General features: G+C 44.3%; 1 protein-coding gene and 1 long non-coding RNA gene across 3 annotated transcripts; both read left to right on the top strand.

The window, feature by feature from the left end:
• Window positions 1–28,857: 28,857 nt before the first annotated feature.
• Window positions 28,858–105,953, top strand: GXYLT1 (glucoside xylosyltransferase 1). 2 transcript variants are annotated; one of them, XM_044280354.1, is made up of 8 exons: window positions 28,858–29,066; window positions 50,166–50,258; window positions 78,777–78,957; window positions 83,958–84,083; window positions 86,334–86,585; window positions 89,093–89,216; window positions 92,708–92,877; window positions 98,118–105,953. In XM_044280354.1, the coding sequence occupies exons 1-8, from the start codon at window positions 28,906–28,908 to the stop codon at window positions 98,277–98,279; spliced, it is 1,269 nt and encodes a 422-aa protein (XP_044136289.1). In that variant the 5' UTR covers window positions 28,858–28,905; the 3' UTR covers window positions 98,280–105,953. The 2 variants fall into 2 exon arrangements, with proteins under 2 accessions (XP_044136289.1, XP_044136290.1); XM_044280355.1 differs by lacking the exon at window positions 50,166–50,258.
• A 14,501-nt stretch (window positions 105,954–120,454) lies between these two features.
• Window positions 120,455–126,109, top strand: LOC122925700. The gene is made up of 3 exons (XR_006387640.1): window positions 120,455–120,937; window positions 122,988–123,146; window positions 125,540–126,109. It is a non-coding gene; the product is annotated as an uncharacterized LOC122925700 (long non-coding RNA).
• The last annotated feature ends 1,424 nt before the right edge of the window (window positions 126,110–127,533 follow it).

The raw sequence follows: 127,533 nt of genomic DNA, 5'->3' as shown, positions 1-127,533 counted from the left end.
ACAGCCCAAAGGTTTGGATTAAAAACATGCGTTAAACTGCCCTGAGGAAAAAGCGTAACCATTCCTGTTAGCTATATCTATCCTACCCTGGGAAGCTGCTTTATTTGGAGCCTTCTTGGGTAAGGAGGAACCACAAGTTGAGGGATGGGATCAAGATGAGCATCCATATAGGCTGCAAGGCATACTAACATAAAAGTATTTATCTTTTTCCTCTTAAACTGCATATTCCCTCCTTTTTGTTGTTTTAGCCATCAGAACTACTGACTTTTCTTTCATCTTCTATCTAACACTGGAGTTGGGCAACCGTGATAGATGAAGCAAATGATTAGACTACATCCCAAACTTTTTTTTTAGTATTTGTCTCATGATGATGTTTAGTAGACCTTCAATAGTGAGTATACTGTTAGATTGAGTGAAGTGTCCTGCTGATGTCATAATTAGCCACCAAAACCCCTGTGAGGGCGACGACATCCAGTAATGATCCCTTTAATTTGTCTACATGGTGTTCAGGGTATGCCCACACATGTAGTAAACGCTGTGGATTTTCCACAGTGGAATTGCTTGCGGAAAATTCACAGTGTTTCAGAGTAGCGGGAGAGTAGATGACTTTAAGAAATCTTATCCGCTATGAAATCCACATAACATGATATGCAGTCCAGATTTTAAATCTGCAGCATGTCCATTTATGCCGCACGTTTCTGCCTTTGTATTGCAAATGTTGAAACGTAGCATTTCTTCCTAAAATCCGCATAATTTGATGCTGATTTTGGCAAGAAGCATAGAGCGTTTTCTGCCATGTGTTTCTATACCATTATAGTCCATTAGGCTGATGGAAGGACAGAAAGCACCCGGGCATTTGCTGCACTATTTTTAATGATCGGTTTTATCTAAAAGTTGAATATTATAAGCTTTTTTTCCCCTAGATCTAACAGTTCACAAGCATTCCTCTTGGTAACACCCAATTTAGCCCATTGTGTTTTCATTACTACTGGCACAAAAAGGTAGGGCACACATATTTTTAGTCTTAAATGTTTCCGATTAATGTTGAAGTGCCATGGACATGTGGTGATCATTTTGTTATGCAGTGTTATTAGTATTTCCATCTCCACTTTTAGGTTAGTGAGTACTAACACATCTTCAATGGATTTCTATGGGCATGTACTGAATTGACATTTGATATCATAGCTGCCTACATGTATTCTTTAGATAATTATATGCATAGTTATGTACACAACTCACCAATCAACGTCGATAACTTACTGCTACAGGAATTTCAAAGTGACTATCTTATGCACCTGCTGGTACTTGGTGTGAATTACATAGGAAGAATATAAATAAAGCCTTTGTATGAAATTTTGCCATTTATTTTGTTTTTATACGTGTATTTTGGGCAACTATTACTCTGGATTTTGCTGCTGGCTGTAATACTTTGTCATGAATTAAAATGCTGGCACGTTTTTGTTTTTTCTTTACTGTTTTTTATTGCTTTATTGGAATGATTCCTTTCACTTCCATTAGTGAAACGTATACTGTGTAAGGTTGAACTGTTAACGGAAATAATAATTGCACATCCAGGAAGAAATGAATCTTTAATTTTATATTGATGTTACTATTTGATGTAATATGAATAGGAAAATACAACATGTGGTGATCCCAAGTCAGCACAGCTTTGTTCTACAAAACCAATACTTGAGTATTAAAATAGTTCAGACGTGCTTGTAGAATTTTTTCCAATTTTTAAAGGGGAATCCTAGAAAAAAATAATTGATAACCTATCCTCAGGATAGGTGATTAATATCAGATCGGGGGGAGTGCAACATGCCGTTTATCTGTAAGAAGAGGCCGGGCGCTCCAGGATGTCGCATGGCCTAGTTGCAGCGCCCCATTGAAGTGTATGGGGCTGAGTTTCAATACCAGCATAACCGCTATACTATGTATGGCACTGTGCTTGGTAAGCTGCTTGAGTCTGAGCTCCGTTGAGTGCAGCGGCTCCCTAAAACAGCTGATTGGCTGAAGTGCTGGGACTTGGATCCCCGCCAATGTGATAATGATGACCTACCCTTAGGATAGGTCATTATCATTTCCTGGATAACCCCTTTAAAGGTTAAAGTTAACCAATGAGTGCTTAAAGCTGTTGTGCAGTGTCAGGATACTGATTACCTAGTCTCAGATAGCTAATTAATGTCAACTCGACAGTGGTCTCATGCCCGGCACCCCCTGCTGATCATCTGCTTGAAGAGGTTGCAGCACTAGTGAGCGCTGCATCCTCTTTAGTGGTTACCTGTGCAACATCTCCCTTTTAGAGGCAGCACGATGTAATTACAGCTTTATCTCTCATTCACTTGAATAGGACAAACAACTCCTATTACACTTCACGCCACTAAAATGTAGACAGCATACAGGTAAACATTGAAGAAGATGCAGTCCTCACACAAGCGCCACAACTTCTTTTGAATTGATTGGTGGGGGTGCCGGGCATTAGACCCCTGCTGATGTAATATTGATGACTTTTCCACTGCACAACCCCTTTTAAGGTGAATATAGTCCACTTACTAACACATTCCATCCTGAGTTCTGCATTGTGTGCTGTATTTTTGAAGCTTGTCCCCTTGGTTTGCAAGCCTCCCCTCAAGTCCATAAGAGGCTGGTGATGGAGAGACCTGTGGCCAGACAAGTTACTTAGCCTCCGTCATAGTGCAGGTGTGGTATAGGAGGCTGAGTGGTGTGCCAGGTCACATTCCCCGCCATCAGCAGTCATCTTATGGATGGGAGTGGCAGGTGTTTGGGAGAGAAAGCTTGCCAACCAAAAGGGCAGGGCTTCACCAGTATAGCAAACTGTGTACAACTTAGAACAGGGATGTATTAACCCTCAGCCGTACATGTATGGCGGAAGTCTGGTCCCTAAACATGGCGCCCGCTCGCACGTGCAGCGGGTGCGCCATAGCCGCCGGGTTTCTGCTATTTTAAATAGCAGAGATCCGTGGTACATGTATGCGATCATCCATAAGGCTGATCGCATACATTTTACCCTTCAGATACCGGGGTCAAATGTGACCACGGCATCTGATCAGTCCAGAAGCGGAAGTCGTGCGTTTCCGCTCCGGTAACAGCGTTCCTCGGCTGAGACTGGGGAACCTGTTACATTGCTGAAATAGACCTAAGCCTCAAGCAGGCTTTGTTGCCTATTTCAGGAATATACCAATACAGGCCACTAGGTGGCAGCATTGTATTGTTATATTCCAAATTAAGTGTTCAATGATGGCTATATAGCAATCAATGACACTAATGATTGCCAGTTATTGTCACCCAAGGTGACTTAAAAAAAGGTTTTTACAAATATATATAAAAAAAAACTAAAAATTCAAATCACCCCCCTTTTCTTGAAATAAAAATACATAAACAATAAAAAAATAAACATCATGGGCATCGCCGCATGTGAAAATGCCCATACAATTAAAATATAACAATATTAATGGCATACGGCAAATGGCGTAACGGTAAAAAAATAGAAACAGCCAACTTGCAGGATGACAGGCCGAACTGGATGGACAAATGTCTTTTTTCGGCCTTATGTACTATGTTACTATGTTAATTTGCCATTTTATCACTTCAACTACCCAATATTTTTTTTTAATAAAAAGTGATCAAAAAGTTGCACATACTTCGAATTGATATCACTGAAAAGAACAGATCGTCCTGCAAAAAATGAGCCCTCAAACATCCCCACACATAACTACAAAAAAGTTATAGGGGTAAAAATATGGTTATACTTTATTTATTTTTTCCTCAAATGTTAACTTTTTTATTTATTTTTTAGTATTAAAACGCAAGAAAAATTATACAAGTGTGGTATCGTTGTAACCATACTGACCTGGAGAATGAAGATAACAGGTCAATTTTACCGCAAAAATGTACAGTGTAAAAAATAAATAAAAATCAGAATTGCGTTTTTCCCAATTCTACCCCATTTGGAATTTGTTTTTCCGCTTCCTACTACATAGTAATCAACTGTAAATGGTGCCATCAGAAAGTACAACTTGTCCCGCAAAAAATAAGCTCTCATAAGGCTATGTGAATGGAAAAATAGAAAAGTTAGGACTATGGGAAGGCGGGGAGTGAAAAATCCCAGGGTCCTCAAGGGGTTAATAATTGGTATATATTTATCTTAAAGATTCATTGGTTAACATTAGCCTTGAAGCTGTCAACCTCTTTAATGTCTACCCAAAGAAGTTCCCTTTAATGGGTATTTTATTCTGTTGAGGTCACAAAAACTGACTGATCAGATTTCAAACAGATCCTGATGGACCCCAATAATGGGATCCAATGGGTTTCCTGCATTTTTGACGGGAAAACTAGTGCTACAGACTACATAAATATTTTTACTGTCAAAAATACTTGAAGCCTTGATGGGAACTTAAGAATGCTAGTGTGAACAGAGCCTAAACTTCGGAGACACCACAATGATGGTAATTCCTTTGGTGAATAAAAATGAATGGTGCTATGAAAGTGCATTCACTTCTGAATTCTGAGAACTGTAGACCCATTAGAGGGGTATTCACATCTCAGACATTGATGGCATATAGCTAGGATATGCCATCAATATCAGATAGGTGCCAATCCCACCTCTGGGTCCTGCTCTTATCTCCAGAACAGGCCCCCCCGAAGTGAAGGAGAGTGCACAGTTCAAGCGCGACCACCCTCCATTCACCGTTATAGGAGTTCCGAAAATAGCTGAGCGCTGGCTTTGCTATTTCCCGCAGACCCATAGCACTGAGTGGAGGCGTGGCAGTGCATGGGCAGTATGCTCTCTGTTCACCCCTGTGGGACCTCCGAAAATAGCTGAGCACGCTCGCTCTGCCATTTTCTGTACTCCCATAGCAATGAATCGAGAGCACGCTGCACGTGCTCAGCGTGCTCTCCACTTCAGGGGCCCCGTTCTGGAGCTAGGCGTGAGTCCCTCCTCTGGGACCTGCTCCTATCTGACATTGATGGCATATCTTATTGATGTGCAATCAGTGTCTGAGATAGACCCACCCCTAGAAAGATTACTTTGTGATCCACTGTAAAATTTACCAAAATATGACTTGTGCTTCCTTTCTTTGCTAATTTATCAAGTTGTAGAAATCCAAGAGGGTTCAAATGAATGTACAGGAATTGCTTTCCTGTATTTTTGTTCACTGTTTTTGAAGCAGCTCATTTTAGTTCCATCTTAACAGGGTATAGCAAGGATAGATCTTCTTACATCTCAGACACGTCACACGTCCACATTGATGGGATCCTGGAGCTAGGATCTCTACTTGCATCCTGAACTTGGGGGTCCCAATGGTCATTTCATTGAAGAGATGATACATACGTGTGTCCAGCACTTGTCACTACCAGCAAGAAGATCTGATCACTAGAATATCTCTTTAATTGCTATTCCCAACCATATTCATATGCACATGTAGGCCAGGATTGCCTTGTACCATGATGACCATTGTAAAGTACAATAACCAGGACACTTTTACTTTGCTCGTTCTTGCCTGTTGTGAGAATCCATTATTTGGCATCCTTTCTAAGTATCAATAAAATATTTTTATGAACACCGATTTTGCATTTTTGTTCACGTCAAATAAACATGTAATGTTACCATTTACAGACTTTTGTATCTCCTGCCATTTGTGATGTATCAAATTCTGTACGTAATGTTTGAAGCCAGTACTCTATGCACAGTGGTACTGGATTTTGTAAGATGTTAGCTGTGAAATACAGTTAGTTAAAGAAAATGAGTCTTCTGTGTTATGTTTACCATATACATCATACCTGTCCATAATCCCATCTTGTGTTTATTTCTGCTATGTGGCTGGATGCAGTCCTTCATGAAAAGCTTTGAGCTTTGGAGATGGAACAAGTATGCAGAGAGAGCGAGCGCAGTCTTAGTCATGTAGCAATCAGTCTGAATTCAGCCATCTTGGAAAACTACAGAGATGTGCATGTGGACACACATACAGTCACTCCTTATTACAGAGATTGTCCCTAAGAAGCTGTGTTTCTAATATAAAAACCAAAGGAACTTTTCGTTCTTCTGTCTGATTCCCTTTGAGTAAAATTGGAGACATAGCAGGACCCTACAACTGGTCTGCACAACACCGGGCTGTCCCAATACTATGTGCCAGTTAGTAATTATTATTTTTTTACCATCAGTCTAATGACGGCTATTGATTTTGGATCTTCTGTTACATGGTTCCAAAGTCCTCAATCTGGAATCTGGTGTGGCATAGCTTACAATACATATATTTTGTTCTAGACATAGGACTAATGTATATTTTGGGCACAGATTCAGTGCATATACTTGTAGTATGGAGCCTACACAGTCACAGAGTAGATGCATGCAGATTATATATGTAAATATGACAGTTAATCAGTCTGTTAATTGTGTCAACGAGACATACCTATTTTTTGTGGCGCTAAACACCTTTGCATCCGTGACACGGAAATACAATTGTTCGTCTGTCAGCCAATTTTGTGGGTGACCGTAAAAAAATAAGAGGATTAAAGGGACGTGCCTATGGTCGTGGTGTTGCTGGTGTTGGTGAAGCTCCTGCTGCAGGGAGAGGACGTTGTTGATCTGTGCCAGCTACGCGCCCAGGAGGTTCTGCGTCATTTTGTAGGCCCGAATACTGCTCTAAGAATGGTGAGGTCAGAACAAGTAGAGGTGGTAGTAGATTGGATGACTGAGTGCCACAAGTTCCTTCACTTTGTCTTCCACCCAGTCCACTGCTGAAAGCGCAGAGTTGTCACCGGTGGCCCACGGGCATCCGTCTGCCACCGCATCCCCTTGCACATCTGTCAAACAGTCTGAGCCCCAAGTCATGCTGTAGTAACTTATGCTTTTTTGATGAGTCTGCTGGCGGGGTTTTCGCGTGCCATCCACCTAGCCATGCCCCAGAAGTGACAGAGATTGAGAGCAGTGATGCCAAACCACTTATGTGGATGAGGATGTGGGAGAACCACCGCAGCATGTCTCTGATGATGATGAAACACAGGTGTCAACTGCTGTGGCTTTTTGCAGTGTGAAGACCGGCCAGGAGGACAGGGGTTAAGAGCGGGTGGAGGATGATGAGGTCCTAGACCTCACATGGCCTCCAGGTCATGCTAGTGACGTGTGCAGTTCGGACAAAAAAGTGGGGGTCACGCAGCGCCAGTTGCACAGCAAAAGACGGAGCAGGGTGCAAAAGCAGAGCAGCTGGTCCACAGTCGGTACACCTGCTGCTGAACGTGCCTAGAGGCATAGCATACCAAAGCCAGCACAAAGGAGTTCCCTGGTGTGGCAGGTCCAGGCATTGTGCTGATGACAGGACACGGGTGGTTTGCATGTTCTAAACCTGAGCACCACCTGCATGTCCCGGCATCTAACTGTAAAGCACCAGCTGCAGTGGAGTAGACACCTGAAGAACTACAAAAGATCTGAGGCTCCTCCTTCTCCCTCTTCTGCTGCGGTCTTGCCCTCTTCCTCCCCCTCTGGAGCGACAGCGGCTCCTACCACCCCACAAAGAGAGGATGCCACAGCAAAACCGTCACCGAGCATCTCCACAGTGTCTGTGTTCAGCTGTCCATCCCCCAAACACTGGAAAGAAAGAGGGAAGTACCCCTCTACCCACCCACGAGCCCTGGCCCTGAATGACAGCGTTTCAAAATTCCTGGCCTGTGAAATGCTGCCATTCTGTCTGGTGGAGACAGCCAGTTTTAAAAACATCATGACGGCAGCTGTCCCATGGTACGTGATTCCCAGCCGCCACTACTTTTCTAGGCAGGCCGTCCCTGTCCTGCACGAACAAATGGCGGAAAAAAATCTGGTGTGTGCTGCGCATCTCCATCAGTGGCAAGGTCCACATAACCACCAAAAGGTTGACCAATAAGTATGGGGCAGGGACGTTATATCTCCCTAGCTGCCCACTGGGTAAATGTAGTGGCGTCTGGGCCTGAGACGGAAAGCGGTTTGGCGCATGTCCTACGGCCACCGAGGATTGCATGATGTTTCAGCCAGGAGGAGACAACAGCAGGCTGTTCTGAAACTCATATATTTGGGGGAAAAACCCCACAGCGTGCAGGAGCTGTGGGCGGCCATGGAAGAACAGACAGATTAGTGGTTGGTGCCCCTGAGCCTCAAGCCTTGGCCTGGTGGTATGCAAAAACAGCCGAAATCTCGTAGCAGCTTTGGGCCTAGCCAGTTTGACGCTGAAGTTGGTGATGCAGAGGTTCCTGAAAAATTACCCCAATGTCAGTGCTGCTGCTTCAGAAAGTGAGGGCTATCTGTGCACGCTTTCGGCGTTCTCGCCCTGCTGCTGCTCGTCTGTCTGCGCTGCAGCGTAACTTCTGCCTTCCTGATTAGAGAAGTATACTGGCCGCACACAGCCATTGTTATACTCCAGCGATGTTTGTGCGTTCTCTTTATTATTATTTATTTCCCAATGCCTTCTCCCCCTGAACCGCCACATCTGCCTCCTCCTCCATTCGAACCTCCGCCTCCTGGCTCAAGATTTTTATGTCTTATATTACCAGAGTAGAGAAGTAGATTTGCCGCACCCCAAAAAATGGCTAAAGGTCATACACAGAATGAACAGGCACATTTGAAAAAACAAAACGGAAACAGTGTTGGCTTCTTCCTCCACCTCTTCCACCTACACAGCCACCACCTTCTCAACTTCCTACTCCACTTGGACCTCTGCCCCCTGGTTCAAAATTATTTTTTATTTTTGTTATTTTAAGTAATTTCCCTATCCACATTTGTTTGCAGAGCAATTGTACTGCTTTTACCCCCATTTTGGAGATAATTTTGCAGCCCACTGGCACTTTCTATGACTTTTTTACAGCCATTTTAGTGAACCCAAAGTTCGGGTCCCCATTGACTTCAAAGGGGTTCGGTGTTCGATGTCAAGTTTTGGACCAGAACCGAACTTCGAAACTCAGTTCGGTCGAATCAGTTGAACCTGAATGTCCAGCGGTCCGCTCATCCCTACCTATGAGGCAGAAGCTAATTTTCTCATTTTAAAGGGAAAAAAATTCCTTCCCAACTCTAATCAGACAATAACTCCCTGGATCAACAACCCTTCTCCAGAAATCTAAATCTATAACCTGTAATAATATTACACTCCAGAAATACATCCAGGCCCCTCTTGAATTCTTTTAGTGAAATTACCATCTCCACCTCCTCAGGCAGAGACTTCCATAGTCTCACTGCTCTTACAGTAAAGAATTCCCTTTTAAGTTGATGTAGAAACCCATCCTCTAGTCGTAGAGGATGTCTTCTTGTTACAGTCACAGTCCTGGGTATAAATAGATGATAGAAGAGATCTCTGTACTGACCTTTGATATATTTAGATCTCCTCCCAGTTGTCTTTTTTTTTTCTGGTTACTACAGTCCACCCATTCCATTTATTACCTTACTTGCCCTCATCTGAACCCTCTCCAGATCTGCTATGTCTTTCTAGTTCACAGGAGCTCAAAATTGCACGTAATTCTCCATGTGTGGTCTGAGTAGTGATTTGTAAAATGGCAAAGCTATTTTGTTGTCACATGCATTGGTGCATGCCATAATCCTATTGGCCTTGACAGCGACTGCCTAACTCTGGTTGCTACAGTTAAGTTTGCTGTCAACAAAAAAAAATAATTCTGTGTTACCCAGTGTTTTACCATTTAGCATGTACTGGTAAAATGTATTTTCCTTTCTCATGTGCATAACCTTACATTTATAAGTATCAAACCTTATTTGGCACTTCTCTGCCCAAGCCTCCAATCTCCATTTCATCTTGCATTACATTTTCCTCTGAATATGGTGGAGAAAAAGTAGACTTACCGGTAAATAGTTTTCCAGGAGTCCGACATGACAGCACACATGGAGGATGTCCTTATATACCCCTAAAAGGACAGGAGGCACAGAGAGGTTAAAAGCCCCTCCCCTCCAACACCAGTGTTTTTTAAATCATCACACCGGTCAAGCAACATATACCGCCCTATAAGACGCACCTAGGTTTTTGGGGAGGAAAATAAGAAAAAAAAATTTTTTTTACCAAAAGGTGTGCTTATGGTGGGTTTGAAACTAATGGTGGTCTGTGGATGGCACTATTACTGGGGATCTGTGGATGGCACTGTTATGGGGGGATCTGTGGGTGGTACTGTTATATATGTGCCATCCACAGACCCCCCACCCCATAATAGTGCCATCCACAGACCCCCCAGCCCATAACAGTGCCATCCACAGACCCCCCACCCCTTAACTGTGCCATCCACGGATGTTCCCCATAAAACTGTCATCCACAGATCCCCCCCCCCCCCCCCGCTGCTCCAGTATACAAATATAAAATATCTTATTCAATTAAAAGTGATTAAACATGCCCTCTCACTCCTAATATTACTGTACATCCTAACAGCTTCTGTACAAGCCGCCTGCTTCATTCATAAAGTAGGCGGCGCAGGCACGTGACATCAGGGAGTTACGCTGCCGCCCGCCCGGCGTGCCTGCCTGCATTCTACAGAAGCGTTTAGGATGTACAGTAATATTAGGAGTGGGGGGGGGGGGGCATGTTTAAAGGATAACTGTCACACTTAGACCCTAATTTCAATGTTCATATATGTAGTTACTAATAACATGATATTCCAGAACCAATACTATTAGACTGACTTACCCCATATTTAATAAGATTCAGCCCTTAGCAACCAGTCTGCATAAAACTGCAATTTCACTATTCAGTTAAGATGGCCACCACTGCCCTCACGCTGAGGCTAATCCCGCCTGCCCTCAATAGCCAGTAACAATAGCCCCCCAAAAGTGTCAGTAACCACAGCCCTCCCGCTAAAGGGTTAATTTCCTGCAGCACAAAGGGGTCCTCTTACCACATGTTGCTTTCATTTATACACTGAGCAGACGGCAGATCTCCCTTCCCTGCTCTGCACTGCTTCAACTCTGCATCCTCCAGCTCTGCTGAGTGAGGGAGCGTCTGCCAAGCGCAGGGACAGGGAGAAGTGCACACAGCCCAGGAACTGTTATCAGCTGCTGCGGAGGACCTGGCTTTAATCATTTTCTTACAGTCCCTGGCTGTCAGTGATGTGACCTTGCACGCTGCGTGCGTCTGCATCCTCCGTCCTTCAACAGATAGACGGACCATGCCTAGCAACCAGATTTTAAGCTGAGGTAAAAGTAGGCAGTACAGGGAACAAAACTGTGGAATTAAGGGGTAATTGAATACACAGTGAAAAGTTTAAATAGGGCCACCAAGGAGATATTAATCACCACAATCCAATACTCCAAAAAACAAAAATAATATGACAGTTATACTTTAATCACTTTTAATTGAATAAGACATTTTATATTTGTGCAGCACTGGAGCGGCGGGGCTATAGTACAGTGATTGCACCGCCCCGCCGCTATTACCGGCCCCCAGCTCCTCCTCCCAGTCCCTCCCCGCTCGCTCATACATCGCAGCCTGCGATGTGAAAATGTCAGCATTTGCCCCATAAGACGCAGGGGCATTTTTCCCCCATTTTTTTTGGGGGGGGGGAAGTGCGTCTTATGGGGCGAAAAATACGGTATACACAATTTCCCAAGTAATAAACCATATATATTTAGGGAGGGACAAGTAGGGTGCTGTAATGTCGGACTCCTGGAAAACTATTTACCGGTAAGTCTAAATTCTACTTTCCAGGACGTCCTCCATGACAGCACACATGGAGCAATGCCAGATAAACTACTTTAGGGAGGGACCACAGTCTGTAGGACTTTACGTCCAAAAGCTAGGTCTCTATTAGCTGATAGATCTAGACTGTAGTGTAGTCTAGACCAGGTAGCTGCCCTGCAGATTTGTTCCACTGAGGCATTAACTCTTTCTGCCCAAGAAGCAGCCACTGCTCGAGTAGAATGGGCTGTGACTTTGAATGGGAAGTCTTTGTTTTGGGAAGTATAACATTGATGGATTGTTAATTTAATGCATCTTGCAATATTGGATTTTGAAGCTTGTTTTCCCTTATTCTTCCCTGTGACTTGTACAAATAAAGCTGAATCTTTACTGAAGGGGCGAGTGACTTCTAAATATTGTATTACTGAACGACAAACATCTAGAGTATGTAAACGTTATTCTGCATTCTTTGGATCTATACAAAAAGAGGGTAGAACTATGTCCTGATTATGATGAAAAAATGAGACGACTTTTGGCATAAAGGCTGGGTCCAGTTTTAAGATTACTCTGTCATCCAGAATCCTCATATATGGTTCTCTTGAAGAAAAAGCCTGTATCTCTACCACTCTCCTTGCCGATGTTATGGCCACTAGAAATACAGTTTTGAAAGAGAGCATTTTTTTTCACAGTTTTCTAGAGGCTCAAAATGAGGATTACATAGGTTCTCCAATACTAATGACAAGTCCCAAGGAGGTACTGACTTTCTTACAAGAGGCCGGATTCTGGAGATGGAGGGAAGTGAAGTCAAGAAACCAACTCAAAGCTGAAATCAGAACTATTATATACAAGGGGGGGGGCAGACGTTTCTCAGTATTGGCCCCCAAGATCTGGAACTCCCTCCCAGAACACATTAGAACAACATCAAATTACCTGGAATTTAGGAAGTTGGTTAAGACCTGGCTTTTTGTGTAGGATGACGTAGGGGCCCACCAATATAGCCGTCGACAAGCGCTTCGATCGGATTGAGTTCCTCTAGAGCGCTATACAAGGACTTAGTAACATAACATACTAGGCCTGAAAACCTTCCTGCAGAAATTCTAGAATATCCTGAATAGAAGGGGAAACTGACTCTTTGTGAAGAGAAACAAACCAGGAACGGAATTTCTTCCAGATCTTCCCGTAGATGGCAAAAGTAACCCTCTTGTGACTTTGTAGCATGGTTGTTATAACTCTTTCTGACAGGCCCCTGGCTCTTAGTATCTGCTCTTCAGAATCCATGCTGCCAGCTTCAACCTGTGCACTTGTGGATACCTAAGAGGCCCCTGAGACAATAGTTCTTCTGGGGGGAAGAACGAAGGGTTCCTCCAATGCCAAGTTCTTTACAATTAGATACCAGCTTTGTTTCGGCCAATATGGAGCTATTAGGACCAGAGTTACTCGTTCTGACCTCAGCTTTTTCAGGATTGGCCCAATTAGAGGTAAAAGAGGGAAGGCATAGGCCAGATCCATGTCACAATTCTAAGACAAAGCGTCTACTGCCACTGGTCTGTTCCACTGATTTAGTGAGAATAAAGAGAGAAGATGAGTGGCAAAGAGGTCCATTTGAGGAGTCCTCCATTTCTTGCAAAGTAGATGAAAAACCGATTTTTTGAGACACCACTCCCCTGGACGTATGGAATGTCTGCTTAGGAAATCTGCGGTCACGTTTTTTTTCCCCTTTCATGTGGATTGCTGAGACTGACAGTACATTCTTCTCTGCCCAACTGAATATCCGGTCTGATAAATGTTGAAGGAATGATACTGTTGCAATATTGTCTGAGAGAACCCGAACATGTAGGTCCTTTGGAAGATTCGCCACCTTCAGGAAAGTTTCCAAGACTGCTGTTAACTCCCTGAAGTTTAAGGACCTGTGAGAGAGATTGTGTCCCCAGGGGCCCTGAAAACATAAGTGTAACAGCGGCTGCTGTGTGCTTCTGTTACCCTGCTTACCGCTGCGGTGGTGATCTGCGGCCGATGCTTCCCATTCACTGCTGCAGTCCTGGGCTCTGTCTGTGTGGGTGCTGTTGTTCCGGGATCCGTTCCACAGTTTTCTCTCAGCCCTGGCCACATCATGCTTGCTGTTTATTTCCTGCAGCACTTCCTTAAGGGCCGGCACTTCCTGGGCTTTATGGGTTAGGTCATGTGACCTAGCTGACCTATCCTAGCCCTCCTGCGCATGTATAAGTGGCTCAACCTCCTTCCCAGATGCCTCCGTGTCAAGATCCCTGTGTCCTGCTATGGTTCCTGTTTTCCGCTAGTGTTCCTGACTCGTATCTGTATTCCTGGACTCTGCTACCTGTTAGATCCCTATCTGCTTGCCTTGACTCTCCTGTTGCCGACCCGGATTGCCTGACCTGTACCTGTGCCGCCTACCCTGACCTTTTGCCTGTGTCACTACGCCTCTGCTTCATCCTTTGGTCCTGCACCTCTGGTACTTTTCTCAGGTACCTCCTAGTCCGCCTGGACTAGCTGCCTTGTGTGCCTATCCTCCTGAAGAGGTAGCGACCTGGTGTTCCCCTCCGGAAACTCTATCCCCACCATCAGGGGTACTTTAAAGATCCAGGGGTTCACTTAGACAATGCCCTTAGAGGAGGTAGGACACGTGGCACAGTGGGTTCACACCTGCCGGTTTGTGACAATAAGTCCTGCACCTGGGCTCCCCAGACCGACTTGCTGGCATCTGTTGTTACCAGAATCTGAGGCTCTAAAGTCCATGGAATTCCCAATTATAAGTTCTCTGGATCTACCCACCATGAAGGACTCCGTCTTACCAACTTTGGAATGCGGATCTTCTGATCCAAAGAATTTAGATCTCAGTTCCAAAGAGTCATAACTTTTTTCTGTAAAGGTCTTAAATGGAACTGACTCCAGGGGACTGTGGCAATGCAAGACATCATTAACCACAGGATTTTAATGGCCATTCTTATAAATCTCATAGATACAGAAAAACAGGCTATACATATACCAACAGCAACAGACTCCGGAACTCTTAAGATCAACCTACAGATAAAAAATACCAACACGAAAAACCCAAACACAGTTTATCTGTATGTACTCATACAAACACCGAGCCCACGGCACATGGTCATAAAAATACATCATCCCGTAGTCCAGGGGTCCGAGTCAACATCTCCCAAAACACATATCCACCAAAATACACTCCTGCCTCTCTTAAAGATGATAGGGTTGATGCATCCAATCTAGAGTTCCATACTCTATTATTCTCACCCGAGAGCACCCCCTCTGAGTTTAGAAAAAATCAGCAGACCCCATCCATCATCATTCCCCCCACTCCGTTCAGTGCAGACATTTTGGCAGAATGCGCCCCACTTAACTTATCACCAACTAAGGGTACTTTCACACTTGCGGCAGGACGGATCCGTCCTTCCGCTATTTCGCTGTGCCGCTGCTCCGTCCCCTTTGACTATAATGGGGACGGGGGCGGCGCTCCGGCACAGTGCGGCAGTGCGCGGCGAAAGGCCGCCGGACTAAGAGTCCTGCATGTCCGACTTTTTAGTCCGGCGGCCTCTGACCGCGAACTGCCGTACTGCGCCGGAGCGCCGCCCCGTCCCCATTATAGTCAAAGGGGACGGAGCGGCGGTCTGGCAAAATAGCGGAAGGACGGATCCAACAGGGTGAACAGCCTGTCGGATCCGTCCTGCAGCAAGTGTAAAAGTACCCTAAGTTTTCTACATATCTAAATTCTCCTGCTGGATCTCTATCATCAGACTTAGAAGCAGATTCACTCATAACTGTCCACAACCACACCATCCCTGTAGATACTCATCTTTCGAGCCTATTAGACCACATACTTCAAGTTTCCTCTGATGAACCCAATAGGATTTCAAAGAAGGATATACTTTCACATACCAAACATCCAAATTCAGAAGATACCAACATAGGCATCAACAATTCAGAACTCCATCCCATAGCAGGGACATCGACATCCTTTTCTTTTTTAGCCCTACCCCCACTGATCACCCCAACTGCAATATACCCGATCATTAAAAGCCCCAATACCATAATGATCACTAATTATTTTCCTTAGGATGGAAATCTGCAAAAAGAAAAAATTCAGAAGAGGCTGCAGAGGTGGTAAAAGCAAAAAGAAAACCGTAAAAAAGACCAACGGAACATATCCCTCAATACTACAAAATACAGGAATTTTCAATCTGTCCTCACACAAGATGAAATCTCCCTATTAGCAAAAGGCCCAACCTTTTGCCCCACATAAAAAAATCTATGAATTTGGTTTATTTTTGGATTTAAATAAATTCATTAAAAACCTTACTATTAAGAGACATTTTAAAATCGTGGAACAGTCAACAACAAAAATAGCAAAGCCAAATTCAAAGAGCGATACTGATCATCACCCCCCTTTAGGTTTGCCATCTGGCCTAAAGCCACCTTCTAACTTTTACCCTCTACACCATAAAGGAAATTTTATCGACACCTTCTATTCAGTTGTAGTAGATGAATTCCATTAAATAAATTCAACCTTTGACCATAAACATAATCTAAAACCCCACGAAAAAACAGCTTTGAAAAAACTATAATCCAATCCAAACATAATAATCGGAAATGCGGACAAAGGGGGGGGGGGGGCATAGTCATTCAAAATAGAGATGACTACATGAGGCACTCAGGATTTTATCCGATACTGACTACTACATACCCTTCAAAGAAGATCCTTCCCAACAGGATAAAAAAGAGTTCCAGCTATTAATCAAGTCAGCAGATGACATCCTAGACAAAAAGGAAAAAGAATATACAATGGTCTTAGATCCGACGACCCTAGCTACCTTCTAACATGTTCCTAAAATCCACAAAAATCTCTGCAACCCACCAGGCAGACCAATTATCTCTGGAGTACTTTCACTCACAAGAAACCTTTCACACTATATTGATATTTTTCTACAGAAACATGTAATAAGTTTGAAATCGTATATCATGGATTCCACTTCCCTCATTATGGAACTAAAAAAATGGGTAGATGATTTCCAATGGCTGACTCTGGACGTGCCAGCCCTATACTCTAATATTCCACACGAATTAGGGATAAAATGTACAGCTGACTTCCTAACCAAAGATGAATCAATGTCAACACAACAAAAGGAGTTCATTACTAATAGTATTGAATTCATACTTACACACAACTCATTTGAATTTCAGGACACATTTTCAGACAGGTGGGCAGGAGATTTGCGCCCAGTTTCGCCAATTTATTTATGGGCAAATTTGAGGAAACATATCTACGAAACAAAATATTGGATCAATAACATCATCTTCTTTAAAAGATACATCGACGACCTTATTATCATATGAAGGGGAGACAATGCATCCATAGATATATTCATCACACGTATGAATGACAATGAGTGGGGAATCTCACCTACGGGGTCTCACCAGAACTGAGTATCTAGACCTTAAAATTTTTATACGAGGAAGGGAGATTTTGACCGGTACCTTTTTTAAAAAGGTTGACAGCAACAGCTACCTGGACTATAAAAGCACGCACTACAAGAAATGGAAAAAAACATTCCATTTAGTCAGTACAAGAGGATAAGACGGAACTGCACCTTAGAAAAGGACTTTGAGCAACAAAGCGAGGTCCTATCACTGAGGTTCAGAGAAAATGGGTATCCTGACCAGATAATAACCGAAGCAAAAAAACAAGCTTTTGAGCTCAATCAATCGGAGTGTCTGTTACTGAAACCCAAAACAATATCTAAAGAGATCACCCAATCATTGAATTTTATCACAACCCACAATCAAAATCGTAACCAGGTAAAATCTGTTTAAAAAAAACACTGGCACATACTAAAAAAAGATCCCATCCTTAGTCAAATCATCCTACGAGTACCCCACCTCACCTACAGATGGGCGGGCACCCTAAAAAATATCCTAGCACCAAGCAAAATTAGAAGCACAGTCAAAACAGATGAACACATAGACATCTCACAAAGACAAGGTAGCAACAAATGCGAACAATATACATGTCTTTGCTGCAAGACCATCTGCCAAGCCACTGTTTTTAAAAACAAAAGGGATGGAGAAACCTTTGCAATATCTGGCAAACTGCACTGATTTACATTTTAGAATGTCCTTGTGGCCTACAATATGTTGGGCGCACAATACAGACATTACGTAATAGATTGAATAAACATAGGTCAAATGTGAAAAAGAAGTTTCAAAAACACATCGTCTTGAGACACGCTGCGATTTTCCATGAAGGTAACTTCCTAGGGTTCAAAATCACCCCCATCGAACAAGCACCAGTACACCAACGTAAGAACGTACAATATATAAGACGTCGGGAGATGTACTGGATTTATAAATTAAGTATCCTCAACCCATATGGTCTAAATGAGGCGTTTGAGATCAACCTTTGATCTGTCACAGCATCCAACTGTTTATTATTCTTTTACGCCAAATAGTCACCACTCTGTCTATGCCACATATACCCGCCTTTAATTCTGTATAGTTTTATCTGGGTTTATAATTTTTTACTTTTCATTTGCCTTTATTACCAACCCAATTTTTTTTTATCATTCTTATCACAAGATATGTAAAGCCTCTTTTCCACTTCCTCCCATTAAGAGTAATTTTTAATTTTCATTTACTGGAAAGAGTGTTTTTTTTTGTTGCTTTTAGTCCGACAAACATCTCGTCCTGTATAGAACGAGGTTGGGCTACTTCTTCAATGTCCATTGTCTAGAAATGAGAACGTCTAAATCCTTGGACGAAAAAAATAACTTCTTCCCCTCTTCCACAGGACAAGAAGCAATTTCATCTTCCTCATTATCATCTATTTCTCCCTCTGATCTAATGTTACTAGTGGATTCATCCTCTGAATCTGTCCATTTCAACTCTAGGGCTTTCAACATGAGACTGCGGAACAGATTTTGGCATTAATTTGACCACTTAGGAGTGTACTCCTTTATATTCTTCGTAATTTCAGCTAGTAAAGATGTCTGTTCTTCTTTTATCAATTTACTAGCAGAAGGACCCGGCGTCACATGGGTATATTTAATCAATTTCATTTAGTGTTTGTGTATGTCATTAAAAGATATCGACAGTATTCACTATAACAGTGACATCTACAGTACACCGCCCCTTTAACAGTGACCTCTTCAGCGGCCTGTCCCCTTAACAGTAACATCTACAGCACCCTCCCCTTTAACAGTGACCTCCAGAGCAGCCGCCCCTTTATTAGTGACCTCCACAGTACCCCATCTCGTTAACAGTGATTTCCACAATAACCCACCACCTTAACAGTGACCTCTACAGAGCTCTGTTCCCTTAACATGTGACCTCCACAACACCCCGCCCCCTTAACAGTGACCTATACAGCACCCCGCCCCTTAACACTGACCTTCATAGCGGGCCGTCCCCTTAACTGTGACCTCCACAGTTCCCTGTCCCCTTAACAGAGACATCCACAGTGACCTCCACAGCATCCCGCCCCCTTAACAGTGACCTCCACAGCAGCCTGCCCCTTTAACAGTGACCTCCACAGCGGCCGCCCCTTCACAGTGCCCCATCTCCTTAACAGTGGCCTCTACAGCAATCTGCCCCTTAACACTGACCTCCATAGTGGACCGTTCCCTTAACTGTGACCTCCACAGCAGCCTGCCCCTAGGGTAGCCAGAGGTCCGGTTTTAGGCCGGACAGTCCGGTTTTCAGACTCCCTGTGCTCCGTCCGGCGCAGGGTCTGGACAGACACAGGGATGTTCTTTGGAACAGCTCACTCTCAGACAGCAGCACTGTGCATGAGCTGCAGGGAGAAAGTCACCCTCCCTCGATCCCCAGCAGCTGACAGAAGTTTTTTTCTACCTTCATTTTTTCAATCCCCGTCGGCTGCGGAGTGGGAGGGGGCGTGGCTTAGCAGAACCTGGGGTGGGGTTTTTAAGTCTGTCTTTTGAGGGTGGACTGAATGGCCACCCTACCCGCCTCCTGAACTGTCACCTCCACAGCAATCCGCTCCCTTAACAGTATCATCCACAGCGCCCTGCCCCTTTAAAGCTGACCTGCAGCAGTGAAGAAAAATGGCTGGGTTGTTATGGAAACCTGGTGTAAAACTGTGTGTATGTGGAGACTAAGGACTTGCTAGCTTCTATTGGCTGATAATGGACATGTGACTGTGTTTATGGCAGTTGGGATATGAAGAGAAAGACCTGCAGGCTTCTATTGGCTAATGTAGGTCATGTGATGTGCCATATTTGCATTTTTTGGAAATATCTCAGGAACGGTACATGCTAGAGAGCTGTGACCCCCACAAGATTTCTTTCCAGGCAGCAAGGGATGTGTATACCACGTTTTGTTGAAATCGATTGTTGCATTTTGAGTGATCGCGGAACATACATACATACGTCCTCCTTTATATATATATAGATCAACAATGCAGAAGCTGCAAAGTTGTTTAGAGTAAGACTCTGCCAGCTTCTTAGTACAATTAGCGCATCTTTTCACTTTCTTTTTATGCACCACATCTTTATCATCCTGAAATTACAAAACAAACTGCTAGCTATGCAGAAATCAGAAAGTATTATTAAAGGTCCTATACAGCACACCTGACTTAGGCCTCATGCACACGACCGTTGTTGTGTCCGTTGTTTCGTTTTCCGTGATTTTCTGCGGACTCATTGATTTTAAATGGGTCCGTGGAAAACTCGGATAATGCACCGTTTGTCATCCGTGATCCGTGTTTCCAGTCCGTGAAAAAAATATGACCTGTCCTATTTTTTTCACGGACAACGGTTCGCGGACCCATTCAAGTCAATGGGTCCATAAAAAAGCACGGTGGCACACAAGATTGTCGTCCGCGTCCGTTTTTTTCCTATCATTTGCATGGCAAACTTGACTTCGATTTTTTTTTTTTACTTTCCTTCATGTCTGGTGATCCTCCAAAAATAAAGGAAGACACACGGAAACAAAAACGGATGCGGATCACGGAACCCCTTATTGTGGACTGCGTTTTTTTCCTATCATTTGCATGGCAAACTTGACTTAGATTTTTTTTTTTACTTTCCTTCATGTCTGGTGATCTTCCAAAAATAAAGGCAGACACACGGAAACAAAAACGGACGCGGATCACGGAACCCCTTATTGCGGACCGCAAAAAAATACTGTCGTGTGCATGAGGCCTTACATGACCCTGGGCAGGAGGTTCTGAACCCGGCTCAGACCAACCAGACACTGGACCTTCCATGGTGGAGTACACAAACATTTGATTTCCCACCATACCTTTATAGTCCTGCCTCTGCCAGTCTGCTCCTCCCTTTTCTGGGACTCCATCCTACAGGAGAATCCAGATCTGGATAATGCGAGTCCACTCCTAATGGTGACTCCTGCATTGATAGGCCATCGACACCGTGCCAAGCATTCCAGCCCGCCCTCTCGCGAGAGGACGTCACCCAGCTTGCAGAGGCGCGTCGAGGGCGCTGGAAGTGACACTCCTGGGTCAGCCCCCAACATGGCTGCGCCCTGCTCATGGAACACTGACGGAGAAGAAGGATGCAGTATGGAGCCAAGAGCCTCTCCAGAGAGGAAGCGGACACCGCAACCAGACCCCGCAGCCTCCATGGGTACTGGTAAGGCCTGAGGACCTGCCATAAGGAGCCTAGTCAAGCCCTCCAGTTCTGGGATGGAAGGAGAGGCATAAACCCCCTGATGCTATCCTGGGCTCATATGCCAAAGCATAAAACTTCTTCCCATAACAGGGATCCTCTCTGTTGGCTTCTGACCTGTAAGGGACAGGAAGAAAACTTGTGTTGGAGAGGACGGATGGGCTTTTAACCTCTCTGTGCTTCCTGTCCCTTTAGAGGTAGATAAGGACTTCCTCCATGTGTGCTGTCATAGAGGACATCCTTGAAAATAATAAATTGGCTTTTTTTCTTATCACTCCTCCTCATCATTCTTTAAAGGGCCAACACTTTCAGGTTTAACTTTCTTACCACTTATATATTTTAATAAAATTTTAGGGTTAGTTTTTCTGTTTGGCAAGTCTCTCTGTCTTCAGCTTAGGCTACTTTCACACTAGCGTTAATATTTTCCGGTATTGAGATCCGTCATAAGGTCTCAATACCAGAAAGAAACGCTTCCGTCTTGTCCCCATACACAACTTAACTGGACAGAACAGAATGCCCCAAAAAGCATTTAGTTCAGTTTTGTTGCACTCTCATACCACAGAGCAAACTGCAGCAAGCTATGGTTTTCTTTCCCTCGAGGGATGCGGAGCAAGATGGATCCGTCATGACCCACAGGGGAAGTCAATGGGGATGGATCCGTTTTCTCTCACAGAATCTGACAATAGAAAACGGATCCGTCCCCCATTGACTTTCAAGGTGCGCCGCGTGTGTGCCCAGGAGAAGGTTTTATTTTTTTTGCGTGGTATTAAATAGTATCGACTCGAGTATTGCAATACTTTTTTATGGTATCGAAATCAAATCAAAATGTTGGTATCGAAACAACCCTACTCTGCTGCCAGCGTTGTCAGCTGAAAATTTGTGGAGCAATTTTTCCACAAGGACCTTTTGGTATCGCACCATTTTGCTAGACCTCTCCACCACAGGAATGAGAGATGACAAGTTCTCTTTGTAGTGGGGGTCGAAAAGGGTGAACAAACAGTAATCGGTGTTGGCCAAAATGCGTATAACGCGAGTGTCATGGGAAAGGCAGCATAACATATAGTCAGCCATGTGTGCCAGAGTCCCAACAGACAAGACTTCGCTGTTCTCATCAGGAGGATGACTCTGAATCTCCTCATCCTCTTTGGCCCATCCACGCTGAACAGATGGAATAAACCTGCTGTGGGTACTACCCTCTGTAGCGGAGGCAACCTTCTCCTGCTCCTCCTCATCATCATCCAATTCGTGCTGAGAAGATGAACGGAGGCTGGTCTGGCTATCATCCTGTGTACTGTCTTTCCCCATTTCCACATGCAAAGTGTCCTCCTTCATTGTGAGCAGCGAGCGTTTCAGTAGACACAGAAGTGGAATGGTTACGCTGATAATAGCGGCATCGCCGCTCACCTTCTGTGTTGATTCAAAGTAGCGTAAAACCTCACAGAGGACAGACATTCATGCCCACTCGTCGCTTGTGAAGAGCGGAAGCTGACTGGAAAGGTGACGACCATGTTGCAGCAGGTATTGCACTTCTGCCCTCTGCTGCTCAAAAAGCCTGGCCAACACATGGAACGTGGAGTTCTAGCGCGTGCTCACGTAACACAACAGTCAGGAAATTGTGCTGGAAATTGCAAGTGCTGCTGCAGCGTTGCCAGACCGGTGGCAGCTGTAGATGACTTTCAGAAATGGGCACACACGCGGCGCACCTTCACCAGTAGCTCAGGCAAATTGGGTTAGGTTTTGAGAAACTGCTGAACCACTAAGTTGAACACGTGGGCTAGGCTTGGTATGTGTGTGAGCTTGCCGAGCTCCAAAGCCGCCACCAAGTTATGGCCATTATCAGACACAACCATCCCTGGTTCTAGGTTGAGTGGCGAGAGCCACAGCTCAGTCTGGTCCCTTATACCATGCCACAGCTCTGCAGAGGTGTGCTGTTTGTCACATAAACATATTAGTTTCAGCCGGGCCTGTTGCCGCTTCCCCACTGCAGTGCTACACTGCTTCCAGCTACTGACTGCTGCTGCAAGATGATAATTCAGAGTTGGAAGTGGAGGTTACAGCCACTATTGTAGGTGGTGGCGGAAATCCTTGGCGTCAGTAGCACCTGTGCCATCCCAGGGTAAGACTCGCTCCCGGCCTCCACAACGATTACCCAGTGTGCCGTCAGGGAAATGTAGCGTCCCTGGCCACAAGCACCTGTTCATGTGTCAGTCGTTAAGTGGACCTTACCAATAACTGCGTTGGTCAGGGCATGGGTGATGTTACGGGACACATGTTGGTGTAAGGCGGGGACGGCACACCGGGAAAATAGTGGCAGCTGGGGACTGAGAACTGAGGGCTCGCTGCCGCCATCAGGCTGTGGCATGCCTCAGTGTCCACAAGCCTAAATGGGTCAGCAATTTGGAAAGGTGCGCATTTAGTGCTATGGCCTATGGGTGGGTGGCTGGGTATTTGCGCTTTGGTTCTAAGGCTTGGGGTATGGACATCTGTACGCTGCGCTGGGACACAGAAGTGGATATGCTAGCTGATGGTTCTTGTGAAGGTCCAGGTACAGGACGGGAAGCATCCAGGCACACAGGGGAAGAGGAGGCAGTGGTGTGACCTACAGACACTGATTGTGGACCCAGGTGTATGGCCCACCTATTAGGGTGCTTTGATGTCATGTGGCGGATTATGCCGGTGGTGGTGAGGTTGCTAGTGTTCAGGCCCCTACTCATTTTAGGACAGCACAGATTGCAAATGACAATTCTTTTATCGTCTGCAGTTTCCTCAAAAAAGACTGTGGAACACCTACCCCTTGGCAAGGGAGATTGCTGCAAGGGGGTGCACTGGGGAACAGTTGCGGGCCTGTTTGGTGTGGCCCGCCTTCTACCTTTTGCCACCCCAATGCCTCTTCCAGTCTGTTGTGGTGCTGCGGATTCCTCCCCCTCTGTTCTGCTGTCCTCGCTCTGATTGCCACCTTCCTAGGTTGGGTCAGTGATTTCATCGTCCACCAGCTCCTCTTCCTCACTCTGGTCCTCCTGACTTGTTGACCTAAAAACAACCTCACTTATTGACAACTGTGTCTCATCCTCAACCTCTTGAGACACTAATTGCCATTGACTTATTGGTAACTGTCTCATCATTATCATCCACCTCATGAAACACTAATTACCGTTCCCCACCGTCATCTTCTTGTGACTGTGGTTGCTCAAGAGTTTGGGCATCGGTGCACATGATCTCCTCGTGTCCCTCTTCAAAAGGGCTTGGCAAGAGGCCCAAATCAAGAAATGGCGATGAAAAGCGCTCCTGGGAATATCAAAGTGTGAGATCACTTGTTTGGCAAGACTCTCCATGGTGGGAGGAAGGAGGATCAGGGTGAGGATTCTGTTGATCATACACTTGGCTACTGAGACTGGACTTTGTGGAAGACAGGGTGGTGCTTAACCGACTAGAAGCATTATCTGCTGCAATCCAACCGACCACCTGGTCACAATGTTTCTATTATTTAAAAGAAGAAAAACTGCTACAAGAGGACATAGTTTTAAATTAGAGGGGCAAAGGTTTAAAAGTAATATCAGGAAGTATTACTTTACTGAGAGAGTAGTGGATGCATGGAGTAGCCTTCCTGCAGAAGTGGTAGCTGCAAATTAAATGGTATATATGCTTGCAAGTATGTCACAGGTACAGTAGCGCAGGTTTTGTAAGTGTATGCGCAAATAAATTAAACTGAATGTCACTGATATTTACGATGTGCAAACGTTATACAGGAGATGTAGCGCAGGTAATGTAACTGTCCACAGCGGACACCGTCTACGGAAAAAGTACACTTGATGTCACAGATATTTTTGGTATGCGCACACGTTAAACAGGAGATGCAGCACAGATAATGTCGCTGTCCGCAGCGTCTACGGAAAATGTACACTAGATGTTACAGATATTTTTGGTATGCGCACACGTTAAACAGGAGATGTAGCGCAGATAATGAGCATGCTCGATCAACACTAACAGCCACCACTGCTGGATTGCAGGGTGGTCGTAACCATAGAAACGAGCAGTGTATAATGTGATGGGAAAACGAATTCAGCCAGCAAAGGAGGCAATATGGAGAATAACAATACTATATACATTTCCAATAGCCTGTCAAAACCAACAAATAAAATACCTCAACAGTTATGTGACTATTCATATGTTGCACCAGACCAGCCATCTTCCCATTTTAAAGGTTCTAGAATCTGATTTTACAGCTATGTCCAAATATATATTGGGCGGTCCACATCGCTGCATTTCAAATGCTTCCTCTCCCCAAACGTCTCAACTTTTTTAGAACACTACCTATACATCTCCCAGATCCCCCCTGCTCCTTCTTCAATAAAACTTCTAAGTTAGACTACTTTCACAGTCGCGTTTGGTGCGGATCACTCATGGATCTGCACAGACGGATTCGTTCAGATAAATACAACCGCATGCATCCGTTCAAAACTGATCCATTTGTATTATCTTTAACATAGCCAAGATGGATCCGTCTTGAACACCATTGAAAGTCAATAGAGGACGGATCCGTTTGTGTCAGAGAAAACAGATTCGTCCCCATTGACTTACATTGTGTGTCAGAACTGATCCGTTTGGCTCAGTTCCGTCATACGGACACCAAAACGGTGCAAACAGCGTTTTGGTGTCCGCCTCCAGAGCGGAGTGGAGACAGAAGGGAGGCAAACTGATGCATTCTGAGCGGATCCTTATCCGTTCAGAATGCATTAGGGCAAAACTGATCCGTTTTGGACCGCTTGTGAGAGCCCTGAACGCATCTCAGAAACGGAAAACCAAAACGCCAGTGTGAAAGTAGACTAACTCAACTCTTTTATTTAGACATAAGGTAAACCTTGCATTGCTACCAAGCTATTAACTAAAAGTTGTGCATTTGGTGGCCTAAGCTTCCCCAACCTATAGAACTACTACCTGATAACTGAAGCCAGCCAATTAAGAGATTGGTGGGACAGCGCCACTTCACCACATTAGAAATGAGCAAATCAATTCTAACAAATGGTTTGGTCTCATCAGCAGGACTTCTTCACCTGTGGGGGCTGTGCCCACCGGCTGCTAGACTGACAAGGCCTGACTATGCTGCTGCTCCAACTAGTTAAGCAAGAGCGGAAGCTCTGCAAGGCAGAAGTGTCGCAAGTCGCAAGACTTTGGTGAATTACTAATGTAGTCCTATCTTTGTATTTAAAAACAGTTTAACACCTTCCTGACCAGCGCTGTACTTAAAGATGGTGCCCGCTCCGCCATAGCCACAGGTTGCCTGCTGTTTCATAGAGCAGATACCTGAGGCTCATGTCCTCGACTGGCAGTAATACCAGTCGTAGACATTTGACATGTCAGATGCCGTGACCAATCCTGACCACGGCATCTGAGCGCGAAATACCGGAATGCTCCGGCTCCCCCATGTGGTGGTCGGAGAAGCTGGAGAGTGTGCACAGCAGCCCGTTATTGAGAATGACAGGAGGCTGCTGCACAGTATTTTCTATGGAGCACTTGCCTGTAATAGGGCTCCATAGTAAACTAGTACTTTTCTCATAGACTCCAAAGATAATGCATTGGAGTCTAGGAGAATAAGAACCTAATGACTGCTTGTTTTAGTTCCCTATGGAAACTATAAAAAAAAAAAATGTTCAAAAAAATTGTTCAAATCAAAGAGGGTTTCAACAAAATAAAAAAATACACATCATGGGTTTCACCACGTGCGAAAAAGCCGATACTATAAAAAATATCTCCCCCATACGGCGAAACGAAAAAAAAAAGGCAAAATAGTTGATTTGCTGTTTTTGGTCGCTTAATTTCCCACAAAAAAATGAAATAAAAAGTGATCAATTGTCATACACACCCCTCAATGAAAAGTACAGATCGCCACGCAAAAAATTAGCCCTCGCACCCAATTACAAAAATTAGCCCATACACCTAATTACAAAAAAGTTTTAGGGGTCAGAATATGGTGACAAAAAATGTAATAGATTTTTTTTTATTATTTAAGTTTAAATAAAGTTTTTTTTATTATTTTATCCGTATCCAAACGCAGGAAAAACGATACCTATAAGGTATCGTCGGATTCGTACTGACCTGTAGAATGAAAGTAACTGGTCTGCTTTATCACACATCGAACAATGTAAATAAAAAAACCTGTCAAACTGTGGAGAAATTGCTTTTTTTCCCCAATTTCACCCCATTTGGCATTTTTTTTTCATGCTTCCCACTATATCATATGCAATATTAAAAGGTGGTGTTGGAAAGTACAACTTGTTCTGCCATCATACCGCTATGTGAATTGAAAAATATTTTAGCGACTTTTTTTGTAATGATAGTCAATGGTGTCGAAATGCAACGCAACAGTCATGTAAAAATCCAACTTGGAGTATGGAGTACAACGCCATGGACTCTCATTAAAAGAAAATGTCGCCACGTAGCCCTAGACTTAGCCGCTATCCTGCTGTTGTGATGGACTCAAGATGGACTATCATTACAAGAAAATGTCGCCACGTAGCCCTAGACTTAGCCGCTATCCTGCTGTTGTGATGGACTCAAGATGGACTATCATTACAAGAAAATGTCGCCACGTAGCCCTAGACTTAGCCGCTATCCTGCTGTTGTGATGGACTCAAGATGGACTATCATTACAAGAAAATGTCGCCACGTAGCCCTAGACTTAGCCGCTATCCTGCTGTTGTGATGGACTCAAGATGGACTATCATTACAAGAAAATGTTGCCACGTTGCCCTAGACTTAGCCGCTATCCTGCTGTTGTGATGGACTCAAGATGGACTATCATTACAAGAAAATGTCGCCACGTTGCCCTAGACTTAGCCGCTATCCTGCTGTTGTGATGGACTCAAGATGGACTATCATTACAAGAAAATGTCGCCACGTTGCCCTAGACTTAGCCGCTATCCTGCTGTTGTGATGGACTCAAGATGGACTATCATTACAAGAAAATGTCGCCACGTAGCCCTAGACTTAGCCGCTATCCTGCTGTTGTGATGGACTCAAGATGGACTAGCATTACAAGAAAATGTCGCCACGTAGCCCTAGACTTAGCCGCTATCCTGCTGTTGTGATGGACTCAAGATGGACTATCATTACAAGAAAATGTCGCCACGTAGCCCTAGACTTAGCCGCTATCCTGCTGTTGTGATGGACTCAAGATGGACTATCATTACAAGAAAATGTCGCCACGTAGCCCTAGACTTAGCCGCTATCCTGCTGTTGTTATGGACTCAAGAAAGGAAAGAAATGATTCATTCTGAAGACTGGTCCTCCTTCTTGGGTGCCACACGTCCCTGCTCACGACTGTGTGCCCACAGGGGAGCTGCCACCTCCCACTAGAAGAAGGGACAAGGCACTGGTAGGAGGTTCCGTGCCGCAGCGGTACCGCATCGCTAGTATCAGTTGCGTCTCCGTGGAGAATAATATTACATCTCGTGGATGTATTTTCCTCCTCACGTCTCCGCCCATTACAGTTTTCCAACCGCGCCCCGGATCCGGGGTCTGGAGCCAGGTCCCGGAAGGAAGCGTCTGTGTAGAAGCCGACGAGCTGGCCCGGGCAGGAGGACAGTGTGATGAGGCGGCCGGCATGGCGGCTGGTGCTGCTGTGCCTGGTCTGTGGCTTCTGCTCGCTGCTCTACGCCCTGGCTCAGAGAGGAAGCGGGAACTCCGAGGCGCAGGAGCCGGCAGCAGCCTCCACAGCAGTGTGGCGAGGGGCGCTAGGTGAGCGGCGCAGGTAAGTAGACTGCCCGTCACCTGACTGCCCCCCAGCTCTGAGAGGGAGGGATGGCTGTGGTCTGTGGGATACAGCTATTGTAACATATGAGCCGTCCTATAGCATGGTGTGCTGCCGAGGACATGTACAGACACAGCTCTGCTCCTGAGACTGGGAAGTACTGAGGGGAACCTGTAACTACATATCTGCAGGCAGGAGGTGCTGAGCGCATATGTGGAACTGAAGTGACAACTGTCATGTATACATTTTTCTGACTTCAGTTGTACACAGGGAGGTTTTATCAGTGATTGATAGCATTCCCTGTGTAAGTGTGTATACGCCGATAGCTGTCAGTCACTGATAATTGTACACGGGGAGGTGTTATCAGTGATTGATAGCATTCTCTGTGTAAGTGTGTATACACAGATAGCTGTCAGTCACTGATAGCTGTACATGGGGGCGGTATTATCAGTGATAGCATTCTCTGTGTAAGTGTGTATACAGAGATAGCTGTCAGTCACTGATAATTGTACATGGGGAGGTGTTATCAGTGATTGATAGCATTCTCTGTGTAAGTGTGTATACATAGATAGCTGTCAGTCACTGATAGCTGTTCACAGGGGATGTGTTATCAGTGATTGATAGCATTCTCTGTGTAAGTGTGTATACATAGATAGCTGTCAGTCACTGATAGCTGTACATGGGGGCGGTATTATCAGTGACTGATAGCATTCTCTGTGTAAGTGTGTATACATAGATAGCTGTCAGTCACTGATAATTGTACACAGGGAGGTGTTATTAGTGATTAATAGCATTCTCTGTGTAAGTGTATATACATAGATAGCTGTCAGTCACTGATAGTTGTACATGGGGGAGGTGTTATCAGTGATTGATAGCATTCTCTGTGTAAGTGTGTATACATAGATAGCTGTCAGTCACTGATAGTTGTACACAGGGAAGGTGTTATCAGGGATTGATAGCATTCTCTGTGTATGTATGTATGTATACATAGATAGCTGTCAGTCATTGATAATTGTACATGTGGGAGGAGTTATCAGTGATTGATAGCATTCTCTGTGTAAGTGTGTATACATAGATAGCTGTCAGTCACTAATAATTGTACACAGGGAGGTGTTATTAGTGATTGATAGTATTCTCTGTCTAAGGGTCCATTCACACGTCCGTTTTTTCTTTCCTGATCTGTTCCGTTTTTTGCGGAACAGATCAGGACCAGTTCTGGACCCATTCATTTTCAATGGGTCCTGGAAAAAATCGGACAACACAATGTGTGCTGTCCGTTTCCGTTGTCCCGTTCCGCATGTCCGATTAAATATAAAACTTGTCCTATTCTTTTCCGCAAAAATCGGATCCTGGTACAATACAAAGTCAATGGTTCCACAAAAAAGGAAGACATTCGTATGTCATTACGTATGTCATCCGTTTTATGCGGAATCCGTTCCTGGAAATTAAATCCTGCCCACAGAAATCACTTATTCACTTTTTTTTTAAAGTTTTTTTTCAAAGAAATTCAAACAACTTTATTTGCTTTGTGAAATTTATACATGTTTCCGTTTTTTGCGGATCCGCAAAAAACGGATGACATACGGATGACATACGGAAACATTTTCTGGAACAACGGATCTGCAAAAAACGGACAGAAATTCGGGATATAGAAAAATACTGACGTGTGAATGTATACATAGATAGCTGTCAGTCACTGATAGTTGTACACAGGGGAGGTGTTATCAGTGGTTGATAGCATTCTCTGTGTAAGTGTGTATACATAGATAACTGTCAGTCACTGATAGCTGTACACATGGGGGAGGTGTTATCAGTGAATGATAGCTAGGGATGAACGAATCGACTTCGGATGAAACATCCAAAGTCGATTTGCCTAAAACTTTGTTCTAATACTGTACGGAGCAGTGACAGGTTCCCTTTAAGTGACTAAATGAAAGTTACTATTTTAGATCTGTGATTTGGGTATGAAAACTCGCGCGAGTCGCTTGCTGCACGTGACGTACATTAAAGTCATTGGAGTAAATGTCATGTGCGACCCGCAACACAGAGTCCACCATAGACAGTCGTTACAAGTAGCCGTACCCTTATACAGACTTGTAGCACCCAGGGCTAATATATAGTTTGCTGCCCTAGCACAGGTGTAATTTGAATATCCTGGGCCCAAATACGCAGCATGCAAGAGCAGACCCCTACCATCCAAGGGCCATTTACAATACTGGTGTCTTCAGGGGGGTTGTAGAGGTAATAGGACCTGGGGTTGGTTACATGTTGGTGCGGTCACCACCTTTTTCACAGTCATATGGAAAGTCAGGAACAAGCTGAAGATCCTATCACAGGAGAGAGCTCTGATGCACTGTAGTAGGTTGCCTCCGGAATTCTATTCACTAGCAGTAGGCAATGGAGCTTACATTACCTGTGTAATCTTTGCATAGGCTGCAGGCACAGCAATGTACAGACTGTAGTGACATCTGGTGACAATGTCTATAAAACACATCTGAGTAAATAATTGCTTTCATCATCTTAGTACTAAATAGGAAATGAATATTTGCCCTTTTCCTTTGTATATCATACGTCTCCTGCGATACGCTGCTGGTCCGCCCAGTGATCAGCTGTTATTATCATATATTATTAAAGCGCCATCCATTCCATGGCGCTGTACATATGATAAGGGGTCATGCACAGGACCGTATTTTGTTTCCATGTCCGATCCGTTTTTTTTTTTGCCGATAGGATGCAAACCCATTCATTTAACTGGGTCCGCAAAAAACGCGAACAGCACACCGCGTGCTGTCCGCATCAGTATGTCCTTTCCGTTGCTCCGCAAAAAAATAGTGCATGTCCTATTTTTTTTCTAGTTTGCGGACAAGCATAGGCATTATTACAATGGATCCGCAAAAAAAACGGATGCCATACGGAACGTCATCCGTTTTTTTTGCGGACCGCAAAACACATACGGTCATGTGCATGTAGCCTTAGCAGAACGGAAATACGTATGCCTTCCGTTTTTTATGCGGATCCATTGAAATAAATTATTCCGTATATGGTCGGTATACGGAACGCAAAAAACGGAACGTAAACGAAAAAAAAAAACGTTTGTGTGCAGGAGGCCTAAGCATGAACAAGACGAGTTACAAGCCGCGAGGGCTTACAATCTACATTCGTTTGCGGACCCATTGTAACAATGCCTGTTCTTGTTTGCAAAACAGACAAGAATAGGCCATTTCTATCTGGTTTGCGGGGCTGCTGAACGGACATACGGGGTGGACAATACCCGGTGTGCTGTCTGCATTTTTTGAGAACCCATTGAAACTAAAGGGTCTGCATCTGATCTGCAAGGAGTGCAAATTGGATGTGCAGCAAAAATACAGTCATGTGAATGGGACCCGTGCATGACATGGTCCTACAGCAGGATCTGAATGCGGATCATCGCTAATTGCCGTTCCACACCTGTACGTACTATTTGTTTCAAACTGCATGTACAGGTAGAGTCTGGCAATCAATTGGTGGATCCTCCATCTAGTAACTCAGGTTCCTGAAGGCAACCCCTTCAACACCCAGCAAAGCTTCCCCTGACTTTCGACACACGGGATTCCTTGGTCACAGCATTGAATTCGATTTTTTTATTTGTCCAGTAGATAACTGAATCAGTGTCAGCCCTTTGGTATTGGCTTGCATCACCCTGAGGAATATTCATGCATGGTGAAGACAACACTAGACTCAGTAATAAGGCAGGATTTATAAATATAAACATGATAAAAAAGGGAAAAGAGCAACGAGGGAAGGAAAAAAGAAAGAAGGTTAATGAAAGGAATGGAAAGAAGGTGATGAAGAAAGGATAAGGGAATATGAAGAAAATGAGGAGGTAGAAAAGATAAAGAAAGTAGAGGAAGAAAAACATAAGGATGAAAGGAGAACAAAGTATTAGTAGAGGAGGAAAATAAAAAGTGAAAGATGAAAATAATGAAGGATGAAGAGAAGAATGTAAGAAAAGAGGTGAAAAGATATAAGATGACAGGAAGAGAAAATATTAGGATATCAAGATGAATAAAGAGAGAAAAATGGGAACAATGTAAGAAGACATCTGGGGCAGGGTTATGCAAGCAGAGAAGAAGGCAAATAAGGTAAAGAAGAAACTAGGAAGGTTCCGAAAAAGGCTACATTTTGTGGAACGGGTGCGGATCAATTTATTTCTATGGGGCCACAAAAGATGCTTGTTCTCTCATTTTTAAATGGGGTTATTATTGGTTTTTCTTCTTTGGTTGGCCGCAAAAGATGCGGACAGCACACCGCATCCGTTGCTCCATGCCACGGCTCTGCAAAAAAAAAAAAATAGAACATGTCCTATTCTTGTCCACAATTACAGACGCAAATAGGCATTTCCTATGATAGCTGCGGCATGTGCGGTCCGCCTATTGCGGAACACACATGGGCTGGTATCCGTGTTTTGCGGATCTGCAAAACACAACGTTTGTGTGAGTGTAATCGAAGTCAAAGGAAAAAGTAGAAGGGAAGGAAGAGAAGACAAAATAAGAACATATACAGACAATGAAAATAGAAGGAAAATAAGAATAGGAAGACTCAGAGCGTCCACACTTCCTTTAGTCGCTTGTTCCTCTTGTTACAGGGTTCAGTGATATGTGTTTAGTGTTCTGCATATTGCACATGCGCAGTATCAGGAATATGAGATGTGTATACTGACTTCAGTAAGGCTACATTTACAGCAGCGTTTTTGCTGATTCCGGCAGGGGATCTGCAAAAACACTTCCGTCATTATAATACAACGGGCTACATCCGTTCAGAGCGGATCTGTTTGCATTATCTCTGAGATGAACAAGACGTATCCGGCACTAAAATCACTGTAAGTTAATGGGCTTTATTTCATGTCCAAAAACATGGATCAGGCACCATTGACTTAGATGCCGGATCCATCTTGATCAGTATCCCATGACACACTCAAAATCGCTGCTTGCATCGGAACAAAACAGAACGGAATGCAATCTGGTGCACTCTGTTCCGGTTTGTTCAGTTTTGTTTCCATTGACAATGAATGGAGACAAAGCTGAAGCGTTTTCTTCCAGTTTTGAGGTCCTTGGACGGATCTCAAAACTGGAAAGGTTAACGCAGATTTTAAAATTGCCTAAGTTGGCCTCTACGACAAAAATATTGGGTTATGATGGTAACAATGTGTAACCTTATTATCCTGATATTTGGAACTTTGCACCTGTTGGAAACATTTTGGTGGTGATGTCACTAACTGTTTTTCACATCTATGATGTCATTAACATGTACAGTCAGGTCCATATATATTGGGACATCGACACAGTTCTAACATTTTTGGCTCTATACACCACCACAATGGATTTGAAATGAAACAAACAAGATGTGCTTTAACTGCAGACTGTCAGCTTTAATTTGAGGGCATTTACACTCACCCAAAGAATTATTAGGAACACCATACTAATACAGTGTTGGACCCCCTTTTGCCTTCAGAACTGCCTTAATTCTACGTGGCATTGATTCAACAAGGTGCTGATAGCATTCTTTAGAAATGTTGGCCCATATTGATAGGATTGCAGTTGATGGAGATTTGAGGGATGCACATCCAGGGCACGAAGCTCCCGTTCCACCACATCCCAAAGATGCTCTATTGGGTTGAGATCTGGTGACTGTTGGGGCCATTTTAGTACAGTGAACTCATTGTCATGTTCAAGAAACCAATTTAAAATGATTTGAGCTTTGTGACATGGTGCATTATCCTGCTGGAAGTAGCCATCAGAGGATGGGTACATGGTGGTCATGAAGGGATGGACATGGTCAGAAACAATACTCAGGTAGCCCGTGGCATTTAAACGATGGCCAATCGGCACTAAGGGGCCCAGAAAACATTCCCCACACCATTACACAACCACCACCAGCCTGAACAGTGGTAACAAGGCATGATGGATACATGTTCTCATTCTGTTTACGCCAAATTCGGACTCTACCATTTGAATGTCTCAACAGAAATCGAGACTCATCCGACCAGGCAACATTTTTCCAGTCTTCAACAGTCCAATTTTGGTGATCTCGTGCAAATTGTAGCCTCTTTTTCCTATTTGTAGTGGAGATGAGTAGTACCCGCCTCAAGGTTGTGCGTGTTGTGGCTTCACAAATGCTTTGCTGCATACCTCGGTTGTAACGAGTGGTTATTTCAGTCAAAGTTGCTCTTCTATCAGCTTGAATCAGTCGGCCCATTCTCCTCTGACCTCTAGCATCAACAAGGCATTTTCGCCCACAGGACTGCCGCATACTGGATGTTTTTCCCTTTTCACATCATTCTTTGTAAACCCTAGAAATGGTTGTGCGTGAAAATCCCAGTAACTGAGCAGATTGTGAAATACTCAGACCGGCCCGTCTGGCACCAACAACCATGCCACGCTCAAAATTGCTTAAATCGCCTTTCTTTCCCATTCTAACATTCAGTTTGGAGTTCAGGAGATTGTCTTGACCAGGACCACAACCCTACATGCATTGAAGCAACTGCCATGTGATTGGTTGACTAGATAATCGCATTAATGAGAAATAGAACAGGTGTTCCTAATAATTCTTTAGGTGAGTGTACATCCAAATCAGGTGACCGGTGTAGGAATTACAACAGTTTGCATATGTGCCTCCCACTTGTTAAGGGACCAAAAGTAATGGGACAGAATAATAATCATAAATCAAACTTTCACTTTTTAATACTTGGTTGCAAATCCTTTGCAGTCAATTACAGCCTAAAGCAGGGGTCCTCAAACTTTTTAAACCGGGGGCCACTTCACTGTCCCTCAAACCATTGGAGGGCCGGACTATATTTTTTAAAGGGGTATTCCCATCTTGGACAATAGGGGAATATCCACCGCTGGGACCCGCACCTATATAGAGAACAGAGCCCCGAAAGTGAATGGGAGTGTACTGCGCATGCACTGACCATGCTCCCATTCATTTCTATGAGGCTGGCGGAAATAGCCTATTTTCAGCAGCCCCATAGAAATGAATGGACGGCGGCTGCTTATGCGCAGTGCGCCCTCCTTCACTTTCGGGGCTCCGTTCTCTATATCAGTGCGGGTCCCAGCGGTGGGACCCACACCTATAGGACAATGGTGGCATATCCTACCTAGCGATATGCCCCCATTGTCCAAGATGGGAAAATCCCTTTAACTATGACCAAATTCCTATGCACACTGCACATATGTTATTTTGAAGTGAAAATACAATATAAATTTGTAAAGTTAAAATAAATCAGCAGACTTACTAGTACTTCAATGGGAACTGTGGGCCTGCTTTTGGCTAATGAGATGGTCTATGTCCGGTTCCATATTTGTCACTGCTAGTCGTAACAAGTGATGCAAGTGTGCATCAGTTAATCTAGATCTGGTTGGAGATTTCAGATGTTTCATTCTTGAAAAAGTCTGTTCACAGACATAAGTGCTGCCAAAGATGGTTACCATTTTGAGTGCATGGTTCCTGAGATTAGGATATGTCTCAGAGGGGAGAGATGCATAGAAATTAGGAAGGCTGCTTGACTTGAATGCGTCTTTCAGAGAGTCACAATTCTGCAGTTCAGCTAGTTCCATTTGGTAAATTGTATCCACATTTTCAATGTCAATAGAAAATGGGTTACGGAAAAGCTGTATGTCCTGTTCATGGAGATGAAGCTCTTTAAATCTAAATTTGAACTCCTTTTGCAAAGTTTCCAGTGAATCCACACATGTTTTGTTTGGGAATGGAACCAATGGTTTTTCTGCTAACAGGTTTTGAGTTGTGGGGAGATGGCAGAAGTTTTCCTCCTTCACTTGTTTGATGAGGAGGCCTAATTTTACTTCAAATGCTTTCACATGTGATTGCATATCACAGATGAGCTTCCCTTTTCCTTGAAGTTGCAGATTGAAACTGTTGAGTAGCTCTGTTATATCTGTCAGAAAGGCAAGGTGCCATTTCCATTCTGCATGATTGAGCTCTGGTACTTCTTTGTTTTTTGAAAGTAGAAAAGCTGTAATCTGTGGAAGTAAGTCATAGAAACGTCTCAAAACTCTCCCTCGACTCAACCAACGGACTTCTGTATGGTACAGAACATCTTCATAGGCAACATTTAGCTCAGACAGAAATTCCTGAAATTGTCTGTGGTTTAGTGCATGAACTCTAATGAAGTTAACACAAGATACCACAATTTTCATAACAGAGTCCCACTTCAGTGATTTACAACACAGCGCTTGTTGGTGGATGAGGCAGTGTATGGTAATTGGATGAGGATGGTTATTTTTGTCCATCTCTTGTTTAATGTGAGCAATTACTCCTTTCTTAGACCCCACCATGCTAGGAGCACCATCAGTTGTCACACTGGCTAGTTTAGCCCAATCCAGCTCCAAACCATTCACAGTTTGGCAAAGCTTTTCATATATATCTGCTCCTGTGGTTGTACCTTTAATGCTTTGCAGTGCAGCAAGCTCTTCTGTGACTTCAAAATAGTCATTCGTCCCACGAATGAAAATGAGAAGTTGGGCAGAATCCCGAACATCATTGCTTTCGTCGAGTGCCAAGGAAAAATAGCAATTTTTTTTTGCAGTGGTTTGCAAATGCTGATGCAAATTGTCTCCCATTTCTTCAATCCTTCGTGTCACTGTAGGTCCCGAAAGACTCACTGTACTAAATAAATCGGACTTCTCTGGACACATCTCTTTGGCAACAGAAATAAGGCATTCTTTAACAAATTCTCCCTCCACAAATGGTCTGCCAGTGCGCGCTATTAGGGTCTATTCACACGTCCGTTTTTTCTTTCCTGATCTGTTCCGTTTTTTGCTGAACAGATCTGGACCAGATCTGGACCCATTCATTCTCAATGGGTCCTGAATAAAAAATCAGACATTGTGCTGTCCGTTTTTTTTCAGGACCCATTGAAAATGAAAGGGTCCAGATCTGATCCAGATCTGTTCAGCAAAAAACGGAACAGATCAGGAAAGAAAAAACGGACGTGTGAATAGACCCTTAGCTTGGCAACTTGAAAACTTGCTCGCAGTGATGAAATATTTAGCTGCTTCTGCTTCACAAAAGTATTTTGCTGAGTTGTCAATGTATGTTTCAGTTTTAATATTTTATCTTTTCTCACTTCTCCGACCAAACAATCATATTTATCTTTATGTTAAGTTTGATAGTGGCGACGCAAATTGTATTCTTTGAACACAGCAACTATATTCTGGCATATCAGACACACAGCTTTTTCTTTATACCGCATGAAAAAGTAATCGTAAGTCCACTGTTCTTTGAATATCCTACACTCCGAGTCAATTTTTCTTTTTCTTGACATCATTGTTTCCTAGGGATTCAAACTTGCTATTAGTAAAATACCAATGTGTGCGTGTGTGTGTGTATATATATATATATATATATATATATATATATACACAGTACAGACCAAAAGTTTGGACACACCTTCTCATTCAAAGAGTTTTCTTTATTTTCATGACTATGAAAATTGTAGATCCACACTGAAGGCATCAAAACTATGATTTGACATTCAGTTGACGTTCTGGTTTGGAATGGCTATATAAGCAGGAAGATCCTTTCCATGGGACAACCATGACACTAAAATAGGATCTTCCTGCTTATATAGCCATTCCAAACCAGAACCCCCACTTACAGGCCTCTGCCCCCGACGTGGACACTTACCTCTTGCAGGCTTTTCTATGCAGACCAGCTCAGTCCCTAATGGGGTTCTGTTATATCTCCCTATATAACGGGCCAAATTGATGCGTCCTAAATCCGAACACTGAAAAGGAAACGCAATCAGTAATCTATTTTTCACTTCAGTTGACGTTCTGGTTTGGAATGGCTATATAAGCAGGAAGATCCTTTCCATGGGACAACCATGACACTAAAATAGGATCTTCCTGCTTATATAGCCATTCCAAACCAGAACCCCCACTTACAGGCCTCTGCCCCCGACGTGGACACTTACCTCTTGCAGGCTTTTCTATGCAGACCAGCTCAGTCCCTAATGGGGTTCTGTTATATCTCCCTATATAACGGGCCAAATTGATGCGTCCTAAATCCGAACACTGAAAAGGAAACGCAATCAGTAATCTATTTTACACTTCAGTTGACGTTCTGGTTTGGAATGGCTATATAAGCAGGAAGATCCTTTCCATGGGACAACCATGACACTAAAATAGGATCTTCCTGCTTATATAGCCATTCCAAACCAGAACCCCGACTTACAGGCCTCTGCCCCCGACGTGGACACTTACCTCTTGCAGGCTTTTCTATGCAGACCAGCTCAGTACCTGATGGGGTTCTGTTATATCTCCCTATATAACGGGCCAAATTGATGCGTCCTAAATCCGAACACTGAAAAGGAAACGCAATCAGTAATCTATTTTACACTTCAGTTGACGTTCTGGTTTGGAATGGCTATATAAGCAGGAAGATCCTTTCCATGGGACAATCATGACACTAAAATAGGATCTTCCTGCTTATATAGCCATTCCAAACCAGAACCCCGACTTACAGGCCTCTGCCCCCGACGTGGACACTTACCTCTTGCAGGCTTTTCTATGCAGACCAGCTCAGTACCTGATGGGGTTCTGTTATATCTCCCTATATAACGGGCCAAATTGATGCGTCCTAAATCCGAACACTGAAAAGGAAACGCAATCAGTAATCTATTTTACACTTCAGTTGACGTTCTGGTTTGGAATGGCTATATAAGCAGGAAGATCCTTTCCATGGGACAATCATGACACTAAAATAGGATCTTCCTGCTTATATAGCCATTCCAAACCAGAACCCCCACTTACAGGCCTCTGCCCCCCGACGTGGACACTTACCTCTTGCAGGCTTTTCCATGCAGACCAGATCAGTCCCTGACGGGGTTCTCCCTATATAACGGACGGGGTTCTCCCTATATAACGGGCCTGAAAGGAAATGCGTATATAAGTAGGAAGCTATTTTATTATCATGGTTGCCCCATGGAAAAAAAACTGCCAGTTGGCTGGATTGGCATGCTCTCGATTGTTTCCCAAAGAGACTTGGATAATGAAATATCAGGCTGCAAGTCTGCATTTCAATAGGTCAGATTCTGACCTATTGAAATGCAGACTGGCACCCTGATATTTCATTATCCAAGTGTCACTCTGACTGACCTGTTGACAGGCAGACTGGCATTTCGTTATCCAAGTGTCTTTGAGAGCATGCCAACCCAGCTAACTGCCCGTTTTTTTCCCCCCACTGTCACAGTGGCCACCATTTTACTTTGCCCCACAGACAAGTGGCCGCCATTTTAATGTCCGCCGCATCGGCCCTGCCGCCCCACCACCCCCCCATTGTAAAAAATGCCCACCACACACTGTCTCCCCAATGTTAATATTACAAATGCCACACTGACACACAGTTGTTCCGGCTGTTCTCTCTGCTCCGGGCGGGCGGCGGCGCTAACTCACTCACTGTAGTTCACGCGCCAGCGTCGCCTGAGAGGAGGCGAGTGACGTCAGTGAGCCGTAACGTACCGCCGGAGCAGAGCTGATATCGGAGGGAGGGAGCCAGGGCGCAGGAGGCGGAGAACAGATGCGAGTAGGCCTAAGGTTAACTGTTAAAGACCCGGCGGGCCGGTTTAGAGTCCTCGGCGGGCCGCATGTGGCCCGCGGGCCGTAGTTTGAGGACCCTTGGCCTAAAGCCTGGAACGCATAGACCTCACCAGACACTGGGTTTCATCCCTGGTGATGCTCTGCCAGGCCTCTACTGCAACTGTCTTCAGTCCCTGCTTGTTCCTGAGGCATTTTCCCTTCAGTTTTGTCTTCAGCAAGTGAAATACATGCTCAATCGGATTCAGGTCAGGTGATTGACTTGGCCTTTGCATAACATTCCACTTCTTTTCCCTAAAAAACTCTTTAGTTGCTTTTGCAGTATGCTTTGGGTCATTGTCCATCTGCACTGTGAAGCGCCGTCCAATGAGTTCTGAAGCATTTGGCTGAATATGAGCAGATAATATTGCCCGAAACACTTCAGAATTCATCCTGCTGCTTTTGTCAGCAGTCACATCATCAATAAATACAAGAGAACCACTGATAAGGTGGTATGCTTAGGATCATGAGCAGTTCCTTTCCTTCTCCATACTCTTCTCATCACTCTGGTACAAGTTGATCTTGGTCTCATATGTCCATAGGATGTTGTTCCAGAACTGTCAAGGCTTTTTTAGATGTCGTTTGGCAAACTCTAATCTGGCCTTACTGTTTTTGAGACTCACCCATGGTTTATATCTTTCGGGGAACCCTCTGTATTCACTCTGGTGAAGTCTTCTCTTGATTGTTGACTTTGACACACATACACCTACCTCCTGGAGAGTGTACTTGATCTGGCCAACTGTTGTGAAGGATGTTTTCTTCACCAGGGAAAGAATTCTTTGGTCATCCACCACAGTTGTTTTCCATGGTCTTCCGAGTCTTTTAGTGTTGCTGAGCTCACCAGTGCTTCTTTTTAAGAATGTTCCAAACAGTTGTTTTGGCCACGCCTAATGTTTTTGCTATCTCTCTGATGGGTTTGTTTTGTTTTTTTTCAGCCTAATGATGGCTTGCTTCACTGGATCTCATCTTGAGAGTTGACAGCAACAGATTCCAAATGCAAATAGCACACTTGAAATTAACTCTGGACCTTTTATCTGCTCATTGTAATGGGATAATGAGGGAATAACACACACCTGGCCATGGAACATCTGAGAAGCTAATTGTCCCATTACTTTTTGTCTCTTAACAAGTGGGAGGCACATATGCAAACTGTTGTAATTCCTACACTGTTCACCTGATTTGGATGTAAATACCCTCAAATTAAAGCTGACAGTCTGCAGGTAAAGCAAATATTGTTTGTTTTATTTCAAATCCATTGTGATGGTGTATAGAGCCAAAAATGTTAGAATTGTGTCGATGTCCCAATATTTATGGACCTAACTGTATATTGATAAAAGTATCGGGACACCTACACATTACACCTACAGGAGCTTTTCTGGCATCACATTCTGAATTCATAGGCATTAATATGGAGTTGGTAACCAAGACAGCTTCCTTTTTTAAAGAAAAAAATTTTTTGTTCCAGAAAAGTAGCTTCCACTTTTCTGGAGTAGGCTTTCTACAAGATTTGGGAGTGTGTGTGGGAATGTTTGCCCATTCATCCAGAAGAGCATTTGTGAGGTTAGACTCTGATTATGGATGAGAGGACGTAGCTCGCAATCTCTGTTGTAGTTCATCGATGGAGTTTAGGTCTGGGCTCTGTGCCGCCTTGATGGACCTTTGTGCACTGGCCCTTAAAAGAGGCCTTCCCGAAACTGTTCCAAAAAAGCTGGCAGCATACAATTGTTCAAAACAACTTAGGAGCCTAGGCCAACTCCTGAAAACCAGCCCCATAGCATTATTCCTTCTCCACCAATTTTTTTTAATAGTTTTTATTTATTTATAGGTGGCTCAATGCAGTCAAGCAGGTAGCATTGTCCTGGCATTCAGAAAACCCAGAGTTGTCCAAGAGACTGGCAGATAGTCTGCCATTAGTCACTCGCACTCTCTTTGGCATTCATTCAGTATTTACTTCCGCACTCTGCTTCTCTTCCTTTCACTAATTGAAACCACATAGTGGAACATATTCCTGTTTTCTATTCTATTTTTATTTTCTGATTGTAGGTTATTTTATTTTCTGTACAGGATTAAGGGGGTGGACTTCTTGCCTAAGCTGCTAACAGTATTTAGAGATATGCCTTAGGGCTCATTCACACGACCGTATATTTTTTCCCTTCCGTATGTGAAACCATTCATTTCAATGGGTCCGCAAAAAAAAAAAAAAAACTGAATGTACTCCGTGAGCTTTCTGTATGGCCGTATTTCCGTTCTGCAGCATTTTAAATCTTGTCCTATTATTGTCCGCATTACGCACAAGGATAGTGCTGTTCTATTAGGGGCCAGCTGTTCCGTTCTTCAAAATACGGAATGCACACGGACGTCATCGTATTTTTTGCGGACCGCAAAATACATACGGTCGCGTGAACAAGCTCTTAGGTAGGGGCTACCCAGTGCAGCCAATGAACTGAATGGGCTTACAGTGTGGCTTGCAAATAGCTGTGACCCCAGAATTGCCAAAGTCTAGCCGTGCTGGATTTTTTAGCAGTTCTGCAGTTGAGACAATTTAGGGCAACCTTCTTGTCCATTCAGGGATGGATTTACATTCTCAGGAGCTTTCCTGCTCCCTTCCTCCTCTCATTGCCGGCATAGTGATCCTGTAGTTAAGCAGCCAGACACCTTTCATGCACTCACTGCTCAATTCATAGAAATGTAGAGCAATATCTATCTTTCTAGACAGTGGTAAAGAAATGGAGCAGGCCAGCACTGTAAACTCTGTTCAAACTTGCACACTTGAACCTGTCTCTTTTGACTGCAAGAATAAGGTCTTACACGTCAGTGTTGGGTCAGTGATTTCCATCAGTAATTTTGAGCCAAAACCAGGTTCAACTTTATACACAGAACAGGTGCAGATCTTTCCCTTAGGCTGGGTTCACACCTGAGCGTTTTACAGCGCGTTCAAACGCGCTGTAAAACGCTCAACACATGAAAACCAATGCTTCCCTATGGGAATGGTTCTCACCTGGGCGTTTTACAGCGCGTACGATCGCGCTGTAAAACGCCCGACGCATAATCAAGTACTTGAGCTTCTTTGGGGCGTTTTGACGCGCGTTTGTGGCCATAGGACACTGCAGTCAATCACACAAACGCGCGTCAAACGCGCGTTTACTATTACAAAAAACGCACATAAAAACGCGCAACAAAAACGCGCGTTTGAGAAACGCTCAGGTGTGAACCCAGCCTTATACCTTATTTCTATGTAGCCTCCACTCCTGGTTTTGGTTCACAATCACTGATGGAAATCACTCGCCAAATACTGTGTGCATTAGGCTTCAGGCCTCACCGTATATGGTCAGTGTTTGATGATTTGATCAGTGATATATTGGGCTCTGTTAAGCTTGCTGTCATTTTGACTGCTAGAATAGCACTGTGGGCTATGTCAGGCCTCCTTCACAATGTCAGTATTTGGTCAGTTCTTTCCATCAGTGACTGTGAGCCAAAACCAGTATTGGAGACTACACACAAAAAGGTATCTTGGAAAGATGGACCTCTTCTGTGTTTTAGACCTGCACCTGGTTTTGGCTCACAGTCACTGATGGAAAGAACTGACCGTATACTGACATTGTGAAGGTGGCCTGACATAGCCCACAGTGCTATTCCTGCAGGTAAAATGACAGCAAGCTTAAAGGGAACCTGTCATCTGGATTTTGGGTATAGAGCTGAGGACATGGGTCGCTAGATGGCAGCTAGCACATCCGCAATACCCAGTCCCCATAGCTCTGTGTGCTTTTATTGTGTAAAAAACCCGATTTGATACATATGCAAATTAGCCTGAGATGAGTCCTGTCCCTGAGATGAGTCAGGGACAGGACTCATATCAGGCTAATTTGCATATGTATCAAATCGGTTTTATTACACAATAAAAGCACACAGAGCTATGGGGACTGGGTATAGCGGATGTGCTAGCGGCCATCTAGCAACCCATGTCCTCAGCGCTATACACAAAATCCCGGTGACAGGTTCCCTTTAACAGAACCCAGTATAAGTCACTGGTGTCACTGGATCCATCACAGCGGTTTTGTTTTTCTTTTATAACTAGTGTGAACAGAGCCTTAGACGCCAATCACTGGAGCATGGCACAGTTATTTTCTCTGAGGTACAGTAAAACCCGATGCCACTTTACAGGTGGACATAATATGACTGCCCTCATGAGGCTTAAAGGGAACCTGTCACCTCAAAATATAAAACCGCCAGCATTACCTTATAGTAGCCCCCAGTCTGTTATTAATGATTTGTTTGATCCGGTAATCTGATGCTCCATACGTGACCAAAACGATGTTTTAATCGCCACCAGCGCTACCTCTCCGGTCAGTCTGAAGTCAAGGGGGCAGCGGCCACCTTGCTTCAAGTCAAGATAAGCACGCCCCCTAACCGTCCCCTCTTCTGTGTGATTGACATCCTGCAGTGCGGCCTGGGATCGCGTTAGTCTCATGCATGCGTGGTGTGCTGATGAAACCCGGCTAACTGCGGGAGACGGGATCGCGCAGTAACAAGGAGCGCACAGCGCATGCATGAGACTAACACCATCCCAGGCCGCACTGCAGGATGTCGATCACTCAGAAGAGCGGACGGTTAGGGGGCGTGCTTATCTTGACTTGAAGCAAGGAGGCCGCTGCCCCCTTGGCTTCAGACTGACCGGAGAGGTAGCGCTGGTGGCGATTAAAACATAGTTTTTGTCATGTATGGAGCATCAGATTACCGGATCAAACATATCATTAATAACAGACTGAGGGCTACCATAAGGTAATGCTGGCGGTTTTATGTGCATTTTTGAGGTGACAGGTAGGGGTGGGCGGTATAGGCGATATAGGCGATATGCGATATGAATTTGGGCCACGATATGGATTTTCGCCATATCGCCTATATCGCCGGACCGCGATATGATCGCGCGCACCATGTTCTCCTGAGCCGGCCGGCACAGCGGAGGGAGGAGGGAGTCTCTCCCTCCCCACTGTGCGCGGCTGCCGCTGAACACCAATGAGGACAGAGTAGGAGGAGGAGGGGAGGGACTGTGGCCACTGCGCTACCAATGAATGTGCCGGCCATATCCCACAGGGTCCCCCTCCTCCCCCCCATCATTGGTGGTAGTTTGCAGTTCCGATCGGAGCCCCAGCAGTGTAATGCTGGGGCTCCGATCGGTTACCATGGCAGTCAGGAGTCACGCTGCTGAAGTCCTGGCTGCCATGGTATGTTAGTGAGCAGAGAGCAGCGCATTATACTCACGTGCGCTGTGGCCGCTGGTCGCTCCTTCTTCTGTCTGTGCGGCGGATTGCTAATGCTTACAGCATTAGCAATGCACCGCACAGACCTATGAGAAGAAGGAGCGACCGGCGGCCACAGCGCACGTGAGTATAATGCGCTGCTCTCTGCTCACTAACATACCATGGCAGCCAGGACTTCAGCAGCGTGACTCCTGACTGCCATGGTAACCGATCGGAGCCCCAGCATTACACTGCTGGGGCTCCGATCGGAACTGCAAACTGCCACCAATGATGGGGGGGAGGAGGGGGACCCTGTGGCCACTGCCACCAATGATTAATACTGGGGAGGGTGGGAGGGAGGGTTGCGTTACCAGAGGGGGCAGATCAGAGGCTGGGGGAGAAGATCAGAGGCTGGGGAAGGGGGGCAGATCAGAGGTTGGGGAGAAGAACAGAGGCTGGGGAAGGGGGGCAGATCAGAGGCTGGGGAGAAGATCAGAGGCTGGGGAAGGGGGGCAGATCAGAGGCTGGGGAGAAGATCAGAGGTTGGGGAAGGGGAGCAGATCAGAGGCTGGGGAGAAGATCAGAGGCTGGGGAAGGGGGGCAGATCAGAGGCTGGGGAGAAGATCAGAGGCTGGGGAAGGGGGGCAGATCAGAGGCTGGGGAGAAGATCAGAGGCTGGGGAAGGGGGCAGATCAGAGGCTGGGGAAGGGGGCAGATCAGAGGCTGGGGAAGGGGGCAGATCAGAGGCTGCGGGGGGCAGATCAGAGGCTGGGGGGGGCAGATCAGAGGCTGGGGGGGGGCAGATCAGAGGCTGGGGGGGGGCAGATCAGAGGCTGGGGGGGGCAGATCAGAGGCTGGGGGGGGGCAGATCAGAGGCTGGGGGGGCAGATCAGAGGCTGGGGGGGGCAGATCAGAGGCTGGGGGGGGGCAGATCAGAGGCTGGGGGGGGGCAGATCAGAGGCTGGGGGGGGGCAGATCAGAGGCTGGGGGGGGCAGATCAGAGGCTGGGGGGGGCAGATCAGAGGCTGGGGGGGGGCAGATCAGAGGCTGGGGGGGGGCAGATCAGAGGCTGGGGGGGGGCAGATCAGAGGCTGCCGCCATGGTCAGCTCCCTGCTGTTGTGTGCACTATGCACAGGGCAGCAGGGAGAGTGTAAAGTCCTATTCACCCTAATAGAGCTCTATTAGGGTGAATATGACAAGGGTTCTAGCCCTTAAGGAGGCCAATAGTTAATAAATAAAAAGTAAAAAATAAATAAAATTTAAACACCCCCCCCCCCATATAGAAAACAATATATCGCAATATATATCGCATATCGCACATGCTTAAAATTATATCGCAATATAGATTTTAGGCCATATCGCCCACCCCTAGTGACAGGTTCCCTGGCCCATTATGTTCAATGAATGTTTGCTCCAGATGTTTGCAGCATCTGTAGATCTGTTTATGTTTGCGTGCACATCTATCCTATAAACACAGCAATATTTGTAGCAAAAAATGTATACTATGACATGGTACATTGAGAAAAACTTCCTAAACTTGATTGAAATAGGGCATGCATTTCCATGTAGTAGATAATCTCAAATACATGAGAGCTCAAGCAGGACAGGGGCAGTATAGTCAAGGAACAAGTTGACAATCGGAATGTACAAGAGAGATCTTGCTCTAAACCTCCAACCAAAAAAGTAAGATGGAAATAGGAACACAAATGAAAAAATGCATGGCACGCCGCTATACGTATGTTGTGCTTTCGACAGTTTAGGCATAATGGAGCAGATTTCTTAATCCTATAGATGGTGTAAGCTTAGACCTGCAGCAGATTTATCACAGGGGCTCAGGCTGGATGATAAATCTGGTGCAGGGATGGACATTTTTCTCTAAACTATACCAAATACTGGTCGGCTTCCTTTGACGCAGGATTTTAACCTTTCGCTACCAGCGCCGTACATGGCGCCCGCTCACACGTGCAGCGGACATCATGGCCAGTGGGTCTCTGCTATTTCAAACAGCAGAGATCTGCGGCTAATTACCAGGACCGGCAATAATGCCGATCACAGTAATTAAAGCCTTTAGATGCTGTGATCAATTGAGAGCACGGCATCTAAAGGTTAAAAAACCCGGACGCTCCCAACATATGGTGGCAGGCCAACATAAGAAATGAGCAATTGTCAGTAATAAATGGATGTTAAAAATCCATGATTGTTCAGAATTAAAAAATAAAAATGTGGATATTGTACGCTTAAATACAAGCTTTAAAATAACAAAAAAGTAAAAAAAAACAAAAAACTTATATATAAAAAAAAGTTTTAATCACCCCCCTTTCCGTATAACAAAAAATAGAAACCTCATAGGTATCACCGCAACTGAAAATGTATATAAAAATATTTTTCCAATACAGCGAATGACGTTTGCCATTTTTCATTGCTTCTCTTACCCAAATTTTTTTATTAGGATGTGATCAAACAGTCACACACACTCCAAAATGATATCAATTATACCCCACACAGCTTAGTAGATCTAAGTATAAAACAAGTTAAGGGGGTCAGAATATGGTGATGTGAATTTTTTTATTTTTTTCAAAGTTTACATTTATTTAGACATAAAAAACCTGTACATATGGGGTATCATTGTCATCGTACTGACTCAAAGATGCCATAATAAATGGTGGAATTAGAAAAAACAACTTGTTCCGCAAAAAATAAGCCCTCGTACAGCTATGTGAACGTAAAAATAAAAAAGTTATGGCTCAAGGAAGATAGGGAAGAAAAATGAAAACGCAAAAAAAACTCCGGTATCCTAAGGGTTAAACCAGAATTGTGGCACAATATTTTGGTGCAAAATGTTGACTCTTAGGCCCCACCCCTCTTACTAAGTCCCACCCCCTTCTCAAGCAAGTGGAAAAAGTTGTCGAAACCCTAATTTGCATCACTTTTTAGACAGATTCTAGGAGCAAACACATTATTATTGTATTGTAAAGTGATTTTATACAGGAAGCTGAAGGCTTTGCAGCACTACAGTAATACACTCGTATAGTGTATTACTGTACAGCAGCGGCGGCATGAAGCGCATGGCGTCATAGCAACCTGCTCTGAACAGGAATCCAGCCCGGCATACCACGGACCGCTCTCGGCCGTGTGCATTCAGCCCTATGCTGGGCTCTGTGAACTAATGCCATGTTTTTGGATTTGTGTCATTGATTTGAATAAGGTCTCCTTCACACCCGACAGTGTAAATACCGATCAAATACGGATGTGCAATACAGATCTTTATTTATTTTTATTTTTCTTTGCTCTATTTGGCTCCAACCATATTTGTTGCAGTTTTAGTTACTCATATTCTGTTGTTTTTGTACTGTTGCTGAAACCTAGATATAAGAAACAAAACGAATACGCCCATGAACTATGCACCTACAGAACATGCCTTTTTTTTTTTATTCAGCTTATTGACTTCTGTCGTTTAAAAACAATACAAATATATGGATCTGTTGGAACATGTTGCATGTTAAAAAGTGCATGCAACGGAAATGTGAATGAGACATTTTGTAAATGTATTTCCACTGTACTTCAATTTATAAAACAAAATGAATATAGATCTGTAATACGGAAGTGTGAATGGGCCCTAATAGTGTACTTGAAATGATGGAAAAAATGTGCTGATTTGAAAGAGGAAACCAATTAGGAATAGAGTCTTGTGTGTGTGCTTTAAACACCAATACATGCTTCTGACTTATGGTCTGTTATATTAGCATGTATTGAAACCTGCTCCGATCCTTAATGGCTCATTCACATGACCATGGTCCTCCCTGGAAACGTGGTCCATGTGTCAGGTTGACCGCGGCTCCCCTGATGTGAACTGACTGTATCATAGTGATTTTAGATAGTTAGGGGCACATTTATTAAGACTGCCGTTTTAGACACCGGTCTTAATAAACCCCCTAAGCTGGCGGGGGTTCCGGCAAAGTTATGAAGAGGAGCAAATCATAAATTCCTTTGATACAGTTAGTTCAGGGGAGTCGTGGTCATAGGAAGGGGAGTGAATGGCCCTAAATGAGTCTGCTCTCGATGTAGCCCTTAGCCTTGGTGTCTCGGGGGCAATGCAGAGTGCCTATCTTTCGTACGGGAATGTAGTGATGAGCTTGTGTTTGCAGTTGTGGACACGTCTGTGCATTTTACACCTTATATTTTTAAAAGCCCTCTAATAGCCGGAAACTTTTGTATCTCATTCTGTCAGGTGTAAGGATTTCTCTCTCTCTTTCTGGAACCCCTATTGGATGCTGCCCACTGGTGTTTGTGGAAAAAACTGCTTTTGGGAAGCTGCTTTTAGGTAGGACTTGTCTTTATTGGTTTGTAGGTGGGAATAATGCTCAGTTGTCTACTCAAGTCTAACTGTTTGGTCCACTTTTCCCAGAATTTTAATTAAAGGGTTGCCCGAGTATTTAATACTGATGACCTGTACTCAGGATAGGTCCTTAATGTCAGATCAGTGGGGGGGGGGGGGGGGGGGTCCGATTTCTAGCACCCCCGACAATCAGCTGTTTGAAAAGACCGCAACGCTATGGTGCAGCCTCTTCCTAGGCCAGTGACGTCACGCTCATTGGTCACATGGCCTCAGCGCAGTTTCAAGTGAATAGGGCTGAGCAGCCATACCAAGCACAGCCACTATTCAATGCACTGCACTGTGCTTGGTAAGCTGCAATGAAGCCGCTGGGTTCTCAGGAGTTCTTCAAACAGCTGAAGTCTGAGCCCCACCAATCCGATATTGATGAACTGGATCTTGAAGATAGGTCATTAGTGTTAAACGCTCAGAAAACTTAAAATTTAAAGAATCACTGTACTTTTGCACAATTTCATTTAATAAAGAATGGTGTAACTAGCAAACTTCTAAATCATGTCATTTAACCCCTTCAGGACCCTGCCATTTTTCACCTCAAGGACCAGGCCATTTTTTCCAAATCTGACATGTCACTTTATGTTGTAATAACTTTAAAACGCTTTTACTTATCCAGGCCATTCTGAGATTGTTTTCTCGTCACCTATTGTACTTCATGACAGTCATAAAATTGAGTCAAAAAATGTTATTTATATTTATGAAAAAATGCAAATTTACCCCAATTTTTTTTTTTAATTAGCAAATTTCATTTTCTCTACTTTTATAATAGATAGTAATACCTCCAAAAATAGTTATTACTTTACATTTCCCATAAGTCTACTACTCTAGATCATTTTGTGAATGTTATTTTATTTTTTGGGAACTTTAGAAGGCTTAGAAGTTTAGAAGCAAATCTTGAAATTTTTCAGACAATTTCCAAAACTCACTTTTTAAGGACCAGTTCAGGTCTGAAGTCACTTTGTGGTGCTTACATAATAGAAACCGCCCAACAATGACCCAATTTTAGAAACTACACCCCTCAAGGTATACAAAACTGATTTTACAAACTTTGTTAACCCTTTAGGTGTTCCACAAGAATTCATGGAAAATAAAGATGAATTTTCAGAATTTCACTTTTTTGGCAGATTTTCCATTTTAATCAATTTTTTCCAGTTACAAAGCAAGGGTTAACAGCCAAACAAAACAAAGTATTTATGGCCCTGACTCTGCAGTTTACAGAAACACCCCATATGTGGTCATAAACTGCTGTACGGGCACACGGCATTGCGCAGAAGGAAAGGAATGCCATACGGTTTTTGGAAGGCAGATTTTGCTGGACTGTTTTTTTGACACCATGTCCCATTTGAAGCCCCCTTGATGCACCCCTAGAGTAGAAACTCCAAAAAAGTGACCCCGTTTTGGAAACTACGTGATAAGGTGGCAGTTTTGTTGGTACTATTTTATGGTACATATGATTTTTGGTTGCTCTATATTACACTTTTTGTGAGGCAAGGTAACAAGAAATAGCTGTTTTTGGCACCGTTTTTATTTTTTGTTATTTATAACATTCATCTGACAGGTTAGATCATCTGGTATTTTTATAGAGCAAGTTGTTACGGACGCGACAATACCCAATATGACTATGTTTTACAAAACAAAGCATTTTTGAAATTTTTGAATTTTTTTTTTCGTGTCTCCACATTCTGAAAGCCGTAGTTTTATTTATTTTTTGGTCGACTGTCTTGTGTAGGGGCTAATTTTTTTGGGGATGAGATGACTGTTTGATTGGTACTATTATAGGGTGCATATGACTTATGATCGTTTGCTATTACACTTTTTGTGAGGTAAGGTGACAAAAAATGGCTTTTTGACACTGTTTTTTTTAATAGTGTTTATCGGACTGGGTCTCGATCATGTGATATATTAATAGAGCCGACCGTCACGGACGCGGCAATACCAAATATGTCTATTTTATTCATTTAAGTTTTACACAATAACAGCATTTTTTAAACCAAAAAAACTATGTTTTAGTGTCTCCATATTCTGAGCCATAGTTTTTTTTATTTTTTGGGCGATTGTCTTAGGTAGAGGCAAATTTTTTGCGGGATGAGGTGACTGTTAGATTGGTACAATTTTTTTTTGGGGGGGGGGGGGGTAGATGCCTTTTTGATCGCTTGGTGTTGTACTTTTAGTGATGTAAGCTGACCAAAAAATAGTTTATTTAGCACAGTTTTTATTTTATTTTTTTGACTGTGTTCACCTGAGGGGTTAGGTCATGGGATAGTTTTATAGAGCCAATACGGACGCGGCGATACCTAATATGTGTACTTTTCTTTTTTTCCCTATTTTTTTTCAAAAATTTTCCCTTTATTTTGCCAAAATGATATTATTTTTTTACTTGAAACTTTTTTAAAAATTTTTTGGGGGGAAAACTTTTTATTTTTTTAACTTTTCACTTAATTTTTTTGTCCCATTTCTGTATTGTCATGTATTGGCTGTAAGTGTATTACACACTGTAATACACTTACAGCCCTGGATCTCACAGGCTGTCCCGGAAGGCAGCCACGATGCCTAAGGAAGGCATTGTGCTGCCTTCCATGCCATCAGCTCCCCGTCACAGCAGCACGAGGACCCAATGGCATCTCCGATACCCGCAAGGACATCACATGTGCCACGGTCAGCACTGACTTCGGCACATCAAGGGTTAATGCGCCGGCGTCGGTGATTTCACAGATGCCAGCACATGCAGCAGGGGTCCGGCTATCAGTGACTGCTGGACCCCTGCCGCGGATTGGCTGCGCCCGTCCGAACACAGCGCCGTACATGTACGGCGTTGGTCCTTAAGTCACGGACATCTGTGCCGTACATGTACGGCGCGGGTCCTCTACGGGTTAAAAATATGCCTGCATCCACCTAAAAAAAAGTCATGGCCACTAGAGGTCTCACTTCCACTTAATTTGCCGTTCACTGCCAGTTATCAAGCAAGATCCGTCCCTTATAACACAGAGACAGAAGATGGCTCACAGGACATGGGGACATGTCAGAGTTAGCTGAGATCCTGAACCTGATAAAAGAACTGCTTCAACGCAGCTTTTAAAGATAAAAGGAGCATCCTGTGTGTCCGAAAATGTGATTTATGTCCTGGTCAGTAAACTCCGGAGCTGAAAACAAACTTAGTGGGAAGTGAGGGAAAGGACGTCAAAGCTGTACAGTGCTGGCAGATTTCATAGAAGGGAGCTGCTCTCTGCTTATGAGAGAAATGCATATAGTTGTGCAGCTGATTGTACAAAGAAGCACAGCAATTATGCAAATGTTTTTTGAAAACTCAGTTACGCTTTAAAAGTATTATCTGGCTTGTAAAATGTCTTTCTAATATGTGGGCGTGGGAGGGGCTCCAACTGCTTCTTTGCTGCCAAAATAATGAGTTATAGTAAGATTGCACATTTTTTGCAGTTGGAATCCATTAGCATCAGTGTTTTATAGGACTGCTCCAGTCATCATGACCAAAGAACTGCCCAAGAGGTGTATGTTGTGTCTGGCTTGTATAAAGAGAAGGTTGCTGAGGAGTTCTCGAATTGTAGCTCTACATTCCCTGATTGGTTCTGAAGTCAGCAGAACCCTATTCTCGTTGTGCAGTCACCCACACTATTACTAGACTATGTTCAGATCATGTTTATCGTTCCCATTTAATGTATACATTGTTTTTACTGGATAGCATTGAACAGAATAGCACAGTCTGTTTGCAGTTTGATGTATATGACTGGGGGCCAAAAGTCCCTTCTTTTTGGCTTCTGTCTGGCTAGTGTAACCCTAATGAACACATTTAGCTTGTACACAGCTATAATACTGCACACACACACACAGGATGACCCAAAAGTTATCTGCACATAATGACGGCCTGTAGCTCATTGAAAAATGCTATTGTATATTGAAGCCTACTTTCTGCTGGCTGTTCAAGGGAACCCATGGAGAACTTGAAATTCCCACCAGCTTTTAAGGGGTTTTACGATCCATTTATATTGATGACCTATCCTCAGGTGAGGATCATATTCTGGACAGCGGGGGTCTGACTCCCAACACCCCAGCCGATCAGTTGTTCTGCAGTAGCCTGAACTACACCCAATGGGGCACCAATAAACGAGATACGAGAAGGTATGCTGCGTTTTTCAAAAAGCACGACATGAGTTATTTTACTTACTTTATTTTACGCACTTAAATAGCACTACTATATTCTACAGCACTTTACAGACATTAGCATCCAACTGTCCCCATTGGAGCTCACAATCTAAGTTCCCTATTGGTATATCTTTGTAGTGTGGGAGGAATCGAAGTATCCGGAGGAAACCCACGCCAACACGGGGAGAACATACAAACTCCATGCAGATATTGCCCTTGGTCGGATTCGAACCCAAGACCCCAGCGCTGCAAGGCACCAGTGCTAACCACTGAGCCACCATGAGTTAAAAAGTGTCTGGCATTTAACCACTCTGTGAAATTAAGATTGTATAAAATCTATATAATCCCATTCAATACACACACAAGGGCTCTTTCACATCAGCGTTATTTATTAGCGTTCTCCGGCTCCGTTATATAATGGGTCCATTCGGGGGAACCATTTTTTTTTTGCGGAGAAAAAAGTCCTGCGTGCAGGATTTTTCTCCCTGTTATTTTTGACGAACTATGTGACAGAGGCCTGAAATACAGATGTGAATGTGCCCTTGCTGTGTTTAATAGGTTTATTACTGCTGTATTAGACCTCATGAACACAGCCGTGGCCCGTATTGCGGCCCGCAAACGTATGTGCTCCCCACATCACGGATGCGGACCCATTCAGTTGAATGGGTCCGTAATCCGTAGCTGCGGTGTGCAATGGAGGCACGAAACCCCACAAAAGCACTATGGCGTGCTTCCATGGTGTTTCTGTCCGTGCCTCCGCACCGCAAAAAATAAAACTTGTTCTATTTTATTACGGTGCGGACTTATCACGGACCCATTTAAGTTGAATGTGTCTGGATCCGTCGTGGCTGCTGCACAGATGGGGCCAGTGCATTAGGGACCGCAAATTGCGGCCATGTGCATGAGGCCTTAGGCCTCTTTCACACTACCGTATGGCTATTTCAGTGTTTTGCGGTCCGTTTTTCACGGATCCGTTGTTCCGTTTTTTTGTTTCTATTTTTGTTCAGTTTTTCCGGTCCGTTTTTCCGTATGGCATATACAGTATACAGTTATTACATAGAACAAATTAGGCTGGGCATAACATTTTCAATAGATGGTTCCGCAAAAAACGGAACGGATACGGAAGACATACGGATGCATTTTCGTATGCATTCAGTTTTTTTTGCAGACCCATTGACTTTATAGGAGCCATGGAACGTGATTTGCGGCCAAATATAGGACATGTTCTATCTTTGCACGGAACAGACATACGGAAACGGAATGCATACGGAGTACATTCCGTTTTTTCGTGGACCCATTGAAATGAATGGTTCTGTATACGGACCGTATACGGAACACGAAAAACGGCCCTGGTTATCTTCTCGGGGGTCAGATTTTTTTATTCCAGGGAGAATTCTGTCCCTCAGGGCAGTGTTCTCCAGATTCATCATCATGGCACAAGCCCATGTGTGAAAAAGTGGCCAGATCCCCAGATGTATTTATGTCCAAGAAGGTATTTGGGTCGACTGCTAAATGTTTGACCAGTCATATCAGACTGTTCAGTGAGGAACTTCTCACCCCCTCCTTAAATTAATGGATATTTAGCTGTATGAGCTAATCTGGTAATCCCAGCACCCGCATTCCCATTTGTCATCTACTTCCATGTTTTCTTAATAATTTGTAAAACTGAGAAAATGTATGTGCAGTGCACTAATGTACACATTCTCTTATAGGAAAAAAATGGTTTAAATATACCGAGGTTACTTTTTCATAGGTCATCAATAATTGGGTGTTTGGCCACATTTAGCTAGTAACTAGTGCCATCTTGTGGTCATTCTTCAACACTACATAACTGACTTGCTGTGTATATGGGAACTTGTGTTGTAGAGGTTGCTCAGTTTCTTCTGAATCCGTTGCAAAGTCTCCAATGGATGACTTTGCAAAAGCGCTTTGTGTATGTGAGTGCTCAAGCTGGGGGAGCTCTGGAGGGCGGCATTAGTATTTACACCGCCCCTCGCTGCAGCACTTACTGGAAGCAGAATTAAAGAACACTTATTAGTAGAGTTGAGCGAACACCTGGATGTTCGGGTTCGAGAAGTTCGGCCGAACATCCCGGAAATGTTCGGGTTCGGGATCCGAACCCGATCCGAACTTCGTCCCGAACCCGAACCCCATTGAAGTCAATGGGGACCCGAACTTTTCGGCACTAAAAAGGCTGTAAAACAGCCCAGGAAAGAGCTAGAGGGCTGCAAAAGGCAGCAACATGTAGGTAAATCCCCTGCAAACAAATGTGGATAGGGAAATGAATTAAAATAAAAATTAAATAAATAAAAATTAACCAAAATCAATTGGAGAGAGGTTCCATAGCAGAGAATCTGGCTTCCCGTCACCCACCACTGGAACAGTCCATTCTCAGATATTTAGGCCCCGGCACCCAGGCAGAGGAGAGAGGTCCCGTAACAGAGAATCTGTCTTCATGTCAGCAGAGAATTAGTCTGCATGTCATAGCAGAGAATGAGGCTTCACGTCAGCCACCACTGCAACAGTCCATTGGCATATATTTAGGCCCAGCACACACACAGGCAGAGGAGAGAGGTCCCGTAACAGAGAATCTGGCTTCATGTCAGCAGAGAATCAGTCTGCATGTCATAGCAGAGAATCAGGCTTCACGTCAGCCACCACTGCAACAGTCCATTGTCATAAATTTAGGCCCAGCACCCAGGCAGAGGAGAGAGGTCCCGTAACAGAGAATCTGGCTTCATGTCAGCAGAGAATCAGTCTTCATATCATAGCAGAGAATCAGGCTTCACGTCACCCACCACTGTAAGAGTCAATTTTCATAAATTTAGGCCCAGAACCCAGGCAGAGGAGAAAGGTCCCGTAACAGACAATCTGGCTTCATGTCAGCAGAGAATCAGTCTTCATATCATAGCAGAGAATCAGGCTTCACGTCACCCACCACTGTAAGAGTCAATTTTCATAAATTTAGGCCCAGAACCCAGGCAGAGGAGACAGGTCCCGTAACAGACAATCTGGCTTCATGTCAGCAGAGAATCAGTCTTCATATCATAGCAGAGAATCAGGCTTCACGTCACCCACCACTGTAAGAGTCAATTTTCATAAATTTAGGCCCAGAACCCAGGCAGAGGAGAAAGGTCCCGTAACAGACAATCTGGCTTCATGTCAGCAGAGAATCAGTCTTCATATCATAGCAGAGAATCAGGCTTCACGTCACCCACCACTGTAAGAGTCAATTTTCATAAATTTAGGCCCAGAACCCAGGCAGAGGAGAAAGGTCCCGTAACAGACAATCTGGCTTCATGTCAGCAGAGAATCAGTCTTCATATCATAGCAGAGAATCAGGCTTCACGTCACCCACCACTGTAAGAGTCAATTTTCATAAATTTAGGCCCAGAACCCAGGCAGAGGAGAAAGGTCCCGTAACAGACAATCTGGCTTCATGTCAGCAGAGAATCAGTCTTCATATCATAGCAGAGAATCAGGCTTCACGTCACCCACCACTGTAAGAGTCAATTTTCATAAATTTAGGCCCAGAACCCAGGTAGAGGAGAAAGGTCCCGTAACAGACAATCTGGCTTCATGACAGCAGAGAATCAGTCTGCATGTCATAGCAGAGAATCAGGCTTCACGTCAGCCACCACTGCAACAGTCCATTGTCATAAATTTAGGCCCAGCACCCAGGCAGAGGAGAGAGGTCCCGTAACAGAGGATCTGGCTTCATGTCAGCAGAGAATCAGTCTGCATGTCATAGCAGAGAATGAGGCTTCACGTCAGCCACCACTGCAACAGTCCATTGGCATATATTTAGGCCCAGCACACACACAGGCAGAGGAGAGAGGTCCCGTAACAGACAATCTGGCTTCATGTCAGCAGAGAATTAGTCTGCATGTCATAGCAGAGAATGAGGCTTCACGTCACCCACCACTGCAACAGTCCATTGGCATATATTCAGGCCCAGCACCCAGGCAGAGGAGAGAGGTCCCGTAACAGAGGATCTGGCTTCATGTCAGCAGAGAATCAGTCTGCATGTCATAGCAGAGAATGAGGCTTCACGTCAGCCACCACTGCAACAGTCCATTGTCATAAATTTAGGCCCAGCACCCAGGCAGAGGAGAGAGGTCCCGTAAAAGAGGATCTGGCTTCATGTCAGCAGAGAATCAGTCTGCATGTCATAGCAGAGAATCAGGCTTCACGTCAGCCACCACTGCAACAGTCCATTGTCATAAATTTAGGCCCAGCACCCAGGCAGAGGAGAGAGGTCCCGTAAAAGAGGATCTGGCTTCATGTCAGCAGAGAATCAGTCTGCATGTCATAGCAGAGAATCAGGCTTCACGTCAGCCACCACTGCAACAGTCCATTGTCATAAATTTAGGCCCAGCACCCAGGCAGAGGAGAGAGGTCCCGTAACAGAGGATCTGGCTTCATGTCAGCAGAGAATCAGTCTGCATGTCATAGCAGAGAATCAGGCTTCACGTCAGCCACCACTGCAACAGTCCATTGTCATAAATTTAGGCCCAGCACCCAGGCAGAGGAGAGAGGTCCCGTAACAGACAATCTGGCTTCATGTCAGCAGAGAATTAGTCTGCATGTCATAGCAGAGAATCAGGCTTCATGTCAGCCACCACTGCAACAGTCCATTGGCATATATTTAGGCCTAGCACACAGGCAGAGGAGAGGTTCATTCAACTTTGGGTAGCATCGCAATATAATGGTAAAATGAAAATAAAAATAGGATTGAATGAGGAAGTGCCCTGGAGTCCAATAATATATGGTTATGGGGAGGTAGTTAATGTCTAATCTGGACAAGGGACGGACAGGTCCTGTGGGATCCATGCCTGGTTCATTTTTATGAACGTCAGCTTGTCCACATTGGCTGTAGACAGGCGGCTGCGTTTGTCTGTAATGACGCCCCCTGCCGTGCTGAATACACGTTCAGACAAAACGCTGGCTGCCGGGCAGGCCAGCACCTCCAAGGCATAAAAGGCTAGCTCTGGCCACGTGGACAATTTAGAGACCCAGAAGTTGAATGGGGCCGAACCATCAGTCAGTACGTGGAGGGGTGTGCACACGTACTGTTCCACCATGTTAGTGAAATGTTGCCTCCTGCTAACACGTTGCGTATCAGGTGGTGGTGCAGTTAGCTGTGGCGTGTTGACAAAAGTTTTCCACATCTCTGCCATGCTAACCCTGCCCTCAGAGGAGCTGGCCGTGACACAGCTGCCTTGGCGACCTCTTGCTCCTCCTCTGCCTTGGCCTTGGGCTTCCACTTGTTCCCCTGTGACATTTGGGAATGCTCTCAGTAGCGCGTCTACCAACGTGCGCTTGTACTCGCGCATCTTCCTATCACGCTCCAGTGCAGGAAGTAAGGTGGGCACATTGTCTTTGTAGCGTGGATCCAGCAGGGTGGCAACCCAGTAGTCCGCACAGGTTAAAATGTGGGCAACTCTGCTGTCGTTGCGCAGGCACTGCAGCATGTAGTCGCTCATGTGTGCCAGGCTGCCCAGGGGTAAGGACAAGCTGTCCTCTGTGGGAGGCGTATCGTCATCGTCCTGCCTTTCCCCCCAGCCACGCACCAGTGATGGACCCGAGCTGCGTTGGGTGCCACCCCGCTGTGACCATGCTTCATCCTCATCCTCCTCCACCTCCTCCTCATCCTCGTCCTCCTCGTCCTCCAGTAGTGGGCCCTGGCTGGCCACATTTGTACCTGGCCTCTGCTGTTGCAAAAAACCTCCCTCTGAGTCACTTCGAAGAGACTGGCCTGAAAGTGCTAAAAATGACCCCTCTTCCTCATCCTCCTCCTCCTCCTCCTGGGCCACCTCCTGTTCCATCATCGCCCTAAGTGTTTTCTCAAGGAGACATAGAAGTGGTATTGTAACGCTGATAACGGTGTCATCGCCACTGGCCATGTTGGTGGAGTACTCGAAACAGCGCAACAGGGCACACAGGTCTCGCATGGAGGCCCAGTCATTGGTGGTGAAGTGGTGCTGTTCTGTAGTGCGACTGACCCGTGCGTGCTGCAGCTGAAACTCCACTATGGCCTGCTGCTGCTCGCACAGTCTGTCCAGCATGTGCAAGGTGGAGTTCCACCTGGTGGGCACGTCGCATATGAGGCGGTGAGCGGGAAGGCCGAAGTTACGCTGTAGCGCAGACAGGCGAGCAGCGGCAGGATGTGAACGCCGGAAGCGCGAACAGACGGCCCGCACTTTATGCAGCAGCTCTGACATGTCGGGGTAGTTGTGAATGAACTTCTGCACCACCAAATTCAGCACATGCGCCAAGCAAGGGATGTGCGTCAAATTGGCTAGTCCCAGAGCTGCAACGAGATTTCGCCCATTATCACACACCACCAGGCCGGGCTTGAGGCTCACCGGCAGCAACCACTCGTCGGTCTGTTGTTCAATACCCCGCCACAACTCCTGTGCGGTGTGGGGCCTGTCCCCCAAACATATGAGTTTCAGAATGGCCTGCTGACGTTTACCCCGGGCTGTGCTGAAGTTGGTGGTGAAGGTGTGTGGCTGACTGGATGAGCAGGTGGAAGAAGAGGAGGAGGAAGCCGAGAAGGAGGAGGTGGCAACAGGAGGCAAAGAATGTTGCCCTGCGATCCTTGGCGGCGGCAGGACGTGCGCCAAACAGCTCTCCGCCTGGGGCCCAGCTGCCACTACATTTACCCAGTGTGCAGTTAGGGAGATATAGCGTCCCTGGCCGTGCTTACTGGTCCACGTATCTGTGGTTAGGTGGACCTTGCTACAGATGGCGTTGCGCAGTGCACACTTGATTTTATCGGATACTTGGTTGTGCAGGGAAGGCACGGCTCTCTTGGAGAAGTAGTGCCGGCTGGGAACAACATACTGTGGGACAGCAAGCGACATGAGCTGTTTGAAGCTGTCTGTGTCCACCAGCCTAAATGACAGCATTTCATAGGCCAGTAGTTTAGAAATGCTGGCATTCAGGGCCAGGGATCGAGGGTGGCTAGGTGGGAATTTACGCTTTCTATCAAATGTTTGTGAGATGGAGAGCTGAACGCTGGCGTGTGACATGGTTGAGACGCTTGGTGACGGAGGTGGTGGTGGTGGTGTTGGTGGTACATCCCCTGTTTGCTGGGCGGCAGGTGCCAACGTTCCTCCAGAGGCGGAGGAAGAGGCCGAGGCGGCAGCAGCAGAATAGGCCGAGGCGGCAGCAGCAGAAGAGGTAGCAGGGGGAGCCTGAGTGACTTCCTTGGTTTTAAGGTGTTTACTCCACTGCAGTTCATGCTTTGCATGCAGGTGCCTGGTCATGCAGGTTGTGCTCAGGTTCAGAACGTTAATGCCTCGCTTCAGGCTCTGATGGCACAGCGTGCAAACCACTCGGGTCTTGTCGTCAGCACATTGTTTGAAGAAGTGCCATGCCAGGGAACTCCTTGAAGCTGCCTTTGGGGTGCTCGGTCCCAGATGGCGGCGGTCAGTAGCAGGCGGAGTCTCTTGGCGGCGGGTGTTCTGCTTTTGCCCACTGCTCCCTCTTTTGCTACGCTGTTGGCTCGGTCTCACCACTGCCTCTTCCTCCGAACTGTGAAAGTCAGTGGCACGACCTTCATTCCATGTGGGGTCTAGGACCTCATCGTCCCCTGCATCGTCTTCCACCCAGTCTTGATCCCTGACCTCCTGTTCAGTCTGCACACTGCAGAAAGACGCAGCAGTTGGCACCTGTGTTTCGTCATCATCAGAGACATACTGAGGTGGTATTCCCATGTCCTCATCATCAGGAAACATAAGTGGTTGTGCGTCAGTGCATTCTATGTCTTTCACCGCTGGGGAAGGGCTAGGTGGATGCCCTTGGGAAACCCTGCCAGCGGAGTCTTCAAACAGCATAAGAGACTGCTGCATAACTTGAGGCTGAGACAGTTTCCCTGGTATGCATGGGGGTGATGTGACAGACTGATGGGGTTGGTTTTCAGGCGCCATCTGTGCGCTTTCTGCAGAAGACTGGGTGGGAGATAATGTGAACGTGCTGGATCCACTGTCGGCCACCCAATTGACTAATGCCTGTACCTGCTCAGGCCTTACCATCCTTAGAACGGCATTGGGCCCCACCATATATCGCTGTAAATTCTGGCGGCTACTGGGACCTGAGGTAGTTGGTACACTAGGACGTGTGGATGTGGCAGAACGGCCACGTCCTCTCCCAGCACCAGAGGGTCCACTAACACCACCACGACCATGTCCACGTCCGCGTCCCTTACTAGATGTTTTTCTCATTGTTATGGTTCACCACAACAACAAATATATTATTTGGCCCAATGTATTGTATTCAAATTCAGCGGGATATAAATTTGAGGCCTAGTATTTAGGCGCTGGGTGACCGGTATGGATTTAGTGACAGAATTAGACTTGGAAATGCACAGAAGCGTGTGTGTGAAGTTATTCTGAATGACCCAATGTGCACCTTGAATATTATATACCCTTTTTGGGATAGATTTCAAATAGCTCTGATATAGCAGGAACCACTAAATTATGAAATTGCTAAATTGGGAATTGTACTTCAACCCAGAACAAAAAATGTGCTTTGACGGACACTAAATATCTTGCCCAGCAACAACAGTACAGCGGTAACGAGAGATTTAGCGGGATATAAATTTGAGGCCTAGTATTTAGGCGCTGGGTCACCGGTATGGATTTAGTGACAGAATTAGACTTGGAAATGCACAGAAGCGTGTGTGTGAAGTTATTCTGAATGACCCTATGTGCACCTTCAATATTATATACCCTTTTAGGGATAGATTTCAAATAGCTCTGATATAGCAGAAACCACTAAATTATGAAATTGCTAAATTGGGAATTGTACTTCAACCCAGAACAAAAAATGTGCTTTGACGGACACTAAATATCTTGCCCAGCAACAACAGTACAGCGGTGGGTAACGAGAGATTTAGAGGGATTTAAATTTGAGGCCTAGTATTTAGGCGCTGGGTCACCGGTATGGATTTAGTGACAGAATTAGACTTGGAAATGCACAGAAGCGTGTGTGTGAAGTTATTCTGAATGACCCTATGTGCACCTTCAATATTATATACCCTTTTAGGGATAGATTTCAAATAGCTCTGATATAGCAGAAACCACTAAATTATGAAATTGCTAAATTGGGAATTGTACTTCAACCCAGAACAAAAAATGTGCTTTGACGGACACTAAATATCTTGCCCAGCAACAACAGTACAGCGGTGGGTAACGAGAGATTTAGAGGGATTTAAATTTGAGGCCTAGTATTTAGGCGCTGGGTCACCGGTATGGATTTAGTGACAGAATTAGACTTGGAAATGCACAGAAGCGTGTGTGTGAAGTTATTCTGAATGACCCAATGTGCACCTTCAATATTATATACCCTTTTAGGGATAGATTTCAAATAGCTCTGATATAGCAGAAACCACTAAATTATGAAATTGCTAAATTGGGAATTGTACTTCAACCCAGAACAAAAAATGTGCTTTGACGGACACTAAATATCTTGCCCAGCAACAACAGTACAGCGGTAACGAGAGATTTAGAGGGATTTAAATTTGAGGCCTAGTATTTAGGCGCTGGGTGACAGGTATGGGTTTAGTGACAGAATTAGACTTGGAAATACACAGTAGCGGGTGTGTGTGAAGTTATTCTGAATGACCCTATGTGCACCTTCAATATTATATACCCTTTTAGGGATAGATTTCAAATAGCTCTGATATAGCAGAAACCACTAAATTATGAAATTGCTAAATTGGGAATTGTACTTCAACCCAGAACAAAAAATGTGCTTTGACGGACACTAAATATCTTGCCCAGCAACAACAGTACAGCGGTGGGTAACGAGAGATTTAGAGGGATTTAAATTTGAGGCCTAGTATTTAGGCGCTGGGTCACCGGTATGGATTTAGTGACAGAATTAGACTTGGAAATGCACAGAAGCGTGTGTGTGAAGTTATTCTGAATGACCCAATGTGCACCTTCAATATTATATACCCTTTTAGGGATAGATTTCAAATAGCTCTGATATAGCAGAAACCACTAAATTATGAAATTGCTAAATTGGGAATTGTACTTCAACCCAGAACAAAAAATGTGCTTTGACGGACACTAAATATCTTGCCCAGCAACAACAGTACAGCGGTAACGAGAGATTTAGAGGGATTTAAATTTGAGGCCTAGTATTTAGGCGCTGGGTGACAGGTATGGGTTTAGTGACAGAATTAGACTTGGAAATACACAGTAGCGGGTGTGTGTGAAGTTATTCTGAATGACCCAATGTGCACCTTCAATATTATATACCCTTTTTGGGATAGATTTCAAATAGCTCTGATATAGCAGGAACCACTAAATTATGAAATTGCTAAATTGGGAATTGTATTTCAACCCAGAACAAGAAATGTGCTTGAACGGACACTAAATAACTCGCCCAGCTACAGCACTAGGGACAGATTTAGCTGGATATAAATTTGAGGCCTAGTATTTAGGCGCTGGGTGACCGGTATGGATTTAGTGACAGAATTAGACTGGGATATGGCCAAAAAATAAACAGACTATTGCTGGTTAAATGCACTTGGTGTGACAGCTTCACCCTGATGTAGGCTTTAGCCAAAAAACAACCACACCATTGAGGGTTAAATGCACTTGGTGACAGGCGCAGCTTGCCCCTGATTTTGTATATGGCCAAAAAATGAACAGACTATTGCTGGTTAAATGCACTTGGTGTGACAGCTTCACCCTGATGTAGGCTTTAGCCAAAAAACAACCACACCATTGAGGGTTAAATGCACTTGGTGACAGGCGCAGCTTGCCCCTGATTTTGTATATGGCCAAAAAATGAACAGACTATTGCTGGTTAAATGCACTTGGTGTCACAGCTTCACCCTGATGTAGGCTTTAGCCAAAAAACAACCACACCATTGAGGGTTAAATGCACTTGGTGACAGGCGCAGCTTGCCCCTGATTTTGTATATGGCCAAAAAATGAACAGACTATTGCTGGTTAAATGCACTTGGTGTGACAGCTTCACCCTGATGTAGGCTTTAGCCAAAAAACAACCACACCATTGAGGGTTAAATGCACTTGGTCGCAGCTTGTGCTGGCGCACCACAAGACACAAAATGGCCGCCGATCACCCCAGAAAAATGAGACTGACAAACGGTCTGTGCAGCCTAAAAACAGTGAGCAATTGAGGATCAGCAGCTCAATGATCCACAGCTGCAGATCGATCAGTTAATCAAGTCCTTTGGAGGAGTTAATCTGCCTAATCTCGCCCTACTGTCGCAGCCGCAACCTCTCCCTACGCTAATCAGAGCAGAGTGACGGGCGGCGCTATGTGACTCCAGCTTAAATAGAGGCTGGGTCACATGGTGCTCTGGCCAATCACAGCCATGCCAATAGTAGGCATGGCTGTGATGGCCTCTTGGGGCAAGTAGTATGACGCTTGTTGATTGGCTGCTTTGCAGCCTTTCAAAAAGCGCCAAGAAAGCGTCACAAAAGCGCCAAGAAAGCGACGAACACCGAACCCGAACCCGGACTTTTACGAAAATGTCCGGGTTCGGGTCCGTGTCACGGACACCCCAAAATTCGGTACGAACCCGAACTATACAGTTCGAGTTCGCTCATCCCTACTTATTAGCAATAGTTGACAATACTTTATTGTAGGATATACAAGCAACATTTAAAATTAAATAGTAATACATTAAAGGGGTATTCCCATCACATACAGTGGGGGCATATCGCTAGGAGAGCTGTGGCTGGGGGACCACCACCAAGCGCTGCTCCCATAGAAGTGAATGGGAGCGCATCGGCGCACGTGCGGCCCCTGCTTCCATTTATTTCTATGGGGCAGACTGAATTCTTCGGCAGCCCCATAGAAATGAATGGAGGGTGGCTGCACATGCGCAGTGTGCCCTCCGTTCGTTTCCCCACTTCGTTCTCATTGTAGGTACGGGTCCCAGGGGTGAGACCCGCACCTATCAGACAATGGGAGCATATCCTAGCGATATGCCCCCATTGTCTGAGACGGAGAAACACCTTTTTCTAGATCTGTAGGACTTATTCAGATAGGCAGTGGAAAGCTCATCTGAGTTCTGTCCGTGAAAAACAGCTAATTTCCATCCATGTTGAGTCAAATTGTCTCTGACTGCATTCAGTTTGTCCGTTTTTCCTGTCCATGTAGCATCAGTTGTGGGCCAACAGAAAAACAGGTGAAGACAAAATATGCTATTATTTTCTCTGAGCGGACAAATAGTCAGTAAGAAAACTGATCTGTGCATTGCCCGTTGAGTTTTCAGTGCATGTGCTGTCTAGTTGGACGGCACCCAGACATGTGAGGCTACTTTCGTACCAGCGTTTTTGCTGGATCCGTCATGGATCAGCATTAAACGCTTCCGTCATAATACAACCGTCTGCATCCGTTACGAACGGATCCGGTTGTATTATCTCTAAAATAGCCAAGACGGATCCGTCTCTAAAACCATTGTGTCAGATCTGTCCCCTTTAACTTACATTGTGAGTCATGACTGATCCATCTTGCTCCACACCACATCGCGGACAGAAAAACTCCTCTTGCAGTGTTATTCTGTCCGCGATGGAATGCATTTTGGTGCTCTCTGTTTCGTTCAGTTCAATTTTGTCCCCATTGACAATGAATGGGGACAACACAGAAGCGTTTCCCCCCGCTATTGAGATCCTATGACTGATCACAATAACGGAAAGGGAATGCGGCTAAATTGTTTGTGTCCTGTATTAGACGCTATATAGATACATTTTATTGAATAAATCAGCGGCTATGCTAAATTTTTAATGACCTGTAATTACTGAAGTATTCAGATCCAGGTGCTGGTTTGAAAACTGCAGAATATTTTTCATAGGACAACCCATTTAATGCACTTTCCTTGAGCTGCACATTGTTATTAGGTCTTTATACTGTAAAGAGCAGTATACATTTTTTTTTTATTTGTCACTCATTGACTTCAGTTATACCCGGTGTAATATAAAAGGATAGTGACTATTTCAGTACGCTGCTACAGAATATGTTAGTGCCTTATAAGCAAGAGGAAATAACGTTTTTCTTTGGCGATGGCTTGATGGCAAATTGCTGAAATTTCCAAATGACACTGGCATGGTGAGCATTTATAGCTTGCAATTTACCTAGGAGTATTGCTAATGACCAGGTTACATATTTGGGGTGCACAGATGCACATGAACGTTGTTTGGGTCCACATCTGAGCCACATTTTTTGCGGCTCGGACGTGGACCCATTCCTTTTAATGGGACCGCAAAAGATACGGACAGCACATCTGTTGCTCCATTCCATGGCCCTGCAAAAATAAAAAATAGAACATGTCCTATTGTCCGTTTTGGAGACAAGAATAGGCATGTCAATTATGGGTGGCCCGTTCCATTCTGCAAATTGTGGAACACACGGACGGCATCCGTATTTTGTGGCTCTGCCATTTGAGGACCGCAAAACACTGCGCGGTCATGTGCATGAGCCCTTAATGGGACATTATTTAAAAGATGATAAATGAGAGTTCTTTCCGGTGAGACATTGCCTTTCTATATAAACTAGGGGTGCACCGAAATGAAAATTCTGGTCCGAAACCTAAAATTCAGGATACCCCTTGACCGAAACCGAAACTGCCTTTTTGCCCAAATACTTTTAAAAGACCCCCCACCCCATAACAGTGCCATCCACAGACCCCCCCACCTCATAACAGTGCCATCCACAGACCCCCACCCACCCCATAACAGTGCCATCCACAGACCCCCACCCACCCCATAACAGTGCCATCCACAGACACCCCCACCCACCCCATAACAGTGCCATCCACAGACCCCCACCCACCCCATAACAGTGCCATCCACAGACCCCCCCCCCATTGTACAATTAATAGAAAATAGCGGGGAGGGACTGGGAGGAGGAGCTGGGGGCCGGTGCGTTCACTGTTCTCCGGCCCCCAGCTCCAGTAGTTATAAAAAGTGTGCAATTAATAAGAATTCTATTCATGAGGCCCCCTCTGCAGTAGAACATTCAATATAGCCACATCCTACTCACAGGGCTGTTATCTTAATGCTGGCCGGCCGGGCAGGCGAGCCGCAGCGTCACGACTGACGTCACATGCCTGCGCTGCCTCCTTCATTCAGAAAGTAGGCCGGGCACATGACGTCAGTCGTGACGCTGCCGCTCGTCTGCCCGGCCGGCCAGCATTAAGATAACAGCCCTGTGAGTAGGATGTGGCTATATTGAATGTTCTACTGCAGAGGGGGTCTCATGAATAGAATCCTTATTAATTGTACACTTTTTATAACTACTGGAGCTGGGGGCCGGAGAACAGTGAACGCACCGGCCCCCAGCTCCTCCTCCCAGTCCCTCCCCGCTATTTTCTGCCGATATGTACAAATATCGGCCGAAATGGATTAGGTGCATTTTCGGCCAATATTTTCGGCTGCCGGAATTTCGGTGCACCCCTAATATAAACCGCTACAGACACGATCATATTGTGGGTCTCGGGGGGGAATTTCCTGGGTTTATGAAAGTGGCAGCTGAAACCACACATGTAGGGGGGATTTATCATACTGGTGTAATGTAGAACTGGCTTCGTTCCCCATAGCAGCCAATCAGATTCCTCTGGTTTTTCAGAGCTCCTTTGAAAAATGAAAGGTGGAATCTGATTAGTTGCTATGGGCAATGAAGCCAGTTCTACTTTACACCAGTTTGATAAATCTCCCCTCTGTGTATTTGGGCTGGGCTAGGGCAGCAAACTACCCCAGTTTGATAAATCTCCCCCCTGTGTATTTGGGCCGGGGTTATTCATATTACACCTTTGCTAGGGCAGCAAACTACCCCAGTTTGATAAATCTCCCCCCTGTGTATTTGGGCCGGGGTTATTCATATTACACCTTTGCTAGGGCAGCAAACTACCCCAGTTTGATAAATCTCCCCCCTGTTTATTTGGGCCGGGGTTATTCATATTACACCTTTGCTAGGGCAGCAAACTACCCCAGTTTGATAAATCTCCCCCCTGTGTATTTGGGCCGGGGTTATTCATATTACACCTTTGCTAGGGCAGCAAACTACCCCAGTTTGATAAATCTCCCCCCTGTTTATTTGGGCCGGGGTTATTCATATTACACCTTTGCTAGGGCAGCAAACTACCCCAGTTTGATAAATCTCCCCCATGAATCTTTATCAGCGTAATGGATTCTGTATCATAAGGATATAGTCAGACACTGCATCTAAATGCTTTTGCCTATCTATGCTGCCAAATATTCTCAGTCACAATGTGTATGGGAGAGATGGTCAGTAGCAGAAATGTCAGTACATGTGAGTATATCCTAAAGGAGAAACCTAAGTACAAATGATGCAATATTATTTGTAAATGGAACAGATAGCTCAGCCTATATATAATGGAGCGTGACCCAGCGTGTACAGCCAAATCTCATGGGCAAACTGGGCACAGTGCAGGACTCAGCAGCATGACTCCCACTGATCATACATGTCCGGCTGATTTTACCTCTTCAGGCCCCCTGCACACGAACGTGTGCTGCGGACCGCAAACTGCGATCCGTCTGTTCCGCAAAAAGATAGAACAAGTTCTATCTTCTTGCGGAACGGAAGCACGGAACACCACAGAAGCACTCCGTAGTGCTTCCGTGGAGTTCCTTTCCGTGCTTCCGTTCTGCACCGCTCTGCATCTCCGATTTTGCGGACCCATTCTAATCAATAGGTCCGCATCCGTGATGCGGAATGCACACGTTACAGTGCCCGTGTATTGCGGATCCGCATATGCGGTCCGCAATACGGCAACGGGACACCTACGGTCGTGTGCAGGAGCCTTAGGCCTCTTACAGACGGGCGTCCCGGATTTGCTCCGGATGAGTCCTGGGTGTATTGCGGGAAACACACGCGAGTGTGCACACAATTTCAGTCAGTTTTGACAGCGATTGCGTTGTGTTGTTCAGTTTTTATCGCGTGGGTGCAATGCGTTTTGCACGCGCGTGATGATAAAAAACTGAATGTGGTACCCAGACCCGAACCCGGACTTCTTCACTGAAGTTCGGGTTTGGGTTCGATGTTGTGTAGGTGTTATTATTATCCCTTATAACATGATTATAAGGGAAAATAATAGCATTCTTAATACAGTTTGCTTACTAAAATGTTGCTTGAGGGGTTAAAAAAAATAAAAACCATTAACTCATCTCATCTACTTAATCGCACAGCCGGCATTGTTTTTTTTCTTCATGTTTGAGGACCTGCAAAAGGACCTTTGATGATGTAATCCTTCTATCTTCATTCAGCAGGACCTGCGCTGACGTCACCACGTGGTCAGCGCGATTACGTCAAAGGTCCTTTTGCAGGTCCTGAAAGAAGAAGAAAGAAGACGATGCCGACTGCACGAACAACAGGATGAGGTGAGTTAATTTTTTTAATTTGTTAACCACTCAAGCAACAATTTACTAAGCATTCTGTATTCAGAATGCTATTATTTTCCTTTATAACCATGTTATAAGTGAAAATAATACAGTAAATTGACATTAATCCATTTGCTAACATAATCTCCTAGCAACCATGCGTGAATATCGCACCGCATCCGCACTTGCGGACGCTATGCGATTTTCAAGCAGCCCCATTCATTTTTATGGGGCCTGCGTTGCGTGAAAAACGCAGAATATAGAACATGCTGCGAAGGTCCGGATTCATTGTGGGTGCAATCTGTTTACCTCACGCATTGCACCCGCAAGGAATTCTCGTCTGTGTGAAAGCGGCCTTATAGTGCTAGTCCCGTAGTCATAGGCAATTGCTGCAGGCTGTGCACCCACAGATCAGCCCATTACTTTTCTTAACCATGCATCAGTCTATGTTTTACCACTTTATGTATGATACTAAGGCCCCCTGCACACGAACGTGTGCTTCCCGTTGCCGTATTGCGGACCGCATTTGCGGATTCGCAATACACGGGTGCTATTCCGTGGGCATTCCGCAAATGCGGAGATGCGGAATGGAAGCACGGAACAGAACCCTACGGAAGCACCACGGAGTGCTTCCGTGGGGTTTCATCCCGTACTTCCGTTCGGCAAAAAGATAGGACATGTTCTATCTTTTTGCGGAATGGCCAGATCGCGGACCCCTTCAAGTGAATGGGTCTGCGATCCGCTGCGGCTGCCCCACGGACTGTGTTCGTGCATTGCGGCCCACATTTTGCGGGCCACAGCACGACTACGGGCTGCACAAGTTCGTGTGCAGGGGGCCAAAGCCTAATATAAGCACTATCACGTTTAAGTGACAGCATCCCAGAAGAGGTGTCAGCCACAGAGTGCTGTGGTCTCTTTGAATAGCCGATCAGCAGGCTTGCCAGGTGTCGGATCCCCACCAGTTTGATTTTGATGAAAAATCCTGAGGATAGGCCACTAGTATCAAATTCTTGGAAAACCCCTTTAAAGGAGTTGTTTCGAAGCAGCGGTGGGGGAACTTCCAGATAAGTAATGAATACTTCTTTATTGCAGCCGGTTCCCCTGCGTTGTCCAGGTTCCTCCTGAAACCAACCACTTTAATGCCTGCACAGGAGTGTCAGGAATACGGACGAATAATCCATGGAGTTCCAGCTCTGCCGCAATCCCTTAAAATTGAGACAAATGAAATAACACAAGCAGGAAAAATTACTCTTCCTAGGCAGACTTTCCTATGTTTCAGACTTTCCTTACACTTGGTCATGGCTAAGGGCATGGATTGGCTGAAACGCGTAGGTTGTTTGTGGTCTGTCTTTTTATGATATATAAAAAAGGACTCTATTTTACAGGATTACTGCAACGCTGGATCTACTTTACACGTGCCTGTCATTTCACAATGTTCATGACCAGATCCACTTACGGAAACTTCCTACCTATAAATCTATTTAGAAGAAAAGATGGACACAGATTTTCTATATGACCAGTCAGGGCATTTTCTACTCTTACCTCCCTGGAGAGCAAGGCCTCTTTCACACTTTTCCGTTTATGGGACATTTTTTGCTTTCTGTATACGGAACCATTCATTTCAATGGTTCCGCAAAACAAAAAAACGGAATATACTCTGTATGCATTCTGTTTACGTTTTTCTGTTCCGTTGAAAGTTAGAACATGTCCTATTATTGCCCGCAAACCACGTTCCGTGTCTCCATTCAAGTCAATGGGTCCACAAAAAAAAAAAAAACGGAACACATACGGAAATGAAAATGTTATGCCCATCACAATTTTTTTCTATGTAATTACTGTATACTGTATATGCCATATGGAAAAACGGAACAGAAATGGAAACACCTACGGAAACAAAAAATGGAACAACGGATCCGTGAAAAACGGACCGCAAAACACTGAAAAAGCCATACGGTTGTGTGAAAGAGGCCTAACTGTGGAACATACAAGCAAAAATCCATCTAATGATCTTCAGGGAAGTGTTTATATTTGAAGGGAAGCTGAAGTATCCTGTAAAATATCTGAGACAACATGAAATACACTGTCAGCAGATCTGTACCTATGACGCTGGCTGACCTGTTACATGTGCACTTGGCAGCTGAAGGCATCATATGTGCCCTCATTTCTAAGAAAAAATTAAGTTTTAATAGGAGCAACGGGGGCGTTGTCGTTATACCTAGAGGCTTCCTCTGCAGCTGCTGCACCCTCTCCACTTTAATTGACTTTAGAAGAAGTCAGGGCTAGTTGTGATGGTTACACAGCCTGATCCTACAGGCTCATGTGCATACAATAAAACATCATTTTTCTCAGCAATGAGGGCACACATGAACATGGCACCAATGCAGATGTCTTCAACTGCCAAGGTCAGCCAGTTTAATGGGTACAAATCTGCTGACAGATGCCCTTTAAAGGGAACCTGTTACCTGGAACATGGTGTCTGAGCTGAAGGCAGCCTGATATAGAGCAGGAGGAGCTGAGCACATATATAATTTTAGAGGAAAAGATTTAGTGAAGCTTGTATTTTATCCATTTATGTTCCCTTTCTGGGCTTTGAAGACAAGGAGACGGTCCTATCAGTGACTGACAGCCTCCCCTCTATGACTATGTGTATACAGAGAGCTGTCAACCACTGACTGAAGACAAGAAGATGGTCCTATCAGTGACTGACAGCCTTCCCTCTATGGCTGTATATATAGAGATAGCTGTCAGTCACTGACTGAAGACAAGGAGGAGGTTCTATCAATGATTGACAGCCTTCCCTCTATGACCGTGTATACAGAGAGAGCTGTCAGTCACTGACTGAAGACAAGGAGACTGTCCTATCAATGACTGACAGCCTTCCCTTTATGACTGTGTATACAGAGATAGCTGTCAGTCACTGACTGAAGACAAGGAGACGGTCCTATCAGTGACTGACAGTCTTCCCTCTGACTATGTGTATACAGAGATAGCTGTCAGTCACTGACTGAAGACAAGGAGACGGTCCTATCAGTGACTGACAGCCTTCTCTCTATGACTATGTGTATACAGAGATAGCTGTCAGTCACTGACTGAAGACAAGGAGATGGTCCTATCAGTGACTGACAGCCTTCCCTCTATGACTGTATACAGAGATAGCTGTCAGGCACTGACTGAAGACAAGGAGACGGTCCTATCAGTGACTGACAGCCTTCCCTCTATGACTGTGTATACAGAGATAGCTGTCAGTCACTGACTGAAGACAAGGAGACAGTCCTATCAGTGACTGACAGCCTCCCCTCTATGACTGTGTATACAGAGATAGCTGTCAGTCACTGACTGAAGACGAGGAGACAGTCCTATCAGTGACTGACAACCTCCCCTCTATGACTGTGTATACAGAGATAGCTGTCAGTCACTGACTGAAGACAAGGAGACGGTCCTATCAGTGATGACAGCCTTCCCTCTATGACTGTGTATACAGAGATAGCTGTCAGTCACTGACTGATAACAAGGAGATGGTCCTATCAGTGACTGACAAGCTTCTCTCTATGACTGTGTATACAGAGAGAGCTGCCAGTCACTGACTGAAGACAAGGAGACGGTCCTATCAGTAACTGACAGCCTTCCCTCTATGACTGTGTATACAGAGATAGCTGTCAGTCACTGACTGAAGACAAGTAGGAGGTGCTATCAGTGACTGACAGCCTTCCCTCTATGACTGTGTATACAGAGATAGCTGTCAGTCACTGACTGAAGACAGAGGAGACGGTCCTATCAGTGACTGACAGCCTTCCCTCTATGACTGTGTATACAGAGATAGCTGTCAGTCACTGACTGAAGACAAGGAGACGGTCCTATCAGTGACTGACAGCCTCCCCTCTATGACTGTGTATACAGAGAGAGCTGTCAGTCACTGACTGAAGACAAGGAGGAGGTCCTATCAGTGACTGAGAGCCTCCCCTCTATGACTGTGTATACAGAGATAGCTGTCAGTCACTGACTGAAGACAAGGAGGACGGTCCTATCAGTGACTGACAGCCTTCCCTCTATGACTGTGTATACAGAGATAGCTGTCAGTCACTGACTGAAGACAAGGAGACGGTCCTATCAGTGACTGACAGCCTTCCCTCTATGACTGTGTATACAGAGATAGCTGTCAGTCACTGACTGAAGACAAGGAGACGGTCCTATCAGTGACTGACAGCCTTCCCTCTATGACTGTGTATACAGAGATAGCTGTCAGTCACTGACTGAAGACAAGGAGACGGTCCTATCAGTGACTGACAGCCTTCCCTCTATGACTGTGTATACAGAGATAGCTGTCAGTCACTGACTGAAGACAAGGAGACGGTCCTATCAGTGACTGACAGCCTTCCCTCTATGACTGTGTATACAGAGATAGCTGTCAGTCACTGACTGAAGACAAGGAGACGGTCCTATCAGTGACTGACAGCCTTCCCTCTATGACTGTGTATACAGAGATAGCTGTCAGTCACTGACTGAAGACAAGGAGACGGTCCTATCAGTGACTGACAGCCTTCCCTCTATGACTGTGTATACAGAGATAGCTGTCAGTCACTGACTGAAGACAAGGAGGAGGTCCTATCAGTGACTGACAGCCTTCCCTCTATGACTGTGTATACAGAGATAGCTGTCAGTCACTGACTGAAGACAAGGAGGAGGTCCTATCAGTGACTGACAGCCTTCCCTCTATGACTGTGTATACAGAGATAGCTGTCAGTCACTGACTGAAGACAAGGAGACGGCCCTATCAGTGACTGACAGCCTTTCCTCTATGACTGTGTATACAGAGATAGCTGTCAGTCACTGACTGAAGACAAGTAGGAGGTGCTATCAGTGACTGACAGCCTTCCCTCTATGACTGTGTATACAGAGATAGCTGTCAGTCACTGACTGAAGACGAGGAGACGGTCCTATCAGTGACTGACAGCCTCCCCTCTATGACTGTGTATACAGAGAGAGCTGTCAGTCACTGACTGAAGACAAGGAGATGGTCCTATCAGTGACTGACAGCCTCCCCTCTATGACTGTGTATACAGAGAGAGCTGTCAGTCACTGACTGAAGACAAGGAGGAGGTCCTATCAGTGACTGACAACCTCCCCTCTATGACTGTGTATACAGAGAAAGCTGTCAGTCACTGACTGAAGACAAGGAGGAGGTCCTATCAGTGACTGACAGCCTCCCCTCTATGACTGTGTATACAGAGATAGCTGTCAGTCACTGACTGAAGACGAGGAGACAGTCCTATCAGTGATGACAGCCTTCCCTCTATGACTGTGTATACAGAGAGAGCTGCCAGTCACTGACTGAAGACAAGGAGACGGTCCTATCAGTGACTGACAGCCTTCCATTATATGACTGTGTATACAGAGATAGCTGTCAGTCACTGACTGAAGACAAGGAGACGGTCCTATCAGTAATGACAGCCTTCCCTCTATGACTGTGTATACAGAGATAGCTGTCAGTCACTGACTGAAGACAAGGAGACGGTCCTATCAGTGACTGACAACCTCCCCTCTATGACTGTGTATACAGAGATAGCTGTCAGTCACTGACTGAAGACGAGGAGACAGTCCTATCAGTGATGACAGCCTTCCCTCTATGACTGTGTATACAGAGAGAGCTGCCAGTCACTGACTGAAGACAAGGAGACGGTCCTATCAGTGACTGACAGCCTTCCATTATATGACTGTGTATACAGAGATAGCTGTCAGTCACTGACTGAAGACAAGGAGACGGCCCTATCAGTGACTGACAGCCTTCCCTCTATGACTGTGTATACAGAGAGCTGTCAATCACTGACTGAAGACAAGGAGATGGTCCTATCAGTGACTGACAGCCTTCCCTCTATGACTGTGTATACAGAGATAGCTGTCAGTCACTGACTGAAGACAAGGAGACGGTCCTATCAGTGACTGACAGCCTTCCCTCTATGGCTGTGTATACAGAGAGAGCTGTCAGTCACTGACTGAAGACAAGGAGGAGGTCCTATCAGTGACTGACAGCCTCCCCTCTATGACTGTGTATACAGAGATAGCTGTCAGTCACTGACTGAAGACAAGGAGGAGGTCCTATCAGTGACTGACAGCCTTCCCTCTATGACTGTGTATACAGAGATAGCTGTCAGTCACTGACTGAAGACAAGGAGACGGTCCTATCAGTGACTGACAGCCTCCCCTTTATGACTGTGTATACAGAGATAGATGTCAGTCACTGACTGAAGACAAGGAGACGGTCCTATCAGTGACTGACAGCCTTCCCTCTATGACTGTGTATACAGAGATAGCTGTCAGTCACTGACTGAAGACAAGGAGGAGGTCCTATCAGTGACTGACAGCCTCCCCTCTATGACTGTGTATACAGAGATAGCTGTCAGTCACTGACTGAAGACAAGTAGGAGGTCCTATCAGTGACTGACAGCCTTCCCTCTATGACTGTGTATACAGAGATAGCTGTCAGTCACTGACTGAAGACAAGGAGACGGTCCTATCAGTGACTGACAGCCTCCCCTTTATGACTGTGTATACAGAGATAGATGTCAGTCACTGACTGAAGACAAGGAGACGGTCCTATCAGTGACTGACAGCCTTCCCTCTATGACTGTGTATACAGAGATAGCTGTCAATCACTGACTGAAGACAAGGAGACGGTCCTATCAGTGACTGACAACCTCCCCTCTATGACTGTGTATACAGAGATAGCTGTCAGTCACTGACTGAAGACGAGGAGACGGTCCTATCAGTGACTAACAGCCTCCCCTCTATGACTGTGTATACAGAGATAGCTGTCAGTCACTGACTGAAGACAAGGAGATGGTCCTATCAGTGACTGACAGCCTCCCCTATATGACTGTGTATACAGAGAGAGCTGTCAGTCACTGACTGAAGACAAGGAGACAGTCCTATCAGTGACTGACAGCCTTCCCTCTATGACTGTGTATACAGAGAGAGCTGTCAGTCACTGACTGAAGACAAGGAGGAGGTCCTGTCAGTGACTGACAGGCTTCCCTCTATGACTGTGTATACAGAGATAGCTGTCAGTCACTGACTGAAGACGAGGAGACGGTCCTATCAGTGACTGACAGCCTTCCCTATATGACTGTGTATACAGAGATAGCTGTCAATCACTGATAGGACCGCCTCCTTGTCTTCAAAGCTCAGAATGAGCAGGAATATAAATGTATAAAATACAAGCTTCACTAAGGGTACTTTGACACTAGCGTTATTCTTTTTCGGCATAGAGTTCCCTCGAAAGGGCTCTATGCCGGAAAAGAACTGATCAGGCATATCCCCATGCATTCTGACTGGATAGAAATCCATTCAGTTTGCATAAGTATGCCTTCCATTCAGTCACTGTCAGGCATTTTGGCCAGACATAATACCACAGCATGCTGCGGTATTATGTCGCTCCAAAATGCCTGATCAGTCGCCGGAATGCCGGATCCAACATTAATCCCCATTGACTTGCATTAGTGCCGGATCCGGCATTGCAAAACAACTGAAGGACGGATTCGTCCTTCCGGTCTGTGCAAAAACTGTGAAAAAGACTGCAAAACGGATCCGTCCATCCGCATGACAAGCGGAGAGACTGATCGGTTCTTGCAATGCATTTGTAGACGGATCCGCACCCGGATCAGTCTACAAATGCTGTCAGTTGTCACACTGATCGGCGGATCCGGCAGGCAGCTCCGACGATGGAACTGCCTGCTGGATTACACTAATGCTAGTGTGAAAGTACCCTAAATCTGCTCAGCTCCTCCCGCTCTATAACAGGCTGCCTTTACCTTACATTGTGTTTTCATGGTGACAGGTTCCCTTTTAACTGTTGGACATTTAACCCTTCACTCTGCAATGTATGTTTTATTATTTTTTTTTTTCCTTGCAGGTACAACCCTCCTGAAAAACATGAACTGGATCTGGATCCCATGCACTTGGCAGTCGTGGCTTGTGGCAATCGGCTGGAAGAGACAGTCACAATGCTCAAGTCTGCACTTTTATTCAGTATAAAGCCCCTTACGTTTCATATCTTTGCTGAAGACCAGCTGCACAATGACTTCAGCACAATTGTGAGTAACTTGCTAGAAACCAGTTTAATCTACAATTTCCTTCTTGTTTTCTATGACTGTGGTTATTTTTTTTTTAAATAGATCTGACAGCTGCATTCATTCAGTCCATCGACGCCCTCTTGTGGCGTGATCAGCTGTGGATGCAAGGCTTGCTAGTGCAGTCTTCAGGGATTCCTCCTGGCCTTGAGCTGCATCTTTTCCACAGATGATTGCTGCTAACTAATTGAGAATAGCAGCTGGAAGAAAATCCGAGTTTTTTCAGTCTTGCGGTTACTACTGAATATGTGTATGTTATTTCCACGTAAACACTGGGCCTATTTTAATTTTTAATTTTTCCTTCCCAAGTTTCGATAGCCATAACTTTTTTATTTTTCCGTTCACATAGTCATAGGAGGGGTTATTTTTTGCGGGACAAGATGCATTTTTTTCCATTAATTTACCATGACTTGTATTGGAAAACAGGGGGGGGAAATAATTTGTGGGGTAAAACTGAAAAAAAAAAAAAAACATTGCGGTGTTCTCTGTGCACTAAAAATGCCATGACATCCGTATTCTGCAGATCAGTACAATTATTGCAATACCAAACTTGTATAGTTTTTATTTTGTTTAATTACTTTTCGAAAAATGAAAATCTTTGAAAAAATAAAAAATGTCTTTGCATCACCATTTTCTAACAGCCATAACGTTCTTTTATATTTCGGTCTACAGAGCTATATGAGGACTTGTTTTTTGCGTATGTATGACTTTTTGATCACTGTCATAAAATATTTAAGGGGGAACAAGATGACTGAAAAATTGTGAATTAAATTAATTTTTTGAATATTTTTATTAGTTCAGACATTTTTTTAGACGTGGCAATACCTAATATATTTCTATTGTTTTTATGTTTTTATATGTAAAGGGGAAAATGCTATACGTGTACGCTGTTATGCATTAAGGGGTTAAGCAGGGATTGGGAAAAGAGTCTGTAAACTATAGCAGGACTTTCACGTGGTCAGTATTTGTGCCAGAAACACAAAAAGGGGGGGGGGGGGGGGTCAGCACACCCCAATGCGCAGGTGCACGTTGCTTGTGGCTGCAAATATACATCTGACAAACACATGGTGCAACAGCACTCTACAAACCAAAAGTAGAGTACAAAGGTATATTACATTGCAAATGCTATGCTAATAACTTAGAGATGCTTAGCAAATACATTTTGTAAAAAATCATTTGAGCCCGTCTGCCGAACGCCAAGGCGACCTCTATAAGACTGGTCCTAACACTAAAGCTCACCTGTTGGGTGCCATAACAGCGACCATGAATCCAGGAAGTGCAGGTCCCACATGCATGCTGGGCCCCCTTGATTTATGTCTATGTGGAGCCAAAATGGCCTTCATTGAATCCAGGGGCTACAAGTACCAGCATGCATGCTGAGCAGACTATGTACTCAATCTAATTAAAATCAGCCTGCGAGGCAGTGGGAAGGGGGGGGCAGGAGGGAGTGCACGACCATAGGAGTCAGCCACAACTCCTATACATAATACTAGAAACACAAAGGGGGGGGGGGGGGTCAGCACATCCCAATGCGCAGGTGCACGTTGCTTGTGGCTGCAAATGTACATCTGACAAACACATGGTGCAACAGCACTCTAAAAACCAAAAGTAGAGTACAAAGGTATATTACATTGCAAATGCTATGCTAATAACTTAGAGATGCTTAGCAAATACATTTTGTACAAAATAATTTGAGCCTGTCTGCCGAACGCCAAGGCGACCTCTATAAGATGGTTCCTAACACTAACCCTAAGTTCACACTTGAGCGTTTTACAGCGCGTTCCTACGCGCTGTAAAACGCGCAACACATGAAAACCAATGCTTCCCTATGGGGCTGGTTCACATTTTCGCGTTTTACAGCGCGTTTGAACGCGCTGTAAAACGCCCGACGCTCAAACAAGTACAGGAGCTTTTTTTGGCGCGTTTGACGCGCGTTTGGGCCATAGACTCTTTGGACAACACTGCTGTCAATCACCCAAACGCGCGTCAAACACGCGTTTACTATTACAAAAAACGCGCATAAAAACGCGCGACAAAATCGCGCATAAAAACGTGTGTTTGCGAAACGCTTAGGTGTGAAACCAGGGTAAAGCTCACCTGTTGGGTGCCATAACAGCGACCATGAATCCAGGAAGTGCTGGGCCCCCTTGATTTATGTCTATGTGTAGCCAAAATGGCCTTCATTGAATCCAGGGGCTACAAGTACCAGGTAGAGGTCGCCTTGGCGTTCGGCAGACGGGCTCAAATGATTTTGTACAAAATGTATTTGCTAAGCATTTCTAAGTTATTAGCATAGCATTTGCAATGTAATATACCTTTGTACTCTACTTTTGGTTTGTGGAGTGCTGTTGCACCATGTGTTTGTCAGATGTGCCAGGAGTTTATTCATAACACAAATGAGGCACAAATCTTTCAATTATAGTTTTCTCTGTACGTTCCACTCCGGATTTTGGCTTACAGATACTGACTGTGTGAACATGACTTTAGGATAATTTATGGCTAAAAGATGTTTCATCCCCTAATCCCCCAGATTAAAGTCATTGACTGGCCAAACGAGTGTTCGTATGAATGTTCGTTCCTGGTCATTGCCCAATGTAAGCGTACACTGTGATCAGTTACTTTTTTTGTTGATGATAGCATCTTTTGTGGGCATAAAAATGATCATTCATTAGTGGCAGTGTAATCTGTGAGAGGAGGGGTTTGAACAAATGATCACCAGAACAATCATTGTTTTAAAGGGCTTCTGTCACTCCACTAAATTCATATATTTTTTTTTTTGGTCTCCCTACAATCCTTATGCTGCAATTTCTTAATATATATAGCTATTACACTGTTTGGTTCAGTAGTTCTATCAAAAAACTGACTTTTATATTATGCAAATTACCTCTCTAGCAGCAGGTAGGGCGGCTACCTGCTGCTAGCAGCCGCATCCTCCATTCATAATGACGCCCCCTCCTCATGTTGATTGACAGGGCCAGCGGACGCGCTCGTCCTCTGACTGGCCCTGTCTTCGTTTTAAATCTCGCGCCGGTCTTCAGTTGGCGCAGGCGCACTCAGAGGAGGACGCTCGCTCGGCCGCTCCATCCTCAGTGCGCCTGCGCCGGGTGTACATGTGACGTCATCGGCACAGGCGCGCTGAGGATGGAGTGGCTGAGCGAGCGTCCTCCTCTGAGTGCGCCTGCGCCAACTGAAGACCGGCGCGAGATTTAAAACGAAGACAGGGCCAGTCAGAGGACGAGCGCGTCCGCTGGCCCTGTCAATCAACATGAGGAGGGGGCGTCATTATGAATGGAGGATGCGGCTGCTAGCAGCAGGTAGCCGCCCTACCTGCTGCTAGAGAGGTAATTTGCATAATATAAAAGTCAGTTTTTTGATAGAACTACTGAACCAAACAGTGTAATAGCTATATATATTAAGAAATCGCAGCATAAGGATTGTAGGGAGACCAAAAAAAAAAATGAGTTTAGTGGAGTGACAGAAGCCCTTTAAAGCTCTCCTGACAATTACAAAGTGAAAATGAAAGTCACTCAAGCACCGTTTGGCTTTCTATATGGTCAATTGATGCAGGCAATTCATCAGCCTGTTTAAAGGGACCCTTATCTCCCCCCGCCCATTCCTTGTCTCCAATTAAAAGATTATTCCCATTGGGGGCATATCGCTAGGATATGCCTCCAATGTATAATATGTGCAGGTCCCACCTCTGGGACCCGCACCTATGCTTAGAACAGAGCCTGCAAAATCCCTTAGAGCACACCCCCATTCATTCCTATGAAAGCGCCAAAAATAAATTTTCCTTCAGCCCCATAGAAGTGAATAGAGCGGTGGCCACAATTGCGTGGTGCACCTCCCATTCAATTCAATGGGAGTTCCGATGATGGCCAAAAGTTTTGCTCGGCTATTATCGCCGCTTCCATAGGAATGAACAGAGGATTGCTGCGCATGCGCAGTGCGTCCTCTTGGATTTTGTGGGCTTCGTTCTAAGTATAGGTGCGCTCCCACCATCTTAGTGATATGCCCCTAATGTCTGAGATGGGAATAACCCTTTGTCCTCTTTGCGACCAGGCCAATTTTGGAAATGTTTTACATTTTTCCTCTATTTTCCAAGAGCCATAAATTCTTTCTTTCTCTGTTGACATTACCATCTGAGGTTTTGTGTTTAGAGCATTCACTGCACTGTAAAAATGACATGGCTACCTTATACTGCAGGTCAGTACAGTTACAGTAGTACCAAACTAATATTTTTTTCATTATAATTTACTACATTTAAAGAGTGAAACTTTTTTTAGTGCTTTGTGTTGGCATATTCATCATTCATATTTTAAAGTCTCTAAACAACTGGAAGAGCCATGAAATGAGCCCCCTTGGCCAGCTCTGAAAGTGGAGACAATCCATCCTAGTCAAATTCTAGAATGGGTTGTTTCAGCCATTTAACTAATTTCTGGGGAATCCCTTTAAGTTGAGAATATGCTTGAACACTAAGGCTACAGTCACATATGCAATGTGTACTCTGGCAGCCTGTTGCTGCAGAGGAATATCCTGCTGGAGTTCACTGTATTCAGCATAGCCAGATAGGGCAGTGCACTGCCAGATTCCCAATCCCCAATGGGATCCGACTCTTTCCAACATAAATGCCAGCATTTTTGCCGGAAAACATCCAGATCCTCGCCAGATCCCATTGTATTCAATTGGGATCCAGTGGTGTGCAGCCCTATCCAGCTGTGCCGAATGTATCCCGACAGGCTGTTCCTCTGCCGCATATAGGAACTTTAATGATTTGCTCAGTGATTTCATCAGTGACTGGGAGCCAAAACCAGGAGCGGAGGCTACACAGAGATAAGGTATACTGGAAGGATCCGCATCTAGTTTTGCCTCGAAATCACTGATGGAAATCACTGACCAAACACTGACTGTGTGAAAGCGGCCTAACTGGGGATCGAGAGAAATACATTCTTTTCCTTTTACAGCTGAACAGATGGGGATTTTCACAGAAGTTTAAGTATACACTATATCCAATCTCCTTTCCATCGGAAAATGCAGCAGAATGGAGGAAACTTTTTAAACCATGTGCGTCACAGAGATTGTTCTTGCCGGTAAGGTGTATTGCATAAAGTATCTATTTTTTCTTTATATCTGTATATCTGGTTTGTGCCAAGTATTACGTAGGGGACTTTGCTATCTCCGATGCTCCCATAGAGAAGGAATGTAGCGGCAGTGCACATGCATCAGAACGGGGAAGCTGGATCTCATTCTCGTGATTGGTGGGGGCCCATCATTTAGACTCCCAGCGATCAGCTAGTTACCCCCTATCCTGTGGATAGGGGATAACATAAAAACTTGTCACAACCCCTTTAATATGTCTCAGAGTGTAAACCTGCCACACTCAATACATCCTTTGACTTAGTTCTTTATAGTTATGGTCCTGGTAGAGTGTAAGCAGAGCCAACCACAGCACCCCAAATGTGACAGTTACAGTACCCTCATATAAGAGAAACACTTGCCTCTTTCATATCCCCTATTAGACCTTTTCAAGCAGGATGTAAAATGCAGTTCAGTTGTCCCCCTATGTTGCTTTTTGGCTTTGGTTCAAGACAGAGGACAGGAGCCAGGACACCTTTCCTGCTCTTTTCTATTGGATTCCTACTTTTCACTAACTTATAATTGGTATGTTATTAAGAAGTTAGAGACAGATGTATAGTAATATGACTGCAAGACCAGACTACACAGGGTTTGTTTGTAGTCTGTAACCATAGAAACGTGTATACCTGTATGGGGGTTGTAGACCTAAACCAATAGTAAAGGTTTTCCTTCCCATTAAAGAGGTTATCACTAATAAATATTTGTTAAAGGGGTTTTCCAAGATTTTAATACTGATTAACCTATCCTCTGAATAGGTAATCAGTATCTGATCGTGTGGGTCCGACACCTGGAACACCCGATGGTCAGCTGTTTCAGAAGGCATCGGCGCTGCTGTGAACGCCGTGGCCTTTTCACAGCTCACCAAGCACAACGCTGTATATTGTATTGTGGCTGTGCTTGGGATCGCTCTTAGCTCCATTCACTTCTATGGGGCTGAGCTTGATACCAAGCACAACCGCTATACAATGTACGGCGCTGTGCTTGGTGAGCACAGAGAAGACGCCAGCGCTCATTGGAGTGCCTTCTCAAAACAGCTGCGTGCGTTTAAGTGGACCGCACAATTTCTGTTGCTAATTTCTTAAGTTCAAACCATCCAATTTTTTTTGCATATGGGTAAAACACCTGATTTCACTGCAAAAAATGCCCAAAAATGATACGCAAAAAATACTAGCTAATTCCTCAGGCCAATGTAAAAAGCTGAAAACTTTGCCAATATCTTCCAGTCAGGAACATATCGGAGTCACGGTGTCTCAGCACGCATGGGGTCCTACCACTCAACTGCCCGTGGTGTGTGAACAGGGTCTGAACAATGCTAGAAATCAACTCACAGGTAGGACCCTATGCATGCTGAGACACCGTGACGTGGTGCATGAGGGGCTCCGATATGTTCCCGACTGGAAGATATTGGCAAAGTTCTCAGCTTTTTACATCGGCTCGAGGAATTAGCTAGTGTTGTCAGTTGCGTATCATTTTGGTGCATTTTTTTCATCTGCACAATGTATAATTTTGTGTAAGATGTCCTTGTGATGCATGCGTTCTGCCCCGGCATCCTCCATTGTATGCAATTTTTGCTGGGGATTGCTGTTATCTGCGGACTGCATGCAGAGGAATTTCTCCCCCGGTTATAGACGCGCTACAGTGTCTGGGTTTGGAGCATTTTCACCCGTTTAGGCCACTTTTTTCAGTGAGTTTTTAAAACATCAGATTCCACAAAGCTCTTCCTCTCACAGAGAGTCCTGTGGAGTATCAAAGACCGCACCAATAGTGAAGTCCTGTAGATACTATTCACATTCACTTGTATTTGTTATACTGACAAGCGCAAACACGTAGGACGTCTTGTGTGTCTCTCCTGTGGTTAATTTTACAGAAGAGAAATTTGCTGTAATAGTGAAGCACTGCAAGCAAAAAAAAAATATTTATTATACTCACAAGCGTGGATATATACAGTATATACACATACAATGGGTAAAAAAAGCCTTGTGCTCATGTCCGACCCGTGTTTCGCTCCAATGCTTCATCATGCTTTATTTGTATTTCTCAAAACAGGGGTCCTATGGTGTTGGACCCCCACCGATCGGATACTGATGTCCTATCCTGAGGATAGGTTATCAGTATCAAAATCCCAGAAAACCCCTTTAAAAGTGGGTCAAACTAGGTGTCAGAAAAGAACATTTTGAGTGATAATGGTGTGTTTTTCTTTACAGTTAATACTCAGAGATGTGGACTCCTTGCTGTATGTTGACACAGACATACTTTTCTTAAGTTCAGTGGATGATATTTGGTCCTTTTTAAATGAGTTTAATTCTACTCAGATTGCTGCTATGGCTCCAGAGCATGAAGAACCACGCATAGGATGGTATAACAGGTTTGCACGCCATCCTTATTATGGAAAGACTGGTATTAATTCTGGAGTTATGCTGATGAATATGACTCGTATACGAAGGAAACACTTTAAGGTAAAGAAATATTGCTGAGTTTTCTCAAAAAAAAAGAAAAAAGAGGACATAACTAGTGATTCCATAGTATTTTAGCATATCAGTACAAACAAACATGACCAAAAGTATGTGTAGACCCTTTCTTATTTATGGGTTTGGTCATGTTTGCTGCATCCTTTCTCAAAATTGCATAAAATGAAACATAAGAAATTCAGAAACAACCATGGGAAGCCACCATTCTGCAAGTTTGTTTGGTCAGTGCTCCCCTACACAAAAGATATCTATAGCTTTGGCTTCTCAACTTTGATGTTGGGGGTAAAGTGGCTCAGACGCCTTTTGCCCAACCTTCACACACCACGCAATGACCCATGCCCTTGTTTTAGGTTGTCTCATTTTAGTAATAAGTGACCAAGCAGGTTCTCATCTTCTATGACAAAATCATTGATTCTTTTCGATGTGGTTTGTGTAATAGCAGGAGTATAATGCTATATTTCCAGAACGCAGAGCACGGTATGTATGTCAGTTTTTTAACACCATGTCATTGCAGGGGATGGATCTCTTTACAGATTATTTAGTATGTCTATGTGTATTCTGGGGCTACTGCTGTGAGATTTGCTCTATACTAACCACACGTCAACCAGTTCATCAAGACGGACAAAATAAATAAGGAAAAGAACAAACAGCAGGTGGCACTATGCAGATCAATTTTAGCTCCTTTGCTTTACTAAATTTTTAATTATATGAAATTACAAAAGTATTCAGATCCAGGCGCTGGTTTGGAAAATGTAGAATATGTTTTGTGACCTGACCCCTTTAAGTTTGGGACCATCGCCTTTTGTCAGTGATGTGATCCTATGTTATTTGCCTCCCTACCTATAAGGGAGACAATGCCCAGAGCTTTGTAGTAGACTGCTGTGATTCTCCTGCTGAACAGTTCACTTCAGGGGCAGTGCATGTGCTACACCACTACATGACACATTGCCATATACCACCTGGAAACAAGGCAGCAATGCTGTGCAGTTTTTCCATATGGTTCTTGCCCTGCTTGCCACAAACTGCTACTTTTATATTTAATGTCTAGAAAACCTGTGGGCCTTTTGTGAGGCCAAGGGTCCATTCACACTTCTGTAACGTGTTTTGCGGATCCACATAACACGGACACGGCAATGTGCGTTCTGCATTTTGTGGACCGCACATCGCCGGCACTAATAGAATATGCCTATTCTTGTCCGCAAATGCGGACAAGAATAGAACATGTTCTATTTTTTTCAGGAACGGAATTGCGGGGCCGGAAGTGCGTATCCGCAATTCCGTATCCGGGCAGCACATCACGCTGCCCCATAGAAATGAATGCGTGCAATTCCGTTCCGCAAAATACGGACGTGTGAATGGGGCCCAAGGCTACTTTCACACCTGCGCTTTGCCTTTCCACTATTGAGATCCGTCATAGGATCTCAATAGCGAGGAAAACGCTTCAGTTTCGTCCCTATTTATTGTGAATGGGGACAAAACGGAACCGAATGAAACAGAGTGCACCAGAATGCATTCAGTTCCGTTTGGTTGCGCTTCCATGACGGACACAGCGTTTTTGTGTGCGTAATGGGATTCTGATCAAAACGGATCCGGCATGACACATAATGTAAGTTAATGGTGCCGGATCCGTTTTCTCAGACGCACAAGAAAAACGATCCAGCGCCCATTGACTTACAATGGTTTTAGTGACTGATCCGTCATGTCTATTTTAGAGATAATACAATTGGATCCATTCATAACTGATGCAGACGGCTGTCTTATGATGAAGGCGTTTTTGCTTATCCCTGACGGATCCAGCAAAAATGCAGATGTGAAAGTAGCCTTAGCTAGTGTGGGCACTGCAGAACTTTACCTACATAAAACGGGAAATAAAAGGAATCACATGGAAAACTAAAAAATAACCACTAGACCAATTTTTTTTAAATGAAAATGGATTTAAAGAATATTATTTTTTTTCTTTTTGGGCACTATGTTCCTTTTAATGACAGCCAGACCTAGCCCTAACATTGATGGGTTGCAACACAAACACTTTGATATGTGTGCCCTGTTATCTTTTCTCCTGTTAACAGAGACAATATATCTGTGCTTCTGGTAGTTGACTAAAGGCTGTATTTTACTGGCCGACTTTAGTTTTTCGCTCGTTAGCGATGGCATAGCGATTGCTCCTCCCCATGCTGTGGAGGAGATCGCTGCATGCTAATAGAAGCGGTCTCCTCCGCTATCTAGCAATCAGTTGCCGGGAGGGAATACTTCCCTCCTGACAAACGCTTGCTCAGTCGGCCTGTGTAATACAAGCTTAAGGTGGTGCTATAAGATTTTTAAATATCAAGCTTGTGAACTGATTTTAAGAAGTCTTGGTCTTCAAGCATAAATGATTATAACTCCTAACCAGACCCTGTGATCAGCTGAGCATTTAGTTTTATCTGGAATATAAATCTGTAGATCTGTAAATGTGACAACTTCATATCAGCTACCGTTTCATTTTTTTCACATAGAATGACATGACCACTGTTCGCCTGCATTGGGGGGAAATGCTTATGCCATTGCTGAAAAAGTACAAGCTCAACATAACTTGGGGGGACCAAGACCTGCTGAATATCATTTTTTCCCATAATCCAGGTAAGTTTTAGTTGACAGGAAATTGTATATGTGTATGTCTGCAAGGATACTGGAATCATTTATTGCCATTTTGATTTGGTCTAAGGCTACTTTTACACTAGCGTTTTTGCTGGATCCGTCAGGGTTCAGCAAAAACGCTTCGGTTATTGATAATACAACCATCTGCATCTGTTCTGAACGGATCCGGTTGTAATTATCTTTAATATTGCCAAGACTGATCCGTCATGAACTCCATTGGAAGTCAATGGGGGACGGATCAGTTTTCTATTGTGTCAGAGAAAACTGATCTGTCCCCATTAACTTGCATTGGGGGTCGTGACGGATCCGTTTTGCTCTGCATCCCAGGATGGAAAGCGATCCGCAGCATGCTGTGGTTTGCTCTCCGGTATGAGAACGCAACAGAATGCATTTTGGATCATTTCGTTCTATTCAGTTACGTTTTGTCCCCGTGACGGATCTCAATACCGGAAAGTATTAAAGCTAGTGTTAAAGTAGTCCTAAAGGGGTTGTCTCACTTCAGCAAATGCTGTTTATCATGTAGAGAAAGTTAATACAAGGCCCTTACTAATGTATTGTGATTGCCTATATTGCCTCTTTTTGCTGGTTTGAATAATTTTTCCATTACATTATACACTGCTCATTTCCATGGTTACAACCACCCTGTAATCCGCGTGTCACTGAATAATTATCCTACTTAAAACATAACTTTTAGTAATTATTATTTAAAAATAAGTCCCACAAGAAACAATGTGTATGTTTTGATACCTGCACAAGTGAAATAATATGGACTTAAGTACAGTAAGACACAAGGGCAAATACATAAATAATCTCATATGCTCAGATTTGGACCAACATAGTCCCACTCACGGTTTGATGGTATTTTCTTATATGGAAATAAACCACGACAGAACAGGTGTAGTGGGAAGGTCCACAGGCATCTTGGTTGAGAGAATTTGAAAATAGAGCGATATTTTCTTTTTGCGGGATGGAAAAGGCAGAAGGTGGGGAGAGAAATATCCCTATCAAACTATATAATTCTGCCTAAAAGCGGAGAAATCTCCCGCCTAAATGCGGGAGAATCACCTCGCATTTAGGCGGGAGATTTCTCCGCTTTTAGGCAGAATTATATAGTTTGATAGGGATATTTCTCTCCCCACCTTCTGCCTTTTCCATCCCGCAAATAGAAAATATCGCTCTATTTTCAAATTCTCTCAACCAAGATGCCTGTGGACCTTCCCACTACACCTGTTCTGTCGTGGTTTATTTCCATATAAGAAAATACCATCAAACCGTGAGTGGGACTATGTTGGTCCAAATCTGAGCATATGAGATTATTTATGTATTTGCCCTTGTGTCTTACTGTACTTAAGTCCATATTATTTCACTTGTGCAGGTATCAAAACATACACATTGTTTCTTGTGGGACTTATTTTTAAATAATAATTACTAAAAGTTATGTTTTAAGTAGGATAATTATTCAGTGACACGCAGTTTATATTCCTACATTGTATTTATATTTTCTACTGTGAATTTTTTTCACCCTGTAATCCAGCAGAAGTGGCCATGCTTGCACACCATAGGAAAAAGCACCAGCCTATGTGAGTTCCCATGGTCTCGGCCACCAGAGAGGTCAGCACTTTTTCCTATAGTGTGCAAGCACGGCCACTGCTGATGGATTACAGGGTGGTCGTAACCATGGAAACGAGCAGTGTATAATATGATGGGAAAATGAATCCAGCCAGCAAAGGAGACAATATGGACAATCACAATACATTAGTAAGTGCCTTGTATTCACTTTCTTTACATAATAAATGCCATTTGCTGAAGTGACAAAACCCCTTTAACTGTGCTAGGGGAAAGTATCTGTTCTGTCCAGACAGGAAAGTGATTTTGGGGCCCTGCTTCCCAAGGTTATTCACTTATTTTATTTTTTCATGGCTCCTTAAAAAAAAAAAAAAGTGACAGAGGAGAAGTTTGAACTTTGCAGTGCACGATATGTGTGGAAAGATGTATTACCTGACAGCAATGAACTTTTAAAGGGCTTCTGTCACCAGAATCATTGTAATAAAACAGGCTGACCTATTTCGTACACAGGTCAGGAGAAGCAGGTAGTCTTGCTCCCATCCTAAAACTGAACTTTTAATATATGCAGATGAGCCTCTAGAAGCAACAGGGTCGTTGCCATTACTCCTAGAGGCTCCGTTCTCTCTTCTGCTCCGGCACCCCCTACACTGTGACAGGGCCAGGCATTGTAAATGTCATCACGCCTGGCCCTGACTTCGCCTAGTCTTACACTACGTTGTGCTCTTCAGTACCCAGAGCAGATGCAGTACAGAGGAAACTTGCCTGTGAGGCCTCTCTCCTGTAGTGCGCCTGCGCTGGATTCTGAAGCACACGGCAAAGATGCAATACTAGAAGTCAGGGCCAGGCGTGTCATTTACACTGCCTGTCCCTGTCAATCAAAGTGCATAATGGAGTCTCTAGGACTGATAGTAATGCCCCCATTGTTCCTAGAGGCTTCTTTGCCTATATTAAAAGTTCAGTTTTCTCAGAAATAAAGCCGTAGATGGAGATGGGAACAAAACTGCTAGCTTCTGCTGACCTTTACAGACATCGCAGGTCAGCCTGTTTCACTACAATGATTCAGGTGACAGAAGTCCTTTAGGTCATTGAAATGTCTTGCAAACATGTTGTAATAAGATTGTTGTCGTATAAGGAACTTAGACTGTGAGCCCTATTGAGGACAGTGTGATGCTAATGTCTGTAAAGCGCTGCGGAATATAGTAGTGCTATTTAAGTGCATAAAATAAATAACTGGAGGCTATTAAGCTCTACTGCCAGACAGTAGGATAAATTCTGGATCTCTGGTGACCTTCATCAGGCTGAGGCTCTGTTGTCATCGCATTCCATCTGCACATTTGAAGGGGGCCACAGGCAATTGTTCCAGGCAAAGCATACGTCTGGCAACAGTAAAAAAAAATGGTATCCACTGGTACTGGAAAAGCATAGCCAATTATTTGCAGGGTACAAAAAACAGCATGCCCCCAAATTTATGCCCAAAAAGCTCTCATTCAGCATTTGTTTAGTGAATCGTAGTCTATGGACAAGTCAGCATATACAATGTGTAGTACTTGCCCCATAGGTTTAGCAAATGTATGCTTTGTATCTCTGTTCTACATAATATGTTGAGTAACTTTGGAAATACTTTGTTGTCCTGATCTACTATTCTTCAGTTACAGCCTGTCATATAGCCCAGAGCTGCATTCACAATTCTTCTGTTGCTACTGAAATCATTCTGCATTGTGCCAACATTTTACTAGCTAGGCTCGAATAATACTTTGATATCTACTGCATTCTGGGAGATTAGTTCTGTGCCTATATAAAACTACACCTGCAAAACAGCAGACCATCTTCTATATAGACACTGAACCAGCAGGGGATGCTGAATTATCTGTGTAGAACTAAGTGTTTTTTTTCCTTCCTTACAACAGAAAGTCTATATGTCTTCCCTTGCCAGTGGAATTACCGTCCTGATCACTGCATCTATGGAAGCAATTGTAATGAAGCTGAAGATGGAATTTTTATCCTTCACGGGAACAGAGGTGTATACCATGACAATAAGCAGCCAGCGTTTAGAGCTGTATATGAGGCACTGCGGAATGTAAGGCTCAGCGTTTCATCATTTCTACAACCGTATCATTATAGAAGTCTTGTTAATAAGTGCTTTTATTATGATATATTGGACATACTGTATTTGTTAACCCTTAGTGGAACACAGACTATAGGAATCAAAAAAATATTTAATCAAGAACATGTCCCATTTTTTTTACTTTACTGGGAGCAGAATGTAATGGTAGTAATATACTTTATTGTTTGTGGGCAGCATTTAAAGCGGTATAGAAGCTGACATTTTTGAATATTGCTTTCCAAGGAGGATCAGTTCTCGTATTCCACCCCCTTCCTATTGCAGTCTTCTCATGCATCAGTTTCTTGGAAAGCAATATTTTTTAATTTGCTGATCTTCTCGGACAAGGTGTACATAGGAAGCAGGAACAACATAGTGACATCCTCAGCTGCACAGTTTTTTCATTGATCATGCACAATACTTTAAAAGCACATTGCACAATCATTAAAGAGGTATTCCATTTAAAAAAAAAATGTCAGATGCCTAAGAAGTGGTAAAAAAAAAAAAAAAAAAAAAAAAGCTTATTCTCACCTTTCCGATTCCCTAGCGCTGCAGTTTCTATGGTGTCTGAGTCCCTCTGTGCCCGACTTGATGCACCACTCTTGACATGGCAGGAAATACCTGGGAATGTTGCTCCGCCAATCATTAGCTGAGGCGGGTCAACTATTGACTGAATGGCATTAACAGCTCTTATCTTCCATTTTGAGCGAGTGGCAGGAAGTGGGTACAGCAGGGATGCAGGCACTTGCAGAACAGCAGCGCCAGGGAATCGGCAAGGTGAGTGTAAGATTTTTATCTCTTAAAGGCTATGCTCGCCTTTTTGGAGGCATTTTTTTATGATTGCATTTAACTTATTTTTGGCTTAAAAATCATATTTTCAATTGGCATTTATTAAAAAATATTGAGCGATTCTGTGTGACTGATACTTTCACTTTGTGACGGTCATCTAATAAACCTTATCTCTAAACTACTGAGAGGACATAAACACTTATTTAAGCCACATTCTTATCACTAAGATAAGGATTGAGCGTTAATGAATGTTTATAATGTCAGAGAGCAGAAATAAGGAGCCCGTCAGCTCCTCAGATGACTGAAAAGACAAAGAATTCACAGGTTGCTAGAGCATGTCCGCTCTGTACAGAAAAAAGGAATTCATATTGTTAATAAAGACCAATTACAAAAAATGATTTTTAGCCAAAAATAAGTACAATGCAATAATTAAAAAAAAAATATCCCCCAAAGGTGTACATAGCCTTTAATTTATTTATGATTTTTATTTTTTTTTATCTTTTTTTTTTTTTTTACTGCAATATCCCTTTAAGGAAGTGGTAAGAGTGCAGGTGGTCTATCACTGTCAGGCATCATTACTGCTGACTATAAGATGCAGGGACATTTTAGCAAGATTTTTATTTTTTTGCTAACCAGTGCATCGTCTAAATACAGTCATTGGTCTCTTTAATTCTTTACAGTAAATAGGTTCAAATGTACAGAATGATGTCATTACATTGTTTATGACCCGCCTAACCCTTCTTACAAGGTTGGGCTCTTTTATTCTTTGTTTTATTTAGTTTTTTTTACTGGGATAACATCTTTTGAAGGCAGTTTCTGTTGTCACAGGTCTTATGAGCCATGCTAAGGAACCAGTAGCATCCAGTTAGATGCTTGCTGCGGTTGGATGTGTTGGATTTGTTGCTATGGGCAACACAACTGCTATTCTTTGTTTAGGGTTTTATTTAAAGGGGTTGTCTGAGTGTTTAATACTGATGACCTATCCTCTGGATAGGTCATCGGTTTCGGATCGGTGGGAGTCCAACACCCAGGACCCCCGCCAATCTGCTGTTTGAAGAGAGCACCACAATGTCTTTCTAGGCCAGAGACGTCATGTTTATTAATCACATGGCCTATTCAATGTTTAATCAAGTGAATGGGGATAAGCAATACCAAGAACAGCCGTTATTTATTGGATGGTGCTGTGCTTGGTAAGCTACGAGGAGGTCACGGCACTCACCGAAGCGCCGTGACCTCTTCAAACTGCTAATGGGCAGGTGTGCTGGGTGTTGGACCTTCACCGACCATATACTGATGATCTATCCCGAGGAAAGGTGATCCATATTAAACACTCGGACAACCCCTTTAATATGACGTTGTGTAGTGCATATCTTATTGAAACACTGAATGCTAAATCCAGCACTCGGCCTCATCCAAACCAGTCCCATTGAGGTCTCTGCGAGAGTAATGATGCATGCTCCTTGACTCTTCTCAGTGAGCATCTAGTGTAATCATGCCCTCATGAAGAACTACCCCTGTAATTTCATATAGTTCTCCAGTCTGGGAATACCAGGAGAACTTGGCCGGGTTATTTGCCAACTTTCCAGAGGTTATTACGTGAAATGTATGCATGGTTTTCAGCCAAGCAGCTCTAATTTCTTTCTTTCAAGCTACGAGTAAGCCTTCTAATAACCAATTTATTACTTGTAAACCCACCGATGAGTTGTAAAATTGGCTGGCACTCATTGCAATATAAGAGGCTGTCTTGTATATAACCTTCAAAAATCAATACTATATTTTAATGGTGCTATATAACTGCTGTCATGTGAATGTAAAAATGAAAAAGTGTACTTATGGGGATGTGAGGTTGCTCTGCATTCACGCAAACGGTTTCCATAAAATAATTTTTTAATGCTTAGAGGAATCTGTCCTTTTCACTTGGAAGATGACCTTTCTGTATCAGTCTTGTAGGCTTTTATTTTTCTTTGCAGTGTAGGTCGCGCTTTCTGTTCATTTATGTGCATCCTCCCTCCCTTTATATAGAAAGTTTGTGAGCACAAAGAGTTAAGTTCATTACTGCAGTACCATGGTGGAGACTATTAGAAAATGAATTTTTATGGCTGATTGGTATTGGCATACATAGTGATTTTTCAGCCACTACGAAGCAATTAACATGCGTCTTGTGATAAACTGTTTGTGTAATGAGCAGTTGCAAACATGTTTCTTAACGCAATCTGTTTTGATCTGTATTGATTTTAAGAATTTAGCAGCAGCAGGTTGAATATTTCATCTACCCCTGTAAATATCCCTGTGATTTCATTTTACTGAAGGCTGCTAAGTCTGACTTTCAGGAAAGGGTAGTCGATGATAATTTTAGTAAATCTTTACTCCTGGAATTCCTTGGCAGTGAATTTGTGTTACTGTTAAGTCAGACATTACCAAACCCTTCACCAAAGTTAGTGCAAGAAGTAGGCTTGAGCGACTTGAGATTCGGATGATAGATCTAAAGTTGATTAATTCAAATACTATGCCAAGCCAAAGTTCTCGCCCGAAGTTGCGCAAGAATTCATTTAAAGAGGACCTTTCACTAATATACAAACTAAAAACTAACTATACCTGTGGGCAGAGCGGCGCCCAGGAATCCCCCTGCACTTACTAGTATGCCTGGGCGCCGCTCCGTTCGCCCGGTATATGCTCCGGTGTCTCAGCTCCGTCTGTTGTATTGGACTGATTTTTTTGTAGAAGGCGTGTCCCTTGCTGCAGTGCTGGCCAATCGCAGCACACAGCTCATAGACTGGCTATGAGCTGTGCGCTGCGATTGGCCAGTGCTGCAGCAAGGGACACGCCTCCTACAAAAAATCAGTCCAGTACAACAGACGGAGCTGAGACACCGGAGCCTATACCGGGCGAACGGAGCGGCGCCCAGGCATACTAGTAAGTGCAGGGGGACCCCTGGGCGCCGCTCTGCCCACAGGTATAGTTAGTTTTTAGTTTGTATATTAGTGAAAGGTCCTCTTTAAGTCCTAATGTATGCATAATTGCATATTGATAAACTATTTAAAATATCGATCAGAAGTGGGCTTCGGTACCGAGGTACCAGCCAGTACCAAAGCTCACTTTGGTTTGCTATTTTAAAGGGAACATGTCACCAGTTTTATGGTGTCCTAACTAAGGGCAACATAAATAAGTGATTCTCTTAGCAAAATGCTGGGTCACTTTCTTGTATTGAAAAGCTCCAGCTGATAATGATGAGTCCTGAATATTCATGAGCTCCTGACTCTCCCCGCCTACCTGCTGCTGATTGACAGTTATTTTCCATATGAATCGGCAGCAGGTGGGCAGGGTTGTGGCTATAGCTCTAAATTAAATATACGCTGGACTCAATGACATCACACTGGACTCAAATCAGCTCATTAGCATGTGGCATCTTTGTGTGTATATTATGAGGTAACCATCTGTCACACCAGTAAGTGAATACATCTAAGGCACTTTTTAGTAGTTAATGATTGTATAAAATTAGTTTAGATTATAATCAAATATCCACATGACAGATTCCCTTTAAATTGTTTTTCAATATGCAGATATGAATGCAGTAGTAATTCACCAAAGTGTTGCGCGACTTTGGGCAATATGAACTTTGCCTCCACGGAGCCAATACATTTTACTGCTTTAGGGTACTTTCACACTCTCGTTTGGTGCGGATCTGTCATGGATCTGCAAAAACACTTCCGTTCAGATAATACAACCGCATGCATCTGAACATTGTGTGTCAGGACCGTTCCGTTTGCCTCTGCATCGTCAGGCGGACACCAAAACGCTGCAAGCAGCGTTTTGGTGTCCACCTCCAGAGCGGGATGGTGACGGAACTGAGGCATTCTGAGCGGATCCTTATCCATTCAGAATGCATTAGGGCAAAACTGATCCGTTTTGGACCGCTTGTGAGAGCCCTGAACGGATCTCAGAAACGGAAAACCAAAACGCCAGTGTGAAAGTAGCACAAACAGCATTTGAACAAATCGGCTTTGATTCGCTCAAGCCTAGTGGGGAGTGAAATGGCACATGTAATAGGTACTGGACAAGTTGCTGGAGTGATTTTAGTAGTGTACATTTGCACAGAAAAGCGGCAAATGTCTTTTTTTTAAATAGAAATTGACATTTACTATGAAAAGTAAATTTATTCTTGAATTCTAGGTATAATGCATTTTTTGTGTGCTTAATGGCAAACCTGGCTCGAAAATAACAGCTCGACGTTGGGGGTATTGGTGAAGGGAAAATGAATCTATCAGATTCAATCACATCATCTTGGAGATTACCATTACATTATAGTGGTGACAGCTGTATCCTGTTACCCACTGGTCTTTCTTTCTGGAAGCAGTGAAGATGTTTAGTCTTGTCATGATTCATAATAGTAATCCTTTTCTTTTTTTTGTCTTCTTTTTCTTCTATAGTTCTCATTTGGAGATGACGTCATCCATTCTTTGTTGCTTCCTTTAGAACTGGAATTGCAGAAAACAGAGCACACCTACTGTGGCAGGATACATAAACTATTCACAAAGCAGCTTACCAAAAGCATTCATGACTTTTATACTAGGCAATCAAACGTAAGGTGATGCTTTTGGCTGAGCGACATTGTGTGTGAACTAAATAGGATCGCACAAAGAAAAGAGCCACAGTTGATCATACGCTTCTGTTCATAGGAAGCACTACATGCTGTGTACTTTTACTGGAAACCGTTATGGCCATTTATCAGAACCGAGCAAATGCTTTCAAAGCATCCGACTCTGTTTGCATAGTACTGTACAAGGATCAGAGTTTGTTGTAGGTTTTATACATCTAAATGAGCTTTGGGATAATGTTTTGTAGCTTGCATTCAAGCCACATGTAGGGTATCAGCAGTTATTATACATCTACCTTAGTAACACTTATGTTCTGATCCTGAATTAATAATATTTTATAATATTCTGTATGACTGAGCCGTCTGAAATATCGACTAAAGTTAACCCAGTCATGGCGAGGAACGTGTCACCAGTACTATTGGTGGGCGAGACATTTGCCTGTCCTCAGACCCCCAATGTCAGTTTCACTGCCCCCTCCCCACTGTGAAACAGAGCATTGAGCAGAGATTTTCCAACTCTTCCTAAAATAATTTGGCTTGGGACAAATACTGGTGAAGTACATGGGTGACTTGCATGGGAATTCCTTAAATGCGTATCTTCTGAAAGTTTAAAAAAAAAGGTTTGCTTTGTGTCCTGACTAGCCTCCTTGCCCATACATTACCTTGTGCTATCTTGTGTTAAAGACTTTAGAAATTTGAGAATCACTGCTTGCCATTGTCATATCAGCTGGAGCAGTGTTCTTCCACCTGTGACCCTCCGGCTGATCCAAAACTACAACTCCCATCTTGCCCTCACAGCCTGCAGCTGTTAGGGCATCATGAGAGTTATAATTTTGCAACAGCTGGATACCCATAGGTTGGAGTTCTCTGAGCTACAGTTTCAGATTTAATATGTAAAGAGGTTATGCCATGATTGATTTAAAAAATGAAAATCTGACAAAATATAGTACACGGCGATCCCTTTCTAAGGCTTCATTCACACGTCCGTGGAACACGGTCCGTGAGATTCTGGACTGGCATCCTGCTTAGTGCAGGAGCGCACGGCGTCATTGGTTGCTATGAAGCCGTGCGCTTTGTGCCGCCGCAGTACAGGAATACACTCGTATGATCTATACGGACGTGTGGATGAAGCCTCACAAAGCTAGGACTTGACCTGCTAGATTATCTTCAGGCTGACAGCTCAGGGGCATGTCTTTTCTCAGTTGGTGTGCCCTTTCTGCTGCAGCTCTCCCTATCACAGATCCGGAGGCATGTCCTTGTTCAGTGGGCGTGTTTTTTTTCCTGTAACTGTCACAGCTTTTAACAATAGATATTGCTTTTGTCAGTTGAAGGATTTAACTGAGCATGTGTGACCACCTCAGGAGGTGTACCCGAACATTACCATACAGATTAAACACCAGGGGGTGCCATTATAATGAAGTAAAGAGAATGTCTCACAACTGGAGCATTTTTATAAAAGGAAATAAATAGCAAAAATAAATTTTAATGCTGAATTATATTAAAGTAAAATTTAATAGTTGCCCAACTCCTTTATTTTAGGTTCTGTAATGTGGGGATTTTTGGAAATGATAGCTATGTTATCATACAAAGACTGATCATGAGAGTACAAATGTTCATAATCTTTTGTGTCTATGACAGCAAAAGAGTTCTGGGACACAGAAATGAATTTTGGAGATAAGGAAAACGGGAATTGTAAAAGATAAATAAGAGGAATTCTTTGGTAGACTTTTTGTTCGGTCAGCACATTACTATAGCCCCCTTTGAGGTATAGATGGCTCCTGTATTCTCTTGCACTAAGACTCTTTGCATTAGGGCATGTTTGGAGATTTCCCAAGGACTACTCCACCCAATTACTCCCCTTCCATTTATAATGGGTGTGATTTAGGAAGCTTTGTACATGTGTTTTAATGTTTGTTTTTAGTTGTTACAAAATTTATATTTCATATGTTCAGCTTTAAAAGGGCATTCTCATCTCCGACATGCATGGCATATCCCCGATTATGCCATAAATGTCTGACAGATGTGGGTGCCAGCTCTAGAACCTGCAGCTTTTTTTAGAACTGTTTTTAAAACTCCCATAGAAATGAATGAGAGTTATGGAAACAACATAGAATGATACTTTACTCTGCAGCTGGTTTGAGATTGGTGTGGTTCCGTGATGAACCCAACATCTTTAAAGGACACATAACCTTTCAAAAGACTTAGCATTAATCAATAATACAGTGTGGGTACATGAAGAATAACACCATTTCAAACTACTAGTTTTCTCTGTGCATTGTGCATGTCTGGTTTGCAGTTCCCCCAGAGATGGTGAAGACTAGCTCCAATCCAGTGCCCACTTTAGGCCCCTTTCACACAAGCAAGTTCCACGCATTGGACTCACAGCGTGTTTCAGCAAGAGCACCCGTCCTGACCTCCCATCACTGACTGGGTCCCATAGCATTATATTGATGTATGATGCTATGTAACTCTTAGAGGACTGGAATATATTGTATAACACTGTCATAATGCTGTCAGGACGGGTGCTCTCACTGACGCACGCTGCGATTACAATGCCCACACAACTTGATCCTGTGAAAGGGGCCTTACTTAATTCACTCAGAAGCAGCCCCAGGGTCATGGAAGACATTACAGAGAAGTACTGACTTGTATGGTTGTGAATAAAACACTTGTGCTGAGATCTAAACTTCCTATTTAACTTCAGCAGTCTTTCTCTTCTGTTTTACTCTGCTCGTGCTCACTCCTCGCCTCTCCATAGATAACTGCTCCAGCTGATAACATGAGAAATAAACATTCCTCTCTGATAAGACATATTACAAAGTTTCTTATGGTTACTTGTACTCTGGATTTATGCAAAGTTGTGTGAAAAGTTAGTGACCATTAAGTCATTTATTGGCATATCCTTTAGATATTTCTGTGTCTGAGATGGCAATACCCCTTTAGCATTCATTTTCATTGCATTCATTACAGTAGCTGTAAAGCTGTACATTACATGAGCTTTAACATGATAATGCATAACCAATTTCTTCCATTGCCAATGGTCAACATTGTTATATCTGTTAAACTGTGCCCATTCCTCCTTATATTAGGGTGGAAACATACCCAATAATACATTTTTTTTCCTCCAGGTTATATAGTTTTACTTTCAAGCATGATTTTGAATATTAAACCAAGCCTGGTAGGACATTAGGGCAGAGAATAATGGTATTTATCATTGAAATCAATTGCTGCATTTCACTTAAAAACTGTTTATTTAATATGTAATGAGCTGTTAAGTGCACTGGGGGTGGACCCTTGCCCCTGGTGTACCGTAGCGCTGCTACTCTGTTGAAGAATACCCTCCTTTCCTTGGTTGATTAACAGGACCAGACATCTGAATTCTTATCTCACCTGGCCTTGAAGTCTTACGCAGTGCCGTATGGCACAGCCTTGGCGCATGTGCAATACATTTTATTGCCCACAACAGAACCAGATTCTTCTATTGCACATTCACCGATGTTGTACAGCCTGGTCAGGTGAGAGGAGAATACAGACATCTTGCCCTGTCAGTCAACCAATGGAAGGAGGGGCTTCTTTAGTACAGTGGCAGAGCTTGAGTGCACCGAAAGGGCTAGGGCCTGCCCTCATAGCTCATTTACATATTGAATAAACTTTTTTTGCAATGGAATGAGGAAAATGATTTCAATAATAAGAGTATAGTTTTATTACTCTCTACAAGCCCTACCAGGCATTATACTTGGTTTAATATGCAAAATCATGCTGTCAGACTCCCTTTAAAGATTATAATTGGACAATTATCTTAGCCTGTATTTTATGTAAGAGTTTTATTTGCTGTAATGTAAGCTTAATATTTTTAAGATACAATGAGCAGCAAGCTGCTGAGAAACTTTGTCCATAAGCTTGCCAGTCAAGCTGATGGCCAGGCCTATGTAAGTGATAGACAGGCAGAATTTGGCATTTTTGTATTGGTGCTGTTGGCTATAAAGCTAGTCATATACATGAGATGTCCTGTCATGTGTCAGGAATGGGGAGAGGGGAGAATTTAGCTGTCAGACAGTTTTTAGCAGCAGCTTATCTCCCTGAAAACAAAAGGATCAGTTTTTGCCCTGTAGTCTTCATCTCCCCCAAAACCTGCCATCGGGAAGAGATGGGAGACCCCATTACACTGATGAAATGGCATTTAAATAATTACCAAAAGTAATACACATCAAAAACAACAACTGCTCTTGATATTGACCACAGTATGGTTGTGGACTCTTCGCTGTGTCCTATAACTGTTTGAAGGAGTCAAGCTGAAGGCCTTTGAAATGCTTCAACTTGTTGCCACTGGCAGGCATTTGAAACCTTACCATAGATACAATTATTTGGTCTCACGAGAAGCTCTCTGTTCCTCAGAAAATTGTAACTCAGCAGCAATAAAAGTTTGTAAGCTATTAGAATAAGAACTGTGTTTTGGGATGGCCAGCTATGCAATGTATATGAGGGCGCTGAATTTCAGTATTTACCGATCTTGTGTTCTCATAGGAGACAAGCTACTGTGATGGTCTGGCAGCTATTCCCATCTTTCCCCATTAAGAACACATCCATGTTCAGCCCAGACCAGCATGCATGTATTTGGGACTTCAGGAGGAAAAATTGACTTACAAATGAGCATTCGGCCATCAGCTGTCTTAAGGCCCCTTTACACTATTTGATGATCATTAAAAAAAATCACTAAATTGAGGGAAAGTGATCAATTATCAAGTAGTTTAAAATTATTGAACGACAGATAGTTGTTTAGTTTGTTGTTCTTGCGATCACTGATTTTATCGTTCATCGTCCAGAAGTCCACAAGTGTAAACCGGTATTATTTACAGCACAGACGATTCCACAGTGAATGTGGAATCATTATGCCACTCATGTCAAGTTAATTCCTTCAGCCGGAAATATGTGCACAAACCACAAAAGAACGTGGATTCGAAATTTGTTTGCTATTTCAAGTGTTCTCCTATTGGTCAAATTGAAGTGGGAGGAAACACTTTGAATATTTCTTGTCTATAGCATAATCCAATATTTCCTTGGCAAGGTGATGTTTTGCCCACAAGCTCATCTTGCAGCTGTGTGGTCTCGATATTGCATACAGCAGATAAGGTGGTCTTTGGTGGTAAAGAACGGAACAAATAGTCTTTCTGCACCTTTTTAATACACCCTTTTCACACCTTTGATCCCCTTTTTTTTCCCCAAACACCACCCACACAGTCACTTATCTTCTAGTGCATATGCGACTGTTTGTCTGACAAACTATCTAGTACACAGTCACATTAAAACATTTTTACACAATATTCTGTGCATTTAAAGGGTTGTCGCTCAAATATTAACTACTCAGATAACAACTTGTTCGCTTCTCGAACAAATCAATTATCTACTTGTGTAAAGGGGCCTTAAGGTGTATGGCCACCTGTAGAGTTAGGAATACGTTTTCTGCTGGTAGTATTGTCCAGTAGTTAGTTCCTTGATTAGGCCTCTGATTTTCTATAAGGATAACAGAAATGAAATGTTTCCTTAATGAACAATTTACCTTCTTAATCCAGAGCCCTCTAAATGGTCATTTGTCTGTTTTGTCTTCTGGACTATATGTAATTTACTGGATTCTTCCAGGTAGCCCTCACATTTGATTAACAGTGCTATAAATAATACTTGTCCATCAGTGCAATCCACTGTTTCCATGACGCTCTGGTGGGCTCCGGATATTGCCTAATAATGGACCCCAAAAGTCGAGCAGAAAGCATCTCCATTTGAAGCTGATTTTGGTTCAACATGGCCAGTCTAGTAGATGCTTCTCTTTATTGGGCTTTCTTATACCTAAAAGTAAAGGGTAGCTTTTAAGATGTGCATATTTTTACTCTATTCCTTGATTGCTCCGACAGCCGCTCATGACAGTTTGTTTTTTATTTTTAGCGGGAGAGATTTAGGAGCTTAAAAGCTATGTATATACCTTTTGGAGGTCATTTTTTATGCATTTTACTTATTTTGGGCTAAAAATCATTTTTTCAATTGACCTGTATTAAAAATATTGAGCCATTCTGTCACAAACAGTTAACTGTTTGTCTGTGTGAATGGTACTTTCTCTTTCACTTTGTGCTGGTCATCTAATTATCTCAAAATTACTATTCAACATTTTTATTGAAGACCAATTAAAAAAATGATTTTTAGCTTAACATGAGTACAACGCAATAAAAAAAAAAAAAAAAGCAATTGCCCCCAAAGGTGTACATAGCCTTTAGATATCCCAGATAGAACAGTTTATGAATATATATATATATATATATATATATACATACATACATACACACACATAACATTACCAATCATTGCCAGCTCATTTAGCTGCACTGACATCACAGCAACCACCCCCTCGTTATTTGTGGTCAGCCCATCCACAGGGCCATGGGCAGCCCACAAACGACTGTTTTAGGTGGGACATAAATGAGTGTTTGCTCGATCAACAGGTGATCAGTGTCATCTTTAGAAAGGAAAGTTATCGGAAACAAGCATTCATACAAATGTTCATTCCGATTATTATCCTGACCTGTATAAAAGAGCTCTTACACAAACTTTTATGGGATAAGATGTGATGTATTTTTATAGGAAAAAAGGAAACACATAGTTGAGACGAATAGCTGAATATTTCAAAGGTCGTTTTCTGTCTTTAAGGTTACACGGCGCAGGCGCGGTGAGGAAGCTTGCAGCCGGCGAGCGTCCTTCCCTCACTGAGCCTGCGCCGAATACTGAACGGGACAGCGCAGGCGCAAGATTTCCCCAGCGCACAGGGCCGTCAGGAAGCGGTGAATGCTGCCTGGCCCTGTCAATCAAGGAGGTGGGAGAACGGAGCCTCTAGGATAAGGAGCACGCCCCGCCCCCCGCTGCTAGAGGCTAATTTGTATATAATAAAACATTAAATTGCACAAAAACGGGGGCATACCTAAGAAAAAGAGTAGCACAGTTAGATTCAGCTGACATTTGCAGCCTGTTTAATAGGGATAATTGTGGTGACAGAAACCCTTTAACAATTTTATAACCACAGCGGAGCAAATTTTTTACTAATGCCATTCTTGCTGTGTTCTGAGGACCCCCTGATCAGGATTTAAACATCCTTAGGATTCTTGGAGACTCTTGTTGGGGAAACACTGACCTGGAGGCATGGCATGTATCCCCTGAGATACACATACCACAATTTGAGAATCTAGGTGCCAAGACCACTTTCAGACAAGCGATGTTAAACTTGTCCATGGCGCACTCACCAGTAAGGACAGATGGCGTCCATGTGCTGTCTGACAACCATTGCTGAAATTTTTACTGCATGAGCCGATGCATTAATTGCATTGGTCTCCCTGAAAAGTGGATGAAATTTTAAAAATCTCATTCACACGCATTTGAAAAAAAAACCTGCACAGAAATTAACATGTGGATTTTGAATCCAGCACATGTAAATTTTTTTCAGCAGATTTTCACTGCCAGTTTCATCCGTTGTAATGCAGTGAAATTTCTGCCGCTTGGGAACATACCATAAGGCTCCATTCACATGTCGGCAATTGTGCGGAACGGGTGCGAACCCATTCATTCTCTATGGGAATGGATGCGGACAGCACACGGTGTGCTATCCGCATTTCCGGAGCACACTGCCGATCTTCTGGTCCGCGGCTCCGGAAAAAATAGAACATGTCCTATTCTAGTCTGCAATTGTGGACAAGAATAGGCATTTCTATGGGGGTGCCGGATGGGTGTATTGCGGATCCGCAATACACTACGGACGTGTGAATGGACCATTAGACGTTTTCTGCTGTGTTTTTTGTAATTACTTTTATTAAATGTGAAAAGATCAGTTTACATATCATTTTTTTTTTTTGGGATATTTTTGAGAATGTGCCTTATTTTATTTTGTGGTTATAATCTTTGTGTGATGTAAGTCTTGACAATCAGTAGTGGTTAATTGTAAGCAGTTTTCTATGTTTCATATATAGTTTGTGATGTTGTCATAGCGGAAATGCCAATTTCACTGTATCTGCTTCTCAGGTTTAGGGCTCATGCACATGACCACAGCCGGTTTTGTGGTCTACCGCCTCAGCTCCTGTCGCCATTTATTTTATTTTTTTACTCCTTCCGAAATGTCCTATCCTTGTCTGCAAAATGGACATGAATAGGACGTGTTCTATTTTTTTTTTCCAGGACTGCGGCCCCATTGAGAGGAATGAGTCCACATCTGATGCGAACCAAAACCACGGTTGTGTGCATGAGCCCTAACTCTTACATTTTTCCTGGGCTTTCTGGAATGCAAAAGTTATTACATTCATTTTTATACAAATATTAATTAAATATATATAAACCCTCTGTTGTTTGACCTTATTCTGAGAAATGTACAGTCTCTAATAATAACCTTACAAACATGAGAAACATTTCTTCTGAAACACTAATACAGGTTTTTGGGTATTCAAATAGAAGCTGGGGTAAAATACAAAGTCTTACAGATTATTTATTTACAAATTATAACTAGATACTGAAACATTATCTGTTATAATTTCATTCCAACCGTTTCTCAATACATTATATGGAACAATAAAGAGGTTTTTTTTTTTGTTTTTCTATTGATTACCTATCCCCAGGATAGCTCATCAATATCAGATTGGTGGGGGTCTGACTCCCGTCACCCCCACTGATCAGCTGTTTGAAGAGAATGCAGTGATGTTTAACTGCTCGCTGTCGCAACAGCAGCAGTAAGCAGGTGTAATTACAACTACGCCATTACATTGACTTCAATGGGATGGCTTATTTCTATTCAAGTGAAGAGATGTACGAGTGCTGCTTTCTTTTCAAACAGCTGATTGGCGGGGGTGCCTAAAAAAATAGGTCATCAATATAAAAAAATGGACAATCCCTTTAAATTGTGTCATTAAAAGTACAACTGGCCCTGCAAAAAACAAGGCAAGAAAAATAGTGACTCTTTGAAGGGTGGGAGGAAAAAAATGAAAATTTGCTTTGGCAGAAAGAAGTTAAAGTAAAACAAATCACAGAATAAGAGGTTTGTGGACTTAGATTGACTCAAGTCTTATGCATTGCATTTCACTATCTTTTTGTAAACCAATACAAATTATTGAGTATTTTTTTACCACCTGTACATGAAGACAAGATAGTTTTATGTGATGGGGCAAGTTTCTTTTTGTAGAAAGAAAAAAGAACATGAACTTAAGTGGCCTACATTCAAATGTATATTTTTGTAGATAATTTTTTGAGCCCTTTAATTTCTTTGAAAACCAACAGTTGAATTTGTTTTCGTCTGTTTTTATATATTATATATTTCGTCTGGAGAGATTGCAGTCTTTGCTTACAGTGAATTAGAATTAGGTTGGTAGAATTTTGGTCATGTCATCTGGAAAAGTCTTATTTATAGTGCACTTTATAGATAGATAGCTATCCACAAAATGTGTTTGCCATTCTTTATGTAACCCCAACAAATTCTGCAGCTCTGTACAGAGGTTGTCATCATTCACGGCCTAATTTCCCTGCAAGAGGCACTCAGTAGAATCCATGTCAGGCATCCTCAAACTGCGGCCCTCCAGCTGTTGCAAAACTACAACTCCCAGCATCCCCAAACAGCCTACAGGTATCAGCCTCCAGCAGGGCATTGTGGGAGTTGTAGTTTTACAACAGCTGGAGGGCTGCAGTTGGAGGATGCCTGATCCATGTCATACTAGCCAAAGGAAACTCAAGCAAACATAAAGGTAACCTAGAAGCTCCAAACAGTTGCCCTTGGTTGGATTCCGACCAATCTCTGGGCTGCCATATTGCCCCATTGTCTTCATTACAATGTAACTGTTACCCAACCAAACCATCTGTAAACTTATCTTTTCCAGTCTATTATATCTGGTCAACACAGAGAATGGGTTGGCTAATATTACATGACAGATATTTAAAGGTGGCACTGAATGAGTGCCAGATATTATTGTCCAGTTTTGTCTTAAGGTTACTTTCACACTAGCGGTTTTCTTTTCCGGTATTGAGTTCCGTCCTAGGGGCTCAATACCGGAGAAAACGTATCAGTTTTATCCTAATGCATTCTGAATGGAAAGCATTCCGTTCAGGATGCATCAGTTCAGTCCCTCTTACGTCTTTTGGCTGGAGAAAATACCACAGCATGCTGCATTTTTCTCTCCGGCCAAAAATCCTGAACACTTGCCAGAATGCCGGATCCGGCATTAATTTCCAATGAAATGTATTAGTGCATTAGTCCATTAAAATTGCCGCATTGATGGATCCGTTCTTCCGGTTCGCGCATGTGCAGACCTTTAAATCTGTGAAAAAAATAAATACCGGATCCGTTTTTCCGGATGACATCGGAGAGACAGATCCATTTGCGTCCAGATTGCCGGATCCAGCAGGCAGTTCCGGCGACGGAACTGCCTGCCGGAATCCTCTGACGCAAGTGTGAAAGTAGCCTTAAAAAAAAAAAGTTCAAGGGTTTGTCAGCATAACACACCCTCTTTTCTAAGTGGTCTGCTCAGCATAGTAAGACTGGCGGCTGAAACCCCAGGCAGTCAGTTGCTGTAAGGAAACTATAGAAATGTAATATTACATGGCATTTATGCACAGAAATATGATCTATAAATGTTATTATGCATTCCTGTCTGGATATAAGACTAGATCTAATTGACTACTACAAACGTAGGTAAAGAAAAAGCAAATCCTAATGACCCAGTGGATATTTTTGTTTTAAAGATATGTTTTATTATAAGCACCTTGGTTATTCTAATTGTTCTCGACAACACCACTGTTGATTACAGTTTTGGCCACTGATCTACAATGTGCAATGTAATTTTTAAAGGTTGTTTAACAAGAAGCTTGTCGAGATTTTACAGGCGTACTGTGTACGTACTTTACTGTGAAATCAGCCACCTGATGTCTCTATAAACACTTGTACACTTGGTAAATTACATGTCCATGGTTACCCAAAAACATCATGACTAGCTCTAATCATCCCGCAGCAGTATATGCAGCTGTTCAGAGTGTAATTAGCTTTGTAATCCAGTGGACTTGCTGATTGACTTCAGTCAAGATTAGTATGTCAATTATCCTTAATAATTTTCTGTGTTCCTTTTCAGTCTAGAAACAATAAACCACTTCTCAATCTTGGATTCTGACTAATGTGATTAAAGATTCTAATGTGCAAGATGTGTTTACCCCCTTTCATATTTATTATACTTCTGGTATAGATACGGTTATTAAGTTCCTCCTCCCATGTCATTAGTTATTCTGTATTGTAACTATAGTATCACCTTATTATTCCAAAAACATTTACAAACTGCTTAGTCTAGCTATGGTTTCAACTTATTTTTCTAAATATTGTACAGAATTGCTTAAAACTTGTCTTCAGTAAATAAGAACTTTATAAACCACTAAGCTGGCGGAGGATCTGCCGAAGTTATGAAGAGGCACAGGCCCGTTCTAAATATAAGACCACTTCCGAGCTGTCTTACATTTAGACCTTTTTCTATACCTAAAACAGGCTGGTTGCGAGAAAATAGCTGTACTGGTTACTTCAGAGGCTCATCGAAAGCAACACCTGTAAACCAATCCATCAAAATCTATGCTGCAAAGGTAAAAAGGTGGTCTTTACCTTTTGAACCCTGCAGCATACCCAAACAGCAGTTTACATCCACGTTTTTCCACCCAGTAGAACCCACCTAACAATGTAAGGGGCATGGTGTGTCTCAGATGGCACACGCTGGGCACTGAAATGCCACGTCTGTGGAAAACTTGCAGTTTTCGTTTTGCACACTCCCCTGCTCGTTAATTTCTGCAAAATACCTGTGGTGTCAAACTGCTCATTCCACTTCTTGATAAATAACTTGAGGTATGTAGTTTACAAAATGAGGTCACTTATTCACGGTTTCAACTGTACTGGTACCTCTGGAGCTTAACCATTCCTGTAAAATCTGCATTCCAAAAAGCCAAATCAGGCTTGCCCTGTGCCCATACATCAGCTCATGTCCACATTTATGTAATTTCTGTACCTAGTGGAGCCAGGCTATCAATTCAAGTAGCGTGGTGTGAGTCTCGGCACCAGCTGGGCACAACATATTGGGCACTGAAATGCTATATCTGTGTAAAAATTATGATTTTCCTGGGGCACCAAAATGCTCACCCCACCCCTTAATACATTGAGTTGTGGAGTATTCAAAATGGGGTCACTTCTCAGGGGGTCCATTTATTATTTAACCCCAGAGCCTCTACAGCTTTTTGGGCCTCAAATGCACATGGTGCTCTTTTACTCCCAAGCGCTGCTGTATGACCAGCACAAGCGTGTTTCTAAAACCAAAAAGCACAGCATAATAATAAGAGGGCTGATTTTCCACACTGACACATGCTGGATACAACAGATTGAAATGGTATACCTGTGGAAAAATAGCAATTTTTACTTTACACCATCTACTGTGCATTAATTTTTGCACACCTGTGGGGTCAAAATGCTCCCTATACCCTTTGGTAAATTCTGTAAGGGATGTGGTTTTGTAAAATGAGGTTACTTCTTCAGGGTTTTTATTTTATTTATTTCACCACAGAGCCTCTACAGTTGTCCACCAGTGTTGTATAAATCACCAAACTAGACCTTGAAATCACATGCCGCTTTTTCTCCTCTGAACTCTCCAGTGTGCTTAACCGCCTCCGGACCACGTAACGCACGGATGCGTCCGGGAGGCGGTCGATTCATTCCTCCTAGACGCATCCGTGCGTCATCTCGCGAGAGGCGAGACTTCCTGTGAACGCGCGCACACAGGTGCACGCGTTCACAGGATCGCAAGGTAAGAGACAGGATCTACAACCTGCCAGCGGCGATCGTTCGCTGGCAGGCTGTAGATGCAATTTTTTTAACCCCTAACAGGTATATTAGAAGCTGTTTTGATAACAGCGTCTAATATACCTGCTACCTGGTCCTCTGGTGGTCCCTTTTGCTTGGATCGACCACCAGAGGACACAGGTAGCTCAGTAAAGTAGCACCAAGCACCACTACACTACACCCTCCCCCTGTCACTTATTAACCCCTTATGAACCCCTGATCACCCCATATAGACTCCCTGATCACCCCCCTGTCATTGATCACCCCCCTGTCATTGATCACCCCCCTGTAAGGCTCCATTCAGAGGTCCGTATGTGTTTTACGGATCCACGCATCCATGGATTCGATCCGCAAAACGCATATGGACGTCTGAATGGAGCCTTACAGGGGGGTGATCACCCCATATACACTCCCTGATCACCCACCTGTCATTGATCACCCCCGTAAGGCTCCATTCAGAGGTCCGTATGTGTTTTACGGATCCACGCATCCATGGATCGGATCCGCAAAACGCATACGGACGTCTGAATGGAGCCTTACAGGCGGGTGATCAATGACAGGGGGGTGATCATCCCATATAGACTCCCTGATCACCCCCCTGTCATTGATCACCCCCCTGTAAGGTTCCATTCAGACATTTTTTTGGCACAAGTTAGCGGAAATTGATTATTTTTTTTTTCTTACAAAGTCTCATAATTCCACTAACTTGTGTCAAAAAATTTAATCTCACCATACTCCTCACGGAATCCAAATGCGTAACATTTTTTAGACATTTATATTCCAGACTTCTTCTCACGCTTTAGGGCCCCTAAAATGCCAGGGCAGTATAAATACCCCACACGTGACCCCATTTCGGAAAGAAGACACCCCAAGGTATTCCGTGAGGGGCATATTGAGTCCATGAAAGATTTACATTTTTGTCCCAAGTTAGCGGAAAGGGAGACTTTGTGAGAAAAAATAAAAAATAAAATAATTTCCGCTAACTTGTGCCAAAAAAAAAAGTTTCTATGAACTCGCCATGCCTCTCATTGAATACCTTGGGGTGTCTTCTTTCTAAAATGGGGTCACATGTTTGGTATTTATGCTACCCTGGCTTTCTAGGGGCCCGAAAGTGTGAGAAGTCTGGGATCCAAATGTCTAAAAATGCCCTCCTAAAAGGAATTTGGGCCCCTTTGCGCATGTAGGCTGCAAAAAAGTGTCACACATGTGGTATCGCCGTACTCAGGAGAAGTTGGGGAATGTGTTTTGGGGTGTCATTTTACATATACCCATGCTGGGTGAGATAAATATCTTGGTCAAATGCCAACTTTGTATAAAAAAAAATGGAAAAAGTTGTCTTTTGTCGAGATTTTTCTCTCACCCAGCATGGGTATATGTAATAAGACACCCCAAAACACATTGCCCAACTTCTCCTGAGTACGGCGATACCAGATGTGTGACACTTTTTTGCAGCCTAGGTGGGCAAATGGGCCCACATTCCAAAGAGCACCTTTCGGATTTCACAGGGCATTTTTTACAGATTTTGATTTCAAACTACTTCTCACGCATTTGGGCCCCTAAAATGCCAGGGCAGTATAACTACCCCACAAGTGACCCCATTTTGGAAAGAAGACACCCCAAGGTATTCCGTGAGGGGCATGGCGAGTTCCTAGAATTTTTTATCTTTTGTCACAAGTTAGCGGAAAATGATGATTTATTTTCTTTTTTTTTCTTTTCTTACAAAGTCTCATATTCCACTAACTTCTCTTTCTGCAAATAAGACAAAAGCACTGAAGCAAAGCTGAACATACAGCATAAGGAAATCAATCAAAAGTGACGAATATCAGTTTCCATAGTAGATAATATCAGGGAATCCGCCCCTGAATCAAAGACGTATGCAATAAAGAAAAGTAATTGGAGAAAGGGACATACAATGGAGACACCAGGGGAGATACACAAGGAAGAAAGGGAAAAGGGGAGGGGCAAGGAACAGACACGAGCGCTGGTTACAAGTGTGCATCCCGGTACTCACTGGAGGTGCGAAACGTCTCCCATGGGCTCCACACCTTCACAAAACGGGTGACGTCCAGCGGGGAAACGCAGATTAGGTCCTCCATCCTTTGGTGGAGAGCAATTTCCTCAAACCACTCCACTAGCAGGTGGGGGGGGAGACTTCCAGTGACGGGGAATGACTGTTTTGGCAGCTTGAAGCATATATTTCAAGAGGGAGGCCTTGTAGGCTGGGATGGTGAGGTCAAAGGCGAAGAGCAAGAGGGATTCGGGGGTATTGGGAATGGGAATCCCTGTCACTTTGCGCACAATAGAATGCACCGAGTCCCAGAAAGGGCGCAAGACAGAGCAGTGCCACCAGATATGAATCATGGTGCCCTCCTCTGATGAGCATCTCCAGCATCTGTCCGGCACAGACGGAAACCACTTGTGGAGAAGAGCGGGCACTCTATACCACCTGGAGAGGACCTTGTAGTTGGTTTCCTGCGCCTTCGTGGGGATCAGCGCCTTGTGGGTCAGAAGGAAGGCTCTCTGCCATTGGGAGGGGGTGAGTTGGACACCTAAGTCACGTTCCCACGCTGAGCAAAAGGGAGGAGAACTGGAGGAGTGTTGCTGAATGAGCAAATTGTATATAGTGGAGATGTCCCTGAAGACTGCTGATGGAGCCAGGCACATTTGCTCATACTTAGTGAGGGCTCTGGATAGATCATGAGTTCTGCTTAAGGTCGAGTAAAAATGTTGAAGTTGAAGGTGCTCAAAGGTATGCCTGGGACGAATAGCAGAGGGCTCTAACAACTGATCGAGGGGTTTCAGCGAGGACCCGTGTAAAACATGGGAAAAACGAAGAGGGCGCGCGCTAGTGCCTGACAAGAAGGTACGTGAGGGGCGCCCCGGTGAAAAGTCGGGATGTCCTGTAATTGGGGTCAGGGGACCTTTAGTATCAATGAGCGAATGGGGATTACGCGCGGAGCCGAGTATTGCTAGGGTGTGGTTAACCGTGAAAGATAGGGTTGGTGCGGGGACGCCGGGCGATCCTAACAACCAAGGGAGCGTCGCGGGCGGGGTAGGTGAGGAGTCCCTAGCCATATGGACCCACGCCTTGGCGGAGTCTACTCTCAACAGGTCCAGCAACCTGGCATATGCTGCGGAAAAGTAATACAGTTTACAGTCCGGCAGACCCACCCCTCCCATCTCCTTAGATCTGGTCAGTAGTTCATACCTTATCCACGGTCTACCCGGAGCCCATACAAACCGAGTAAAGGAGCGTTTCAGTTGCAACCAATAGGCCGCTGGTATATGGATTGGGATGGTCTGCAGGAGGTAGAGCAATTTCGGGCAACAGGTTCATCTTGAGGATATTGACCCTGCCAAACCAGGAAAAGTCGCGACGATGCCAAGACTCCAGCTCCGCCTGGAACCGCCGGAGGAGCGGGGAGAAATTCAGCTGGAAGAGTTGAGAGAGATCCGCCGAAACTTTCATGCCTAGATATTTTATACCCGAGGGTGGCCAGGCGAACGGGAACGAAGTATGGAGGGTGGGGAGGAGCTCTCGGGGCAAAGAGACGTTTAGTGCATCTGACTTTGACATATTTACTTTGAAGTTCGTCCAACTGCTGAAACGTGCGAGCTCGCGGAGTAGGGACGGGAGTGCAATACGTGGATTAGTTATGTATAATAGGAGGTCATCCGCAAAAGCGGCGCACTTGTGCTCCGTCTTACCTATCTTAACTCCGGAAATATCCGGGTTCCCACGAATAGAAATGAGAAGGTGTTCCATCACTATGACATATAGGAGAGGGGACAGCGGGCAGCCTTGGCGCGTGCCATTGCGGATGGGGAAGGGGTGGGAAAGCGTGCCGTTTATCTTAACGCGGGTTGACGGGTGCTGATATAAACTAAAGATTTTCCCCAGAAAATCCGGGCTACACCCCAGTCCCAAGAGGGCGGATCGGATCGCCTGCCAGGAGACACGGTCGAAAGCCTTTTCCGCGTCGAGAGATAAGATCATGAGAGGGGTATTGGCCCTTTTTACATGGTGGATTATATCCAGAGTCCTAAGGGTATTGTCGCGGGCTTCCCTCCCAGGGATAAAACCCACCTGGTCGGGGTGTATTAAGTGAGGTAGGAACGCGTTTAGACGGTTGGCGAGAAGCTTGGCAAATAACTTTAGGTCCACGTTCAACAAGGAGATGGGCCGATAACTGGGGCAGAGATGCGGATCTTTATCAGGCTTGGGAATGACCGTGATATGGGCCATGGTAGTTTGCGCCGGGAAGGGGCACCCAGTGGACACATTGTTAAAAACCTTTGACAGAAAAGGAGTGAGGAGGGCCGAAAGAGATTTATAAAAGCCGGCCGTGAATCCATCGGGGCCAGGGCTCTTGCCGTTTGGCATGGACTTAATCGCCTCCTGCAACTCCATCTCTGTGAAAGGGGTGTCCAAGCTGGCACTTTGGTCAGCTGACAGTTTGGGGCCACAAGGAGAAGAGCTGGAATGCGGGTCCTCCAGCACATCCTGAGGGTCAGGGAGATTGTATAGCTGGGAATAGAACGACTGAAAGGAGGAGGCAATGTCCTCATTCGTGTGTACCATACGGCCCGAGGAATCTTTGACGGCCGAAACGTGGGAAGCAGCGATATGACCCCTGAGAGCTCTCGCCAGCAGGCGTCCGCATTTGTTACCGTACTCATAGAATTTGCTACGGCAGGTTTGAACCATCCGTTTGTAAGACGCTTCCAGAAGGCGACGCGCGTCCATGCGTGCGTTCTGCAGGTCACCAAGGACAGCTTGAGGAAGGGCTCGTTTGTGACGGAGCTCTAAGGAGGCAACCTTCTGTAGGGCGTTCTTCAGGGAGACGGCCTTTTCTTTTTTAAGGCGGGAGCCATGTCTAATAAGAGTCCCACGGAGGACACATTTTAAGGCCTCCCATTGCATGGGAAGGGGGGTTTGGTCTGAGGAGTGATCGGAAAGAAAATTGGACACAGTGGCGTGGAGATCCGCTGCACATACCGTATCCAGCAAAAGGGACTCATTTAAACGCCAGGTCCACTCAGGCCTGGTCAGGGAGGGGAGCACTAGGGAGCAAAAAACTGGGGCGTGGTCGGACCATAGCTGGACAAGGATGTAATCTATCCTACTATACGAGGAGTGGGGGGCCGAGAAAAAGGTAAAGTCTTTATCTGCCGGGTGGTGAATACGCCACGGATCGCACATTTGTAACTGGTACAATGCCCTTTTAACCCGTTTAATGGCAGCGTAGGAAAGGGAGGCTTTACCTGAGGAGTTGTCGAGCGTGGGGTCAAGGGTAAGATTGAGATCGCCGCAAAGTACTAGGGTGCCCCGGATCAAGGGCGTGACTTTATCTATTAAATCCACGATGAAGGGAACCTGTTGGCTATTAGGAGCATAGACATTAAGGATTGTAAATTCCCGACCACCAATGAGGAGTGTGAGGATCAGATATCGCGCCCCAGGGTCGGCTACACATCCCAGTACCTGGTGCACCAAAGATTTGTGGATCGCTATGGCGACCCCTTTGGACTTGTTCTCAGAGTTGTTCGCAAGGTGCCAGGACGTGTAGTGTCTGTGGCGGATAGCAGGGGCCCTACCTTCCTTAAAGTGAGTCTCCTGGAAGCACACAATCTGCGCTCTTTGACGGTGAAAGTGATACAGGATCTGGGATCTCTTCTCGGGCATATTGAGGCCCTTGGCGTTGAGTGACGCGATCTTGAGCGACGTCATGTCTAGAGCAGAGGGAGAAGACACAAGGGGAAAAAAAAGGGGGATCCAAAGAGACAATCGCTGGGTAGCAATCAACTCCCAGAGGGTGTCTCAAACTATTTGGGGGAAGTGACAACCAGGAAAGAGCGGCCCTACTGCAGGCCCTGGCAGACAGGAGAACACAGGTATGACAATAACTATGCCTACAGCCAAGGGGGCATTAAGCAAGAAACAAAAACCCAAGCAACAAGGCATCTCAGTAGTAGCGGAACAGAGGTCTCAAGCGAAACCACAGGTCCGGTTTCAGGAAACAAAGTCTGCAGCAACTTGGGATCTACCAGCCCGGATTGAGGAGCGGCGGCGTCCCGGTCCAGAGGGGGTCAGTGGAGCCGTCGGCGGCAATCTGGCAGCAGCTGGCAGGAACGAGCTGGTCGGACTTTGCCGGGTCGGTGTAGGTTGAAGTACAGAGGGCCAGGGCCCCAACTCGACCGTTGGGAGATCCAGGAGGCGCAGGAACTCAGGAAGATCTGCGGGTTTGCGGAGCGTCACGGCTTGGCCCTTGAGACCCGCATGAAGAGCGAAGGGATAGCCCCATCGGTAGGGGATGCCTCGTTCCCTGAGAAGGTCCAGGAGGGGTCGCAGGGCAGCTCTCTGGGCCAGGGTGTGACGGGAGAGATCTTGAAGAAGCTGGAGGGGAGCCCATCAAATGACAGAGGTGAGGACCTTCTGGCCCTGTTCAGGATCTGCTCCTTGATCACGTAGAAGTGAATTCTGCAAATGACATCTCTCGGGTTGGAGCCATCCGGGCCAGGGGGTCTGAGGGCCCTATGCGCCCGATCAATCTCAACGTGGGAGCCTGGCGGCCGACCAAGGAGTCTGTTAAACAGTCCAGTGATGGTACTTAAAAGGTCAGGCGCCTTTACAGATTCCGGCAGGCCGCGTATTCGTATGTTATTACGGCGGTTACGGTTTTCAATGTCGTCCAAGTGTTGATGTAGGGTATATAGCTGAGTCTCGTGGGACTGGATCGTGTCCCGCAGAGCTGAGACCGTAGTCACCAGAGATGTGTGGTCTTGGGCCACAGAGTCAATTCTGAAGTCCAGGACGGCCATTTCAGTGCGGACTTGTGAGAATTCGCGCTTGCACTCCTGCAATATGTTAGTGGCAAAACTGGACAAGTCCGCCTTAGTAGGAAGAGAACAAATGAGAGTGCGCAGATCTGCCATCGTTGGCGGCCTGGTGTCATCATTAAACAGGTCATCTGAGGCAGAAGGGGGCCTTGGACCGGTGGAGAGATGTGTAGGGCCCGGCTTTTCAGGAGAGGCCCCTGACGAGGGCTGATGGTGCCCATCCCAGGAAGATCCAGTGGACCAGTGTGGGGAGGCAGCCAGAGAGGGCCCAGGGGAGCGTGATGGTGGCCGGAAGGGGTCCTGAGCTGCATGTGGATCCTCATCGAGGTGGGGTTCCGCAGGAGGGGGCTGCACATCAACCAGAGAGGCTAAGGGGTCCCCCAGGGGATTAGGGGAGGTCAGCCGGTTAGATGGCCAGAAGGGGGAGGCAAGGGGTCTCAGAGAGCCTGTCAGCTGGGAGGGAGAATCCCCAGTGTCACATCCCCCGCTGAGGGAGACCAGAGAGGGGCCCCTGTGACTGACCTGTTGGACGGGTGTCATCGGTGCTGCGCCGGCGGCAGGAACTGGTCCCGGCTTAATAGTGAAGCGAGGCGGCAGGGATGGCGGCGGGGAGTGAGGCGGCATGGATGGCGGCGGGGAGCGAGGCGGCACGGATGCTGGAGAGGCCCGATCCAGAGCGCGTTCGTCAGCCGCGCCAGGTGAGGAGTAGAGATGAGGGGGCACCGAAGAAGAGCGATGCCGAGAGAGCTGTACAGCCTGGGTAACTTGGGCTGCCGGGCTGTGTGCAGGTGAACGCGCGGCCTGAACGCCGGCGCCATGTTGAGATCCGGCATGCAGGCTAGGTAGGCCAGAGCCCTGGGGAGAGACGTGCCGGGCGAAGAGCTGGGGCAGATCTCCCTGAGACGCAGCTAGGGGAGCCGATGGACGGGCTCTACCCTTTTTAAGTGTTTTCCCCATCTTGTTAGGCTTGATTGAAGCGGATTCCGCCAGGGGTGCAGAGGAGCTCACAAAGAGTGCGTCCTCACTCGATCATGGCTGGCCACGCCCCTCCAAACATTTTTTTTTATCAAAGACATGTAAAACAACAAATTTGGGGGAAAATTTATATATAGATGTCATTTTTTTTGAAAAATTTTACAACTGAAAGTGAAAAATTTCATTTTTTGGCAAAAAATTCGTTAAATTTCGATTAATAACAAAAAAAGTAAAAATGTCAGCAGCAATGAAATACCACCAAATGAAAGCTCTATTAGTGAGAAGAAAAGGAGGTAAAATTCATTTGGGTGGTAAGTTGCATGACCGAGCAATAAACGGTGAAAGTAGTGTAGTGCAGAAGTGTAAAAAGTGGCCTGGTCATTAAGGGTGTTTCAGCTAGGGGGGTTGAAGTGGTTAAACAGCAGTTGTACTCGGAAAAAATTATGACGCAAAATTTGGGGTGCTTTTTTTTCTATTACCACTCAAGAAAATGACTAAAACATTTAACGGTATGGAAGCGCTCACTAGTATGTAATAGGAGCGGGGAGCAAAGCGCCGCAAGCGCAGGTAATACTTACCCTCCCTGGTCTGCGCTGCGGCTCCCATCTTCCCGGCCTGCGCTGCACTGTCCTGACCCTGTACAGCGTCAGGACGTAGTGCGCGCACTATGACCTGACGCTGCACGCAGTCATGTGACAGTGCAGCACAGGCCTGGAAGATGGGAGCCCAACATCTGAAGAGGAGCCGCAGCGCAGGACAGGTAAGATGATTTTTTATTTTAGTCTGATCTGAGGTCTGATGGGCTATTCTGAGGTCTGGGGGTACTGAAATGGCCCGATCTGGAAGTGGTTAAATAAAACATTCTCCATAGATCCCTAGATAATACAGGAGTGGGGACTCAATGCTGTCTGATGTACTTCTGCTTGTTCATACTCTTCATCTGAAATATATTCTGTCTCAATGCCTCCTTCTCTCCCTCACTCCTCTCTCCATTGGCCATGTTCTCCTTAAAGAGGGTTATATCCCAAATGTAGAACTTTTTTTTGTTACTCGCATATTTGCTTATCAGGAGGAATTTCTTCCATTTCTGTAGGTGGGGAGCAGCTCACATAAGACAATCAAGCACCTGCATCTCCCATGAAGAGTAGCAATTAGCCCTTGATAATCCCTTCCTTCCCTGCATAGAAAATAGTCCATTAGAAATAGCCCTAATAGATAATTTGCTGTGTAATGACCCCACAATTTCCTTGTCCACTATCTAGAGTGATTTCTATGAATTTAGAAATAGTGATTAATGAATGAAAGGTGTCTAGCCCGTTTTACCTGCTTCACTATGACATCACTACGCCAGCACTGAGAAGAAGGGAGCAGGGAAGCTACTATGCATGTTAGTCCACCACTAAATGCAGGAGAACATGGAACAGAAGGATAAGGCTCCATTCACACATCCACAATTTTAATCCGCATCCGTTCCGCAAAATTGTATAGATGCGGACCCATTCATTTCAATAGGGCCGCAAAAGATGCGGATAGCATTCAGTATGCTGTCCGCATCCGCAATTCCATTCTGTTCCGTTATGTCCTACTTTTGGCCGCAAATTGCGGTCCGTGGCCCCATTGTATTCAATGAGTCCGCAAAAATGCGGATGACATGCGGAAAGGTACCAAATGTCATCCGCAATTGCGGATCCGCAGGAAGTTAAAAAAAAATTGCTCCGTGACCTTCAGCACCAGGGAGAGCTGAGGAGAAGAAGTGGTGTGAAGTCACAGATAGTGAAACTAATGCAAAATGACGTCTTTTGAGGTAGAAAAAATGATAATTCTGATACAGGAGAGGCCTGCCTTGTGGGACACAAGAGCCGAAGTCTACCATGACTGGATCATGAAGGACCGAGCATGGGAAGAAATTGCCAAATAGCTGGTAGCAACAGCATGGGACTCTGCATCAGTGTCCAAGAAAGAAAAAATAAGTGAGTAAATAATATTATTTTAAAATCTGTGTAATTTTCAAGGGTTCATACACATATCCATGGAGCAAGGACTATGAAAATCCATCCTGCCGTGCTCTGGAGTGCAGAAGTGCACGGCGTCATTGGTTGCAATGATGCCGTGCACTCCTGTACCTTAGCAGCATGGCAGGCCGGGTTTTCATAGATTGTGATCGTGACATGGTGCAGCAGGTGCCTAGGTGACATTATACTGCATGGGCCAGCAGGAGCACACGGCGTCATTGGTTGCTATGACGTCGTGCACTCCTGCACTCAGCAGCATGGCAGGCCTGATTTTAATTTTTTTTATCCGAAAAAAAAAATAAAAAAAAAAAAAAAAAAAATATATATATATATATATATATATGTGTATATATACAGTACAGACCAAAAGTTTGGACACACCTTCTCATTCGAAGAGTTTTCTTGACTATGAAAATTGTAGATTCACACTGAAGGCATCAAAACTATGAATTAACACATGTGGAGTTATATACATAACAAAAAAGTGTGAAACTATTGAAAATATGTCATATTCTAGGTTCTTCAAAGTAGCCACCTTTAGCTTTGATTACTGCTTTGCACACTCTTGGCATTCTCTTGATGAGCTTCAAGAGGTAGTCACCTGAAATGGTTTTCACTTCACAGGTGTGCCCTGTCAGGTTTAATAAGTGGGATTTCTTGCCTTATAAATGGGGTTGGGACCATCAGTTGCCTTGTGGAGAAGTCAGGTGGATACACAGCTGATAGTCCTACTGAATAGACTGTTAGAATTTGTATTATGGCAAGAAAAAAGCAGCTAAGTAAAGAAAAACGAGTGGCAATCATTACTTTAAGAATTGAAGGTCAGTCAGTCCAAAAAATTGGGAAAACTTTGAAAGTGTCCCCAACTGCAGTCACAAAAACCATCAAGCGCTACAAAGAAACTGGCTCACATGCGGACCGCCCCAGGAAAGGAAAACCAAGAGTCATCTCTGCTGCGGAGGATAAGTTCATCCGAGTCACCAGCCTCAGAAATCGCAGGGTAATAGCAGCTCAGATTAGAGACAAGGTCAATGCCACACATAGTTCTAGCAGCAGACACAGCTCTAGAACAACTGTTAAGAGGAGACTGTGTGAATCAGACCTTCATGGTAGAATATCTGCTAGGAAACCACTGCTAAGGACAGGCAACAAGCAGAAGAGACTTGTTTGGGCTAAAGAACACAAGGAATGGACATTAGACCAGTGGAAATCTGTGCTTTGGTCTGATGAGTCCAAATTTGAGATCTTTGGTTCCAACCACTGTGTCTTTGTGCGACGCAGAAAAGGTGAACGGATGGACTCGACGTGCCTGGTTCCCACCGTGAAGCATGGAGGAGGAGATGTGATGGTGTGGGGGTGCTTTGCTGGTGACACTGTTGGGGATTTATTCAAAATTGAAGGCATACTGAACCAGCATGGCTACCACAGCATCTTGCAGCGGCATGCTATTCCATCCGGTTTGCGTTTAGTTGGACCATCATTTATTTTTCAACAGGACAATGACCCCAAACACACCTCCAGGCTGTGTAAGGGCTATTTGACCATGAAGGAGAGTGATGGGGTGCTGCGCCAGATGACCTGGCCTCCACAGTCACCGGACCTGAACCCAATCGAGATGGTTTGGGGTGAGCTGGACCGCAGAGTGAAGGCAAAAGGGCCAACAAGTACTAGGCATCTCTGGGAACTCCTTCAAGACTGTTGGAAGACCATTTCAGGTGACTACCTCTTGAAGCTCATCAAGAGAATGCCAAGAGTCTGCAAAGCAGTAATCAAAGCAAAAGGTGGCTACTTTGAAGAACCTAGAATATGACATATTTTCAATTGTTTCACACTTTTTTGTTATGTATATAATTCCACATGTGTTAATTCATAGTTTTGATGCCTTCAGTGTGAATCTACAATTTTCATAGTCATGAAAATAAAGAAAACTCTTTGAATGAGAAGGTGTGTCCAAACTTTTGGTCTGTACTGTATATATATATATTAATTTTATTTTATTTTATTTCAGTCCAGCAAATCAAAAAGAGATGGAATACCTGCCGGGACCAATTCTGCAGGGAATTAAATATTAAAAGCAAGAGTGGTGATGGAGCCATAAACAAACAAAAAATAACTATATGTATACCCGGCACCTTCAATTTCTTATTCCAATAATGGATTTAAGAAGGTAAGTAATTTTTATATATTTGTAGGACAGTGAAATTTTTGGCAGTTTAGAATTATAGGTGTTCTGCTGCAGTTTGTTTGCAATGCTTAGGAGAGATCATCAGCATCTGATCAGCAGTTTGAGAAGGCAGCGGTGCTGGCAGAAGCAATGCAGGCTTCTGTGTTTACCGCTGGCCCAGTGACGTCACGACTAGTATAACTGGCCTGGGCGTGGCTAAGCTCTATTCAAGTGAACACTATTGATACTAGTCGTGACGTCATTGGGCTGGCGGTAAATAGCGAGAAGGCTGCGGCGCTACTACCAGCACCGCTGCCTACTCAAACAGCTGATCAGATGATGATCTATCCTGAGGATATAAAACAAACTGCAGAACACCTTTAATAAAATCAGTGCCTCACTCTGTAGCCCATGTCACGTAGATGTCATATTCTTTTACTTATTTTTTTAAATGATCCTCTGTTGCGCCGCTGTGCCCTTCGTTATGTTTATGTGCCCTGTATGTGATAACAGCGGAGCGCCTCAGACATTGAGAAAAACAGCTCACCTTCTACCTGTCTGTGTCGCGCTCCGCTGTGATTGGACAGCACCACAGCCAGATAGAAGAAACGGCCACGTAGAAAAGCTGGTGTCTCCTCCCCGTTGTTCCCATGATATTAATTTGCATACAGGGCGCATAAACAGAATAAGAGGCACAGTGGCGCGACACAGGAGCATTAAACTAATTCTACCATTATGACATCTACAGGGAGTGCAGAATTATTAGGCAAGTTGTATTTTTGAGGATTAATTTTATTATTGAACAACAACCATGTTCTCAATCAACCCAAAAAACTCATTAATATCAAAGCTGAATATTTTTGGAAGTAGTTTTTAGTTTGTTTTTAGTTTTAGCTATTTTAGGGGGATATCTGTGTGTGCAGGTGACTATTACTGTACATAATTATTAGGCAACTTAACAAAAAACAAATATATACCCATTTCAATTATTTATTTTTACCAGTGAAACCAATATAATATCTCAACATTCACAAATATACATTTCTGACATTCAAAAACAAAACAAAAACAAATCAGTGACCAATATAGCCACCTTTCTTTGCAAGGACACTCAAAAGCCTGCCATCCATGGATTCTGTCAGTGTTTTGATCTGTTCACCATCAACATTGCGTGCAGCAGCAACCACAGCCTCCCAGACACTGTTCAGAGAGGTGTACTGTTTTCCCTCCTTGTAAAGCTCACATTTGATGATGGACCACAGGTTCTCAATGGGGTTCAGATCAGGTGAACAAGGAGGCCATGTCATTAGATTTTCTTCTTTTATACACTTTCTTGCCAGCCACGCTGTGGAGTACTTGGACGCGTGTGATGGAGCATTGTCCTGCATGAAAATCATGTTTTTCTTACCTTGCAGACTTCTTCCTGTACCACTGCTTGAAGAAGGTGTCTTCCAGAAACTGGCAGTAGGACTGGGAGTTGAGCTTGACTCCATCCTCAAACCAAAAAGGCCCCACAAGCTCATCTTTGATGATACCAGCCCAAACCAGTACTCCACCTCCACCTTGCTGGCGTCTGAGTCGGACTGGAGCTCTCTGCCCTTTACCAATCCAGCCATCGGGCCCATCAAGACTCACTCTCATTTCATCAGTCCATAAAACCTTAGAAAAATCAGTCTTGAGATATTTCTTGGCCCAGTCTTGACGTTTCAGCTTGTGTGTCTTGTTCAGTGGTGGTCGTCTTTCAGCCTTTCTTACCTTGGCCATGTATTGCACACCTTGTGCTTTTGGGCACTCCAGTGATGTTGCAGCTCTGAAATATGGCCAAACTGGTGGCAAGTGGCATCTTGGCAGCTGCACGCTTGACTTTTCTCAGTTCATGGGCAGTTATTTTGCGCCTTGGTTTTTCCACACGCTTCTTGCGACCCTGTTGATTATTTTGAATGAAACGCTTGATTGTTCGATGATCACGCTTCTGAAGCTTTGCAATTTTAAGAGTGCTGCATCCCTCTGCAAGATATCTCACTATTTTTTTACTTTTCTGAGCCTGTCAAGTCCTTCTTTTGACCCATTTTGCCAAAGGAAAGGAAGTTGCCTAATAATTATGCACACCTGATATAGGGTGTTGATGTCATTAGACCACACCCCTTCTCATTACAGAGATGCACATCACCTAATATGCTTAATTGGTAGTAGGCTTTCGAGCCTATACAGCTTGGAGTAAGACAACATGCATAAAGAGGATGATGTGGTCAAAATACTCATTTGCCTAATAATTCTGCACGTAGTGTAGTTGACATGGACTATAGTCTTAGGTACGGCATTATTGAGTACAAACTGGTGAAAGGTGCTCTTTTTTTATTAAATGAAATAATTTGAATATTACATTTATTTTACAGAACTGTGGACAACCTCTCGGATACTTCAAAGCCAGATCGGAAAATCAAGAAGAGGTCACAGAAGTATGCTATTCAAGAACCAGTCCAGGCCAATCTAGAACCCAGCCAGCAACAAAGAGCAGCACCTGTTAGCCGTTCATCTGCCAGACGAGGCCAAAGGGTCATAACTAGTTCCGGTTTAGATCTCCGTGATCAGGTAGATATGATGGTTATGGAGTATCTAAACCGGAATCTGTCTGACGGCAAGGAAAGAAGTAGCTTTAAAAGGGCTCGCTCCTTCCTTGCGCCGCGTGCCAGATGAACGGCAAACACAGTGCCTTTCTGCGTTGGTCATGGTAATAGATGAATTTACGGACCCTGCAGAGCCACATGACGTTCTTCACTTTTTAGAAAAAAGAAGAGATCAAAGATTAAACGTCATAACTCCTCATTCCCGTCTTAACAGACCGGACACCCCAATTGTGCACACCCCTGGCCCATATACTAGGGAATTATTTGACTTATAATTGTTTTTTGCTTTAAAGTATAACTGTCATATATTTTTTTTTGGGGGGGGGAGTATTGGATTGTGGTGATTAATATCTCCTTGGTGGCCCAATTTCTACTTTTTACTGTGTATTCAATCACCCCTTAATTCCACATTTTGTTCCCTGTACTGCCTACTTTTACCTGTGCTTTAAATAAGGTTGCTAGGCATGGTCCGTCTATGTGTTGAAGGACGGAGGACGCAGCGTGCAGGGTCACATTACTGACAGCCAGGGACTGTAAGTAAATGATTAAAGCCAGGTCCTCCCCAGCAGCTGATAGCAGTGCCTGGGCTGTGTGCACTTCTCCCTGTCCCTGCGCTTGGCAGACGCTCCCTCACTCAGCAGAGCTGGACAATGCAGAGTTGAAGCAGCGCAGACCAGGGAAGGGAGATCTGCCATCTGCTCAGTGTATAAATGAAAGCAACATGTGGTAAGAGGACCCCTTTGTGCTGCAGGAGAGTAACCCTTTAGGGGGAGGGCTCTGGTCACTGACACTTTTGGGGGGCTATTGTTACTGGCTAGTGAGGGCAGGCAGGATTAGCCTCAGGGGGAGGGCAGTGGTGGCCATCTTAACTGAATAGTGAAATTGCAGTTTTATGCAGACTGGTTGCTAAGGGCTGAATCTTATTAAATATGGGGTAAGTCAGTCTAATAGTAACTGATTCTGGAATATCATGTTATTAGTAACTACATATATGAAAATTGAAATTAGGGTCTAAGTGTGACAGTTATCCTTTAAATAAATCTTTGTTATCTTGTTTAAATTGCGTATGTGTTTTTTCTCTTCCAACATGTAATAATGGTGACCTATTATCTATTTAGGTCATTATTTTTAAATATTAATATATGTTATCATGTACCCTCCCATTTTTTATTTTTGGATCAGAGCTGAACCCCACAGTCCCCCCCCATTTTATCACCCTGGAAAAAAGCAGCACACTGCCGGGCAGATGCTTCTGGCAAGTAGTGTGTTTGGTGACGTCACCAACAGTAATGTGCGTGCTTTTGCGCTGACCTACCTAAAAAGGATAGGGCAGTGCTGAAGCCAGCCCATCAGAGCTGCTGATGTCATCAAACACACTGCTTGCCAGAAGCATCTTCCCGGCATTCTGATTATTTTAAAAAAATATCCTTTTCAATGTGTGATCAAGCACATGTCAAAGGAGAGCATCAAGGGGCAGTGATGGTCAGTTCGCAGTGTTCGCCAACGAACACATGCGGGCTGCCATCTTGACTCACCCGGCAGGCGATGCACAGGTAAGCCCTTACCTGTGGCGGGAGCCAGTCTGAAATCAAATGCGGTCACCGGGAACAGGCAATTCTGATAACAGCTCAATGATGGCCCCCGGTGGCTGTTCTCATAACTGCCTGCTCCCGGAGACCGTATTTGATATCAGACCGGCTCCCGGCACAGGTAAGGGCTTACCTGTGCATCGCTGGACGGGTGAGTCAAGATGGCAACCCGCA

The sequence above is a fragment of the Bufo gargarizans genome, chromosome 2 (assembly GCF_014858855.1).
Source record: "Bufo gargarizans isolate SCDJY-AF-19 chromosome 2, ASM1485885v1, whole genome shotgun sequence".
Taxonomy (NCBI): domain Eukaryota; kingdom Metazoa; phylum Chordata; class Amphibia; order Anura; family Bufonidae; genus Bufo; species Bufo gargarizans.
The sequence above is the reverse complement of the archived record's forward strand: the minus strand, read 5'-3'. Positions and strand labels throughout refer to the sequence as shown.

Bases quoted from the DNA above. Each gene is read 5' to 3' on its own strand.
- GXYLT1 (XM_044280354.1), top strand. From the start codon at position 28,906: ATGAGGCGGCCGGCATGGCGGCTGGTGCTGCTGTGCCTGGTCTGTGGC. The intron at 78,958-83,957 runs GTGAGTAACTTG...TTCCTTTTACAG, and splicing joins ACAATGACTTCAGCACAATT to CTGAACAGATGGGGATTTTC. The intron at 86,586-89,092 runs GTAAAGAAATAT...TTTTTCACATAG, and splicing joins TACGAAGGAAACACTTTAAG to AATGACATGACCACTGTTCG.